Source organism: Pelophylax lessonae (genome assembly GCF_965119305.1).
Source record: "Pelophylax lessonae genome assembly, chromosome: 7".
Lineage (NCBI taxonomy): Eukaryota > Metazoa > Chordata > Amphibia > Anura > Ranidae > Pelophylax > Pelophylax lessonae.
The window spans coordinates 53,549,199-53,693,377 of NC_138774.1; the positions used below are offsets into that span (position 1 = coordinate 53,549,199).

Consider the following 144,179-nt stretch of genomic DNA (forward strand, 5'->3'; position numbering starts at 1 on the left):
TTTTTCACGATATTTTCAGTCTTTTTTTATTTATAGCACAAAAAATAAAAAACCCAGTATTGATCAAATACCATCAAAAGAAAGCTCTATTTGTGTGAAAAAAAGGACATAATTTTTGTATGGGTACAGTGTTGCATGACTGAGTAATTCTCAGTCAAAGTATGAGAGCGCTGAAAGCTGAAAATCGGTCTGGGCAGGAAGGGGGTGAAAGTGCACTGTAGGCAAGTGGTTAAGGACTTGTTTACACTGTTTTGTGTACATGCAGCATATGCGTTAATGTACACAGAGCATTTTGCACAAACAAGGACAGTGTAAAACGTGCAATGTGTACTGTGAGTACTCAGACTCCATGTGAGCATCCCCCTCTAATATACGCCCAATATGCAGCACTTTGTAGCCATCACCAAGTTTTGCTGCGACACTAAACTGTGATCTCTTGTAATCCTGTTTATAGGGTGGACTTTAACCACTTGCCGACCGCCGCACGACTATCTACGGCGGCGGTCAGCCCCTCACAGGCAAAGTGACGTAGGTCTACGTCGCTCGCCTGTGAGGGTTTAGGGAGTGACCGCGCGCCGCCGGAGGCGCGCTCCCGCTCCCGCGTGGTCACGGACCCCCCCGCGCGTGTGACCGGCGGACCCGATCGCAGCCGGCCACTCTGCGATCGGCGGGGGAGAGGGAGAAAGTCAGGCAGCTTGTGTAAACAAGCTGCCTGTCATTCTCCTCTCTGTATGAGAGATGATCACATGGATCTACTATGTAGATCCATTGATCACTCTGCATACAGTTGAAGCCACAGCCAATCACAGTTAGAATCACGCCCCTAGGGACACACACAGCCCCTCCCTCTCAAATAAAGTTAACCCCTTCACTACCAGTGTATTTTTACAGTAACAGTGCATATATATAGCACTGATTACTGTAGAAATGTCACTGGTAACCCCAAAAGTGTCACAAATGTCAGTCAAGGGTCCGATCTGTCCGCCGCAATGTCGCAGTACCGCAAAAAAAATCGCAGATCGCCGCCATTACGCGTTAAAAAAAAAAACAACAAAAATGACAAAAATCTTTCCCTTTGTTAGTAAACGCAATAACTTTTGCGCAAACCAATCAAAATACGCTTTTTGCGATTTTTTTTACCAAACATATGTAGCATAAAACAAATTGGCCGAAAATATAAAAAAATTTTGATTTTTACATTTTTTTTGGGGGAATTTCATATAAAAAAAAGGGAAAAATATTGCTATTTTTGCAAAATTTACGCTCTTTTTTTGTTTATAGCGCGTGATCAAAAAATCGCACAGGTGATCAAATACTGCCAAAAGAAAGCTCTGTTTGTGGGAAAAAAAGGACGCCAAATTCGTTTAGGTACAGCGTCGCACGACCGCGCAATTGTCCGTTAAAGTCACGCAGTGCCGAATCGCAAAATACCCTCTGGTCGTTTAGCAGCCAAATCCTCCGGGGCTTAAGTGGTTAAAATCTGCCCCTGACTGTTTAACCAAACCTTTCTGTTTTTAACCCAAAGGAACCCTTGAAAAAAATAATTTCAGGTCTTTGGTTGATTCTGCTAAAGCCAATTCACTGCGGGTCAGTGGGAAAATGTTCCTTATATTTGTGGTCGGTGTTAAGGATGATCCCCTTACAGTGGTGGTCAGAATGCCATCCTTAGAGACAGCTAAAACGATCATTGGTGTTCTGCTTCTGGATATGCCAAGTGGTGTTTGACCCAGAACAATGCAGGCACCATTCAAATTAAAGGTCAATCAGTCAGAACTCAAGGAACCCCCAGCAACTTCTGGAGAAACCTTGCTTGAGAATGGTTGGTTTAACTTGTATAACACGTCAGTCACTTACGTGGAGGTTTGGCAACTACTGGAGAAACCCTGGTTAAGAATGGCTGGTTTAACCTATATAACATGTTAGTTATTTCAGTGCAGCTTTGACAGCCTTTCAATGTATGTCATATCCTGTACTGGAAGAGATGCCACACGATGTTCCCAAACTGAAATGTCTGTGACCTGCTAACATGAAGCATTTAAAAGTCTTCAAATACACATTGTGATAGGACCAGTGAGCCCAATTGTTAAATGTAAATGAAAATATGTGTTAGCATCCAACTAAATTGTTGGATGTGGCACTAAAAGCCTTTTTCTGCATAAGCAATTATCTAGGTATTTGAAAGACAAGGCAGAAGAGATAAAAACAGCTGATCCCTAACTATTATGAGCAAGATGCAAGATAATGAATGCTGCTCAAGCCTGGGAAACCAAATTCCTGCAGTCACCAAGGAGAAAGGTGCAGGCTGTCAAAGGTGCCAGCCAACCTAGTGTAGACTTAAAAATGACCTCAGCTCATGAGTCTCCACCAAAGCCACGCCCTCTCACATGTTTCACTCTTCCCACCGGAGCTTAATCATAATCCTGTGGGCTGTTTTCAGACTACACCGGGTTGGCTGGACGATGTGGTTGTCTGCATTATCTTCAGTCAAGTTAATAAAGACTATGGATGCTGGTACCCAAAGCGCAGAGCTTCTACATGTAGGCAGGGTCTAGAAAGGGTGTCAGGCATTGTTTTTCTCCCCCACCTGTTTCCCAGAGATGCATGGCAGTGCTGTGCAGGAGGAATTTAGGGCAGTCAGGTGACCAGTAAATTACTTTACCTTTTGTGTATAGCCTCGATGGTGTGGTCATGTGACCCCTGTGTTGATATTGGCACTAGGGGGAGCCCGTAATTGGACTAATGTGTCCTCTGCCATGGGCTCCAGGCGCCATCTGGGGAAAGTGTCTGACACAGAGTTCTAATAAAATTTCGGAGACCAATTTTGGGCGCAGAAGTTCTAGATATAGCATCATAGGGGTGCCCTGGTTTGGGTAAGTGTAGATAAGGACAGTTATGCTTTATACTAAATTTCACTCTTTCAGTCAGCAGTGTATTGGAGACCTGGGGTTTCAGGATTTCCTAAAGGCGGATTTTCCGACCAGCTGTGTTGCCAGAAGAGCTTTCCGGTAATTAGAGGTGATAATAGTCCAACGAGAACCATTATTTTCAGGAGTTTAAGGAAGGCATGCTTCTTGTAGTCTCCTTAATGTAAGAAGTGAATTCCTATTCGGAACTTGTGTCTGCTGTTAAATTTCCATTACTGTTTTAGAAGTGGAACCTTGACCATGAAAGACCTTGGAGTGATTTAGTATTTTCCTGTTTTGGGATAAAAGCAGGGCTGGCCGAAGACATTGTGCTGCCTGGATCCAAGAATAAAATCCCCCCCCCCCCACATCCATTCTTTTATATACATATAAAATGTAGATTATTTATATATACTGTTATCTTCTTCCATAACTCATTACCGGACCGGTCCACCAAACACCCACTGTCTGTCCTCAGTCCTCGTGTCACTCCTGTGTCTGTTGTGCCCACCGCCCTAGAAGATTCAGTCGTGGAGTGCGCTGATATCTGACATCTTTGCCCACACCAGGATCACATGAGGGACATTCCCCGGAGGAGATGCTCCGCCTCCTCATACTCATCAGTTTGCACTACGGGTGGCAGTATGAGATGGGGAAATGCCACCCACTACGCGCCGCAAACTGATGACACACAAAACTGCTGGAAAAACAATCTTTGGAGTCAATTTGCTGCCCCTCTCCAAGTGCTGCCTGGGCCCAATGGACCCAGCGGGACCCATGGTAGGGCCGGCCCTGCATAAAAGCTAAGGAACATTTGTGTTGTCTTCTTCCTTTGATACTTCAGGCCATGTGACTTAGAGTGACACCATAGATATGTATTTTATCAACAATGTATGCCTAACTGAGCAAAATAGATCTAGCTTCAGATCGTAGCTGTGCTTTAAAGATAACCAGATTGGGGTTGAACAAACATCTGAACATTCGGCCTCTATTTTGTACATTGGTGAAGTCTTGTTTATGAAATATTTACAGTATACTTTACATTTCTTTAGTAGCTGTACCCTGAGCAGTACACTCTTCGCAAACAGTAAGTAAACCCAATCCCTGAAATCTCATATAATGTATACCATGTTCATGTAAATTCAAAAGCCATTTTCAATCGGTAGCTTTAAAATGGTTGTAAACGGTTACAATTTACCCAGTGAAGTGACTGGCCTCAGGTGATACACAGAGATAAAGCAAATCCTCCTATGTAAGCTGTACCTGTTTATCTTCAGTCTACTCTTCTCTACATCAGTTCAAAGTACAGAATTTAAAAAATGTGTCTGAGCTTTCAAAAACCAGGAGGCAGAGAGCTAAAGTTACACACTGCAAAGCTTAGTAAAGAGAGCTCTGACAACTGATTGGAGGGAAGGAACACCTCCCCCCACCCCTTCTCTTCTCTACAGCTGTTCAAAGCCCAGGTTTTATTAAGCTTGTCGGCGCTTTCAGAAAATGGGACAGAAAAAAAAAGGGGGCAACTATACATCTGATAAAAGCAAGATTATATAAAACAAAAAGGAAACATTTTATAAAAGCAAGACTATTGAAACAAAAGGGAAACTATGCATCTTATAAAAACTTTTGAAACGAGTGAAACTGCATTCTGCTATGTATTGTTCTGTAGTGGCTACACCTGCTAGTCATTGCTATACCATATCTGTATGCTCCTTTCTCCACTACTGTACTTTACTTAACCGCTTGCCGACCGCCGCAAGTACATATACTGCGGCGGTCAGCCCCGTGCAGGCAAAGTGACGTATGGGTACGTCACTCGCCTGCGAGCCAATAGGGGGCGAGCGCACGCCGCCGGAGGCGCGCTCCCGCCTCCGCTCGCTCACTGTGGTCCTGGTGCGTGTGACCGGCGGACCCGATGTCCGCCGGTCACTCGCGATCGTACGTTACAGAGGGAGAAAGGCAGGCGGCTAATGTAAACAAAGCTGCCTGTCATTCTCCCTTGTGTAACGGCAGAGATCATACAGTCCTGCTATGTAGGATCGTAGATCTCTGCTGTTACATGAAAAGCCACATCCCTGCACAGTAAGAATCACGCCCCTAGGGACACACATAACACCCTCCTTCTCCAATAAAGTTAACCTCTTCCCTGCCAGTGTCATTTTTACAGTAACAGTGCATATGTATAGCACTGATTACTGCAGTAATGTCACTGGTACCCCCAAAAGTGTCAAAAATGTCAGTCAAGGGTCCGATCTGTCCGCCGCAATGTCGCAGTCCCGCAAAAAAAATAGCAGATCGCCGCCATTACTCGTTAAAAAAAAAAAACAATAAAAATGACAAAAATCTTTCCCTTAGTTAGTAAACGCAATAACTTTTGCGCAAACCAATCAAAATACGCTTATTGCGATTTTTTTTTTTTTTTTTGTAATTTCATATAAAAAAAATTGAAAAATATTGTTATTTTTGCAAAATTGTCGCTCTTTTTTGGTTTATAGCGCATGATCAAAAAATTGCACAGGTGATCAAATACCACCAAAAGAAAGCTCTGTTTGTGGGAAAAAAAGGACATCCATTTCATTTGGGTACAGCATCGCATGACCGCGCAATTGTCCGTTAAATTCACGCAGTGCCAGGAAGGGGGTAAAATCCTCCGGGGCTTAAGTGGTTAAGATTCTTGTCAGTTATGCTGTCTTGCTTGTTCACAATAAAGCACCTCTGCAACTATAAATGCGATAAAAGGAAGACTGGTTTAACAAGAGGGGAACTATGCAAAAGCAAGAATGTAAAAAAAGGGGGCAACTATACATCTGATAAAAGCAAGACTATATAAAAGAAGGGAAAGATTTTATAAAAGCAAGACTTTTGAAACAACATTGAAACTATACATTTTTCTTTTTCAATAAAGGAATATTGTATGATACAAGGGGGCAACTATAGATATACAAAGCAAGACTGTTGGAACAAGAGGGAAACTTTACATCCTTTAAAAGCGAAACAGTATACAACAAGGGGGCAACTATAAATGTGATAGAAGCAAGACTGTATAAAACAAGATGGGAAGTATACATCCTATAAAAGCAAGAATGTAAAAAAAAAAAAAGGAGGCATTTATACATATATTAAAAACAAGACTATATAAAACAAGACAGAAATATTTTATAAAAGCAAGACTTTTGAAACAAGATGGAAACTATACATTTGCTTTTAAAAGCAAAAACTATATAAAACAAGGGGGCAACTATGAGAGACCAGGAGACTCGGTTGATCACAGATCAGAGTAAGGGGCCGCTCCTGCCCCCTTACCACGTGATCAGTTGTCAGCCAATGGCAGCTGAGCATGTGATGTAAACAGCAGCCGGCGATCAGCTTCTTTTTTTTCCTCACGCTGTCCGTGTGAGGAGAAAAAAATGCAGATCGCCACTGCTGTCAGAGGGACATCGGTCATGAAGAGGAGAGGGGCATCAGTGCCCACCAGTGCCACCTACCAGTGCCCACCAGCACCACATATCAGTGCCACCTACCAGTGCCCACAGCGCCACCCACCAGTGCCACCTATCAGTGCCTACCAGTGCCACCTATCAGTGCCCCATTTTGAGTGCCACCCATAAGTGCCACCTATCATTGCCCATCAGTGGCATCTATTAGTGCCCATGAGTGCTGCCTATTATTGCCCTTCAGTGCCACCTACCAGTGCCGTCTTTTAATGCCGCCCATCAGTGCTACCCATCAGTGCCGCCTCATCAGCGCACCACAATGAAGGAGAAAAATTACCTGTTTGCAAAATTTTATAGCAAACTATAAAAACTGTTTTTTGATTTTTTTTCAAAATTTTCGGTCTTTTTTTTTTTTGTTTGTTCAGCAAAAAATAAAAACCCCACTAGTGATTAAATACCACCAAAAGAAAGCTCTATTTGTTTGAAAAAATTATAAAAATTTCATTTGGGGACAGCGTTGCATGACTGCGCAATTTACATTCAAATTGCGACAGCGCTGAAAGCCAGTGGCGGCTGGTGCTCAAAATTTTTTTGGGGGGCGCAAACAGAAAAATGTAATAGGCATTGCTTTGCGTGCCGTGCCCCCTTTAATGCAGAGAGACCAGTGCACTTACCTGCAGCGGTGGCTTCTCCTCAGTCCCCCGCGTCTCCTCGAGTCCCCCCGCCTCCTCCTCGGCCAATGGGATGGGTTCGCCTTTCGGCCAATCAGGAAGCGAATCTCGGACCTGCTCCCTGATTGGCCAGGAGGAGGATCCGTGTGACAATAGCGAATTTTCATTCGCTATTGTCACACAAATGGGTGGGCTAGGGCGCAGTGCTCTGCGCCCCGGATCCACCCTTTTCTGAAGCCTATTAGAGCCTCTGGCTCTAATCAGGTGATTAAAAAAAAAAACTCATTGAACTCCATGCGCCCGCATGTAGATTAGGGGGCCTGATGCATGGTTAGGGGGGCGGCACCCCTGCGCCCCCAACGCACCAGCCGCCACTGCTGAAAGCTGAGAATTGACCTGGGCAGGAGGGGGGTTTAAGTGCCCAGCAGGCAAGTGGTTAAAAAATCAAGACTTTTTGAAACTAGAGGGAAACTATACATATTTTAAAAGCAAAAAAAAAAGGGGGGAGACTATAAATGTGATAAAAGCAAGAATGTAAAAAAGGGGGTAACTATAGATCTGATAAAAGCAAGACTATATAAAACGACAGAGATACATTTTACAAAAGCAAGACTTTTGAAATAAGATTTACATTTTATAAAAACGAGAGTGTATGAAACAAGGGGGCAACTATACAGTACAAAAGGTGAGACTGGTAAAACAAGAGGGAAACTATACATCTTTTAAAAGCAAAATGGTATAAAACAAGGGGGCAAACTATAAATGTGATAAAAGCAAAACTGTATAAAACAAGAGAGAATGTATATGTCTTATTAAAGTAAGACTATTTTAACAAGAGGGAAGCGATCTGATAGGGGGGATCACCAGCCCTCTTGTAGGGGGCCCGAGCACACAGGGGGGCCCACACAGAGAGGAGGATTAGTGATGGACAACAAATACAGAAATCTACCTCCAGCACCTGAATCTGATCTGTCCCTCTCCCTGCTATCAGCTTTTATCTGCTGAGAAAGAGACAGTCGTCCCTCACTAATCCCCTTCCCTGTGTGGGCCCCCCTCCCAGCACTGGGCCTAATGTTATCTCTGCTCAGGAGTTTATTTGTAACTTTGTTTCTCTCTCTCTGTCTCTCTGATCACTGAGCTCCATCTGCCCAGCCTGTATATTTTTCTCATCTCATCTTCATTTTTAACATAGTTTTTTTTTTTTTTTAGATTTAGCAGGAATAATGTGAGTTATGTTATATTTGTGTCTGCTAATAGTGATTTTGTTGTAATTTTTAGATATTTATACTTTTAATATTTTCGGGGGGGGGGGGGGGCCTGCCAGGTAGTCTGTACGGGGCCCTGCAATTTTTAACAGCAGCCCTGGATACATCTGATAAAAACAAGACTGTATAAAACAATCCTTTAAAAGCATTACTGTACTGTGTAAAACAAGAGGGATAACTATACAGTTGTTAAAAGCAAAAATTTAAAATTATACTAATTAAAGACTATAGTCCAAATCTTCCTAAGCACATTTGTGATTGGTTCTCCTTTAAAGCGACACTTGGCATTGTTCTTCTGCAAGACAACTAGTTAGGAAGTCTCTATGGGTTGGAAAATTAGAACATACACAGGCACACCCCACTCTTCAAGTTTTTCAGTGAAATGTTTATTAAAACGTTTTGATTAAAGGTTTGATTACTATGTCAAAACGCCACTTAAAAAATAAGTCCATAGCAGGAGAGTTAGTTGATACTTTACAAAACAATAGTTTTTTTTTTTTTCTTCACTTCAAATATAAAGTCACTTTTATTTTTTTTTAATAATTAACAGTAATGGTAATACAAAAAAAGACATTATACACCTTGTAGTAGCCTATAGATTTTCACAAGTATGTTTACACAGAATGACGAATGCTGTTATCGATAACACAAATGTCACATCAGTCTGCAGGACGATAAACTCTCTCGTGCTAAAATCCCACTCTAACCTCCAAAATACTAGAAAACCCATTTGTTTTCTACATGCAGCTGTCTCTGACAGTCTATGGTGGTTATGTAGACCAGGTTTTGGTTCATCTTATGTTTCTCCTAGAAAACCACGAGGTATACACGCCTATGGGTAATGCAGGTACAAGTTGACCGTTTTGTTTCTGGGCAACCTTGGCAGGAAGTGATGTCATTAGGAAATGCTAAAGCTGAACTCCAGGTAGATATAGAAAAAAACAACACTGAACGCAAGTATGTATTTATCGGGAAAAAAATATTATATGTATTTTAAATGTCTAAGTTCATATAAATACCTGACTTTATTTCAGCCTTTTAATCTCTTGTACAGCAGTTTGAAAGCGGGAGGGGCAGCACTAGGAGCCAATCACGTATCTTGAATGCACATGTGCTGACAAGGCACATGCTAACAGGTGAAGAGAGCAGAGAGATGACCATATTAGTCAGCTGCTGCTCTTTCACTATCCAATCACAGGCCGGAGGCAGGAGGTGACCTAGCTGTATTGCTCAACTGGTGCAAATAAAACTCTGGTCATCTGGCTAGTCTAGGACTGGATTGATAGAATCACAAATCCTTTGGTAAGTGAAACAGCCCTCGTATAAGTGTGCTCGTGATGTAATTAGCTGTTTGTCTGGAGTTCAGCTTTAAACAAGACAGAGGCCCCTGACACGTCCCAGAGAGTCTTTAGTTTGCTCTGAGCAATCTGTAACTACTAGTCAAAAGCAGAGCAGGAGTAGAATTGCTGTCCATAGCAACTGGTCTGCTTTCATCTCTTACCCAAATTTCGGTTTGTCTTGTTGGTACAGGCAAAATTCCACTCTTGCTCCAATTTTTCTTGCTCCATTGTTTATAAAAGAAGACATTAACATGAACTTAGACACAAGAATTAGAGTATGCATTAGTCAACTGCTGGCTCACTAAATCACTACAGGGTTTGCATTGAAACAGCAGTCAGTATAAGCCTATACATACAATGTTGTATACAATGTTGACATTATATACAGAGCGAAATTGTCAGGGAGTTTTATGTACTTCACAATTTAAGGTATAAAGAAGTGCAGAAGGTGTATAGGTTTGAATGGTTCTAAAAATAAAACATAGTCTGGAAAAGGAGATCTTAAAGCCCATCTTTTTTTTAGCATTGGATAGACATTTGTCCCTCCATGCTGTCCGAGACCCAATTGAGGGATATCACTTCACTTCCTGTCCCTGTGACATTAGGACATGAAATGAAGGATGTGATGTCATTGGAGCAGGAAAAATAACCTGACAAAGGTTCTAATCCTTACTCATTTTGATATAAATAAGTAATTTTTTGAAGGCTGTGTTCCCACTGGAGGAATTTTGCAATACTGTATCAACAGGAAGTGAGGGAAAATGTCTGAAATGGGGATACAGACTGCAAATAAAACCTGACAGGGGTTCCCGCTAAACTGGAAAAAAATATTGGCTGAAGTTTACATATCCCTTGCGCAATATGGTTTCAGCCTTATTGAGGATGAAACCAGAAATTGTTAACAAAGTAGACGTTGACACTTTTTGGGTTTAGAGGGAGTCTATTATAAAGCGGGTCATCTGCTTTGAGATGGCTGAGATAAAAGTAGCTATCCATCAAATGTGTTCCCTTTCTTGTTCTTTGTACGTGCATTGAGCCACCTTTTTCTTCATATATCCAATGAGCAAGCCATACACACGCAGAGAGGTTGATTTTTCTAAAGGCAGTTGCACTCATTTTCCACAGAGTTTAGTAAATGTGGTGAAAATCTGCTGATTGCCATCATCCAATTAGGTGAATCAAATCAAAGTGAAGCTTCATCACATTCACTAAGCTCTAGGAAAAAAGTGTACAGTCTATTTGCCTTTACTAAATCAACCCCAATGACTCCCTCCTTCACTGGAGATATGTAGAAATGACAGTGGGACAGCTGAATAACAAATCTGGCCATATAGGTATTTTCAAGCTAATACAAAAGGCAAAAATACAAATGCATCAATCTGTTTCGGTAGGACAGTTTGACCCTGTATAATAAAGAAAGGAACTTTAGAAAGGTGATGTTCTGGACAGGGGCCCCAATATCTGTTGATGATGATCCAGGTTTTCTGTAAATTATATGCTACTGTATATATACACAAGAGATTTACATATAGGCCAAACCATTGTGCACACCCGAACATCACACCTATATTAATCTGTTGGACATCCCCTTTGAAGCTGTAACAGATTCCATTCCTCTGGGAAGGCCTTCTGCAAGATTTTGGAGTATTTCCTTGGGAATTTGTGCCTATTTGGTTGTAAAGAGCATATGTGAAGTGGGTACTGATAGTGGACAAAAAGGTGTTCAGTAGGATTGGAGTCAGGGCTCTGTACAGGCAACACAATTTCCTCCACCCCAAACTCATCAAACCAGTCTTTATGTTGCTGACTTGGTGCAAGGGCCAAAGTCAAGCTGGACCATAGAAAGGCCTTACCTAATTTGTTGACACAATTGTCTAAAACGTCTTTGTATGCTGTAGTATTACCAGCTCCCTTTGTGATATCACCCCCTAATTATTTGGAGGGGTGTTCATACACTTTTGTCCATGTGGTTTATGTTTGAAAAAAGTACAGTGTATAAGCCTTTTTACTCAGAGATAACAAACTACCATACTTAACCCTCCTCTTGTGTTAGGGTCAGAACCGACCCGTTTTCAGGTTTTGAATGTCTATAAGTATCACATAAATTTGTTTACTGCATCAAGATTTTTTTACTTTGTCAGGAACCTCTATTTAAACAATGTAATAGAAAAAGAATCCTTTTCACTAAATTATAAAATACTGAAAATTAAGATGTTTATGGTGTTAGGGTCAATTCTGACCCAGTTATAATATAGGATTATAGGACACTAATAAGTGCCAAAACTGAAATCATAAACACTCTCTCTGCTTAGTAACACTGACAGCCAATCCCCTCTCAAACCTGTGAGCTGTAGTTAGGGAGGGGCCTATCTCTTTTCCTGCTTGTCTGCTTCTCTAAATAAAGTAAAGAAACATAGGACCAATACATTTCAGAGTTGCTGGTTTATTTTACCATTTTTTAAATTTGAAAATGAGAGGTATGCTATCAAAAGAAAGGTCTTAAGGGGTCACACCAAAAATATTAAAACCAATCTTTTCAAGGATAAAGAAGCCTAACAAGGTGACCAAGAGGTAAGAAACAAATTGGATGATAAATAATTGTTCAGAGGGTATTTTATGGCTGATTTAAGACACGGGTCAAAACCGACCCGTTAACATCATGGATAGTAACAGAAAGCTAACATAAGAGGAGGGATAAAGCAAGTATTAAAGGAGTTCCTCCCTACTCCAGTTTATGTCGTCTTTTTAGACTGCAGAAAGTTATGTCTTAACAACCCATTTGAACAATAATGGTGACAGGACCTTTCTCCTTGCAGTTTTTTGATTGGCCATCTCTGGTGACCTACAACTATAACAGGTAAATTAAGAGCTAAGACAGTGAAACAGCAAGAAGAAGTATGCCATCTGCCCCATATAAGCAGATATTAAGTTATAACCTCCCTTCAGATAATGAAAACTGGCTTCAGGAAATTTTATAGAACAATTATGGGATTTCGATCAGTGACCTTAAGAAAAAATAATTAAAAAAAACTCTAGAGTAGTATTTCCAGTTCTGGCATCAATGTCCCAATACTGTTCCATTCAACTCTGTTTTTGTGGTAATGGCCCCAGTGACGATTATAAATGTTTTGTACAATACTACTCACCACAGCATTTACTAAAGTGACACTAACACCATGTTTTTTTTAGTGTTTTTCTTAAACTATGTGTTAATTATAGTTTGATTTAAACTGATCAATTTCAGAAACAAGCCAAAAAGGTCACCATTACAATGATGTCTTTAGCACTCTTTGAACAAAGCTGCGGTAGGGGTTAGAGTGGAGAGATTATCTTGGAAATGTGAGGCCTGCAACTATTAAATACTGTTGTTATATCAAGTGTTTGGCAAAAACAAAAAAAACAGTTCTGATTGTCTTATATGGCCAATGTCTTCTCTGTTACAGTCTCTGTCGTGATCTGTTTTGTTGTTGTAACTTTCAGGAAGCCCAGAGTAGTCTCTTCCTCCTTGCTTGTCTGTTCTTCCTGATGGCTACTGAAACTCACTTGTGGCAGGCTGATCTTGAAACCTTCTTGAGAACCTTCTTCGATGTGTTTTTCTATCTCTCTAGAACTGTCCACCTCTGTCCCTGTCTTAGTCCCCAGGGATAATTTAGGTATCTTATATTTAGCTGATTTGTCTTTGCTGGTGCTCCCCTCTGTGTCGTCCTCTAGGCCAGTATTGTCCACTGTATACTCCCCCTTGGATTTACTTGACAAGAATCCAAGTGAAATGCGCCCTCTTCCTGATTTTGAGTCTCCCTCCCCAACGTTTTCCACTGCTGCTGCATACTCACCTTTATCTTTTTTCTTAAAACCAGAAAAGGCTATTTTAGGAGATTTAAATTTGCTTGAGAAGGAGCTCTCATTTGTTTCTTCTTTAGAATCTAGCTCTTCCTTCTTCACCAAATTTAGATTCATTTCAGGGTCTATTTCTTTGCCTTTGTATGGTGATGAAAATTCAAGTTTAGGAAACTTGAGTTTTCCAACTTTAAAGGCCCCATCCTGAGATCCATTTTGGACAGACATCTCATTCTCCCCATTCAAGTGGCCAGAGGAACCAGTTCCATTTACATTGATCTCTCCAGAATGTGTCTTTGAGGAGGAGAACCCTAACTTGGGAAATTTAATCTTTGAAGACTTCCCCGAGCCATCAGCACTAATATCAGCATCTGCAGCATCAGGTTCTCCGTTTACTTCTGCCCCCTTTCCCTTTCCTCGTGACCGACTGAAAGAAGGTTTCATTTTTATTTTTGGTAACTTGATCTTCAGGTCTGGTCCTTCAATTTCTAAACTTCTATCTACATCAGATGTAGTTTTATCCTTTACTTTTCCAAGAGAGAAAGTCTTTTTGGCTTTCTTTCCTTCATGATCTTCCCTGTGGCCTGAACCTTTCAAAGTTATGTCACCGTCATTAGTATCTGACTTTAGTTTGGGAGCAGAAAGCTCAATATCAGCAGTCACACCTTTTGGTAAACTGACTGCAACCTTGGGGAGTTTCATGTTGAGTTTCTTTTCAGAATCATTTTCCATAGTGCCATGATGTTTGTGTTCCCCCTTAGTTTTACTGCTCTTTTTTAAAGAATCGCTTATTTCTGTGTCCAGTTTTGGACTATCCACTTCATATTCACCATGTGCTTTGATCTTTGGAGCAGAAAGTTCCACATCTGGCATCTTAAGGAAAGACTTCTTTGTCTCTGACTCCTCATCAAGTGACATCTCCATTTCATCATCTCCCTTCCTTCCTGGTAATCCAATTGTTGGCATCTTGAATTTTGGCATTTTCAGGCCCAAATCTATTTCTAAGTTTTCAATGCTTGATGATGTGGTGCTTTTGATTTTCTCCATGGTACTGGCTTGACCACCTTCTGAAGACATCAATGCCTCACTATCACTTCCTGAAAATCCAACATCAGGCAAAGAGATGTTTGGCATTCTGAACTTTGTACCTTCCTCATATGGTTGCAGTGGCTCAGTAGCAGAATCTGCATTGTCCCTGGTAATTCCAATTGAAGGCATCTTGATTTTGAATAGTCGCCCATTTTCAGAATCTTCATGGTCTGAAGCTTTTGCATCACCTTTCACATACACTTTATGGTCACCTTCTTTTTCAACATCACCTTTTCCTTTAATAGATCCTACTTGAAGCTTAGGCATTTTAATTTTAAAGCCCATAATCCCTGAATCTGAACCTTCCTCTTGTTTGGAAGCCTTAGCATCTAATTTGGCGGTGTCGTCTTGTACGCCAGCACTGTGACTTCCAGATTTAGATAACTTTATTTTTGCCATCTTGAGTTTTAGCTCATGTTGGTCACCTTCAGAAATGTCTAAATCTGCTTTTGGTATCTTTGATGTGTCTCCAAATTTTACATCATCTTTGCCTAGGCTGACATCTAGCTCAAGTTCTGGCGCCCTTATTTTGGGAGTAGACATTTTTGGAAACTCTACAGAAGGCAAAGAGAATGCGGCTTCAGTAGATCTTGTTTCAGCACTTGAACCATGCATTTTTAGTTCACTCTCAATAAATGGTATGTCTTCTTCATCTAATTTGACTTTGGGAAATGAAATGTCCACATGTGGCATTTTCATTTTTGACCCTTTCATGCTGCTGTCCTCTTTGGCTTCTGGCTCTCCAAACTTTGGCAGTTCAATCTTTGGCATTGCCAATTTTGCAGCTGTCTTTTCCAAGCTAAGACTAGTTTTATGTTCTAAAGTAGTGTCCACAGTTGCTTTGGGTAATCCAATGTTCAATTTTACATCTGGCAAAGAGACATCAATAGATGGTATTTTGGGTATTTTTAAATCACCTTCATATTTTTTAATATCTGCATCAGAAACATCCACTTCTGCTTTTGGCAAGGAGGCGCAAATATCTGGTTTAACACATGGAACAGAAATTTGCAAAGCAGGAACATTTGGTGGAGTAGAGATTTCCAGAGAGGGAATCTTCACCTTTTCACTGAGCTGAACCTCGAGGCTTTCCAGTCTCTCTGATATCTTTGTCTCTGTTTTTGGAAGAGTAGCTTCAGCTGCTTGATCACCCTTTATGCCAAAAGAAGGCAGTGCAACTTGGGGTACTTTGACATGAATGTCTGGCAGGTGAAGGTCTTCTTTTGAACCTTTCAGCGTAACATCAGCTTTGGGTGCCTGCACTTTTGGAGAGGACATTTTAAACGTAGGCATTTTAATAAAAGCCATTTTTCCATCATCATCTTTTATAACTTTTGTTTCTTTTGCTTTCTTTGTTTTATCATCAGGAGTTTTGATCTCTACATTTCCTACAGTAATATCAGCATCTTTCTTTGATATTCCAAATGATGGCATCTTGATTCCTGGCATTTTTATTTTCACTTCTTTGCTTTTTCCTTTGGCCTCAATGCTTCCGAGTTCAGCAGAGATGTCAACAGTCTTTGTTTTTTTAGACGGAGAAACTGCAACTTTTACTTTTTCTGATTCTGTATCTTCATCAGATCCTTTGCCCTTTCCAAATTTAGGCAATGAAAATTTGGGAAGGCTCAATTTTGTATCTGGAATGTCAATATTTATTTCCGGTGGTTTGTCCAAGATTTGAGATTCTTCACATTTTGGAACAGCAATGTCTACCCCCAACTTTGGAGCAGAGATGCCAATAGTGGGTAGTTCAATGGATGGAAGCTTCACTTTCCCATCAGTGGATAATTCTACTTGGCCATGAAAGGACTGTAACTTTCCTTTACTAGCTTTTATGTCTCCTTCAGCCTCAACATCCTGTTTCGCTTTTGGGAACCCCATTCCAAATTTGGGCATTTTCAACTTTGGTCCTTTGACTGCAACCTCTGTATCTTTCTCTGTGTGTAATGTTTTTATATCTACCTCACCACCTTTCTTCACTTTAGGGCCTGAAATGCCAAGTTTGCGAAGAGAAAATTTTGGGCCTTTCCATTTCGTTTCAGCCTCACTGGAAACATCTACTGCTAAACCCTCTTTACCTGACAGGTCTACATCCGGAATGCTTGGCGTAGTGATTTCAACAGAAGGAAGTTTGACTGATGGCAACTTAAATTTAGCTTCTACATCTTCCACATCAGGCTTTTCCAGTTTTATTTTAGGGAGCTTGGCATCAACTTTTTGCTTAAGCTCACCGACTTCTAGTTCAGAAACTTTCCCTAATCCAATCTCCACTTTTGGTAAGCTAATTTTTACACCTGTATCTTCTGTATCCAGTTCAGGTACCTTTGTGTCTGCAGTAACATGTGGTAAAGACAAATCACCTGTGATCTTTGGAACATCAAGTTCAACAGCCATATCTTTGGCTACATCACTCAGTTTAGGAAGGTTTAGTTTGGGCATTTGAAATTTAGCCTCATTTTCTTTACTAACTAGTTCAAGTTCATCAGTTTTCATTTTTGTCAGGTTTAAGTCAACATGAAGACTTGGGGCCTCTATCTCAAGAGCAGGCATTTTAATAGAGGGAAGACCAATTTTTGAGTCTCCCATTTTCCCATCGAATGCTATTGCATCAGATTCCACTTTTGGAAGCTTCATTGCTAATTTTGGCTTCTCCAGCGAAATGCCGTCATCAGATTTAGGTAATGTTATGCCAAAGTCAGCAGGTTTAATCTTGGGAATAGAAATATCCAATTCAGGGATGATTTGTTTTTCCTTTACAGTCACGTCACCTTTTATTTTTGAATCGCTGCTTGGACTGTGGATTCCCATTTTCGGGGGAGATGCATCAGGTTTGATAACCTTTGTGGAGATATCTAACTTGGGTAGGGAGACGTTGAACATCTTCAGCTTCAAGTCTGGGCTTTCTAGTTTAGGTGCTTTAATATCTATCTTAGCTGAGGGAGCGTTAACTTCCAGCTTACTTGGCTCAGCGACTTGGACTTGTGGCAATGAAACGTCAACAGATGGCAACTTAACAGAGGGAAATTTTAGTTTCCCTTCTACTTCTGTAGATGGTTTTTCTGAAGCATCAGTCTCTGATTTCTCTTTGGATGACAAAATTCCAAAGCTGGGCAACTTTATTTTAGGCCCTTTCAACTTAAACTCTTCATCTTCTCCTTTCTCGGCTACTTCCTCAGCTGGGACCTCCCCTTTTAAGCCCACTTTAGGTAGGCTAAGTTTTGGCATTTGAAGCGTCACATCAGGTATTTCAACTGTGCCCCCTGCTTCAGACTTTTCTGTCTTCACATCACCCATATGGGCTCTTGCAGCATAAGCATCCTTTACTTTCATGCGTACTCCAGGGGTGCTTATTTTTGGCATTTTTAATGTCACATCTGGAACTTCTACTTGCTCAACAGCAATGTCTCCTGTTTCCAGCCTGGGGACACTTACATCAACATCCATTTTTGGAACAGATATTTCAAGAGATGGCAATCTAATGGCACTTTTGTGTTGACTATCAGGACTATCTCCTTCCATTTTACCTTTAGGTGTAGAAATACCAATTTGTGGTGTTTTTATAAATGGCATTTTTAACTTATCATCAGAAACTTTCACCTCAATATTTTTTTTTATTTCTGGTGGTGTTGCTTTAAAACCAGTTTCTGGCGTTTTGCTAGACATGCTAAATTTTGGCAGTTTAATTTGAAAACCATGGCTAGTGCTTTCAGGAGGCTCAACTTCTACAGCGCCTTCAAGTTTTGGCAGACTGAGATCTACATCCACTTTAGGTGCTGCTATTTCAATTGAGGGTAATTTGATTTCTGTTTTAGATCTTCCATCAACCTGAATAGTAATATCTTGCTCCTTTTCTATATGAGGTGTACAAATACCAACTTTTGGCAGTTGGGGAATGCTGAACTTAGCTTCTGGAGCTTCCAATTCAACACCAGCTGTTGGCATCTTGATTTCAACATCTGGAAGTTTAACACCAGTGCTCAGTCCAGGTACTTTAACCTTTTCAGGAATATCTGGTGTTTCAGTTTTTATAGCTGGAAGAGGTATGTCAAGTTCTACTTGAGGTGCCCTACAAATTGTTTCTTCTTTGGCTCCGATTGCAGCCTTCCTCATAGAAACGTCAACATCTGGCTTTGATACCGTCACATCTACTTTGGTTTTTTTCATTTTTGGAACAGAAATACCAAATTTAGTTGAAGATTTTTCTTTGACCTCACCCTCAGCTCTGGCTTTTACTTTGGGTTCATCTACAGAAACTCTTCCAGCAGTATCCTTGACCCTAAATCGTGGGAATTTCATCTTTAGCCCTTTCTGTTCTTCAGATGTGGAAACCTCTATAGTCTTGGTGACAGCTTCACCTTCTGCACTACCTTTTGTTTTCAGTAGCTTGGAGAATTTGGGGAAGGAAAACTCAACATCTACTGGTGGAATATCCAAATTGGCAACAGATAGTTCAGAGCCTTTTACAGCATCCACTGAAACCTCAGAATCCTTCACTTGACTTGGCACCTTCTTTTTTTTCTTCTTCACAGGTGTAAGGCTTTTCACAGACTGAAAAAAAAAAACATATTGCTTAACATACATTTAAAATTTTATTTCCAACATTTTACAGCAGTTTGTATAATTCATGTATCAAGGAAATAACTTTTTTTTGTTTAGCTTATTGATGTTGTATCACTTTTTCACAATTTTAACATATTGGGTGATCCCATCCCAACCCTTGTTTTAAGCAGTAAACTAAATACCATGTAATGGAAAGATATGTATACTTACCTAATCCAAATGCGGTCTGGTCATGTGATCTCCCCAGCAGCCAGCTTCAGGAGAGAGGAGACAGCAACAACAGCAGCTGCAAAGCCTGGGTGGTGACATCGACTTATTATGTGACATCTGTTGTCTGCTGTCCCTTCTCTCCCCTGAAGCCAGCTCTGGGACCCGATCACGTGACCAAACTAGGAAATCCTTAGATTAGGGAAGTATACACATCTTTCCTCTGCAGGGTAGTTAGTATAGGGCTTGGCATGGCTGCTGTTAGAAATCACGGGGCCCCATACAGCCTACCTGACAGGGCCCCCCGGCAGTAAATGACTGACGACATAGATTTATCAGTCCATTTCTCTGCAGCCTCAGCTGCACAGATTAATGAATAGGAAGCGCTCTCATTCACAAACTGAAGCATATTAAACTGTGATGAATTGGCACAGGAGTAATTGGTACCGACCACTTATTGTGCTCATTCAGGAAAGGAAGGGGCCAGTAAATTACATATTTACTGACCCCTCCACCTGCTCTCCATCCAGAAACACCCTCGTGTGTGCCCTATTAGCAGTGGGAGAGAATGGAAGCCGGCAGCACTTCGGGGGAAAGGGGAACACGGGGGCTTGGACAGCAGATGGAAGGGGCACATGTGCTAGGACCAATCCCCCCTGCAGTGCAGCCGGAGGGAGAAAGAGGATGAGAAACTGGCAGAAGAGGATTGGTGTCTGCAATAAGACAGTACAGCTGGCCCTCCTGCTCAGCAGGTGCTTGGGCCCCCTTTTGAACTGATGGAGACTAGGCCCAGTACAGGAGGGCTGGCTGTACTGCCTTATCAGTGGCCTTGGTGCTTGGAATGTGGGTGGGAGTAGGTTTAGGCTTAATTAGCGTTTAAATGGACTTCTACTTTAACTTCTACATTAACCCTGTATGCCAGTAGTTTATCTAAAAAGCCAAAATCAACTTACAACATGAAGCTAGATGACAGATATCTCCACTAGGATCCTGAACAGCTGAAGAGTTTAAGCAGTATACTAAACCCACTCCACTCCATTCAAAACAGAAAAAAAATCATTTCTGGTTGGATTGGTCTGCTTCCAATACCTGTATAAGTCCTATTTTTTCCAACATACCATTTTTGGCATCTTGGCCTTTGGGCCTTTGACCTCTACAGTCCCAGATTCTGATGACACTGTGACATCACTAGACGGCACTGTTCTCTTGAGGCAATAGGAGACTTTGTAATGTTCTGCATACTGTAGGATTTTCAATGCATCTTCATACTTAATGTTCTCAAAGTATACTCGGGCACTGATGATCTGGTCCCCTGTGACATTGGGACGGAGACAGAAGGAAGAATTAGCACACATTTAATAATTGTTCTATAGAAAATAGAATGCTCTAGTCCCAGTTCCTTATTAGACTTTTGGGCAGTGGCGGCTGGTGCTCAAAATTTTGGGGGGGGGGGGGCGCAAACAGAAAAATGAGTGACCAGCGTGCTCCCAATCAATGCATAGCGCCACAGCGTGCCCCCAATCAATGCAAAGTGCCACAGCATTGCCCCCAATCAATGCAGAGTGCCACAGCATGCCCCCCAATCAATGCAGAATGCCACAGCGTGCCCCCCAATCAATGCAGAGTGCCACAGCGTGCCCCCCAATCAATGCAGAGTGCCACAGCGTGCCCCCCCAATCAATGCAGAGCGCCACAGCATTGTCCCCAATCATTGCAGAGCGCCACAGCATTGTCCCCAATCATTGCAGAGCGCCACAGCATTGTTCCCAATCAATGCAGAGCTCCACAGCATTGTCCCCAATAATTGCAGAGCACCACAGCATTGTCCCCAATCATTGCAGAACGCCACAGCATTGTCCCCAATTATTGCAGAGCGCCACAGCATTGTCCCCAATCATTGCAGAGTGCCACAGCATTGTCCCCAATCATTGCAGAGCGCCACAGCATTGTCCCCAATCATTGCAGAGCACCACAGAATTGTCCCCAATTATTGCAGAGTGCCCACAGCATTGTCCCCAATCATTGCAGAGCGCCACAGCATTGTCCCCAATCATTGCAGAGCGCCACAGCATTGTCCCCAATCATTGCAGAGCGCCACAGCATTGTCCCCAATTATTGCAGAGCGCCACAGCATTGTCCCCAATCATTGCAGAGCTCCACAGCATTGTCCCCAATTATTGCAGAGTGCCCACAGAATTGTCCCCAATCATTGCAGAGCGCCACAGCATTGTCCCCAATCATTGCAGAGCACCACAGCATTGTCCCCAATCATTGCAGAGCGCCACAGCGTGCCTCCCTCAATGCAGTGTGGGCTCCCCCCCCCCCCCCCCGAGACCAATGCACTTACCTGGCGGCGGCTTCCTCTTCGGTCCAGGCGGCGGCGGCTTTTCCTCACTCTGTCCCCCGGCACGTCTCCATGAGTACTTCTGGTCCCGCCTCCTCCTCGGCCAATGGCAAGGGGTTTGCCTTGCGGCCAATCAGGAAGCGCGTATCGGACGCGCTTCCTGATTGGCCAGGAGGAGGATCGGTGTGGCAATAGTGAATTTTCATTCGCTATTGTCACACAATGGGTGGAGTCGGGACGCACTGCTCTGCGCCCCGTCTCCACCCTTTGCATCGCCCTATTAGAGCCTCTGGCTCTTATCAGGTGATGTTAAAAAAAAAACCCATTAAGCTCCATGCGTCTGGCGCCCTGCATGCAGATTAGGGGGCCGGACGCATGGATGGGGGGGTGGCGCCCCTGCACCCCATACACACCGGCCGCCACTGCTTTTGGGTGTCCTGTACAACAGGCCTGCTACAGCTGTTTGAATTAGGATGGGACATCAACCCCACCCGGCTAGATCATTTACCTTCTTGCAAAGGCAGATTTTTGGCAGCTGGGGAGTCTTTGAGGACATCTGATATGAACAGTCCTTCCTTTCCTCCTCCAGAGATGCTGATGCCACTCATTCCAGACTGAGCCTCTGTTTCTACAATCACCTCCACCATCTCCGAGGCTCTCAGCTTCTCCTGGTATCAAAAACATCAAAAAGAGTTGTTAAGCAGATCAGTACATACATGTCCTTTCTAAGACTGGCCAAAAAATCATGATCCTTACTCAATTTAGCTAATTTTAGTAAGATCAGGCAGGAATTATCTGCTGCCTATGGGTGCTTTAGTAGGTTCTAATCTACAGTGTTCATTGGTTAAACACCTTTTGGAAAAAAGATTGATGCTTAGGGACAATAATTCTGTCAGATCATTAATGTGATCATCAACTGATTGAAAATGCAGTGTATTGTCAGATCTGAATTACTATAGCCTATTATTAAAAGGAAATTATAATGTGTTTTTCTGGTCAACAGAGACCATGCATGCAAATCAGTTTGCGAAGCATGCTTGCTAGCAACCTGTGTGCAACTAGCTATTTCATAAAGTCCTATCTCTGCTACGAGAGGGAGGGGTGTCTGTCCTTCCTCTGACTCATTCAGCTGTCTGTATATTCTGATCTTCCAGTTAAAAAAACAATGTTAGTAGTGATCATATATATGAATAAAGAAAATATACAATATACTGTATATTTAAATATGTTTTCTCTCTCACCTCTGTGATGTTGAGCTTAGTCTCCATCTTCGGTTCTTCTGTCTCTGCTGAGTTTCTTTGTCCTTTCAGTAGTAACACTTTCTTTAGCTCCTCATGCAGCTTCTCTTTCTGTGCCTAAAAACAACAAGATCAGAAACAACAGTTTAGGCTACCCATCATTCCACTGTGTTACTGAATGGACGAACATCCAGAAAAGAATGAACAAGGTTCAAGCTATGCAGTGCCATCTTAAGAGCATTAAAGGGCCCCGGGCAATGCGGTGCACTGGTGCCCTGCCTACACAATCACCCACAAGAATAAAAATGCAAATTATCGATAAGGCGATATTTATTGGTACAGCAGTTCCAGGGTAATGACAGCTTCCAAGTTGGGCAGCTGGGTCCGGTGAACACACACACGGACAGGAGTCAGACTCGGCTATCCTGTGTGTGCCTGTTCCCATGGAGGCAGACAGGCATTCCTGCAGTTGTGGACTCCCCCTCCATGGCCCAAGTGGCCTGACAGCAGTGCAGGGCCGACAGGCGCTTTCCACCTGTTAGGTTCGGCGGCGGGATGCACACATGAATCGGGACTAATGCTTGGCTGGGGCTAGGTCATTGGGCAGCAGGGGAGGACTGGGCCAGGGGGCAGGGGGGCAGTTGCCCCCTGGGCCGCTCTGGTGTCCTGAAAAAAGGTTGCACCGCTTCTGCCACAGACATGCCTAAAGGATTCCTGGTGAAGAGAAGTTAAAAGTCCCCACTGCTGACCTACTGAGTCTAGGGGAGGACTGGGCAAGGAGGCAGGGGGGCAGTTGCCCCCTGGGCCGCTCTGGTGTCCTGTATAAAGGCTGCACCGCTTCTGCCACAGACATGCCTAAAGGATTCCTGGTGAAGAGAAGTAAAAAGTCTCTGCCACTGACCTACTGAGTCCAGGGGAGGACTGGGCCAGGGGGCAGGGGGGCAGTTTCCCCCTGGGCCGCTCTGGTGTCCTGTAAAAAGGTTGCACCGCTTCTGCCACAGACATTCCTAAAGGATTCCTGGTGAAGAGAAGTTAAAAGTCCCCACTGCTGACCTACTGAGTCTAGGGGAGGACTGGGCCAGGGTGCAGGGGGCAGTTGCCCCCTGGGCCGCTCTGGTGTCCTGAAAAAAGGTTGCACCGCTTCTGCCACAGACATGCCTAAAGGATTCCTGGTGAAGAGAAGTAAAAAGTCCCCACCGCTGACCTACTGAGTACAGGATGAAGACAAGGACAGAGCGAAGCCCCCCCCAGCATGGATGGTGTAAACTGTGTCTGAGCAGAGGCCGGTTCCATGCCCCACTGGTGTCTCTCCTCCCCTGACCAGCCCAAACTGAGCTGGCCCAGCTCCCCCCAACCGCCCCCTGCTGGCCAGGTTAGGAACCCGGATTCAGTAGAGAATACCTGGAGCAGAGCTTCATCCTGGAATGGGGGTCAGGGGGAGGACAGGAAGAGGGAGAGTGGGAGGGGGGCCAAGTCTTTGCACTATTGGCCTCTGGTTTGTACTTGCCCCCTGGGCCGAAAGTTGCCAGTCAGGCCCTGTTGGGCAGGTGGTGCCCCCCAGGCAAGTGGGGCCCCCGGGCAATTGCCCAGCATGCCCGTTCGGTAAGATGGCCCTAAAGCTATGTTGTCTCACTTGAGGTTGGTTGGTTTTGTTTGTAGCACCAGTTCATTATAAAACTGGTAAACTAGTTAAAATAATTGTAAAACAGGGCAACCTGTAAAGAAAGGGATACTTACCTGTTCCTGTTCTATTGCCAGTCTTGCACCTTCCACGCGTTATTATGTAGAGGGAGGTTGAAGGAACCACTATACGTAAAAGAGAACCAAGCAACCCACACTCCTAAAAGTTGGTTGCACTGCAAGCTTAGCTCTTCAAGAGAGTGAAGACTGGTGGCACGGTTGGCAGGACAAGTACAAGTATTATTATTAATTATTTTCTTAGCAGAGAGCACTTTTTAATGTTTTTAAATCTAGTAATAGAGATGCTTTAAGTTCTGCCTATGAGCGATCACTCCAAGATACCTGTTATTACATTTATTAGCCAGAAAAGCCTATTTTAACTTTGGTATTGATACTTGACATTCCATAACTTCATAGCTAAGCCTAACCATCATGCCTCTGACCAACGAGATTGTCTCAGTGTCAAATGAAGCCACTCTCAATAATCAAGCTTATAGCAATTGGGTAGAGCTTAGATTAAAGAGACACAAATAAAATAATTCTCCTAGTAACAAAGGATAAAAAGGCATCTTGTGATTTCTGCTTATCAGGCAGGACTTATATTGTCACCCATTTAAAATAAGTAACAGGTTCACTTTCCAAAATAGGTCAGATTATTGCCCTTTCATAGCCACTCAGAGAAATGAGCAATGGAACTTTAGTGATCCTCACAAATGGTTTTGACAGGAAACATCAGGAATTTGACTTACAGGAAAAACGTCTTATGTTGATGTTACTCATAAGATAACTGGGCACAGGCTAGATCAGGAAATGAAAGTAACGAGGGACTGGATAATTGGGTCAGAGGGGCTGAAGATTTCTCAGAAAAATACTACCCGTTCACTTCTCACCCTGTCCCATTTCCTCGCTTTATTGCATCTTCTATCTACAACAGAATATCATGTAGAAGTGAGGTTCTACAGTATCTCACAAAAGTGAGTACACCCCTCACATTTTTGTAAATATTTTATTATATCTTTTCATGTGACAACACTGAAGAAATTACACTTTGCTACAATGTAAAGTAGTGAGTGTACAGCTTGTATAACAGTGTAAATTGGCTGTCCCCTCAAAATAACTCAACACACAGCCATTAATGTCTAAACCTCTGGCAACAAAAGTGAGTACACCCCTAAGTGGAAATGTCCAAACTGGGCCCAAAGTGTGAATATTTTGTGTGGCCGCCATTATTTTCCAGCACTGCCTTAACCATCTTGGGCATGGAGTTCACCAGAGCTCAGGATTTAGGTCTGGAGACATGCTTGGCCAGTCCATCACCTTTAACCTCAGCTTCTTTAGCAAGGCAGTGGTCGCCTTGGAGGTGTGTTTGAGGTCGTTCTCATGTTGGAATACTGCCCTGCGGCCCAGTCTCTGAAGGGAGGGGATCATGATCTGCTTCAGTATGTCACAGTACATGTTGGCATTCATGGTTCCCTCAATGAACTGTAGCTCCTCAGTGCCGGCAGCACTCATGCAGCCCCAGACCATGACAATCCCACCACCATGCTTGATTGTAGGCAAGACACACTTGTCCTTGTACTCCTCACCTGGTTGCCACCACGCACGCTTGACACCATCTGAACCAACTAAGTTTATCTTGGTCTCTTTAGACCACAGGACATGGTTTTCATTAATCCATGTCCTCAGTCTGTTTGTCATCAGCAAACTGTTTGTGGGCTTTCTTATGCATCATCTTTAGAAGAGGCTTCCTTCTTGGATGACAGCCATGCAGACCAATTTGATGCAGTGTGCGGCGTATGGTCTGAGCGCTGACAGGCTGACCCCCCACCCCTTCAACCTCTGCAGCAATGCTGGCAGCACTCATACGTCTATTTGCCAAAGACAACCTCTGGATATGACACTGAGCACGTGCACTCAACTTCTTTGGTGGACCATGGTGAGGCCTGTTCTGAGTGGTATCTGTCCTGTTAAACCGCTGTATGGTCTTGGCCACCGTGCTGCAGCTCAGTTTCAGGGTCTTGGCAATCTTCTTATAGCCTAGACCATCTTTATGTAGATCAACAATTATTTTTTTCAGAGGTGCCATGAGGTGCCATGTTGAACTTCCAGTGACCAGCAATGTTCCCTTTAAACTGCGCGCCTGCGCGGCAGCGCAGTCTAAATGACGGTCCCGCGCAGTACAATGTCAGACGGCGCAGCCACGCAGTGCGCCGCGAGAGCCCGCCCATTGTGTTACAATAGCGAATGAAAATTCGCTATTGTCACACGGATCCTCCTCCTGGCCAATCAGGGAGCGGGTCCTCCCGCTTCCTGATTGGCCGAAAGGCATACCACCCCCATGCCATTGGCCGAGGTCCGAGGAGGAGGCGGGAGGACTGAGAAGATGTAGGGACGCGGGTGCCGGGACTAAAGAGAAGCTGCTGTGACTCGTCGACTCGTGAGGTAAGTGCACGGGTCGTAGGTGGAAGATTTTATCATTGTTTCCTCTTCTGTATATCCAATGCAAAATTATTTACAGGTTCTGGTAAACCTCACTTCCTTACTCGGGGTTCTTGGGTATCTGTAAGATCTGACACTGGTTAAAATATTTATACAGTGCATTCTTTACTAAGAGTTCATTAAACATTTCTGTGCATTGCTATGTTCAGTATATTATACACACTTGCTGTGTGGTGTTGCAAACGGTTTCTACACTGGTGGGTGAGCCAGTGCTCCCATCACCTTTTTTAACATTTGGGAATTAGCGAAGGCTTTTTTTTTTTTTTCTATGGTAAATACACCAGTGGTTTTCCAAAAATAGTTTGTTGCCAGCATGTGCTGCTTTGGCTGGAGCTTACACAAGGCTGCAAATTGTCTCCCCACCCCCTGGGAGGGCACTAGGCCGATTGCCAAGCTCCAGGGTTGTAACACGCACCTCCATACCCAGAAGTACTGCACTTATCTGATGTTCAAATACTCTTCTCCCATCTATCGATCTGTACACTTTTAAAGTCCATACATCAGTCCCCATAGTTTGAGTAGCAGCAAAATTCTGCCAATAGCTAGCAGTCATTGGTCAAAACTGTCATAGGATGGCACTAGACCAATCACCAGGGATGTCACCTGCACCTTCATACCCAGAATTACTAGGTTTTTTCTTCACTCCTGTCAGCTAAATGGAGCAGTGGGGATTCGGGGGGGGGGGGGGGGCTGGGACGGGACGCTGGCATCTCTGCATTGATTGGGGGCAATGCTGTGGGCACTCTGCAATGTATTGGGGCATTGCTGTGGTACTCTGCAATGTATTGGGGCATTGCTGTGGTACTCTGCAATGTATTGGGGGCATTGCTGTGGTACTCTGCAATTTATTGGGGGCACGCTGGTCACTCTGCATTGACATCCCCCCATTGCTCAGTCTAAAGTTTGGCGCTCAGAAATTTTTTTATTTGCTCAGCACAGTAAAAAATTAGAGGGAACATTGGTGACCAGTATGAGAAAATGAGAGCGATAACACCAAATTTACCACACCTGCTCCACAATCCCCTCCCTTTGAAAACTGGGCCGCAGGGCAGTATTCCAACATGATAACGACCTCAAACACACCTCCAAGACGACCACTGCCTTGTTAAAAAAGCTGAGGTTAAAGGTGATGGACTGGCCAAGCATGTCTCCAGACCTAAATCCTGAGCTCTGGGGAACTCCATGCCCAAGATGGTTAAGGCAGTGCTGGACAATAATGGTGGCCACACAAAATATTGACACTTTGGGCCCAGTTTGGACATTTCCACTTAGGAGTGTACTCACTTTTGTTGCCAGCGGTTTAGACACTAATGGCTGTGTGTTGAGTTATTTTGAGGGGACAGCCAATTTACACTGTTATACAGGCTGTAAACTCACTACTTTACATTGTAGCAAAGTGTAATTTCTTCAGTGTTGTCACAGGAAAAGATATAATAAAATATTTACAAAAATGTGACTTTTGTGAGATACTGTACATTAGGCTAGCTGTAAAACTGGGCTTGTAAGGAACAGTCATAACAATGTCTTCCTGTAATTTTCTTATTTATGTAAGCAATAGTCAGTAGTTACAATAATGAGGTCATTTTCTCAAAGTTGAACTATGGACGGTTATTTACAGTACATCTGCCACAATACCATCAATTTTGAAAGACTTACAAACAACAGGGTGATCGAAGGTGATCAAGGATTACTCTGTGAAACAGATGCCCTTGTAGCTGCTACATGTGGCCTTCCAGGAGGAGTGCTGTGCTGGCAGATCTGTTTGCAAGGATCTACCAATCCGGATAGCAGGCTGGGCACATATGTCCTTCCCCAAATGCAAGAGTATGTAGGACCCCTATGAAACCTTTCTCTAACCTTAGCCTACCTTCCAATAACCAGTGGGTGTCTGTCTCTATCTGTAATCCTCACAGTGCTGGCATGCCGAAATTATTCAGCAGGGGCTATGTGTATAATCAAAGTCCACGTCTGAGTCCAAGGTGGTTTCCCAAATCTCAGGAAAGCTCCAATCAGACACAAGCTCCCCCAAGGTGGCCACTGGGAGCCTAGTGCAGAGGACAAGTCAGCACCACTCTCAGTATTATACTGTGAGCTCAGGCTGACCCAGGGGGCGTGTCCATGACAGCCTGTGCTCACAGGAAGTGGGCAACAATTAACTTAGAAAAGGACCAGTGCCCTGTAGACTGTTTGTGGGGGGCAGTGCTGATGACAAGGTGAGCAATGCTGTGAAATCTACTTTTTCATTTCTAAGATTTCTGGATTATTTATTTTTGAAATATTTGTTTTTACAATAGAGATTTGCTTTGAAGTGGTTGTAAACCCTTACATATACCCAGTGAAGTGACTGGTCTCAGGTGATACACAGATATGGAACAAATCCTCCTAAATAAGTTGTACCTGTTTATCTGCAGTCTTCTCTACAGCTGTTCAAAGTCCAGAATTATTAAAGCTTGTCTAAGCTATCAGAAATAACGGGACGGGGAACTGAAAGTAGACACTGCAGAGCTCAGTGAGGAGTGCTCTGAGAGCTTATTGGAGGAAAGGCACACACCCTCCTTCACACATCACGCAGGAACAGAGCTGAGGCTGTCAATCACAGGCTGTGTGCTGGAGTTCCCTCCTCTGTCACCTTTTTCCTCTTGGTGTCAGGAAAATTTATTAGAAGTGATTCATGCTGATAGCAGAGGAATAAAGCAGCAGACAGAAATTACTTACTCATCAGAAATTACACTTAGTGCTCTGGATTGGGATAAGTACACACTATAGAGGGATATGCTCTGTTCATATCTCATGTCTGAGGTTTATAACCGCTTTAAGTACTTTTTGAGGCTCTAATTTGGAACAAGCATGTAGATCAGCAGTCCTGACTTTAGTCTGCATGCTTGTACCAGGTCAATGACTTAGAAATACAAGATACAACCAGACATCTAGATGAGAAATGGCTGTTCCCAGATTTCTCCCAATACAGGTGTTCTGTAATGCTGAAGGAAAGGCGACTAGACAGGCTTCTCCATTATAGTCATATACACTATATTACCAAAAGTATTGGGACGCCTGCCTTTACACGCACATGAACTTTAATGGCATCCCAGTCTTAGTCCGTAGGGTTCAATATTGAGTTGGACCACCCTTTGCAGCTATACCAGCTTAAGCTCTTCTGGGAAGGCTGTCTACAAGGTTTAGGAGTGTGTCCATGGGAATGTTTGACCATTTTTCCTTAAGCGCATTTGTGAGGTCAGGCACTGATGTTGGACAGGAAGGCCTGACTCACAGTCTCCACTCTAATTTATCCCAAAAGTGTTCTATGAGGTTGAGGTCAGGACTCTGTGCAGGCCAGTCAGGTTCCTCCACCCCACACTGGCTCATCCATGTCTTTATGGACCCTGCTTTGTGCACTGGTCCAAATCATTTGGTGGAGGGGGGATTATGTTGTGGGGTTGTTTTTCAGGGGTTGGGCTTGGCCTCTTAGTTCCAGTGAAGGGAACTCTTAAGGCGCCAGCATACCAAGACATTTTGGACAATTTCATGATCCCAGCTTGGTGGGAACAGTTTGGGGATGGCCCCTCCCTGTTCCAACATGACTGCACACCAGTGCACAAAGTAAGGTCCATAAAGACATGGATGAGCGAGTTTGGGGTGGAGGAACTTTACTGACCTTAACCCGAGAGAACACCTTTGGGATGAATTAGAGCGGAGACTGCAAGCCAGACCTTCTTGTCCAACATTATTATTTATTATTATTATACAGGATTTATATAGCGCCAACAGTTTGCACAGCGCTTAACAAAATGAAGGCAGACATTACAGTTACAATACAATTTGGAACAAAAGGAATCAGATGGCCCTGCTCGTTAGAGCTTACAATCTAAAAGGGAGGGTCAATTGATACAAAAGGCAATAGCTGTGGGGGATGAGCTGATGGAGCAAGTGAAACAGTGTTATTAGTTAGTAGCCGGGTAGGCTTCTTTAAAGAGAAGGGTTTTCAGGGATCGTCTAAAGATGGATAGATTAAGGGACAGTCGGACAGATTGGGGTAGAGAGTTCCAAAGAATGGGAGAAGCTCTGGAGAAGTCCTGGAGGCGAGCATGGGAAGAGGTGACAAGGGAGCTAGAGAGCAGGAGGTCTTGGGAGGACCGAAGAGAGCGGCTTGGTTGATAATTTGAGATCAGGTTAGTGATGTAGCTGGGGGCAGAGTTGTGGATGGCTTTGTAAACTATTGTTAGCACTTTGAATTTTATTCGTTATGTGAGTGGAAGCCAGTGCCTGATCTCACAAATGCTTTTCTGGAAGAATGATCAGACATTTCTTTAGACACACTCCTAAACCTTTTAGTTGATGCTGTCAGAGCTTGGCCAACTCAATATTGAACCCTATGGACTAAGACTGGGATGCCAATAAAGTTCATGTGCGTGTAAAGGCAGACGTCCCAATACTTATGGTAATATAATGTAGATTTCTATCATGTAATAGCACAGTTTAGAAATGTAAAGCTCATAACTATTTAGTTGATATTAGCGACACTTTCCACTTCCAGCACCATGCGACGTGCCTATGCTTCACTTGTGCGAGAAGTGCATTTCACCTTCTAACATAACACAGGATGTGAGCTGGAGTGATGACCCCAATCTCTGCTACTTTAGCCTAACATCCCTTTCCCCTCCTTGCAATGAATGAGAGGAAATTCTCACCGCTCGATCTGCGTCTTTGATTTCCTCTAGGGACAGGTGGGGGCGGCCAGCGGGGGGAGACCTCTGCTTTAGGGGGCTGAACTTCTCTTTTACAGTTGTTTGCTGTAGAAACAAATAATATACTATTAGCAAGGCAGGTGAAGGAAAATCCGTAAAAATGAATCCCAGAGTGATAGAAAGAAATTAATTATTGGTACACAACATACTGTAGGTCTGTGTGGTTTTGTTACTACGTTCTGGAGTGCCCTAATGGCACTTTTCCACTGCAAGTACCGGCTCGGCTCTACTCGGCCCTGCTTGGCCCGGTTTGCTTTTCCACTGCTAGTACCGCATGGTACGGTGTTGGAACGGTTTGGTATGGTTTGCTTTTCCACTAATGTAGTACTAAAGTTAAGTGGGTGGGATAACAACGATTCTCTGACCAATCAGTGGCTAGTAGTGACTGCATGCAAAGGATTGTGGGATATGGTACCGGGTATGGTACCTCTTGGAACCACAATCGAGGTGGTACTGTTTTAGAGAGCCGTACCGTTCGGTTCCATGCAGTGGAAAAGCGCCGCCGTACCGAACCGTACCGAACCGTTCCTACACCGTACCATGCGGTACCAGCAGTGGAAAAGCACAAAAGCGAGCCGAACCGTTCGGTTCCATGCAGTGGAAAAGCGCCATAAGTGTTGCTTTTTTTCTGAAAATCTCAAGTGTCACATCAGGGGGCAATTCAAGTTTTTTTTTTTTTAGTTCAACAGGGTGTGCTGGTGATTCCTTGAATTAGAACTTATGTTTTGATGGCAGGGCTTTTTTTTAGCTGGAACTTGGTGGAACTCAGTTCCACCACCTCTGGCTGAGGCCCTTTGCTCCCTGATCACCACTACTTTAGGCCCCAGAGTGTCCATAGGAACAGATCTCGGCATTATTCATAAGTGGGCGCATAGGGCAAAAGATGCACACCAAGCAATCACATTAAAGTTTACTACAGACAAATCAGTTAAAGATGATTTCTGTACTATGCACATCTTAAGGGCTCTTTCACACGGTCCGCCTCCATAGGCGGATCTGTGCTGCTCAGCGGGGATCGATCCGCCGATCCCCGCTGAGCCGGCGGATGACAGCTCCGTCTCCGCTTGCAGTGCGGAGAGGGAGGTGTCACAGCCCCCGCTGCTCTCTATGGGGGATCGGATGAGAGCGGACCGCCTGTCCGCTCTCATGCGATCCGATCCGATCCCTGAACGGATGGAAAAATAGGGTTTCCATCCGTCCAGATTTCACGGACAGGATCGGATACGGATGGCAGCGGGTGTCAGCGGAGGTGTCTCCGCTGACATCCGCTGCCCCATAGAGCTGCATGGAGGATCCGATCAGATCCGCCTAAAAAACTGACAGGCGGATCTGATCGGATCGCCCGTGTGAAAGAGCCCTTACAGTTTTTTTTTTGCACAAGCAAACTTGTATACATTTACTTCCTTTGTATCTTTTCTACCAGAGTTCAATTGTTTTAGGATCTTATATGCCTAAGAGCCATTAATATGGGTGCACAGGTATCAGTGTACCATTGCTATGGAATCTTCTAGTGCCATTCTGCCATTATTGTTCTAATAGTCTTATATGCCATCGCCCCAAAAAAACAAAATGTTTCATTGTCCTAGGACAGTGATGGTGAACCTTTGCACCCCAGATGTTTCAGAACTACATTTCCCATGATGCTCATGCACTCTGCAACGTAGGTGAGCATCATGGGAAATGTAGTTCCAAAACATCTGGGGTGCCAAGGTTCACCATCACTGTCCTAGGATATATGATGCCAGTGTATTTTTACCTTTGCAAGTGACAAAAGCTTTATGTGATTCAAAGGAACGGCAATTCAGGTATAGTGAAAGGCAGCATGCACATGATAGAAAAAATACTTACTGTGGGTTCAGACACTTTACTGACCACATGTCTCTCTAATCTTTCTTCCCCTACACCTGTGAGAAGAACAATCAGTCAGTATTTTATCCATTATTACTACAATCATGACATTCTAATAATGCTTAGAGTCATAAAATTATTTCACATTATCTTCTTTTACAAAGAAGGTCATGCCATTAACAACTTGTTTCCCTAAATACAATAAATGCCTCATTTATTTGGGAAAATCTTGATACTCCATTTAAGTGTACAGACTAATAATTTACTGACATAAGACCATACAGAGTCCTGCAGAACTGCTACTCCATATTTTCCAGCCTTTAACTACATAAGGTTTAGGTTGAACCCCAGACAATGGCATCGGGTAGGTCAGCAAGTTCCGATCCAATCAATCCGTGTCCCGCGGCGGCGGTGGCTCTCGCTCTCCTGTGTCCTCTCTCCGGCGGGAACGGAAGGTGATCGTGATGCCGGGGCGGTGCACCGCCCCCACGCGTCACGTCACCAGGTCCATGTCCTCCTGTGATTGGTCCAGGCTGGAGTCTGGACCAATCACAGACCAGACATCAGTAAAGTGGGGAGTGTCGGGGCGCATTGCTCTGCGCCCCGATGACCCCCAGAAGAGCACCAATCGGCGCTTCTGTTTGCAGCATGTGGGGTCAAAAACCCCACCCCCCCCCCCCATACCCAGCTCTAAGTCTGGTGCCCCTAGTGGGCAAAAATTTACAATTTTTTTTTTTTTTTATTTAATCTTTTTTTTTCCTTCTTCTTTTTTCTGGGGGGGGTGGTGCCCCTGCGCCCCTATCGGCCGGCCGACACTGGTTGAACTCCAACAACCCCTTCTGCCATGGCATAAATGACGGGCAAGTGAAGGGACTGGCTTTCCTCAGTAATAAATTTGGATTGCCAGTTCTTCTCTGTGTCCAATAGTAATAAAATCTTCCCTCCACACTACTGAGCTCTACTTCCTTCACCATAAATGTATCCAGCACAAATGGTGAAGTTCCCTCATTATGAACATGGAAGGACCCAGAAAAAGAACCCAGGAAATTTAAGAAACCAATAGGTTATTCAGCTTCCCAGTATCTATCTTGAGTGGACTGGTCCTTCAGGCATGGAACAGAAAATCCACAGATAGATAGATAGACAGATAGATAGATAGATAGATAGATAGATAGATAGATAGATAGATAGATAGATAGATAGATAGATAGATAGATAGATAGATAGATAGATAGATAGATAGATAGATAGATAGATAGACACACAGAAATATCAAACTTAACCCTATAGTAATAGCGGAAAGCATGTGAGTAGATTAGTTCAAACTTCCATTTGCACAGTCACAGTTTCAAGCACTTCTCTGACTGCCAGTCTTTTCTGAAGATCAGGAGTGAGATTTGGTAGTGTCAAGGACAAGAACAATTCATAGTTAGGCAGTACTGGGGAATTGGGCAATACTGGTGACTTGTCCTTTGTCCTCTGTCTGCCTTTTTTTTGGGCACAGCTTTTGGAGTTTAGTTTCACTTAAAGGCAAGGGTCTCCAAACTTTCTAAACAAAGGGCCAGGTTACTGTCCTTCAGAATTTAGGGGAGCCGGACTGTGGTTAATGGGAGTAGAAATGGGTATGGCATCAGTGGGAGTAGACAATGCATCTTATGAGGAGAAATGGTGACCCATTGTTGGTGTCAATGGGGAAAATAAGGCCCCATCATTGGTGACAATGGGAGAAATATTGCCCCATTGCTGATGCCAGTAGCAGGAATTATGCCCTATTGTTGGTGTCAGTTGGAGAAATAGTGTCTTGTATCAGTGGGAGGAAAAGCACTCCAAGGGTCAGATAAAGGCAAGCAAGGGGCCGAATTTTGGAGACCACAGCTTTAAGGGTTCTGGCAGCCAAGTTTTCCACTAGAACCCTACCAACTTCCATCTCAAGTCAGGTCCATTACAAGGGTTTCATGTTCTTTCAGTTGAATTCTTAACTGTATACCATTTTCCATGTTGAAGGACACAGTAGGAGAAGTATACTGTCCTTGTTCAATTTTATTAGGTGTTCCTATAGTGGAGAGCGTGAAAGCAAACATTTTTAATAAGGACCACATAAACAGTTCTCCTGTCAGACACTTTCCTACTAGAACTGGAAACAAAACTACCCTTGAGGTGAGAACTGTAGATTATACCATATTATCTTTAAATAGTACAAAAGTGCTGTATATATGGACAAGCAAAATGAAGGTGTAGGGAGATATAAGATACATAATTCGTTAGGGATCCCATTGCATTGCTACCAACAGCTTTAAATCTCTCCACTACTCATTTGTATGATTTCTTATAAAGTTTAAATGTCATACAATGGTAAATCAGTATGTAGGATATAAACAAACCAAACAAGACGCTGCAGGCTAAGCACTTGGAAACATAGGTCCCCAATACTGATGAAGCTGGACCAATAATTAAAGGTGGTGCTCACAGTGAATGCAATAGATACACCATGCAAAACCAGCAAAAAGGAAGGAGGTTACCAGCTCTCCAAAGATGCGTTTTCCCAAACGTGAGAAACACATTATGAGAAAGGGGACCTTGCAACATTGGCATTTTGACCCATGTGACATAATGGGGTTAATTTACTAAAATTGGAGAGTGCAAAATCTGGTGCAGCTGTGCCTTGTAGCCAATCAGCTTCTAAATTCAGCTTGTTCAATTAATCTTTGGCAATAAAAATCAGATCTGCACCAGATTTTGCACTCTCCAGTTTTAGTAAATTAACCCCAATGTGTTTCTTACAATAAATGTTGGAGTGCTTGCATATTTTCTTCAAGTTCTTTCTACAGACTGCACTTAAATATTATGGTTAGGCACATGTAGCACCCTCCTAGGTAGGTGCTAGGTAAAACACATCTGTGACCCTGCTTATCAGGAGGGTCTGATCTGTTGGTTTAGCCTGTCACACGTTTCCAGGTGTGATTCACTGGGTCTGAGGGAGGGTCCCCACTGCAGCCAATGAGGGAGCTTATTGGACAGAGTAGGAAACCGAGCCGGTGGCACACTCTGTTTTATGTCAGTTCCAGTGGGAGGGCATTCCTGCAATGCATCCTGGGATTGGACATAAATAGGAGGGGAGCACGTGACAGGGTGTTTTTTGGCGGGAGCAAAGTCAGAGGAGGAGGTGGACAGCTTTCTTTCCTCCTGCAGAGTGAGGACGGTGGTCCAGGCAGTTGGCCTAGGGACCAGGAGTAGAGCTGGGCTGCAGAGGATCCAGTGTGCTGACCAGTGGAGCTTCTGGGCAGAATACTTCTGGAAAAACGGTATCGTGAGTACTTAAACATCTGCCCATGGGTCTGCCTAAGAGAGGGGACCACTCCAGAGAGGTCAAGGGGATCAAGGAGCCAGCTAACCCAGAGTGTTACAGTAAAGGGGGTGTCAAGTTGTAAAGCCCTGAAGATTAGGGGTTAAAGGGGGTTCCAGGAAGGACCCTGAAGTTACTCAGCAGTGCAGTCTATTATTAATGTCAGCTACCTCAGGAAAGGAGTGCCTTAGGAAGCTAATAGGACTCTTTCACAGTCAAAGGTGAATTACAGTAAGCGGCCTAGCCGTGACTAGCTCAAGCAGCATTAGCCAGCATCAGTCAGCATTAACCAGCATCAGTCAGCATCTTTTGTACAGTCTCTGCCTTTTTGTGCATAGTTCAGTTATTGGAGTATCCCACTCATCCCTTCTCCTATCCAAGTTACAAATAAAAACACAAAACCCAAAGAAACTGGACTGGTCCCCTTGTCTGAGATAAAATCACTTAGAAAAATGTCTGAATGTTCTACTGTTGCTAATGGTAACCCAGGGGAACCCGTCTTCAGCAGCTCCCTTGGGAGTAGTGCTACACATTGTGTGATTGGACAATAAAGGAGCAGCAGAAGATTGTTGAGTTCTCCCTCTGCTTTGCTCCTGGTAAGCATGTTCACAGACAGCACTGTGCAATATAATAAAACCTGTACTAGCTCACACTGATGCCCATCCCTCAGCCAGGTACTTTGGACTTGATAAAGCACAGTGGACCAACACCAGCAGATGACATGGCTCCCCAAATCATCACCAACTGCAGAAACTTCCCACTGGACCTTACGCAACTTGGATTATTTAACTCTCCACTCTTCCTCCAGACTCTGGGACCTTGATTTCCAAATAAAATGCAACATTTTCCCCAGTCAGGGATGATTTGGGGGGCCATGTCATCTGCTGGTGTTGGTCCACTGTGTTTTATCATGTCCAAAGTCAGCGCAGCCCTCTAGCAGGAAATTCTTGAACACTTCATGCTTCCCTCTGCTGACCAGCTTTATGGAGATGCTGATTTCATTTTCCAGCAGGACTTGGCACCGCCCACACTGCCAAAACTACCAATACCTGGTCACACAATCATGGTATCACTGTGCTTGATTGGCCAGCAAACTCCCCTGACCTAAACCCCATAGAGAATCTGTGGAGTATTGTCAAGAAGAAAATGAGAGACACCAGACCCAACAATGCAGACGAGCTGAAGGCCACTATCAAAGAAACTTGAGCTTCCTTAACACCTCAGCAGTGCCACAGGCTGATCGCCTCCATGCCACGCCGCATTGAGGCAGTAATTGCTGCAAAAGTGGCCCAAACCAAGTACTGAGTGCATATGCATGCTCATACTTTTCAGAGGTCCGATATTGTTCTATGTACACTCCTTGTTTTATTGATTGCATGTACTATTCTAATTAACTGAGATTGTGGATTTTGGGTTTTCATGAGCTGTAAGCCATAATCATCACAATTATGACAAATCACGTCTTGAACTATCTTGCTTTGCATGTAATGAGTCTATCTCATATATTAGTTCCCCCTTTTAAGTTGCATTACTGAAACAAATTAACTTTTGCACAATATTCTATTTTTTTGAGTTTCACCTTTACATTCTACCAATCTATCAATCAGATCAAACATAGCACCTATAGGAGGTGGGGGGACAAAATCAGCAGGGTAGAACAGCAACTAGTCTACATTTACAGCACTACAGTGATTGGGTTACTTCAGGTTATTATTTCACAATCACTCATTCTGTAAGTCCAGAGCAGCGTCCCTCATCTTCTAATGGGGTAGATGTGGGCCTGGCTATTTTAGGAAACAAATTCTCGATGCCTAAGGACATATGGACACCTGCCTCCCTCACTCTGAGCTCTCCGACACAGGGATCAAGAGCAGGGCGTGATCATGTTGGACAGCACAAGGAATTCCTGCACAAGGCATGCCTACTGAATGAGCTATAAAAACACGTGCATGTGTTATGATATACAGTATCGGGGTTGATCTACGAAAGCTAAATAGGCTGTTTACTATGCAAGTGAATTTGTACTTTACAAGGGAATCTACCCTTTGAATGAAGAGAAGCTCTACTGACTTCCATCATCCAATCATTTACAAGCAAAAATCCTTTTTTTTTTTCATTTTTCCTTATATGCGATTGGGTATTCTTTGCCAAGTGAATTTTCACCACATTTACTAGGCTAAGGGAAAATTCCCTTGCAATGCGCATATTCCCTTGCCAACTGGACAGCCTTTATTATATCAACTCAATAGAGTCACAAAAGCTAAAAAGGCCACAAAACAAAAATGACAAGTTAGTTTATACAAAATAACTTTTAAGACAATTTCTAGATAGATTTGTTGAAGTTAAAATAACTTTTTGGAACTATATAGATTTAAATTGTTACTAAACCCACATCATAAAAAAAAGAAAAATCAATAAATGGTGTACTACATGATGTTCATACTCACTCTGGATTTGTTTTCTGTATTGTGCAAAAACTCTGGTAGACCCTACTGCTCTCTATCTCCCCCTTTTGATCATGTCCCCAAAGCAGTTGTGGATTTTGTAGAGCAGTGTTGGCAGCTTCTGCACATGCTCAGTTTTCAGTGAGTTTTTATGCCAAGCATCTCCTCCTTATTACATCTGAGCAGCCCATGTAAATATAGAATCACATATGTGGGCGTATACACAGTGGTAAATGACAGCCCACTCCCTTCCTCCTCCTCCATGCCGACTAACCAGTTAAATACAATGGGGCGGGATATTACATGTGGATTGATGGGGGCTTCACCTCCCTCTTATTCTAAGATACAGGCTGGAGGGACGTGACACAGCCTGCGACTGGCAGAAATCCGCCCACACCATGTTATTGCCAAAAATTAATAAAGATTTGGTTTCAAATAAATGTATTTGTATGACAATTTAAAACAGTTTATTGATATTAATTATTTACTTTTACTCTGTATTACAAAGGCTGTTTTTTTTTTTTGAACATGTGACCAGCAGCAGAGGACTATATGCTTCTCCTGCTTATGTTTCCCTGCAGACAGGCTGGGAGAGAGCTGGGTCATGTGACAGCTGTATATCAATTAGCAAAAAGGTATTTAGATGTTCTTTTTTTTATTAAAATAAATACAGTGCCAGCATCCATATACAGAAAGAGATCATGTTAATTAAACAGTGCATGTTTAGTATCACTTTAAGATGTTAAAATGAGGAGAGGCTATCCCCAGCACATAACTTCATATGCAAAAAAACCCAAAGAGACAAAAATATATATGATGCGTTATCTCAAAAGGAGCACTGACTCACCTAAATAAAAAAATTATCTTCCCAGGTGGCATCCTGGAAACGAATAATACTACTGAAACAAATAGAGATGGGAGCCAAAGAAGTCCACCATACAAAACAGTTCCAAAAAAGGACGACAGCGGCATTACCCAAAGAGATTGCTTTATTACAAAATCTAAACCAAATCAATTAACACAAAGGAACCTCCACCCCCTCATCGCTAAAATTAGATGACAACGTTGTTGTTTTAATTTATATTTTGTAATAAAGTGATCGCTTTGGATAATACCAAATATAAAGAAGCTGCGCTATGAATTCTATGTGGTCCTTAACATGCCGCAACTCTGCTGTGAGATATACACAGTACCAAAGAACTCACTAGATGCAGGGGTCTGACACCCCAGGTCATCATCAGTGTGGGACGAAACGCGTCAGAGGGAGTGACGTGCTGACGTCACTGCGCTTTTCAGATCCCGGAAGGATGGACGTTTATGTATTAGCTGGCAAACTTGTGTTTTGCCAATGCAATTTTAAAATACCTTTGATGTAAGTCAACTTTTTATGTTAGATTAAAGTGGAGGTCACATTTTATTTTTGGTGTTGGATGGTGTGGATATCACTGGAAGGATTCCCTTCAACATAATTGGGACGAAATATTGGATCTATTTAGCTTTCACTATCCCTGCTATGGTGGTCCAGTGCAGTCCTTATATGATTGTCCATTAGAGACAATTATATTCTACAGCAGGACTCTTCTCTTTTTTTCACAATTTGGACTATATATTTGATTTGTTTAATTTTTTTTAAAAACGTTCACTGAATTTTAAGCGCAGCTCTATATTTGATCACTTTAGGTAATAGAGCTGTTGTCTTCATTTGAAACAGCTTTGTATGATGGGCTTCTTTTCCTCCATCTCTATTTGTTTCAGTAGAATTATTAGTTTCGAGGACGCCACTTGGATTCCCATCTCTATCCCCAGCACATACCTGCCTTCCATTCCTCTAAATCTATATCTAGGAATGTTGTTATCACTTTGAAACGTTTTAGGGCTCAATATAGACTGATTCAAAGGGAAAGTTCCATTTCTTTGCAGTGCAGCGTCAATGCACACTAATGGGAATTCATCAAAACTGGAGCAAGTAGAATCTGGAGCAGTTGTGCATAGAAACCATTGAGCTTCTCGCTTCCATTTTCAGAGCTTAAAGCGGTGTTCCAGCCACTGTAGCTGCTGACTTTTACTATTAGGACACTTACCCGTCCTGGAGTTCAGCGATGTCGGCACCACAGCCGATGTTTCCATCGGCTGTCGGGTGCTGCCGCCGCCATTGCCAGTAAGGGAACCCGGCAGTGAAGCCTGTGCATGGCTGCGCATTCGGATTGGCTCGGTGGCGGGGGAAGGAGGAGGGGGCCAACCGTCCGAGGGACAGCGCCGTGGCGCCGTCCCCCGGAAGTGGGGAAGGGTACCTGTCAAAAACAGGTGCTCGTTCCCCCCTCCCCCCAGAAAGGTGCCAAATGTATCACCGGAGGGGGGGAGAAAGCAAATGAGCGGAAATTTCACTTTTGGGTGGAACTCCGCTTTAACTGAACAAGCCGATGATGGAAGCTGATTGGTTGCTATGCACAGTTGCTCCAGATTGTGCCTGCTCCAGTTTTAATAAATTCCCCCACCATGTGTTAATTTGCACTGCAGTGAGTTGTAATGCAGGTGAGTTCTGGTGGTGCATTCAAAACAAATTACTTTACCCATGAACCACTGGAGTAAACAAGCTCTTACACTGACTTCAGAAAACACATTAAAAGCAGGTAAAATTATAAATATGTGGACATTCTTATCTTTGAAAAGTTTGCAATCCTATGCAGCCTCTTTTGTGATTCATGCACCTCTGCCAGACAGTATAGCCAGGATGAGGACATTTGCTCTGTTAAGCAGCCCATAGATGGATCAGTTTTTTCATATTCCCCCATCCACACATTAAAGGTAGGTATGGGAATCCCCCCCCCCCACCCAGTGAGTCACTGTATTTTGACAGTCAGAGACTTCCCCACCGTCAGAATACACTGGTAAGCATTGCAGGTTATACACTGCAGTGCTGATTTAGGTGGGAAAAATCTGAAAGGGGCAGTTGTACAGAAGTCAATCGGTAGATCAATTTCTGTACAACCACGGTGCCCATACATGGATCTAAATTCATCAGGGCCCTGCTGAACCAGCAGCTGAATTTCGATCCATGTATGGTCTGCTTTAGAGTTAAAGTGACACTATCAGTAGCTTCAAATATGAAATAGCTGTTCCCTGTAATAGAAGTGTTCTTATGCTCACCTACTTTCCCCCCATTTCAACACTGCGACCTCTAGAAACATCTTCAGCATTAAATGCCCTGGTGAGTGCTGGATACCTGTGTCACTTCTCAGTGGTTCCATCTGCCGACTTCCCACATCAATAGAGCATTTAGTGGTGAAGAAGGGGTGGAACAGGGGACACAGGCAGAAGTGAGTATACCAATTCTACTATTTCAATTCTTTAAGTGACTATCAGGTGTGCTTTAGGGAATACAAAAAAAAAAAAAAAGAAGGGGAATACTGTCGTGTTGAGGGGTAGGGGTACAAAAGTTCCAGAAGTAATTCTGCAGTTTGGCCACACTGTGTCACTATAGTTATTTAAGAGAGTAGATGCAGGGACCCTTTTAATGAGAAGGGAGTGTAGTTACCTAGATAGCCACTAGAGGCCCCCAGAGTAGTAGTGGGGTGTGATGCTAGGAAGTGTCAGCCCTGCTCCAGCCAGTGTGGGGCATCTTGGGAAGTAGGCCTCAGATAATATTAGTCTTGATGTGGTCTGTGAGGCTCTATTTATTTTAGCTTACCCTTGTGGGGGTGTCAAAGGAAGATGTAGGACTAACGGGGACTACTTGCATCCTGTTTGCATGGGATGCTGGACACTGATATAACCCCCTATTAGGTGTAGGCTCCTTGACTCATCTCTCCTCTCACCTACGTTCTCTGAATTGTGTTGTCAACACTGGGACGACCAAAGGATCTATATATGTGTTCAGTAAATAGTTAAATAGCTTTCGGTGGGTGGGCTCTTCTTTCTCCTAACTTCAAGATGGAGATGCCCTCTGGAATGGAATGGTGCTGGGTGAGGCAGCTATTGGGGTCCATGGCCGTAAGGCCTGAAAGTATGGGACAGACTGCTTGAAGGTGTTGGTTAGGTCAGGTCAGGTTGTTGTCTGCCGGGAACTGTTCTGCTTTCTTCAAGGGCCCCAACTTTGCCAGCCACCAGTTTTTTCAACAATCACTGACCAGTGGGATAAAACAGGGACTGTGATAGCAAGTTAGGACTGTCTTTGTATTCTGTTGTTCGGTAAATGCAGTTCAGTGCTGTTAAATACTGTTAGTCAGAATACTGCAGGTGTTTAACCATATCTCTCAGAGTAACATTATTGTTTTATTGTTTGTTGAAGTACACTTGCTAATCATTTTTCCTTTTAGGCTACGCTTGGCCAATTATATTTTCTGAAATACCCCAAGGTGTATTAGTAAATGCTGAGTGAGTAAGGTATGTCATCTTCAGGTGTGCAGAGAAATCACAAAACAATTCAGCGGCTCCTCTGGGGTTAGCGCTACAGATATTTTCAAATAATACTTAACTGCACTGAATGGTGTATATCTTAAATTTGGCTTTAAAGGTGCTTTTTGGGATTATTTACCTAAAGGATTGCCAGGAGAGTTCAGCTGAAGGTTGTATAATTGTGTTCACAAAAGGGTTCCAATATGGTGTTAGGTTTATGCGGAAGTAAAAAAAAAAAAAAAAAAAAAAAACAATATTTGATATATAGTAAGCTTCCAAAAACGAACTGAGGCTAACATACAACGTGGGCATGCCACCAATGAAAGTGACACCGCCATTTTCTATATGGAACATACAGGAGGTACCTCCATTAAACTGTTTAACCTTAGTTGGAATGAATGCATTAGCCAAGGGCAAGAGCAATATTCATACTGATTCTGGTTACTCAATTACTATGCCTATTGATAACCTTTTGATTGTATTTTAGGCCAATTCTAAAATGTCCTTTAAAGGGTACCATTTATGTAACCCTTACTTATTAAGGTGTACTTATTTGTATATACTACTGCGGGCGCACTACACCCCGGTCAAACTTCACCGAATGGGTAGGCTGGCCGACCCTGTGTGCGGCAAATGTAGGCGGGCCTCGGGTGACCTTATCCATCTTTTGTGGCGATGCCCAAAGCTTCACCGATAATGGCACAGGGTTTTATGTATACGTAACAGAATTTTCCAGGTTTCTGTCCCCTTAAAGCCGGCTCACTGTCTCCTGGGGATTCTTGAGGAGGTGATGAGACTAGCCTTTTTTAGGGTCCTGTTCCAGGCCAGGAAGGTGATACTTCTTGGATGGAAGTCGGAGACCCATCCTTCCATTAAAAGGTAGGTGGCCAGCATGGGCAATGCACTCATACTAGAGAAATATATCTACCAACACAGAGGTCGGCCTTATAAATTTGAAAGACTATGGTCTCCCTGGCTTGATACCCCTGGGATGTCCCCCGAGGAGCTGGTAATGCAGAGGTTCTTGCAGTGACACATGATGGCGGTTGGTTCGAAGGACTGGAGGGGTGCTGAGCTTCAGAGGTATATAATGATTCTTGGGTTCCCCTGGAAAGTAATTGGCTATATATTGAGATTCATATATACAATTTAAGGTACATGGTGGATGGGTGACCGGCTGGGAGCAGCAATAGTCATGCCAGGAAGAGGTGTTGAGGTTTGAGATTGTTAATTCCTTCTGAGTTTCCTTTCATGCTTTGGATCTGTTAATTATGTACAGATATACCTGATGGAATTATTCATATCCTGTATAACACATGTGAAATGTTATTTGATCTGTACTGTTTATTTTTTAAAAAAAACCTTTTCTGATTAAAAAAAAAAAAGGTGTACTTATTTTGCTTTTTTTCTTATTCTTCTTTTTTAACACTTAATTTAAAATGATAACTAAACATTGGAAAAAACAATATTTTAGCAATGCTTGGCCTACATTGGAGTTCATGAGACAACTATTCGAATGCTAACCAAATGCTATACCAATACTTATGAAGCATTTTTAAGCATGTAGTAAAATTAAACAGTTAACAGGTGGTTGGTTATATAGCTTCTCGGAAGTTTATTGTTTCAGGAAATGGCTCAGCGGCTACACAGGGAGGAAATCTTCTGTACGGCAATCACTTTCCACAATGGCCCCACCAGACTCCAACACACATCCCCTGTCATCAACCCAGGAGGGCTCTAGGGGCCCATTCAGACCTGTGTGCTGTGATAAATTGAGGCACATTACGCCATGCGGTCCATGATATGTTGTATCCCTAATTTGGAATGGCACCTAAATTCACAGATACAGTATGGGGCAGTGCACATGCCATATGAAAATGAATGTGATTCCTTAATTTAGCAACCTAGCAAAGCGGACCTTCACCTAAACATGAATGTTTCCCCAATAATCTTAATCCCCCCCCAGTTTATTGGGAAATCACAGCTTTTTTGGGGAGAGTGAGTACTTTTTTAGTGGTACTTACTCCCACCTTATTCCTCATCTAGATGAGGACGGAGTCACCTCTTTACAACCCAAACATCTCAGAAGACTATAGGATAGGTCTGCCAGCAGACTGCCATCTCGCCAAGATGGCGGTGTGGAGGATCTGAAGCCATGAGAAGAATTGGCCGTGTGGAAGGAAGCACTGGTCTTTGATGGTAGGTAAGCAACTGTTTCCAAAAATCAGCAGCTACAGTATTTGTTTAATTGTCACACGTTTGGTGAAGTTCCTTTTTAATAAAAAAGGAATGGTATTAATGCATATGCTCTACACCCAACGCATAGTGTAAGTGGACCCTTATATTTTCTGGAAAAAGATTAAGGGTTCATTTCACATCATCTCTCCTGTTACCAAATGATTGGAGGGCTTTATTAATTGCTTACCAATTGCCCTGCAAAGGCTTAGTAAATGCCTCGGGCATTAAGCTAACATTTTGTCACTTTAGGAATTAATGTCAGTATATTTATATTATATAGGATTTATATAGCGCCAACAGTTTGCGCAGCGCTTTACAACATGAGGGCAGATTGTATAGCTACAATACAATTTAATACAGGAGGAATCAGAGGGCCCTGCTCATTAGAGCTTACAATCTAGAAGGGAGGGTCAAGCGATACAAAAGATAATAGCTGTGGGGGATGAGAAGCTGGAGAAAATAAAACTACAGTTGTTAGGTGGAGCAGAATAGGCTTCTCTAAAGAGAAGGGTTTTCAGGGATCGTCTAAAAGTTGACGGAGTGGGAGATGGTCAAACAGATTGGGGTAGAGAGTTCCATAGGATGGGGGTGGCTCGGGAGAAGTCTTGGAGGCAAGCATGGCAGGAGGTGATGAGGGAGCTAGAGAGCAGGAGGTCTTGGGAGAAAGGAAGAGAACAATTAAGTTGGTATTTAGAGACTAGGTTAGTGATGTAGCTGGGGACTGAGTTTTGGATGGCTTTGTAAATTGTTGTTAGTATTTTGAATTTAATTTGTTGGGTGAGCAGAAGCCGGTGGAGGGATTGGCAGAGAGGAATAGCAGACACTGAATGGTTATTAAGGTGGATGAGTCTGACAGCAGCATTCATGATGGACTAAAGAGGGATATAGCCTATGTAAAGGTAATTGCCCTAAAGTTACATAGTTACATAGTTGGTTGAAAAAATACATCAGTCCATCCAGTTCAACCCATAATGTATGTGTGTTTACTGTTACCCAAAAGTGATTGTAAAGCTCTAATTTTTTTAAATTAAAATAATAAACCTGTTATACTTACCTGTTCTGTGTAGGGGTTTTGGGAGTGGCCCAGATCCTCCTCTTCTCAGGTCCCACGCCGATGCTCCTGGCTCCTCCCTCCTATCGGGTGCCTCCACAGCAAGCAGCTTGCTATAAGGGCTGCTCTGTGTGCCCATTCACCAGTTTGACCCCACCCCCTCTGTCTTCTGATTGGCTCACTGGCTGTGATTGACAGCAGCAGGAGACAATGGCGTCCACTGCTGCCTATAGCCAATCAGAAGTGTGAGTCCCTGGAGAGGCAAGGCTCTCGTGGACATTGCTGGATCAAGAGGGGGTTTCCTGTATGTATTGGGTGGGGTGCTGCTGCCCAGAGAAGGTTTTTACCTTCATAGAAGGCATGAAGGTCAAAAAAACCTTGTGCCTTTACAACCACTTTAGCCCTATTGTGACTAGAGTCCATTGATGTTTACACGCCCAGACTACATTTAGAAGCATTAGTATGCTTCAGCTGACTTGATTAAAACACTAAATTGTTCTAAATTGTTTGATAGTGTTGTCTGAGAACTAAGAATGCACACAGGTGTGCACTCCTTGATCCCTGCTGCAACATGTTATGTTCTCACAATACATTGCGACAGGGATTTAGGAAATTTTTATTAGTGAAAATTTAACATAGCTTTTTTTGCTGCCTATGTCCTTACTAGGGAGTTTTTCCCCACTTCCTGCCCCTGGAGAGGAAACCAACTTAACCACTTAAGCCCCGGAAGATTTTACCCCCTTCCTGACCAGGGCCTATTTTGCGATTCGGCACTGCATGACTTTAAAGGACAATTGCGCGGTCGTGCAACGCTGTACCTAAACGAATTTGACGTCCTTTTTTCCCCACAAACAGAGCTTTCTTTTGGTGGTTTTTGATCACCTGTGCGATTTTTACTTTTTGCGCTATAAACAAAAAAAGAGCGTAAATTTTGCAAAAATAACAATATTTTTCACTTTTTTTACATGAAATTCCCCCAAAAAAATGTAAAAATCAAAATTTTTAACATTTTAGGTCAATTTGTTTTATGCTACATATGTTTGGTAAAAAAAATTGCAAAAGCGTATTTTGTTTGGTTTGCGCAAAAGTTATTGCGTTTACTAACTAAGGGAAAGATTTCTGTCATTTTTGGTGTTTTTTTTTAACGCGTAATGGCGGCGATCTGCAATTTTTTTTGCGGTACTGCGACATTGCGGCGGACAGATCGGACCCTTTACTGACATTTTTGACACTTTTGGGGTTACCAGTGACATTACTACAGTAATCAGTGCTATATATATGCACTGTTACTGCAAAATGACACTGGCAGGGAAGGGGTTAACTTTATTGGGGAAGGAGGGGTTAAGTGTGTCCCTAGGGGCGTGCTTCTAACTGTGATTGGACATGGCTACTGGTGTAGGAACAGTGATCAATGGTCCTACATAGTAGAACCGTATGATCACTGTTTCTACACAGGGGAGAATGACAGGCGGCTTGTTTACATTAGCCACCTGCATTTCTCCCTTCATGGCGGACGATCGCGATTGACCGGCGGACATCGGGTCCGCCGGTCACACGCACGGACTTCCCTGGGAACGAGCCGGGGCGAGCGCCCACCCGCTATTGGCTCACAAGCAAGTGACAGGCTAGTGACGTACCCATACGTCACTTTGCCTGGCCGGGGCTGACCGCCGCAGTATATGTACTTGTGGCGGTCAGCAACCGGTTAAAGTGGTTGTAAACCCACTCTGGTAACTTTTACTTATAGTTAAGCCTTTAATAGAGCTTACCGATAGGTACTGTAAATATCTCCTAAACTTGCACCGTTAAGGAGATATTTACATTTCATGCAGCTGATGATGTCATCGGCACATGCGCTCTGAAGAAACGGCCACCCATGCCGTTTCTTCAGAGCCCTGTGCCGCGACCTACAGCTCCCGCACTCATGCGCAGGAGTGACGTCACGTGGCTCCTGGCCAGTAGCATAGCCGGAGTCCGCAAACGGAAGGAAGACAGCTGAAGATGGATGCGACCGCCAGCGGGAACGACGAGGGCTTGGTTTGGCGGTAAGTATTACATAATGTGCTAGTATGTGATGCATACTAGCACATTATGCATTTACTTTGCAGGGAAGAAAAAAAAATTAAAAAAGGAAGAGTTTACTTCCTCTTTAATAGGGATACAGACAGACAAATCTGATAAGCCCTAACCCTTTCTCACATTACAAAATTCAGTGTTTTCAATTGCTGCTGTTGTCCTTGTTGGAGAGTTTTCCCCTTTCTTCCTGTTTTAGCAACATATTAGGAAACAAGAGGAAATGAGAACCCAGACAGAGAAACCTGACAGAAGTGTTACATCTTAAAAGAGAAGTATGAGAATCAGGCTTATTGCACATTTATACTTACCTAGGTGGATGCTGCATCGATCCTCCACCAAATATACACTGAGAACCGAGCGATCTAATACCGCCGATCGCTCGGTTCTCACAGCTCCAAGATCAGAGAGCTGCTGAGTGTCAGTCACCGGGTCTCTGTTCTGCGCCCTCCTTGCACACCGAATCGTTGAGGTGTGGAGGGGGCAGGAGCTGCTGGCTCAGACTCTCGCTGAGAGGCTAGGCCGGGCCGGGTGCCACTCCAGGCATGTGGGCGGATTCCGACTCCATGGTCCCGATCTTGTCCAAACCTGGACCGGCTCTGTGATGTCAGCAGATGGCGGACTTCAGCCCACTGTGAAAACGGGTCACAGGAGAGCAGAACGAACTCATCCACAGGATCCACAAGCTTTGGCTGTACTTCTCCTTTAAGGTATTTTTAAAGTCCAAAATATATCTCTTTAGCTTAGTGCATTCTCTGAATTAAGGTAAAAAACTCCCCACTACTCGTCCCAAGCCCCCACAATCCCTCAACACTTACCTGCCCCCTCTTACGATCCAGCGTTGTCTCAGCTGCAGCAGCTCTCTCCATCTTCCTGGTCTCACAGGAGACACAGGCAGCAGTGGGCACCATAGGCTCTTGCTGCTGTCAGTCAAATTCCTGAAAGGAGTGAGGGGGCGTGGCTTAGCGGTACTGTTTGTGTCTATGGACATACACTGCATGGATCAGGAGGAAGTCTGCACGGATGCCCCCTTAGCACTGCACTTGCTGAGCGGGCACCCAAAAGAAGGAGAAGTGGACAGTGTAGGCAGGGGGACTCCAGAAGAGGAGGTAAGTGACTGCTCTGTGCAATGAAATTGCAGAGAACATGTATGCATGACATCTTTTTTCATTTCTGGAAAAAAAAAAAACCCAACCTTTGAAACCTTTAGTCCTTTGTTGGAACAGACAGTGGTCAAATCTAGTTTACAAGTGATAATGAGATCTGCCAGCACAGTACAGACAGGATTAATTATGGTAAATATTACCTCTCCTTCCCCCTCCTTAACATTATGTAGAAGGAAAGGAGCAAGTAAAAAGGTAAGCAGCGATTTCTAAAGGGTTAGTTCACGTTTAACCTCCCTGGCGGTATGATTGTTTCAGATTTTGGGTGCTGAAAGCGGTACCATTATTTTGCATGTAATTCTTAAAGCGGAGTTCCGGGCACAGAAACCATTTTTCAACAAACATACCCCCGGGACAGTCAGGGCTAGTACATTCCACAATGGCTAGCCTCTGATCTGTCCCGGTTCACACTTACCTGCAAGAAGAAATACTTACTTATAAAATTTCTTCCACAGCGTTGCCATCTCTCTTGTGGGCAGCTGAAGCCGGCGCGATCCTCTTCTGTGTCTTCTTCCGCGTCTTCTTCCGCGTCCTCTTCTCCCAGAATGCGCCTGCACCGGCCCCTCTCGTCACTTCCGGTGCAGCCCCGCATTCCTCCACAGCTTCTGGGCATGCCCAGAAGCTGTTTAGCAGGAAATGCGGCATCGCCCCGGAAGTGACGAGCAGGGCCGGTGCTGTCGCATTGATTCCTGGGAGCGATGACGTTCAGCTCCCAGGAATCATTGCAAGCCAGGAAGTGACGGCGGAGCCGCGTCGCAGAGGGAGGAAGTGAAGAATAGGTGAGTATATTCGATCTACAATTACAAGGTAAGTACAAAAAAAAAAAAACCTAACTATCCAATTCTGTTTCAGGTGAAGGAGAACAAGCGGACGGGCACAAAAAAAAAAAGGTAGATTTTGTGCCCGGAACTCCGCTTTAAGGCCGAGCAGCCCAAACCAACTATTTACATATGATTTTTTTTTTTTACTGTGCGTTCTTCTTTATAACATCTCGGGTATGATAAAGTTTGAAACACAAAATCATAAATTATAATATAATAAATACCTATAAATAAGTTAAAGTATATATATATATATATATATATATATATATTCTATATATATATATATATATATTATATACTGTATATTCGTATACATACACGTGTGTATATATATAGATATATATACAGTATATATATCTGTATATATATATATATTTTTTTTTCATTTGCCGCCGGTTCCACCCCCCTGCGACGCGACGCGACGCTCGCAGGGAACGGAAGCCGGGGCACACAGCATCAGGCGGAAGATCCAGCCGCCATACACTTCCGGAATACATTGCGGGATCCTGGGGACAAGGTAAGGAGCCTCTTCCAGAATCCAGTGAAAAATTTTAAATACTCTATGCTCTTTAACCACTATAGCACTAGCCACTGTGCTGCTACTGCGGCACAGTGGCTCGTTATCATCTAGCGACGTAGACCTACGTCGCTAGACTCCTCCCCTGTAGGCGGCGCTCGCGCGCCGCCAGAGGTGCGCTCCCGCTGTTTTCATTCACAGCGGGAGTCGGGCCAGGGGAGGAGCGGCGGCGATCGCCGCTGCTCTGCCCCGATCATCGGGGAATCCAGTTTGGAGATCCGCCCGCCTGTGTAAACAGAGCGGGCGGATCTCCTAAGTGACAGGGAGTGACAGATCGGAGTGTTCAGCATAGCTGAACATCCGATCTGTCCTTGGCTCACTCAGTCATCTCCCCCCCCACACGTTAGTAAGCACCAGGCATACATTAACCCCTCCCTCTCCAATAAAATTAACCCCTTCCCTGCCAGTGTCATTTTTACAGTAACAGTGCATATTTATAGCACTGATTACTGCAGTAATGTCACTGGTACCCCCAAAAGTGTCAAAAATGTTAGTCAAGGGTCCGATCTGTGCGCCGCAATGTCGCAGTCCCGCAAAAAAAATCGCAGATCGCCGCCATTACGCGTTAAAAAAAAACACCAAAAATGACATAAATCTTTCCCTTAGTTAGTAAACGCAATAACTTTTGCGCAAACCAATCAAAATACGCTTATTGTGATTTTTTTTTACCAAACATGGGTAGCAGAAAACAAATTGGCCAAAAATTTTTAAAAAAATTGGTTTTTACATCTTTTTTGGGGGGGAATTTCATATAAAAAAATGTTAAAAATATTGTTTTTTTTTTTAAATAAACGCTCTTTTTTTGTTTATAGCACAAAAAGTAAAAATTGCACAGGTGATCAAACACCACCAAAAGAAAGCTCTGTTTGTGGGGAAAAAAAGGACGTAAATTTCATTTGGGTACGGTATCGCATGAACGCGCAATTGTCAGTTAAAGTCGCACAGCGCCGAATCGCAAAAAGTGGCCCAGACGTAAGACAGCAAAATGCTTTAGTGGTAAAGTGGTTAAATACTTGTAGGCTTCTTGTGAATGTGATGAAGCCTGCCTGCCCTTCTGATATTGGCTTCTGAGTAAAGCCAAAGGCTTCTGATATGTTTCATAGCTCTGTCCTGTCCTCCTCTGTAGGACAGACCAGCCGTTAGGACGAGTGACCCTTAGTGGTACAGGAGCATGCGCAGTCCTTCTGAGGCCCAAACATGCGTAGCACTATCTTTTGTCACCACAGATGACCTCAGCAGCCCCAATACTCTCCTGTTGCAGCCCCTGAGCTCACCTGAGATTACAATGTGCATGTGTTGGGGTTAAAGATGGATGCCGCTCCCTCTTGTACTGCTAGGGAATAGTGTACGTGAATTTGATAGAGTATGTTTTAAAGGTGAACTAACCCTTTAAATATCATGTTTGAGTGATGCTATGTGAATGGGAACATGTAACAAATATAAAGTAGGTTTTAACTCAAATTGGCTACAAATGGGGAAGTACACTTTAAATCTCATTTGCTATAAAGTTTTCCAATCAAGCAGTGCGTTAAAGTCTGTTTGCAAGTTTGGGACTGTAAGAACTTTATTCTACTCCAAAGCTTAGTGTCATCTGAAAACACTGAAATGGGACTTTTTAATCCAAAATTCGATATCATTTATAAATGTGTTAAAAAAATAAGGATCCCAGCGCTGGACCTTGGGGTACACCACTAATAGCCTTAGATCAGTGGTCCCCAAACTGCGGCCCGTGGGTCAGATGCGGCTCTTTGCTTGCCTTTATCTGGCTCCTTTGGTGTCCTTCCACTGACACCAATGATGGAGCATAAGTTCTTCCTCTGGCACCATTGATGGCACATTATTCCTTCCACTCACACCAAACATGGGACACTATTCAGGGCCCTATACAGGAGGACTGGTGGTGCCACCTTATTTACGGCCCTGGCACTATTTCTCCCACTGACACCAACGATGAGGCATTTATTTCTCCCTATGAGACCAACAATGGGGAACTATTCTCCCCACTTACACCAACGATGGGGGCAAAATTCCTCCCACTTATACCAGTGGTGGGGTACTATTCCTCCTCCTCCTAACCACAGGAGTACTGTGTAGTTTTTTTTACTCCCGCTGACCATGAAGCTTGAGGCATTATCTACTCCCACTAGCCACAGTCTGGACCCGCTAAAGTCTGAAGAACAGTAAACTGGCCCATTGTTTAGAAAGTTTTAAGACGACTGCTTAGAGCATTCAGAGTGTAGCACCCTCCTAGGTAGGTGCTAGGAAGAAGCATATGGGTGGCCCTGTCTGCTTATCAGGAGGGCCTGATCATTTAGTTAGGCTGTCATGTGCTTCCAAGGGTGTCTGTTGAGTCTGTGGAGTCTCCCCACTGTGTCCAATGAGGGCTCTTATTGGACAGTGGAGGAAACCTGAAAAAATAGCATGCCAGGGCTTGTATCCATCTCAGAGGGCAGAATCTGCCGCAAAGCATCCTGGGATAGTGTATAAGTCTGAGAGGAGCACATGACGCAGTGTCTTTGGCGGGAAGCAGAGTCCCCGGAGGAGGGTGGCGGCTGTCTCTCTTCCTGTCAGCGAAACTGAGAGTGTCCTGGTCGACCTAGAGGACGAAGGTTGAGCTGGGCTGCAGAGATGGATCCAAAGTGCTGTGGACCGAGTGGAGCTGCTGGGCATAAGTTTCGGGGAAAACAGTATCATCAGTACTTGGGAATGCCCAGGGGTCTGCCTAGGAGAGGAGACTACTCCAGAAGGTCAAAGGGATCCAAGAGCCAGCTAACCTGAGGAGAAGGTTTAGAGAAAGGGGGTGCCAGTGTTGAAGCCCTGAAGATAAGTGAGAGAAAGAGGGTGCCGGTGTGGGCCCTGAAGTGTTTAGCAGCGCAGCAGCATACATAGCTACCTCAGCAAGGAGTGCTCAGGAAGCTAAAGAAAGGACTTCTTTAAGTGAGAAAGCAGTCCAAGGTCAGTTTGGAGTTAATAGGCATCAAGCCAGCATTAACCAGCGTCAACCGGCGTTGGCCGGCATTTAGCCAGCGTCAAGCCAAAGGAGTATCCCACTCATTCCCTTCTCCCATCCAAGTTCTCAAATAAACCTAAAAAAAAACAAAGATACTGGACTGATCATTGTCTCAGCCCTCACACTTGGAGAAATATGCACAAGGGTACTTTTGTTGCACCCGGTGGCCCAGGGGGACCCATATCCAGCACATATCCATATCCTGCTACAAGAGTATGAATAATTAGGCACTACTCTCTGAATACAATCTTTAAGCCAGTTTTCTATCCATTTACAGATTTGATTTTCCAAATCTATAGACCTTAAAGGGGAAGTATAGACCCCTGAAATACAACCCCCCTCCACATCCCGTGCTGCCATCTTTGAATATCTGGCACATGTGTAGATGTATTGAAGGTCTTTTTAGGCACTTCAGACTTGGTATAAATTTGAAGAGGGATCCCATGCATAAAATAATAAATAAATAATGGTGAGTGCAACACCCCAAAATCTACACCAGACCCTTATTTGAGCATTTAACCTGGGTGGCCAGGAAAGGGGAGGGGGGTGTGCATGTATCCTCTCCAGAGCCATACCAGGGCACATGGGATACTTTGCACTGCTCATCTCAACTCAAGGACATTGCCCAAGACCCCCCCCCCCCCCCCACGCTCTGTTTGTTTTATAATTTTACAATTCCTTGCCTAATAGCCTAAGAAATGGCCAATACTGGTTTTTAACATTCAGCTTCCATTGACTTCAAAGAGGTTCAGATTCAGGACCCGAACTTTATTTATGTTTGCTAAACCCCCATCAAACCCAACCCAGGTATGTTTAGCTTATCTCTATGCAGGAGCACAATCAGGGGACATGGACAAAGTGTTGTCACAATGGGACATGCCTGAACAAGGATCTTCATGGCAGGATCACCAGGTATGATTTTAATAAAAGCTGTAGATTTAAAAACTTTAAAAATTACGTTTAGATGGCATTAACATATGTTCGGTATGGCATTTATGGCTTGGACCAATGTAAGTAAACCTGTGTCATACCTGGAAGATCCCCATGGTACCTGGAAATCCCTGTAGTAGGAATTGGGTCTACAGATTGGACGAGGTGGAGATCATGATGTCATCACTCAACCTCTCCACCTCGTCCAATCAGAGAACACTTTGCATTCATTAAGAAGTTGTAAAATGTTCTCCGAGTGGCGCCTGCACCGAGCAAGTAATCCCCTCTCTTCACAATGCAGCAGTGCACAGAACCCAGAGGTTAGGGGAGATCATTGGAGTGGCAGCGCTTAGTAGAACTATTTCAAGCTTCCATGGGGATCCCACTGGTATAGTGTATATACTTACCCAAGCTGGGCCAATGCAACTATATAAAAGGTGCCATACCTGGAATTCAGCCTTAAAGCTTATGTGACATATCAGTGATTGGGTTTACGCATACTTTAGGCTCCATAGTCCTTTTTTTAATATAAGTTTACTGATGTTCTCTTTAAAGATGTCTTTATTTGTAGGACAGAGTTGGATTCCTCCCCAGCAATTTTACTATTGCTTCTACATAATACTCCTGAAATATTGTTACAATCAGCCAACAAAGGGAAGAGTTCATTATCGCACAAAGGGGTCTGCTCATTGATAGGAAATCCCTGTGCAACAGGCGTTAATCCTTCCTTTTTCTCAAAGGAAAGGGTAGGAAATTTTGACTGCATATGTGCTGCTTGGCCAAATGGGCCATATCACAAAGTGAACTTTGCCATGGGTCCCATTATGTTCCACAATAGGCAGATGTCCCGCTGCCACTGTTTGTTCCAACACACCTACCGCTGCCACTGTTTGTTCCAACACACCTACCGCTGCCACTGTTTGTTCCAACACACCTACCGCTGCCACTGTTTGTTCCAACACACCTACCGCTGCCACTGTTTGTTCCAACACACCTACCTTTCTTTTAAAGACCTTGATACCTTGGAACTGTTTTTAGCATCAATATATGTCAGCTCCAGTTAAATTCTGGACCATTCTGGACCTTAGGGTCAAGGATCCTAGTGGTTCCTCTTGTGATCATTCAATACGTTCTGCACTACTATTCAATGATATTATTCTAGAGGTGTCTTCCTATTATTATTATAGGGTACTCATATGGTTTATTTTCAAGCTGCAGGGTATATATCCTCAAAAATAATTCTAATACTTTACCACTGTATCAGATATTTAATGTATATATATATGAGGGGAGATTTACTAAAACTGGTGAACTCGGAATCTGGTGCAACTGTGCATGGTGGCCAATCAACTTCCAACTTCAGCTTGTTCAATTAAGCTTTGATAAAAAAAACCTGGAAGCCAGATTTTGTATGCTCTAGTTTTAGTAAATCCCCCATCTTGTGCCTTATAATATAATGTGTGAGCCAAGTTCAAGGATCTTGGTTGTTGTGCATTGAGGTGAACCACACTTACAATTTGCACTCACCGGCCACTTTATTAGGTATACCTTGCTAGTACCGGGTTGGACCCCCTTTTGCTTTCAGAACTGCCCTAATTATTTGTGGCATAGATTCAACAAGGTGTTGGAAACATTCCTCAGAGATTTTGGTCCATATTGACATGGTAGCATCACGCAGTTGCTGCAGATTTGTCGGCTGCACATCCATGATGAGAATCTTCTGTTCCACCACATCCCAAAGGTGCTCTATTGGATTGAGATCCGGTGACTGTGGAGGCCTTTGGAGTACAGTGACCTCATTGTCATGTTCAAGAATCCAGTAGTAAGATGATTTGAGCTTTGTGACATGGTGCATTATCCTGCTGGAAGGAGCCATCAGAAGATGGGTACACTGTAGTCATAAAGGGATGGCTATGGTCAGCAACAATACTCAGGTAGGCCGTGGCAATTAAATGATGTTCAATTAGTACTAAGGGGCCCAAAGTGTGCCAAGAAAATATCCTCCACACCATTACACCACCAGCCTGAACCGTTGATACAAGGCAGGATGGATTCATGTTTCATGTGGTTTATGCCAAATTTTGACCCTACCATCTGAATGTTACAGCTGAAATCAAGACTTATCAGACCAGACAAAGTTTTTTCAATCTTCTATTGTACAATTGTTGTGAGCCTGTGTGAATTGTAGCCTCAGTTTCCTGTTTTTAGCTGACAGGAGTGGCACCCGGTGTGGTCTTCTGTTGCTGTAGCCCATCTGCTTTAAGGTTTGATGTGTTGTGCTTTCAGAGATGGTATTCTGCATACCTTGGTTGTAATGAGTGGTTATTTGAGTTACTGTTGCCTTTCTATCATCTGGAACCAGTCTGCCCATTCTCCTCTGACCTCAACAAGGCATTTTCCTCCACACAACTGCCACTCACTGGATGTTTTCTCTTTTTCAGACCATTCTCTGTAAATACTAGAGATAGTTGTGCGTGAAATTCCCAGTAGATCAGCAGTTTTTTAAATACTTAGGCCAACCTGTCTGGCACCAACAACCATGCCACGATCAAAGTCACTTAAATCCCCTTTCTTCCCCATTCTGATGCTCGGTTTAAACTTCAGCAAGTCATCTTCACTACATCTAGATGCCTAAAAACAGTGGGATTTTTTTTTACCAAAACTGGAGAGTGCAAAATCTGGTGCAGCTGTGGAAAGAAACAAATCAGCTTCCAGGCTGTTTGTCAAAGCTTAATTGAACAAGCTGAAGTTGGAAGCTGATTGGCTACCATGGACAACTGCACCAGATTTTGCACTCTCCAGTTAGTAGCAAATCAACCCCATTAAATTGCTGCTATATGATTGGCTGATTAGAAATTTACCAAGCAATTGAACAGTTGTACCTAATAAAATAGCCGTTGAGTGTATATCTTGTCTCATTTATATTATTGGACCTATAGCGCTCCTGTGATAGTGATTAGTGATCAACCGATATCATTTATTTTTTGCCGATACCGATATTTTGGTCATTACATATCGGTATCGGGCGATATTGGCCGATATTTTCGTACATTACAAAAAATCTTTTTTTTGTATTTTTTATTTTTATTTTTTTACAGGTACTCTTTTGGAGGGTTCTGGGGGTCTAAAAGACCCCAAACCCCTCCTCTGCACTTAAAAGCATTCAAAATGCCAAGTTTGGCTGTTTTTAATGCTGTAATTTTTTTGAATTTGGCGCAGAGTACCTGGAAGCGATGTCATGACATCACTTCCGGGTTTTTACACGGCGACCCGATCAGAGACGAATGCCGCTTTGATCGGGTCTTCTCTTCGGCAGCCGTGCAGGTAGGATGCCCGGGTCTCCCGGTGGGACAGGAGACCCGGGCGAGCCGCGGAAGGTGGCAAGAGGGGGGGGGACGTCCCCTCCCGCTCCTTGGAATGACAGCGGAGCGGCTTCTCAGCTGCATTGCTTGTCATTACAAGACAGGCGACCGTCGGCTTTGGACGCCGGTACCGGGGTGATGCCTCTAGCTGCAGGCCTCACTCCGGTACAGCACTTTCCTGAAATATCGGCAATATCGGTCACCTCCGGGGCTGATTCCGATATATCGGGGGAAAGTACAGATCAGCCCTCGATATATCGACTTTGCTGATAATCGGTCGATCTCTAATAGTGATGGTAAGCAACAACAGCTAGGAATCTCTTATAATGTCATAAAGCAATATGAACTGCAATAAACTGCAGTGTTTATGTCTATTTAATTTTCACAACAAAAAAAGCAGTTCAGTTTTCCTCTATGCTTTACGTATATGTTGACTGTGCAGACTAATGTAGAACTGGCTGCAGGAGCCAGAGTGCCCATTCCAGAGTCCCACGCCTGGCAGAGTGCTGCCCACATTGACTGATTCTGAGAAAGGTCAAAGCTTCATAGATGAAATTCCCGAACCTTCTCGGCACAATAGGCAACCATATTCAGACTCCCTCAAAAAGCATTACAGACATACCAAGAAGAAGGGTTTACTCAAGTGAACAATGGCTCCCTTAATACAGGGCAAAGCTCCATATGTATTAACCCATTTACTGCTGGAATAGTATACAGTCAGCAACAAAGACAAGAAAGTAAATACACGTATATCATCAGCAACACGGGTCAGATTTTCTATACTGCTAATGTACTTTTATATAGCAGTGTGGTTTGTTCTTTGTTTTGCTTTCCCAAAATGCATAATGTATGTAAAATAATATGTCAATGCTGAAATCCCATCTCCAGATAAAACCTTTTTTTATGTGAGTTTTGGATAAAGTGGAAAAAGGTTAGATTTGTATTCCCAAACTAAAGACAATCCATCCAGCACCTTATACATAAACTCTTCCCACAGAGCCATTCAATGTGTTGGAGATGCCAAAAGGAAAAGAGCTCCATGGTTCACATATGTTGGTCCTTACCAAAGATCTCAAACTTTTGGAACAGATCATTCACAGACTAAAGGCCCGTACACACGTAGCGATTGTCGGCCGTAAATATTCGGCCACCGACCGATCGGCCGATTGTCGGCTTGTTAGTATGATGCTTCCGACAACCGACTGCGACTTTTCGGCCGAACAGAATCTGGTGTGCAGGCATTAAAATTTTTGTTGGCCAACACCAGAACCGGCGATTGTTTGCCAGTCAGTACAGAATTCGGCCGACAAACAGCAGATGAGCAAGACTGGGCATGCTCAGAGAAGAAAAAACACACGGAAAGTTAACCATCACATGACATCACTTCTGCAGTCGGCTGTTGTTGGCCGACAAAATTTGTGTGCAGTCTTTAGCACTTTTCAGCCGACAGGACAGCACCGGACAAAAGACGGCAGATCGTTCGGCCGACATTCGGTACGTGTGTACGGGGCTTTACAGACATAAAGCTACCGAAAGGGTTTGGACACCTTCCTCAAAATACAAAAGCTCTCTCCTTATACATTTCCTCAATGCAGCCAAGGCACCTATATATATTGGAAGCAAACCACGACACCACTGTTGAGTTTGTGGTTCACCAAAATTGAATACATTTGCATGATAGAAGAATTGACAGCTTTGGCTAACAATAAAGAGGAACAATGTCGTAACCGTTCTGTTGGACTGACTTTACCTTCTTCACAGATTACCAGGTCATGCTAACATCTAATGGCTAAAAGATAAACATTTCTGGTCACTGCTGACACTATGGGGTTGATATACTAAAGGAAAATAGACTGTGCACTTTGCAAAGTGCAGTTGCTTCAGAGCTTAGTAAATGAGGTAAAGCTTCACTTTTCAAGGAAAACCCAATCACGTGCAAAAAAAAAACAAAAAAACAAAACAAAAAAAAAAAAACAATTTTTACTTGGACATCATTGGATGATTAAAGTCAGCAGAGTTTCTGCTCATTTACTAAGCCCTGGGGCAACTGCACTCTGCAAAGTGCACAGTCTTTTTGCCTTTAGTAAATCAATTCTTATGTGCCCATAGCAGGGAGCCCTGCACAGCACCCTGTCCTGCCCTAACTCCCCTCTTTTTTTTCTTCTACCTTTCCCCCTACTATTTTTAAATGTCTTCTATACCCCTGAGAACCATACTCGCATGGACATTGACCTTAATGTATAGGACAATATAAAGTGAGCAGTAAAACGCTCTGAGACAAAGGTGCCGATTGTGGCAGAATTCCCTTGCTATTGAATGCTCATTTGCTATGTTCGGAGGACATGTTCACTTTAAAAGAAGCCAAGGGCTGCATCTAAAGCTCCCTGGCTGATTTGTTTGGTAGAAATCTACTGAATAATCATTTGTACAGCTGATAGTACACTTACCATAATAAGCATATTGTATGACTGGGACACAAGGCTTCGAGTTTTCCCCCACCCAAATGGAGAACAGGAACATTTCCAAGACAACCATTTGGATTGATTTTGGATTGGTGAAATTCTCGCGCTGTCACTTTATATGAATCCTAAAATCCTTTAAAGCTGCAGGTACTGTTATTGGTAACCTACACAATTCAGAAATGTATAACAGGGGGGAGTACCGCGCTTAAAAGGTGCTTAGTGCATGTTATTCATACATTTAATAATTTACTTTCAGTACTTTCAAATGTTATAAATATTCTCCAGTGTATAAAATTATATAAATATTCTTCAGTGCATAAAAATTAAAAAAATCTCATTAATAAATAAAATATTTCTTACAAGTGATGTAAATATGTGCTATAAACAATCCTTAAATATATCAAAAAAAATGAAACATAAAAATAAATTGCCAGTGATAAATTTATGTGCTTATAAGTTTCCAATAATTAATTCAAAAGTGAAAAAGTGCCAAAGTGTCCTTGTATATATAAATAAATTGGTGTATATTCAAACGCCTTTTCTTTCCCAAAATTCATGCAGGTGCTCTTCCATGCAGTGGCCACTAGGTGTCCTAAGCGCTCACCTCAATTGGCTTTATAACCAGCTTTGTATGGTATCATGTGTAATCCTCCTTTTCTATGGTTAATGGGTTCGGTCACTGATTCTCACACTTATCCCTTTTCACGCGATATTCCAGGGGGTGTGTATGGAGCCTTTGAATCTCCAAAATAAATGGGGCCACAATAGTGAGGTACCGTTTGGTAATTTTATTAAAAGAGATAAAAATCACAGACTCACATTTTCCTTCGTCTTTGCCAATGCATAACAATTGTACTGTCGCTACGTCACTTCCGGTTTGGCGTCCTACGCGTTACGCTGCGTGCCCACACAGCTTCTTCCAGGGATCCCTGGAAGAAGCTGTGTGGGCACGCAGCGTAACGCGTAGGACGCCAAACCGGAAGTGACGTAGCGACAGTACAATTGTTATGCATTGGCAAAGACGAAGGAAAATGTGAGTCTGTGATTTTTATCTCTTTTAATAAAATTACCAAACGGTACCTCACTATTGTGGCCCCATTTATTTTGGAGATTCAAAGGCTCCATACACACCCCCTGGAATATCGCGTGAAAAGGGATAAGTGTGAGAATCAGTGACCGAACCCATTAACCATAGAAAAGGAGGATTACACATGATACCATACAAAGCTGGTTATAAAGCCAATTGAGGTGAGCGCTTAGGACACCTAGTGGCCACTGCATGGAAGAGCACCTGCATGAATTTTGGGAAAGAAAAGGCGTTTGAATATACACCAATTTATTTATATATACAAGGACACTTTGGCACTTTTTCACTTTTGAATTAATTATTGGAAACTTATAAGCACATAAATTTATCACTGGCAATTTATTTTTATGTTTCATTTTTTTTGATATATTTAAGGATTGTTTATAGCACATATTTACATCACTTGTAAGAAATATTTTATTTATTAATGAGATTTTTTTAATTTTTATGCACTGAAGAATATTTATATAATTTTATACACTGGAGAATATTTATAACATTTGAAAGTACTGAAAGTAAATTATTAAATGTATGAATAACATGCACTAAGCACCTTTTAAGCGCGGTACTCCCCCCTGTTATACATTTGGATTGATTGCCAACAATCCTAACTTTGCCGATAGTCAAACAGATTGGCCTATAACAATCCTAACTTTGCTGATAGTCAAACAGATTGGCCTACAACAATCCTAACTTTGCCGATAGTCAAACAGATTGGCCTACAACAATCCTAACTTTGCCGATAGTCAAACAGATTGGCCTAAAACAATCCTAACTTTGCCGATAGTCAAACAGTTTGGCCTACAACAATCCTAACTTTGCCGATAGTCAAACAGATTGGCCTACAAAAATCCTAACTTTGCCGATAGTCAAACAGATTGGCCTACAACAATCCTAACTTTGCCGATAGTCAAACAGATTGGCCTACAACAATCCTAACTTTGCCGATAGTCAAACAGATTGGCCTATAACAATCCTAACTTTGCCGATAGTCAAACAGATTGGCCTAAAACAATCCTAACTTTGCCGATAGTCAAACAGATTGGCCTACAACAATCCTAACTTTGCCGATAGTCAAACAGATTGGCCTATTTGAAAGTTAAACTGAAAACATATTCCATTTCTGTGTTCATCACTTTGTTCACCGGCTACTTTCTGCTACATTTGCAAATGATTGAACAGCTAAATGGCCTGCAGGAAAAAGGCAAACAAAAGTGCAGTGTTTTTATGAAAATGTGCCAAATTTAGGGAAAATCACTGTGATCATTCATATAACCAAACTAACCTAGTAAATCTTCTGTTTTTGAAGTCCACATGTGTCTTTTTTTTTAAAAAAAAAAAAAAAAGCATAAGAAAAAGACAAAATGGAAATGAAAAACTATAAGCAATTGATGGCCTGAAAAAGTTATAAACTTATTGAAAAATAATCCTCAAAAAGAACAAAAGTTTCGAAAAAATGTGTATACATGGCAAATTAAACTATTGAAAATTGTGCTGGTGGTTGATACTCTATACTCCAATACTTTAAAGCGATGCTAACCCTGCTCTTCAATTTTGCTTAGTATGTATATGTATTTTGAATATGACAATAAATAGTGTGAAGCCATGTGTATATACAGTGCCATGAAAAAGTATTTATATCCCTTGAAATTCTCCACATTTTGTCATGTTACAACCAAAAACGTTCATGTATTTTATTGGGATTTTATGTGATAGACCAAGACAAAGTGCCGCATAATTGTGAAGTGGATGGAAAACGATAAATTATTTTCAAAATTTTTTACAAATAAATATCTAAAAAGTGTGGCGTGCATTTATATTCAGCCCCCTTTACTCTGACACCCCTAACTAAAATCTACTGGAGCCAATTGCCTTCAGAAGTCAGTCAGAGTCTGCCTGCATGTAGTTTTAATCTCAGTATAAATACAGCTAATCTGTGAAGCCCTGAGAGGTTTGTTAGAGAACCTTAGTGAAGAAACAGCATCACGAAGACCAAGGAACACACCAGACATTTCAGGGATAAAGTTGTGGAGAAGTTTAAAGCGGATTTCCGGGCACAGAAGTCATTTTTTAACAAACATACAGTCGGGGCTAGTACATTCCACAATGGCTAGCCTCTGATCTGTCCCGGTTCGCACTTACCTTTTAGAAGAAATACTTACTTATAAAATTTCTTCCACAGCGTTTCCATCTCTCTTGTGGGCAGCTGAAGCCGGCGCGGTCCTCTTCTGCGTCTTCTTCCGCGTCTTCTTCTCCCAGAATGCGCCTGCACCGGCCCCTCTCGTCACTTCCGGTGCGGCGCCGCATTCCTAAACAGCTTCTGGGCATGCCGTCGCATTGATTCCTGGGAGCGATGACGTTCAGCTCCCAGGAATCATTGCGAGACAGGAAGTGACAGCCGAGCCGCGGCGCTGAGGGAGGAAGTACCCTGAGGTGAGTATTTACGATCTTCAATTACAAGGTGAGTTTTAAAAAAAAAAAAAACCTAACTATCCAATTCCTTTTCAGGTGATGCAGAACTAGCGGACGGGCACAAAAAAAAAATATCGATTTTGTGCCCGGAACTCCGCTTTAAAGCAGGATTAGGTTATAAAAAAAATATCCCAAGCTTTGAACATCTCACAGAGCGCTGTTCAATCCATCATCTGAAAACTGAAAGCGTATGGCACAACTGCAAACCTACCAAGACATGGCCGTCCACCTAAACTGACAGGCCGGGTAAGGAGAGCATTAATCAGAGAAGCAGCCAAGATGCCCATGGTAACTCTGGAAGAGCTGCAGAGATCCACGGCTCAGGTGGGAGTATCCGTCCACAGGACAACTATTAGTCGTGCACCCCCACAAATCTGGCCTTTATGGAAGAGTGGCATAAATAAAGCCATTGTTGAAAGAAAGCAATAAGAAGTCCTGTTTGCAGTTTGCAAGAAACCATGTGGGGCACACAGCAAACCCGTGGAAGAAGGTGCTCTGGTCAGATGAGACCAAAATTGAACTTTTTGGCCTAAAAGCAAAGTGCTACGTGTGGCAGAAAACTAACACTGCACATCACCCTGAATACACCATCCCCACTGTGAAACATGGTGGTGGCAACATCATGTGGGGACATATTTATTTGTAAAAAAATGTGAAAACCATTTATCATTTTTCTTCCACTTCACAATTATGCGCCACTTTGTGTTGGTCTATCACATAAAATCCCAATAAAATACATTTATGTATTTGGTTGTAGCGTGACAAAATGTGGAAAATTTCAAGGGGTATGAATACTTTTTCAAGACACTGTATTATGTTTTTCCTGCAGGCCATTTAGCTTTGTAATTGTTTGCAAATGTAGCAGAAAGTAGCTGGTGAACGAAGCGATGAACACAGAAATGGAGTACATTTTCAAATAGGCCAACCTGTTTGAGTATCTGCAAAGTTAGGATTGTTGGCAATCGATCCAAATGGTTGCCTTGGAAACTTTCCAATTCTCCGTTTGGGTGGGAGAAACCTTGAAGCCTTGTGTCCCAGTCATACAATACGCCTATTATGGTATGTGTACTATCAGCTGTACAAATGATTATTCAGTAGATTTCTACCAAACAAATCAGCCAGGGAGCTTTAGATGCAGCCCTTGGCTTCTTTTAAAGTGAACATGTTCTCAGAACATAATAAATGAACATGTGTACTCAGGGCAGCCATCATAAATTTCAGGGCCCCTTACACTTCTTTAGGCCTGGGCCCCCCAGGCCTGACACTTTTAATCAGAGTTTACCCCTTTAATTAAGGTCCACAAAGTTCCCCCCCTTACATCAGGGTCCCCAGAGTTCCCCTCCTTTCATCAGTGTTCCCTCCTTACCTCAGGGTCCCAAGAGTCCCTTCTTCTTATATTAGGGTATACAGAGTTCCCCCCCTCCTTACATCAGGGTCCCCAGAGTTCTCCCTCCTTAGATTCGGGTCCCCAGAGTCCCCCCCCTTTCATCAGTGTTCCCAGAGTCATCCGCCATTACATCAGGGTCCCAAGAGTCCCTTCTTCTTATATCAGGTTCTACAGTGTTCCCCCTCCTTACATCAGGGTCCTCAGAGTTCCCCCTCCTTAAATTTGTGTCCCCAGAGTTTGCACTTACATCAGAGACCCTACTTTCATTAAGATCCCCAAAGTCTCCCCTTACATTAAGATCCCAAAGTCCCCCCTTACATCATGGTCCCTAGAGCCTATTCCCTTTCAATAGGGTCCCCAAAGTTAGAAGAGGTTTAGGAAAATAGTTGGTAGTGGAAGGGGAGGACGGAGCATTGTGAAGACCCCAGCTTGCATCAGGATCTATTCCTTCCTATTGCAGCAGTCAGCTACAGGACAGGTAGAAGCTGGAAGGCTGGGCCCTGGGACCGGATAAGTTTGGAGGAGGAACTTCATCCTCCTCTGAATGCCGGGGGTTGGGGGAGGGGCAAGCTCTGATTGCTGCACAGCCTGCGCTGTTGCAGAGCAGCTCAGCTGTGGAAACAAGGACACTGACTGGGTATTTGGCAGGATGCTGGGGGGGGTTGCATCCAGCAACAACTGGTTGGTTGCGGCTTGAGCCCCCCCCCTACATGTGTATGGGCTGTCCCCTCCCCCGATGTCAGCCCTGTTTGTACTAAGGACACCCCCTCACCCCCCCCCCCCCATGCCAAAAAAAAATCATACTGTGCTTTATTTTAGAAAAGTTAAAACATTTTAGCTATGTCCCTATGGCATGGTGTATCAGGCACATAGTGACAGTTCTGTTTGTTAGTCACATAACCAGACCCCACAAACATTCCGTTTTTGTAAATTACCATAAATTTTATTCATGTATTTTTCAGTCATGATATTATCCTGCATCCCCTGTCTTCTATACTGCTTCCCCTACAATTACCCCTCTAATATTTACACATGACTGCGAATAATAAACCTAATGATAAAAAGTCGATTAAACATGATATGTGATGCATGCCGGTGTTAGGAGATGGTGGGCGTATGAAGGCCCTGTCCTCTCTACATGACCACAACTCATGGATTAGATGCACATACCCCAGTACTCTGGTATCACAGCTGCTGCTCCATTTTTGGATGCGGTCTGGCCATAGTCTGGATGTATTGCTGGCTGTCACACACAACAAATCTCCCACACAGCCTGTGACAACACAGTAACCAGCATGAGGACAAGAAGTGCGTGAGATGAGCTGGAGTTCCCTTGGCTTCAAGTTCAAAAGAAGCTTGTAGACTATGCTGTCCTCCCAGTGTGGTATGTGAGTTAGCTCATACTTGTCATAGAAGATTTGTATTACTGTCAGAGGTAAGGGACCACGAAATTAGGAGAGCATACCATGCAATTTACGCAATGATGCATGAGAAAATCCTGAAGCCCAAAATTTTTTTTACATTTTGGATACAATGAAGAAGAGTAAGAGCCCATTCACACTGCTACGACTTGGACCGTGACTTGTCAGCCTGACAAGTCGTGGTCCGTCGCGGTCCATTGAGTAGTACAGGACCGGTTCTAATAGGAGCGACACAAGTCGTTCCGACTTAGAAAAATGTTCCTGTTCTACTTCGGGGCGACATCGGAGCGACTTGCATAGACATTCATTTTATGAAGTCCGTGCAAGTCATGCCAAAGTCCCGGGGCACGCGACTTCACAGGTCGCCCCCGAAGTCGGAGCGACGTAGTGTGAACCGGCACTTAGAATGCCTGTGTGTGGTACTTCAGATCTAATCCTTTACACAGAGTTGTATAAAGTACTCGAAACCCATACTTTAGTAAAAGTACAAGTGCTCAATCAAAAAGTGACTTGAGTAGAAGTACTAAAGTATCCAACATTTTTTGTACTTAAGTATTGCAAGTAGTTTTTTTAAACATTTTGCTACTCAAGTACTGAAAGTAAAAGTACCAGTAGTTTTGAAAAAAAAATTGCTACTCAAGTACTGAAAGTAAAAGTACAAGTACTCTGTTATGTACTTATTAAAGAAAGAAGTCAATAGTTTGAACATCATATTGTTTTTTATTATTTCAAATGCAGCTTTTATTTATACATACAGTAGCTTTTATTTTCGTATGCGCTGATAATACACATGTTTAGACCTTTATGAAACCTGCCATCTACTGTTCTGGCAGTGGTAATTTTTATAATTGTAACGAGTAACTATGCAGCACAAAAAAAAAAAATATCGGAGTAGAAGTATTGAAATCATTGAAAAAATGTAGTGAAGTAAAAGTAGAAGTAGGAGAAAAAAATTTTACTCCAGGAAAGTACAGATACCGCCTTTCGGTACTTAAGTACAGTAGTGAAGTAGTTCTACTTAGTTGCTATACATCTCTGCCTATACACAAGAGTGAAGATATAAGATCAGACTGATTAAGAAATTTTCCATCAGGATGGAAATTAACTGTGTCCTAATGAGCCCTTCTGACCATCTAAGGCAGGGGTCTCCAAACTTTTAAGCAAAGGGACTGTCCTTCAGACTTTAGGGGAGGGGGGCAGAAGTAGAAAATGCCCCCAGAATCAGTAGGAATAAACAATTCCTCAGGCTTGGTGGTCAGTAGGAGTAAAATAAATTACAAAAACACATGTGGTTAGTAGGGGAAAGGATAGTGCCCCATCATTGGTATTGGTGGGATGAAAAGCGCCTAATCATTGGTGTCAGTGGAAGAAATAGTGCCCCACTACTGGTGTCAGTGGGAGGAATAGTGCCCCACTACTGGTGTCAGTGGGAGGAATAGTGCCCCACTACTGGTGTCAGTGGGAGGAATAGTACCCCACTACTGGTGTCAGTGGGAGGAATAGTACCCCACTACAGGTGTCAGTGGGAGGAATAGTACCCCCCCTAGGGATGTTTCTGACCACTCCCCCCTGATATGCTGGCTGGAGTTGAGACCTCAGTCGTCCCTGTCTCGGGTCCCTTTGCGTCTCAATGCCTCCTGGTTAAAACTTTTTCCCCCTGGTAGTGATTTACCTAGAGCTATGCCCTGCTTCTTTTTGGATAATGATCTGTACCCTGATGTGTTGGTTCAATGGGATGCGTTTAAGTGCTATATGAGAGGGGTATTTATCGATGTCATTAACAAGGTTAAATCTTCTACTAGAGAATGGGAGGCTCACCTGACTGCGCATGTGAGAGATCGGGAGGAGGAGTATATTGGCCAACCCACTGAGACGTCCCGGGCAGCTTGGTTGTCTGCCCAGGATGCGCTGACTAGTTTTATCTCACATAGGGCGGAGCACAAGCGTTTTTTTTCCAAAGTCACTTTTTATGAAGAGGGGGAACAGACTGGCCGTCTCCTGGCAAAACTTGTTAATGTGCGTCCTGCGGTTCCTGCTATAGGGGCCCTCAAATTGCCTTCGGGCACCCTGGTTAACTCTTCGGAGCAGGTTATGGCAGAGTTGGTTCGCTTTTATACCGAGCTCTATTCCTCTAGAGTGTCATATACTGACTTGGAACTGACTGAGTACTTTCAGGGGGTAGATCTCCCCGCTTTATCGGCGGTGCATAGGCTCCAATTGGATGCTCCTCATACATTGGAGGAGCTTCGGGAGGCGGCTAGCTCTTTTCCCACCTTTAAGGCTCCGGGGAATGATGGGTTACCCATGGAGGTGTACCAGACCTTCCCTGACACCTTACTGCCACGAGTGTTGCGGGTCTTCAATGAGGCTCTGCGCGGTGGTCGTCTGCCCTCGTCCATGTCTGGTGCCAGTATCACGTTAATCCTGAAGCCGGATAAGCACCCGGTAGATCCCGGCTCTTATAGACCAATCTCTTTGTTACAATCTGACGTTAAGATTCTGGGAGGAATAGTACCCCACTACTGGTGTCAGTAGAAGGAATGGTGCCTCAACCTTGCTGACAGTGGGAGGAATAGTGCCTCGTATCAGTGGGAGTATTAGTGATCCAAGGGCTGGATGAAGGCAAGTAAAGGGCCACATCTGCAGGCTGCAGTCTGGAGACCATTGATCTAAGGTGTTACAATGACATCCAAAGCATCAGAAATGACCTGGCAATACAAGAACCACTTCTTGCTTTTATTGAGCCATCTCTGGTCAGCCAGACTGAAGGTGTAGAAGGCCATTTGAGAGGCTATCTAAGGTATTATTTTAAAATAATCAGTTTATTATTTATTAAAGCTATAGTTTTGAAAATTATATCAAATATTTTTGCAATTACATTCACATGTCAAAGATTATATATGTGAGGTTAGTAATTGTCTTTAGATCTACTTTAACAAAGTCTCAGAAATAGCACCCCTCCCAAGCAAAAGCTAACTTACCTCTGACATGAAACCAACAAATCACACTGGAAAATAGAATACTTTAAATACCCTTGCCTTTTTCTGACATTAAACCACGAGGAAGGAAAAGGCCCTTCCTGTCATCCGTGGTCCCCACCAGTCTACAGACACTTGGGCGTCTTCTCCTGCCTCTCCCACTACACTGCATCATGTCTCAGCATCCGGGAGAAGGCCAAAGCCCTCAATTTCTATTTACAACACAGTTAATCAGCTTACATCCTTCCGGGGGAACGTCACGTTTAAATGTCTATACTAGACAATGACACAATGAGTGACTTGGAACGCAATGATTCATCTCAAAGACATTTCAGCTTTTTCAACAATGCAGTGGAATGACGATGCCTAGTGGCTTTTAGTGGCCCAGAACAAACACTCATATTTTGCTATATGGCAGTCAGATCAGCGAAGGTTTCTGATTGATTATTATATCCCATTAAATGGGGATTCACTGGAGCAAAAAGGCAGCAATAAAAACCTAAAAAAAATTCCAACCCTTCCCCTAATACAAGTATTTCTATTGTTTACTATGTTTTCCATCATTTCCAGTACCATGTGCTATCCTTAACTAACAGGAAGTCAGCCGTGTGCATCAAAATGTCTCCTCACTAGGTTACCCAACAGTTCTAAGCCAGTGAAGCTTGTGGCGTCCCCCAGAAGCACGTTGTCTAGCTGTTCCCTTGCCAGGGTCCACAGGAAAACATGTATTTTTCAAGATGGTGGTCCAGTGAGCTAAATTGATATCTTCTGGTTCTCCATTGAGGTTAGATTCCGGTTTATTCTATAGGCTAAATTCAAGGGGGTCCCTTCAGACTCTGGAGCCCCATTTATCCAGGTGCATGACACAAAAGGTGAGCAGACCTTCCCCCATCAAGCCACCACTGACTTCTGAGCTGGGGCTACTTTTCCACACTTATCAGGTGTTGTCTGTTCCATGTCGTCTTATAAAAAATATTAGTCTGACCTAGCAATTTTAGCACTGCACTCTTTGCTGTAAATGCTGATATTCCCCACTTTACACACCAAGAAGACTTAGTTGGTTTATAACAGTTATGGTGTTAATTGCCTAGCGTGGTACATCAATGAGAGTCGTTTGTTCCAAAATATGGTTCCAAAGATATGGTGTGTAACGGAACAGGGCACCCCTGACTGGGTACCTCCGTTGACAGATGCTCCTAGTGCTTCCCGAGGGCTCCAAGCACTCCACCAGAAACCGTAACCACTTCAGACCCCACGAACGGCCGCAGCTTGGTTAGGGTCTCGCCATCTCCTACCCACCCTGGACCTATGACAAGGCTCCAGGTTCCCGTGGGTGAACCTCTCTTTCCCCAGAGAGTGCAGCAGAACAAGCTCTTACACAAGCTCTTACAAGAGCTCAGTGATTATCCAAGGGAGTATGGAAGACCATAGCAATCCCTTGTAGCAGATTCCCCCAATAAGAGACAGGACTCTAGATTGAGGGTGAAGTAACTCTAGAACAACTTTATTAAACAAGAAAAAAGACTTATATACAGTTTTCACCCACAAGGTTACCACCCAGGTGGACCTTGTTGAAGACTGGACGTAACATTCACCATCTAATAGGAACAGAGTTTTACACTCTCATACAGTGTACACAAAAATATACAATGTGGGACAATTCCCCCTCCCCCTTAGCATCCAATCCACATACCTATATACATCCTATAATAAGTTTCTCTTAAGGCAGACAGACAGAACAATGTGATGTCATTAACACTTAACAATGAGACAGGGTAATCCACATTCCCTCCCAATACACAACAAAAGGAAAACCTGTCTGACATTGAAAGATATATATACACAGCATTTAGGAAGAACAGATTTCATGGCAAATGGGAATAAATCTTTATATTCCTATATGGAGATATTGCTGGCAAATATGACCGTCCCATCTGAAGCAATTCAAACCATTAATCATCTGTTTTTAACTTCCAGTGACGGTGAATACTTTCACATGGTGCATTTTCAAAAAACATGGTAAACCTTGGAAAGGTATTTTCAGTTACATAAAGTTAGTTACATTACTGGGTGCTACTGAAGGGGTGCTGCGGCACTCCATGAACTGTAGGAAACTCACCTTTCAGTATTCCCCATTAGCTCATTCACTATTGGTCCACTACATTCCACTTTTCCCCAAAGGGGAAAAAAACAAGTGCTCCACTTAAGCTTGCCATACATTATACAGTTTTCTCATTCAATTTCCTATAGATTTACCTTCAACTATGTAGTGCAAAGGCCTGCCTGATTGCATACAAATTGAAAGTGTTTAGGTTTGACCTCATATTATATGGTTTTGGTAATTCTAATGGGAAATTGTATAATTTTTGGCCAGCCTAAATGTTGCACATTCTGGTATCCAACTCCTTCCCTCTCTCCTAACCTACCTCCCACCCAATGACACCAGAGGTCTAAGGCCTATCATTACAAAAGGGAATTCCTACCAATAGGGCTGCACCTCACTGCAAGCTGATACCATTCAGTTTTACTACAAGTGATATAATTCCCCTGAGCTGGTATACAGCACAAGAAGTCGGAGAATATCATCTTCAGCTGAGGCTCCCCATTCAGGTAGTATATGTTTAGGACTTACAATAAAAGAATGGAAGACACCCATAAACATTGGAAGAATTACTACTCAGCTAAAGGAACTCCTGGTAATCCCAGAAACATTGGGATCAACACACATTTGTTTCTAAGGCTATTTGTGGCTTTAAAGTGATATTAAAGGCAGATTTATATTTAAATAACAAACATATTATACTTACCTGCTCTGTGCAGTGATAATACACAGAGCAGCCCTGATCCTCCTCTTCTCGGGTCCCCTGGTGGCGCCCCTGGCCCCTCCTTCCTACCAAGTGCCCCCATAGTGTGTCCATTCACACACACAGAGCATGGCTCAGCCCCACCCCGCTCTCTCCTCATTTTCTCACTAGCTGTGATTGACATTAGTATTAGTCAATCGCTCCCGCTGCTGTCTGAGCCAATGAGGAGGAAGAGACCAGGGAGAGCCGCTGCTCGAGTGCACATTGCTGGATTGCGATGGGGCTCAGGTAGGTACTAGGGGGGCTGGGGGGCTCCTGCACACAGAAGGTTTGTTTACCATAGATTGCATGAATGTAAAACACATTGAGCCTTTACAACTACTTTAAAGTATAACTCCAGACATATTGTTTTCTAGATTTGGATAGAGTGTAGGCACATTGGATCCGCTGTCAGGTTTTCATTGTTGTGTTCACTTGTTATGGATTTTTATTCTCACTCTGGGGGAGATTTACTAAAACTGGTACACACAGAATCTGGTTCAGCTGTGCATAGCAATCAATCAGCTTCTAACTTCAGCGTGTTCAATTAAGCTTTGACAATGAAGCCAGGAGGCTGATTGGTTACAATGCCAAGCTGCAGTTTTAATAAATCTCATCAGCATCACTTGTCTTAAATTATTCAGGTATTCTGGCAGCAAGACTTTCCTAATTGAGTTCTCACCTCGCCAACACATCAGTGGTGTCATGCTTATCTTAGTCCAGCCAAAGATGGTTCAAATCTTGGCTGATTCAGCAGGAATCGGCCAAGATTCGAACCAAGTATAGGCAGGCTGAATGTACCAAGTAGATCGATTAATCAACTTGGGTACAACCAGCCTGCCGGATTTTACTTGGAATTATCGCTAGCGGCTGCTATAGCATCACAATCACAATGTCTCCACAGGAGGGATTCCCTTGTCAGCACTGTCTGAGTTGATGGGGGAATTGTAGTTGCAGGAAAGAAATTTGCACCGTCTATGGCCTGTCTGACTGTACATTCCATATTGTAAAACTATGATTAAAGTAGTCAGTAGTCCATCCTAAAACACACTTGTTATGGTCATAGGCGTGCGCACAGGGTGTGCCAGGGGTGCCTGGGCATACCCTAATCATCCTCTGCGGTGCTGAATCCCCCTGCTTCCTGGCACCCCGTCTCCCCCCTACAGTGCTGCCAGCTTCCCTCCTCTCCTCTCCCGCCTGCTGCTGCGGGGGATATTTCAGGATGGATGGATGAATGAAAGAACACAGTGAGTGATCTGTATCAACCGCTCCTGTGTTCATTCCTAACTGAAGCATAGTAAACTATTTACTTGCTTCAGTTTGCGAATGAACAGGAAGCCTCTCAGAACAGAGCACTTCCCATTCATTCACTGTCCAGTGCAGCTGGGGCTGCAAAGAAAGGGACTAGTGAAGCCCTGTCTTCAGTCCCTTTCTCTCTGTTTAAACCTTTGATAATTCACCAAAACCCCGCAACGGCTCCTAAAAAACATTGTAAAAAATAAAAACTACTGAGACCATCCACTGTGCTACTGACACCAATCTCTGCTCTGCTGACACCGTGCACTGCTCTGCTGATATACACATATATATATATATTTGTGTTTTGGGGTGGACAACCTAATGCAATAGCCTACGCACAGCAATGGTTATGGTCATGGCAAGATGAATACATTTGGCTTAGTATGGAAAAGGAATGATGGAACGTTCTACCATTCCTCTTCTTTAGTCTGCAAATGGGCACCACCACCATATTCATTCCTATGCGGAGCTGTACTCATGGTGGCCTCCCCATAGGAATGAATAGAGTCACAGTGCATCTGTGCAGGCTGAAGAGGATCTGGTGAGGATGTTTTCAGATGCAAGGTTGTAAAGTGCCCGGCAGGGTCGCACATTTTAGACCACTGGATGAGAGGTGAAGATAAACATCTGACCTGGTGGGCTGCATGAATAAGTTGGCTGCATTTATTAAAGAACAACTTCACCATCACCTCTCCTGGTCAAAATACTAGTTTCATGGCTATCATTTCATTTTGTCACTTCACTGACCTGGAACATGTGTGCAGTATAGGAGCTCTGGCTCCAATTTGCTCAAGTTTTAAAACCAGAGACAGCCAGACGACTAGCATTCTCAGAGAAGATTAGCAATGGCAGCCTCCATTCTGCTCCCATTAAATGTTTGACCATTCTTCCAGAAACGCATTTGTGAGGTCAGGTATTGATGTTGGACAAGAAGGCATGGCTCACAGTCTCTGCTCTAATTTATATTAAAGGTGTTCTGCCAGGTTGAGGTCAGGACTCTGTGCAGGCCAGTCAAGTTCCTCCACCCCAAACTCGCTCATCCATGTCTTTATGGACCTTGATTGTGCACTGGTGTGAAGTGATGTTGGAACAAGAAGGGGCCATCCCCAAACTGTTCCCACAAAGTTGGGAGCATGAAATTGTCCAAAATGTCTTGGTATGCTGACGCCTTAAGAGTTCCCATCACTGGAACTAAGGGGCCAAACCCAACCCCTGGAAAACAACCCCACACCATAACCCCCCTCCACCAAATAATTTGGACCAGTGCACAAAGCAAGGTCCATAAAGACATGGATGAGCGAGTTTACAGTGGAGGAACTTGACTGGCCTGCACAGAGTCCTGATCTCAAACCTATAGAACACCTTTGGGATGAATAAGAGTGAAGACTGCGAGCCAGGCCTTCTCGTCCAACATCAAAGCCTGACCTCACAAATGCACTTCTGGAAGAATGGTCAAACATTCCCATAGACACACTCCTAAACCTTGTGGACAGCCTTCCCAGAAGAGTTAGCTTTTATAGCTACAAAGGGTGGGCCAACTCAATATTGAACCCTACAGACTAAGACTGGAATGCCATTAAAGTTCATGTGCGAAGGCAGGCGCCCCAATACTTTTGGTAATATAGTGTGTGTCCAATCCATTCTTTTCCATGGAAAGTCTTTTGACTTGCAGATAAGGAAGAGCAGACTGATGATTGGTGGAAACTAAAGCCAAGAAAATGGGAGCAGCAAATGATGTTATAAACAATTTAAAGAACAAATATAAAATTAATGGGTAGGATTTACTAAAGACAAATAGACTCTGCAAGTGCAGTTGCTTCAGAGCTTGATAAATGAGATGAACTTCCATCATCCAATCATGTGCAAGCAAAAATGTTTTTTTTTTTTTTTTTCCTTGCATGTGATTGGGTATTCTTTGCAACGCTTCATCTCATTTACTAAGCTCTGGAGGAAAAGGTGATTGCTGATAGGCTGCAGTTTACACAATGCTCTTTGAGCAATTCACACCATATATTGGTGCCGTGTATTAGGGCAGCCAATAACTTTGAACGGCTCTCAACATGTAAAAGGAAAAAAAAATGCCCATGTACTATTTCTGCTATTTTTGACAGTCCAGTGCAGCACACTGTACAGAACATTCACATCTCTGTGTTATGGTACACTATAGAGTAGGGATATACAAACTGTGGCCCCCCAGCTGTTGCAAAACTACATATCCCATCATGCCTCTGACTCTGGGTGTCATACAATGCCTCATGGGACTTGTAGTTCTGCAACAGCTGGAGGGCCAACGTTTGCATCTCCCTGCTATAGAGTATGAGCTTTAACCACTTTACCACCGGAGGATTTTGCTGTCTTACGTCCAGGCCACTTTTTGCGATTCGGCGCTGTGCGACTTTAACTGACAATTGCGCGGTCGTGCGACGCCGTACCCAAACAAAATTTACGTCCTTTTTTTCCCACAAACAGAGCTTTCTTTTGGTGGTATTTAATCACCTGTGCGATTTTTACTTTTTGCGCTATAAACAGCGTTTATTTTGAAAAAATAACAATATTTTTAAAAAAATTTTTATATGAAATTCCCCCCCAAAAAAAGATGTAAAAACCAATTTTTTTTTTTTAATTTTTGGCCAATTTGTTTTCTGCTACCCTTGTTTGGTAAAAAAAATCGCAATAAGCGTATTTTGATTGGTTTGCGCAAAAGTTATTGCGTTTACTAACAAAGGGAAAGATTTCTGTCATTTTTGGTGTTTTTTTTTTTAACGAGTAATGGCGGCGATCTGCGATTTTTTTTGCGGGACTGTGACATTGGGGCGGACAGATCGGACCCTTGACTGACATATTTGACACTTTTGGGGGTACCAGTGACATTACTGCAGTAATCAGTGCTATATATATGCACTGTTACTGTAAAAATTACACTGGCAGTGAAGGGGTTAAATTTATTTGGTAGGGAGGGGCTGTGTGTGTCCCTAGGGGCGTGGTTTCTACTGTGATTGGCTGTGGCTCTAGCTGTAAGGACACTGATCAACGGATCTACATACTAGATCCGAGTGATCAGTGTCTTTACAGCGAGGAGAATGACAGGCAGCTTGTTTACACAGGGACAGATCGCATGTTCAACTATGCTGAACACTCCGATCTGTCAGTCCCTGTCACTTAGGAGATCCGCCCGCTCTGTTTACACAGGTGGGCGGATCTCCTCACTCGATTCCCCGACGATCGGGGCAGAGCAGTGGCGAACGCCGCCGCTCCTCCCCTGGCCCGACTCCCGCTGTGAATGAAAACAGCGGGAGCGCCGCCTACAGGTGGAGGAGTCCAGCGACGTAGGTCTACGTCGCTGGACGGGAACGAGCCACTGTGCCGCAGTAGCAGCACAGTGGCTGGGGGTAAAGTGGTTAAAGTAGTATTAAACCCAAAAGCAAACATTTATTATATTGCAGCTTATCAATTCTTAGATATGATGGCTGCATTGGTTTTCTTTTTAGGCTTTCTTTCTCCTACAGTGGGTAAAAAAATGTATTTGATCCTCTGGTGATTTTCTATGTTTGCCCACTGACATAGAAACGATCAGTCTATAATTTTAATGGTAGGTTTTTTTTTTAACAGCGAGAGACATAGCAACAACAAAAATATTTAGAACAATGCATTTCAAAAAAGTTATAAATTGATTTGCATTTTAATGAGTGAAATAAGTATTTGATCCTCTATCAATCAGTAAGATTTCTGGCTCCCAGGTGTCTTCTATACAGGTAATGAGCTGAGATTAGGAGCGCTCTTCACGTTACCGCAATGCTGAGGAGTGACTCCGGTCTACTGATAAAAGGTTTGCATTGTTGGGCTCTCCTTTTAAAAATTCTGTTATCATAGGCGTGCGCACAGGGTGTGCAGGCACACCATAAACACCCCTGATATCCACACTGATTCCCCCTGATGTCCAGCCCCCATCCCCCACCCCTCCTTCCCTCCTCTCCCTCTGGCTGCTGTGGGGGATGTTTCAGGATGGAGAGCCAGAAAAAGGGCCAATAAATATGTAATTTACTGGGCCCTTCCTTTTCTGAATGAACACATTGAGTGAGCGGTACCGATCACTTCTGTGTCCCATTTTTTTTACTGAAGCATAGTAAACTGTTTACTATGCTTCAGTTTGTGAATAAACAGGAAGTTGCTTAACACGGAGCACTTCCCATTCACTCACTCTCCAGTGCAGCTGAGACTGCAGAGAGAGGGACTAGGGAATCTCTGTCCTCAGTCCCTTTCTCTGTCTCAAAAGTGATTCATCAGGGGTATGTTTAGACTCCTAATATTAAACCAAAGCCCCCAAACAAAATTGTAAAAAAAATAATAATAATAATAATAATGATATTGTAAAAAATAAATAAATAAAGTGTAAAATAACAATAAAAAATTAAAAATTAAAAATAGAAAATGACTGACACCGTCCACTGCCCTTACTGACACCGTCCACTGCCCTACTGACATCGTCCACTGCCCTTACTGACACCATCCACTGCCCTTACTGACACCGTCCACTGCCCTACTGACACCATCCACTGCCCTTACTGACACCGTCCACTGCCCTACTGACACCGTCCACTGCCCTTACTGACACCGTCCACTGCCCTACTGACACCATCCACTGCCCTACTGACACCATCCACTGCCCTACTGACACCGTCCTCTGCCCTTACTGACACCAATCTCTGCCCTACTGACACCGTCCACTGCCCTACTGACACCATCCACTGCCCTTACTGACACCGTCCACTGCTCTACTGACACCATCCACTGCCCTTACTGACACCGTCCACTACCCTACTGACACCATCCACTGCCCTTACTGACACCAATCTCTGCCCTTACTAACACCAATCTCTGCCCTACTGACACCGTCCACTGCCCTACTAACACCATCCACTGCCCTTACTGACACCGTCCACTGCCCTACTGACACCATCCACTGCCCTTACTGACACCGTCCACTGCTCTACTGATACCGTCCACTGCCCTTACTGACACCAATCTCTGCCCTACTGACACCATCCACTGCCCTTACTGACATCGTCCACTGCCCTTACTGACACCATCCACTGCCCTTACTGACACCGTCCACTGCCCTACTGACACCATCCACTGCCCTTACTGACACCGTCCACTGCCCTACTGACACCGTCCACTGCCCTTACTGACACCGTCCACTGCCCTACTGACACCGTCCACTGCCCTACTGACACCATCCACTGCCCTACTGACACCATCCTCTGCCCTTACTGACACCAATCTCTGCCCTACTGACACCGTCCACTGCCCTACTGACACCATCCACTGCCCTTACTGACACCGTCCACTGCTCTACTGACACCATGCACTGCCCTTACTGACACCGTCCACTACCCTACTGACACCATCCACTGCCCTTACTGACACCAATCTCTGCCCTTACTAACACCAATCTCTGCCCTACTGACACCGTCCACTGCCCTACTAACACCATCCACTGCCCTTACTGACACCGTCCACTGCCCTACTGACACCATCCACTGCCCTTACTGACACCGTCCACTGCTCTACTGATACCGTCCACTGCCCTTACTGACACCAATCTCTGCCCTACTGACACCATCCACTGCCCTTACTGACAATATCCACTGCCCTACTGACACCAATCTCTGCCCTACTGACACCGTCCACTGCTCTTCTGACACCATCCACTGCCCTACTGACACCAATCTCTGCCCTACTGACACCGTCCACTGCTCTTCTGACACCATCCACTGCCCTACTGACACCATCCACTGCTCTACTGACACCGTCCACTGCTCTACTGACACCGTCCACTGCCTACTGACACCATCCACTGCTTTACTGACACCGTCCACTGCCCTACTGACACCGTCCACTGCTCTTCTGACACCATCCACTGCCCTACTGACACCGTCCACTGCTCTACTGACACCGTCCACTGCTCTACTGACACCGTCCACTGCCCTACTGACACCATCCACTGCTCTAATGACACCGTCCACTGCCCTACTGACACCGTCCACTGCCCTACTGGCACTGTCCACTGGCCTACTGACACAGTCCACTGGCCTACTGACACCGTCCACTGCCCTACTGACACCGTCCACTGGCCTACTGGCACTGTCCACTGGCCTACTGACACCGTCCACTGGCCTAGTGACACCGTCCACTGCCCTACTGACACCGTCCACTGGCCTACTGGCACTGTCCACTGGCCTACTGACACCGTCCACTGGCCTAGTGACACCGTCCACTGCCCTACTGACACCGTCCACTGGCCTACTGGCACTGTCCACTGGCCTACTGACACCGTCCACTGGCCTAGTGACACCGTCCACTGCCCTACTGACACCGTCCACTGGCCTACTGGCACTGTCCACTGGCCTACTGACACCGTCCATGTTTAATACATTATAAAATGTTTGTATACATTTTTTTATTAAGAGTGTGTGTGTATGTCTCTGTCTCTCTTTATATATATATATACACACACACACACACACACATGTGTGTTCGAGCTCTCGGGTGCACACCCTAATGCTTTAGGCTGCAGACATGGCTGCTATATTGACACGAAGAAGAAAGTAAATTCTGGGGTGCAAACAGACTGTGCACTTTGCAAGTGCAGTTGGTCCAGAGCTTAGTAAATAGAGGGAAGCTCTGTTGACTTCCATCAGCCAATCATGTGTAAGCAAAGCAAATCAAAGTGAAGCTTCATCTAATTTGCTAAGCAACTGCACTTGCAAAGCGCACAATCTATTTGCCTTTAGTAAATCCACCCCTATGAGTCACTGATCAAGGACAAGTACGCAGATCAGGAGCGCTAAATTTTCTCTGATTTCACTTGCCGCATGCTTGTTCTGTAACAGTCACCTAAGACTGCTGGGAAGCTAGCAGTTCAGATCAGTGTCAGCAATGGCCACCCTCTGTAATGTTCCTTTAAGCTAAAGGCTTGACTACACATCAGATTTTTGTCTCTTGGTAAGGTGAGACATAGCTCCCAACTGTCCCTGATTTGGAAGGACTGTCCCTGATTTGGAACAAAGTTCCTCTTTCTTCCTCATTTGTCCCCCATTTTGGTCTGATCTATAAAGTTGTATATAAAATGCATTTTTTATCTTTCAAAAAGTGTTTCACAGTGCTATATATTTCCTCTAAAGGACTGCATTTGTAAACCAAAGCCCCCTAACAAAATTGTAAACAAAACAAAAATAATGATAATAATAATAACAATAATAATAATAATATTGTAAAAAATAAATACATAAATAAAGTGTAAAATAACAATAAAAAAATAATAAAAATAGAAAATGACTGACACCGTCCACTGCCCTTACTGACACCAATCTCTGCCCTACTGACACCATCCACAGCCCTACTGACACCGTCCACTGCTCTACTGACACCATCCACTGCCCTTACTGACACCGTCCACTGCCCTTACTGACACCGTCCACTGCCCTACTGACACCGTCCACTGCTCTACTGACACCATACACTGCCCTACTGACACCAATCTCTGCCCTACTGACACCATCCACAGCCCTACTGACACCGTCCACTGCCCTACTGACACCGTCCACTGCTCTACTGACACCATCCACTGCCCTTACTGACACTATCCACTGCCCTACTGACACCGTCCACTGCCCTTACTGACACCGTCCACTGCCCTACTGACACTGTCCACTGCTCTACTGACACCATCCACTGCCCTACTGACACCAATCTCTGCCCTACTGACACCATCCACAGCCCTACTGACACCATCCACTGCCATACTGACACCGTCCACTGCTCTACTGACACCATCCACTGCCCTTACTGACACTATCCACTGCCCTACTGACACCGTCCACTGCCCTTACTGACACCGTCCACTGCCCTTCTGACACCAATCTCTGCCCTACTGACACCAATCTCTGCCCTACTGACACCGTCCACTGCTCTACTGACACCAACCTCTGCTCTACTGACACCGTCCACTTCTCTACTGACACCGTCCACTGCTCTACTGACACCGTCCACTGCCCTTGCTGACACCGTCCACTGCCCTTACTGACACCGTCCACTGCCCTTACTGACACCGTCCACTGCCCTTACTGACACCGTCCACTGCCCTACTGACAACGTCCACTAAAGGCTTGACTACACATCAGATTTTTGTCTCTTGATAAGGTGAGACATAGCTCCCAACTGTCCCTGATTGAAGGGACTGTCTCTGGTTTGGTGGGACTGTCCCTGATTTGGAAGGACTGTCCCTGATTGGAGGGACTGTCCCTGATTTGGAACAAAGTTCCTCCTCATTTGCCCCCCATTTTGGTCTGATCTATATAGTTATCTTTCAAAAAGTGTTTCCCAGTGCTAAACCTTTCATCTAATTTCTAAAGGACTGCATTTGTAAATTTTAAAAGCCAATATAAAGGAATAGTAGTGGTAAAAAAAGCACTTGTGGTTTTAACTACTTTTTTTTTTTTTTATAAGTCTCCTATAAGGGGGCGTGGCAAGGGGTGTGTCTTATGCCTACATACTTTTGCTAATAGGTGTCCCTCAATCGGATTTCAAAAAATTTGGGAGGTATGCAAGAGATGATCCTTCTGCTGAAAACTATATTTTATTAGAATCTCATGAAAATCAACGGGACCCTTTATTAATCAAGGAAGAGCTGAATACAATATGTGCAAAAAATGCCTGTTGATTCTACCAGAAATCCTATGAGCTGATATCTCCTGTGTTCTCTGCCTGTGCTGCATTTTTATCAGGTACATTATTACCAGTTATTTCTGTGGGCTACAAAACACCTCCCCCTGATATTCTGAAGATGCAGAGAGGTGGAGGTGTTCTGTAGTCCTAACACTTCCTGTTATAAGGTGACTATGGATACAGTACTGTAAGTAGGTGGTGTCACCCTAGGACAGAATAACTAGATAAAAAAAAAAAAAAAAAGAAAAAAGATCTAAAGACTGGCAAGCTGAAATATAAAACATTTTTCTTAATGGGTTTAGATCTACTTTAACCTGCCAGATGACACAGTCCTGACAGCCTGTCATACACACGGTATTATTTATGTTACCCGAGCCCTGAACTCTTCCCCAAGCCCAGAGGGTGATTAGTTATGAAGCCTTGGATAAGTTTAGAAAGTTTATATTGGGTCAGAGCTGACCATCAATTGTCACATCCTTGAATTCAGATACATGAAAACACCCAGCAGGCAACACTGAGATCTGGCAGATACATAAAACTCGATGCCCCATTGAGCCAAGTGAGTGGGAGAAACATGCCCTGTATCATCTACCCAACTACAACTATTACTACGCAGCAAAGGAACAGATGTGTGGTTACTAGAGGTGGCTGAACTACACTTCTCATATCTCCAAAAGTTGTAGGATCAAAAGTCCCAAAATGATGTAACACAGCCTTTCTCAACCAGGGTTTTGTGGACTCTTAGGGTTCCTCCAGAAGTTACTAAGGGTTCCTTGAGAATGGAGCAAATCCTGACTCTCGGATAAATAATCACTGACTCCAAGGATCTTTTTAGCTATCTTTAAGCCCTTGTTCATACTGAACGCAGCTTTGAGTTCATCTGAACTCGCACGATTTCAAAGCCACATTTCAGTCCAACTTCGGGGGCGACTTTTAAGACATCTGCGCGGGTTCACGCACAGATGTACATTGAAACCACCCCCGAAGTCCCCAAAAGTAGTGCAGGAACTACATATGAAAACCGGTGCGGCGCTGCAAAGTTGGCGTTGCACCGATTGGGACGCTCCCATTGCCAGCAATAGGCTGTGATTTGACATGAGATTTGACCTGTCAAATCACACTGATGTGAATGGGGGCTAAGGGAGAGATTCTTACCACTGACTACCAATGTAAGAAGCATTCTTCCCACTGATCACCAAGGTAAGGAACATGCTTCCCAATGATCACCGATGTAAGGGGCATTCTTCTCACTGACCACAAATGTAAAGGAACATTCTTCACACTGACCACCAATGTAAGCAGCATTCTTCCCACTGACCACCAATGTAAGCAGCATTCTTCCCAATGATCACCGATGTAAGGGGCATTCTTCTCACTGACCACAAATGTAAAGGAACATTCTTCACACTGACCACCAATGTAAGCAGCATTCTTCCCACTGACCACTAAGGTAAGGAACATTCTTCCCAATGACCACTAAGGTAAGGAACATTCTTCCCAATGACCACCAGTGTAAAGGGCACAATTCCCACTGCCCACAGACATAAGGAGCATTCTTCTCACTGACCACCAATGTAAGGAAGGTTCTTCCCACTGACCACCAATGTAAACAGCATTCTTCTCACTAATCACCAAGGTAAGAGACTGACCCCACTGACCACCGATGTAAGGGGAATTCTTCCCAATGATCACCAGTGTAAAGGGCACTATTCCTACTGACCACAAATGTAAGATGCATTCTTCTCAATGACCACCAATGTAGGGAGTATTCTTCTCACTGACCAACGATGTTAGGAACATTCTTCCCAATGAGCACCAATTTAAACAGCATTTCCCACTGACCACCAACAGAAGGAACATTCTTGTCAATTACCACCAATGGAAGGAACATTCTTGTCAATGACCACCAACAGAAGGAACATTCTTGTCAATGACCACCAATGGAAGGAACATTCTTGTCAATGACCACCAACAGAAGGAACATTCTTGTCAATGACCACCAATGGAAGGAACATTCTTTCAATGACCACCAACGGAAGGATCATTCTTGTCAATGACCACCAATGGAAGGAACATTCTTGTCAATGACCACCAATGGAAGGAACATTCTTGTCAATGACCACCAACAGAAGGAACATTCTTGTCAATGACCACCAATGGAAGGAACATTCTTTCAATGACCACCAACGGAAGGATCATTCTTGTCAATGACCACCAATGGAAGGAACGTTCTTGTCAATGACCACCAATGTAAACAGCATTCTTTCCACTGACCACAGATGTAAGGTGCACTATTCCCACTGACCATCACACTAATGTTTTGTGAGTTGCAGACTTAATAATTATTAGCGGGGGTTCTCTGAGATTGCAAAATTATTTCAAGTATTTCTCTATGCTACAAAGTTTGAGAAAGGCTGATGTAACACAAGTCGACTTATTAAATCTTCATCAAAATAATAAAATTAGGACTTGTGTGCATGGGTAATATTATTTAATGCTGCATTTTGTAATCGATTGCAGCGCTGTTTAAACATATGCATTTGACCTGATTTCAAGACATCTTAATAGGATCTGTTGGGACCAAAGAAACACAATACAAAGCAGGTCAAACGCTGTCTCAGAACCTTCATTCTAATTACTCTTTTAATGTAATTGGAAATCTGCTGCCCTGCGTTTCATGTGGGTTTAAAAAACAGGCAAGAGCCCAGTCCACCACACCAGCTCAATGCTGACACTCGTCTCCTCACCTTTTCCTTCTCTCTCAAGTTGAGGTTGTTAGGCGATATGTCTGTACTACAGAAAGATGCTTTAGTGATAGGACTCGTTGGTGCTGATAGAATATTTTATTAATCTAGAATAGCCATTCTCAGCATTTTTACCCTGGAGGAACCCTTGACATAATTTTCATCTCTAAGGAACACCTGCATAAATGTATAACTACAATTCATAGTATATTAATAACAAACTAATTAAGAATGTTCTGTACCTGGAGAATTTCATACCCAGAACAGATCCTTTTACAACACCCTGTTGCTCTGCATGACAAAATTATGAAAAAATTTATAGTAATAATGGCAATAAAAACATAGAGTGTGAATATAGCATCCCCCTTACACTAGTCGCCAGTGGTGAAGTGCCCTCTTTATGTTAGTAATTCATTGAAAAGTGCCCCCATTGATGGTTAGTGTAGAAGTGGCCCATTACATTGGATGTTAGTGGAAAACTGCCCCCTTACATTGATGCAACAAAAATAAAAACTGAATCGCCATACCACTGCTAAGAGGTCCAGATACAACTTTATTCCAATAATGGTCAGAGGGACAATCCAAAAAAAAGCCAACGTGTTTTGGGGGACCCATAAAACGCATTGTTTTTTTTTTTTTTAGGAATGTTCCCCTGACTTTTGTTGGAATAAAGTTGTAACGGGACCTCTGAGCTGTGGTGTCTCTTCAGTTTAAATTTGTGTCACCTTGCACTACAAACCAAAGAGACCTCTAGGGTGTAGATCTACTGGTGTAGAAACTGGCTGACCGGGAGCCACATCATTTACATCAATTCCTTAAGCCTCGTACACACGAGTCGAAATCGGCAGGGAATTTTCGTCCGACGACCGATCTGCTGATTTTCGGCTTGTTAGTATGATGCTTCCGACAACCGACTCCGACTTTTCGGCCGAAAAAAATCTGGTGTGCAGGCTATAAAATTTTTGTCCGCCGTCAAAACACGGCCGATTTTCGTGCAGTCAGTACAGATTTCAACAGGGAAAAATCTGATGAGCAAGTCTGGGCATGCTCAGAGAAGAAAGAACACAAAGAAAGCAAACCAACACATGACATCACTTCTGAAGTAGAGTTTTGTCGGGCGAGAAAATTCGTGTGCAGCCTAGGCACATTCCAACCAACAAAACACCACTCTGGACAAAAGACGGACGATCGGTCGGCCGATAATCGTTGCGTATGTACTAGGCTTTAAGATAGCAAGAACAGTGAGAGAACCCTACGGGTCCAGTGCTATTTTTCCACTTTCTCCTTACATTGATGGTCAGTCTGGTTTGGAGATCAATATCCACCATTGCTTACAGCTCAGCAACTTCTGGAGGAACCTTAAGGTTCCATGGAACCCTGGTTGAGGATAACTGAGCTAAAGTCACTATAAGATGCTTTGTAAAGGGACATGATCCTTTTCGGAAGTTTTCTGAAGTTTGACATCAAATGCAGGTCAGCAAATTCCCACTGCAGTTTAATGCAGTAGTGTAGATGACAATTCAGGGGCAGCATTTGACCTGCTTTGAGAGGCGCTGCATTTTTTCAGACGCAGCCGGTCCTGTTGGGGTACATATGGATTGCAGGCAAAGCAGGTCAAGCGCTTCATTTTTAATACATTTTGTATTTAGTTAACATAGTGAGAAATAGAACATAAACATATTAAAATATTAGATTGATAGCTATCTATCTATCTATCTATCTATCTATCTATCTATCTATCTATCTATCTATCTATCTAATATTTTTATATGTTTCTATTTCTCACTATGTTAACTAAATACAAAAGTAAATAGATAGATAGATAGATAGATAGATAGATAGATAGATAGATAGATAGATAGATAGATAGATAGATAGATAGATAGATAGATAGATAGATAGATAGATAGATAGATAGATAGATAGATAGACGGATGGACGGACGGACAGACAGACAGATAGAATTATATAGCTATAAAAAACAATGCTACTAAATAATTTCTTTAAAAATGTAGATATAAAATAGGCTGCTATTTATGATCTGGCGTGTTGGAGGGCCATTCCACCTATAAGTGATATTTTGGTTATAGGTGGACCCTAGTGGATTAAGTCAGTGCCTGCCATCTCATTCGTCTCTTGTATACCCCAACGGCGCAATCTCCCTGCCATAACTCCCCTATCTGTTCCTGTCCATCTGGGAGTTCTGGGTGTTGGGTGTTCCTGTCCACCTTTGTGCGTTCAAGCATTTCCTTCCCCGTTCTCCATGATATGAAATAAATTTAAAGAAATCCAATTGGGAGAATGGAAAATCCTTGAGCAGGTGTTCAGACCCAAGAACTCGGGACAGAGATCCCACTAATAGAGTCTCCAACCAGTATATTTAGCGGTTAGGTAGTGGAACCCTCTAGAAGTTTTGGGTAGACTGATCCTGTAAGTGGGATAGGCATTTCAGCAATCCCGCTTCCATTTTGTCACCTGCCATGTTTCTTTTTAAAATCCGTCCATAAATGTTGCAAAGAATAGATTTATGACAACTGACACAAAGAGATTATAGAGCATTTCTTATGGGAACCTCAAGGCTTCACCTTTCATCCAGCAATCTGTACTAAAAAATCAATAAGGATTCTAGCTCCTACCGGCAGCAGCTGCATTTTTTTTTTCTTATAAATTAGACCAAAAAATTAATTATTAAATTGCATGTATACAGAATATATACAGGAAAAGAAGAATTAAACTTAACATCACAGCCATAGACATACATTAAGCTGCACTGTGTGATAGATTAGTGTTAGTTCATAGTGAAATCTACTCACCAAGCTGTCCGTTGGAGTAGCCCCTGTTGGTGTGAGCCCCCCCAGCCTGCTCTCTCCTGGAAGGTCCAGAGAGTGTGTGAGCTGTCACTGGGACTGTGACACTCAATGCCAGAGGGAGAGGCCATGCAGAAGGGGAGAGGACGAAAAACTTCCCAAAATGACTCTATCTGACCTGTCATTGGATGCAAAGGGCTGACATCACTCAAACATTTCCCAGCTGTGTGATACAGTATATTATCTAGTGCAGAATGTCATATTACATTGCAATAACAATTCTTTACAGACATAGCTGACTGCCCATTGCAGCTTTTATATTCAATTCCTTTTATGAAGAATGTGTGCAGAATGTCAAACTCTACAGGGAAAGGAAACGATCCTTAACCACTTAAGCCCCGGAGGATTTTCCTGCTAAAAGACCAGGGGGTATTTTGCGATTCGGCACTGCGTGACTTTAACGGACAATTGCGCGGTCGTGTGACGCTGTACCTAAACGAATTTGACGTCCTTTTTTTCCCACAAACAGAGCTTTCTTTTGGTGGTATTTGATCACCTGTGCGATTTTTTGATCATGCGCTATAAACAAAAAAAGAGCGACAATTTTGCAAAAATAGCAATATTTTTCACATTTTTTTATATGAAATTCCCCAAAAAAAAATTTAAAAATCAAATTTTTTTAAAATTTTTGGCCAATTTGTTTTATCCTACCTATGTTTGGTAAAAAAAATCGCAAAAAGCGTATTTTGATTGGTTTGCGCAAAAGTTATCGCGTTTACTAACTAAGGGAAAGATTTTTGTCATTTTTGTTGTTTTTTTTTTTAACGCGTAATGGCGGCGATCTGCGATTTTTTTTTTGCGGTACTGCGACATTACGGCGGACAGATCGGACCCTTGACTGACATTTTTGACACTTTTGGGGTTACCAGTGACATTTCTACAGTAATCAGTGCTATACATATGCACTGTTACTGTAAAAATACACTGGCAGTGAAGGGGTTAAATTTATTTGGTAGGGAGGGGCTGTGTGTGTCCCTAGGGGCGTGGTTTCTACTGTGATTGGCTGTGGCTCTAGCTGTAAGGACACTGATCAACGGATCTACATACTAGATCCGAGTGATCAGTGTCTTTACACCGAGGAGAATGACAGGCAGCTTGTTTACACAAGCTGCCTGACATTCTCCCTCTCCCCCGACGATCGCCGAGTGGCCGGCGGACATCGGGTCCGCTGGTCACACGCGCGGGGGGGTCCGTGACCGCGCTCGCTCCCCAGACCCTCCCAGGCTAGTGACGTTAATTAACGTCACTCTGCCTGGCAGGGGCTGACCGCCGCAGTAAATCTACTTGCGGCGGTCGGCAAGCGGTTAAAATAGAACAACGACCAAAGCTTTTTCATTTTGGATAAAGTGGAAAGGAGTAAGAACATCTGTCATGGTTTTACTGCAGTCTATGACCCAGAAAGAGAAGATGTGAGTGCTGGGCTTGGATATTTCGTCTGTTGGACAGGAGGTGTTGGTTGGGCTTGATGGCTTACCAAGTGCCTACTGGGCACTTTTACCCACTTCCTGCCCAGGCCAATTTTCAGCTTTCTGTCCTGTCGCACTTTAAATGACAGTTGCGCGGTCATGCAACGCTGAACCCAAACAACATTTTTTAATTTTTTTAAATTTTTTTTTAGACAGATAGAGTTTTCTTTTGTTGGTATTTAACCTCTTGCTGACTGCTCACCGTAGTTTTACAGTGTCAGGGTGGCTCGGCTACGCAAAATCACGTAGTACTACGTGATTTCGTGCACATGGTTTCGGCAGCGTGTCTAAACACAGCGGGAGGCGGGCCGTGGGAGGAGCGGCGGTGATCGCCACCTTCCTTCCGCGATCGTCGGATAAACTGACAGAAGACCCGCCTGCTTATGTAAACAAAGGATGAGGAAAGACTACAAGCACTGAACCTATTCTCTCTGGAGAAGAGACGATTGAGGGGGGATATGATATCAATGTACAAATACTGTACTGGCGACCCTAGCATAAGGAAAAACCTATTCAGAGAAAGGGAATACAATAAGACACGTGGCCACTCACTAAAACTAGAGGAAAAGCGGTTTAACCTTAAAATACGCAGGGGGTTCTTCACTGTCGGAGCAGTAAGGATGTGGAATTCTCTTCCACAAACAGTGGTATCAGCAGGGAGCATTGATAGTTTCAAAAAACTATTAGATGGACACCTTAAAGACCACAACATACAGGGGTATACAATGTACGGCTAACAGCAAACACACACATCATAGGTTGAACTGGATGGACTGATGTCTTTTTTCAACCTCACTAACTATGTAACTATGAGTGTTCTGTGAGCTAGGCGGGGAGAGATCAGGAGTTTCAGCTAAGCTGAAACTTTGAGCTCTCTGTGCCTGTCACAGAACCCTTCCCATGCACAGTGAGTAATCACAGTTAGGCATACATTAACCCCTTTGATCACCCCCAGTGTTAACCCCTTCCCCATCAGTGTCATTTATACAGTAACAGTGCATAATATTTATGCACTGATTACTGTATCGATGTCACAGGTCTCCAAAAAGTGTAAAAAATGTCCGTTAGGGGACCCGATCTGTCTGCCGCAATGTCGCAGTCCCGCAAAAAAACGCTGATCGCCGCCATTACTAATAAAAACAAAAAAATAAATAAAAATTCCAAAAATCTATCCCGTAGTTTGTAAAGGCTATAACTTTTGCGCAAACCAATCAAAATACGCTTTTTGGTAATTTTTCTTTACAAAAATATGTAGCAGAATACAAATTGGCCTAAACTGAAAAAAAAAACTGCAGGGTTGTACAAATTGCAGATTTCAGGGGTACGCAGCATAGCATACGGAGTGCAGAGTTCAGGAGTGCGCTACATGCAGAGTTCAGGGGGTGCACTGTGTACAGAGTGTAGTGTTTAGGAGTGCGCTACATACAGAGTGCAGGGTTTAAGGTGTTTTATGCAGGGTTCAGCTCTTTCACAGGTTGTCCAGATGTCACTTTCACCACTCCTCAGCTCTGATCTCTCCCCTATCCCCCATCTCTGCATGTATCTCTCTATCATCACAGCCCTCATCTCTATGAAGCCTCAGAAGACTTCTGTGTTTACAAGTGAGAGTGGTGAGCTGGGAACAGAGGGCAAGAGCTGGAGGTGGCTGAAAAAAATTCCGGAATGGTCTAGCTGGAAAAAAGCCCTGGGTGCGAGGGCCGCATAAAATGGCCTGGTGGGCCAGATTCCGCCTATGGGCCTTGGGTTTGGCACATGTGCTGTAAAGCATAACTGCCAATGCAGGAGTTTTTTCATTAATACTAAATGCTGGCTCTCACTCATTCATTGATCTGCTGCTGGGCTAATTCTTTTTTTTTAATTGCCCCCCCATCCCCACTCCCACCCAACCTTTCCCCCTAAATCACCACTTCTAGCACACCTCACATGATACCACAATGCCCAGGGCAGCTTCCCCTCCTGCCCACCCCATATCCTGGCCTTGCTCACAAAAGTAGATGTAGCGGAGCAATTAGGGGCAATACTGTGCGTCGCTGTCAGTGCACTGTCCCGAACCACACAGGGGATCAGTCCACAACCCAGCGTCCAGATCACTAAGAGTGTTGCAAACTCTTTCAAGGCGTTAAGCTACTGCCTTATGTCCCAGTGCCAAAAAAGTCCACCGCACTGATGACACCACCAGAGCAACCAGGTCGCAACAGGACATATATTTCAAGGAAATCTTCCTCTTCTTCAGCTGGATCCTCTGGTGGTGTCATCAGCGTGGTGGACTATTATGTTGTGACGAGAAAGTAATAGTTGCCTGACAAGGCTTATTGACCGAAGAGTGTGGAATAGAATTAGTGTTGCTGGTTTCTGTCCCAGCACCGCTGGATGCTATTTAGTGTAGGCCCTGGGCAAGAACTGGCTAAGCAACCAGCCAGCCGGGGGGTGGGAGGGGGGGGGGGGGGGGGCGCTACAAATGTATATTCATGTAACAAAAAAAAAAAACTTTTATGGTTGTAGCACCCTACAGGTAGGTGCTAGGTAAATGTATAGTGGGCCTTGTGGGCTGTAATTTATTTAGTTAGGGTGTCAGGGCTTCCAGATGTGCCTGCTGAGGGGAGAAGTCTCCCCACTGGCTCCTGTGAGAGACTTTTCATAGGGCAGTGTGGGAAGCCCAATCAGGGGACACATCCTAGCTTGTAACTACCCCAGAAGGCAGTTTAAGCTGCAAAGGATTGTGGGAGTAGGTATAAGTTTGGGGGTATGTGCGTGACATGATATATTTTGCGGGAGCAGAGTCCCAGGAGGGAGAGTACGGCTGTCACTCCTCCTGTCTGTGGAAGCGGATGTCTTGGGGTGTCGCCTGAGAATCCAGAGAGTGCTGAGTTGAGCTGAGGGGATCCGGTGTGCCGAGAACCAGCGGAGAGAGAGAGAGGGGTCGAGTCCCAGAAAAGCCTACACAGGTCGTGAGTACTGAGGATTGCCCCTGGGGGTCTGCCTGAAGTGTTAGAGGAGGCCGCTCCGGAGGAGGTTCTGGGATCCAGTGCCAGCAAGCTGAAATAGAGGGGGTGCATAGTCAGTGGACCCTGAAGAGCTAAAAGTGTAAAGGGGGCGCCAGCGGTTTGGGCCCTGAATTGTACAGAGTACTAGTTGAGATTTGCAGCTATACAGTAATCCACGGCAAGCTACCGCCAGCCGGTGCCAGGCTGGAGAGAGTGGTCAGAGACTTTGCATTGTAGCAGTGTCAGGAGTTCTATGCTCCACAGTCCTGAGTCTTCTGGACCAAGAGTGGAAGGTTCACCACTTCAGTCAAGCAATAGTGTGTTCTAAGCTAGCATCGGCTGGCGTCAAGGCAGCGTTCACAGACATTTTCTGTATAAAAGCCTCGTACACACGCACCAATTGTTGGCCGACCGATCGGCCGTCTTTTGTCCAGTGTTGTTGTGTTGGTTGAAATGTGCTCTAGACTGCACACAAATTTTGTCGGCCAACAACAACCAACTGCAGAAGTGATGTCATGTGCTGGTTGACTTTCCGTGTGTTTTTTCTTCTCTGAGCATGCCCAGTCTTGCTCATCTGATTTTTGTCTGCCAAAATCTGTACTGACTGAGGAACAATCGGCCGTTCTGCTGACCGCCAACAAAAATTTTATAGCATGCACACCAGATTTTGTTCAGCCGAAAAGTCGCAGTCGGTTGTTGGAAGCATCATACTAACAAGCCGACAATCGGCCGATGGGACGTTGGCCGAAAATTTACGGCCAACAATCGGTGCGTGTGTACGAGGCTAAAGTCCCAAATTGTATCTAGTTAAGCCTAAAGGAATATCCCACTCATTCCCTTCTCCCACCCCCTTTATCTACAATAAAACCACAAAACAAAGATGCCGGAGTTGTCAATGTGTCAGTTCTCACACCCAGGGCCGCGGCTCACATGGGCTGGAGAGGTAACCGGTAACAATGGCAGACCCACATCAGGCCACAGGCCTGGAAAACCTGCTACATGGTCAATATTTTGCTGTGAATTAGATGTGATTTTCAAAACCCTAAAAAAAAAAAAGCAATTGAAATGGTGAATGAAGGAGCTGCCACAACATGTATCCTTGACACACTAATAATGTAGTGGCTGGCAGGCGGAACTACAATGTGCAGCAGAGGATGCAGAATCTGACACACCTGGAAGTGTCAGATGCCAAAGATTCTTCAGCTTGTGTAGTTCTGCAAGAGAGCAAACATCGGTCAGCAGGACAAGCAACTATTATTACACTTCTTTTACAGGCTACTTTTTTTATTGATTTTTGCAACGGAGCTAGTTCAATCGCTGAAGGCAAACCTCCCAACTTTTTGAGATGGGAACGAGGGACACCTATTAGCAAAAGTATGTAGGCATAGGACACATGCCCTCTTAAATGTGAATATTCCTAAAATAAAATGAGTAAACCCACAAGGGATTTTTTATTTTTACCCCTACCATTCCTTTATATTGGCTTTTGACATTTACAAATGCAGCAATTTAAAAATTGGATGAAAGGTTTAGCACTGGAAAACACTTTTTGAAAGATTAACACCTTCCTGACCGCCCGCCGCAGGTTTACTGCGGCAGGCTGGCTCTCCTGCGAGGTGCTGGGGGGGGGGGGGCACGCTCCCACCCCCACTAGGCAGCAGGGATGCCGATCCACGGGGCTGGCGGGCACCCACGATCGCTCCCTGCTGAGAGAGAAGGATGGGGAGCTGTTGTAAACACGGCTGACTGTTCTTCTCTCTGAAATGATCACAGAGCGCCTGTGGTCCTTCTATATAGGATCACAGGTCTTTGTGGTCATTTCACAAGCCCATCCTCCATACAGTTAGTAAACACTCCCCTAGACTCACACTTAACCCTTTGATCACCCCTAGGTTAACCCCTTCCCTGCCAGTGTCATTAGTACAGTATCAGTGCATATTTTATAGCACTGATTACTGTAGTAATGTCACTGGTCCCCCCAAAAGTGTCAAAAATGTCAGTTAGGGGTCCGATCTGTCCGCCGCAATGTTGCAATCCTGCTAAAAATCGCAGATCGCCGCCATTACTAGTAAAAATAAATAAATAAATAAATATGACAAATCTTTCCCCTACTTTGTAGATGCAATCATTTTTGTGCAAACCAATCAAAATACGCTTATTGTGATTTTTTTCTACCAAAAATATGTAGTAGAATACAAATTGGCTTAAAAGGATGAAAAGTTTTGATTTTTACATTTTTTTTTTTTTGGGAATGTTATATAGCAGAATGTGGAAAATATTGTTTTCCTTTTCAGAATTGTCGCTCTTTTTTTGTTTATAGCGTAAAAAATAAAAATCGCACAGGTGATCAAATACCACTAAAAGAAAGCTCTATTTGTGGGAGAAAAGGGACACCAATTTTAATTCAGTACAGTGTCGCACGACACTTTTCCTTTTAAGTATGGCAGTGCTGAATCGCACAAAATGGCGTGGTCATTAAAGTGGAGTTCCACCCTAAAATGACACTTCTGTCCATCTTCTTGATCCGGGTCACCTTAAAAAGAAATGCATGATCGTCTTTTTTTTTTTTTTACTTACCTTGTATTAGAAGAAAATATACTTACCTTACTTCCTCTTCCTCCCCTCGGCGGCCACGGGCCGTCGTCACTTCCTGGCTTGCAATGATTCCTGGGAGCTGAACGTCATCGCTCCCAGGAATCAATGTGCACTGCACCGGCCTGACGTCAGTTCCCGTGTGCGCGCGTCATTCCCTTCTAAACAGTTTCTGGGCATGCCCAGAAGCTGTGGAGGGATGACGCGCGCGCACCGGAAGTGATGGTGGGGCCGGTGCAGTGCATCGTGGGACCGAAGAGGATGGAAGAAGATGCAGAAGAGGATCGCGCTGGCTTCAAGCTGCCCACACCTGAGATGGCAGCGCTGGACAATACTTTTTCAAGGTAAGTATTTCTTCTTGCAGGTAAGTGCAACCCGGGACAGATCAGAGGCTAGCCATTGTGGAATGTACTAGCCCTGACTGTCCCAGGGGTATTTCTATGTCTTTTTTTTTTTTTTTAGGTGGAACTCCGCTTTAAGGGGGCAAATCCTTCCAGTGCAGAAGTAGTTAATATTGCATTTTATATACAACTATATAGATCAGACCAAAATGAGGGACAAATTAGGAAGAAAGAGGGAAATTGTTCCAAACCAGGGACAGTCCCTGGAAATCAGGGACAGTTGGGAGCTATGGCTAAAGGTGCTTACCCTTTGCCAAGGCCTTGCCTTACACTGACATCACTCCTATAGTGTAGGATGAAAGATCTTCTTACCCTCCATTAAATGACCCTGCAGGGACCTCCAATCGTTTATCAGGACTTCACCAACATATGAATGTGGTTGGGTTTTCTTGGCAATGAAGAAAAGAGGATATTTTTGGAGCAACCATAGACATGCTGGAAAATCTCTGCATGCCATACCAAGCACTTTCAACACGCTATTAATCACTCCAAAGTCGACCTCTGATCTCAAGCAATGCTCAGACTGGCTTCACTGCTTGCAATTCCTAGCTCTGTATGGTCACCCCAATCCTTTACCATCTCTATAGGTACATGAGGAATGACCATAGCGGTGAGATGTGACCGAGTGTACTAAATGGCTGTGAGTGTGAGGAAGCAGCAGCATGCATGGTAGGGACCTCGATCGATGTCATTATACAAACTATGTTCTCTATCAAAGAGATGCAGCCCCTTCCTGCTGCCTTATCTGCACGCTGAATGAGCGCTGACTTCCCTCCAGGATGTATACTCTCTGTAAATATATATATATCTGCGTGGTTCCCAGGAACCACAACTGCTGGTCCAGAGGCGCGTACTGCCAAATACAACAGCCTCCAATATGTTATCACAGGAGAGTTCTAGGTTCAAAGTGCACCTGTCATTTTGCAGGAAAGACTATGAAGCAGAGGAAAAAAGTAAGCTATAAAGTCAACTTTTTGACTTGTCTGTCCATGGATATTTAAAATGGACCATTTTGTTTTCCCCCCCCCGCAATATTCCATGTATTTCCCAGTAATGAGTGCAGAAAACAACTATATCCTAGAATACAGGCGGTCCCCGGGTTACAAACAAGATAGGGACTGTAGGTTTGTTCTTAAAGCGGAGTTCCACCCAAAAGTGGAACTTCCGCTTTAGGTATTCTAACCCCCTGACATGCCACATCTGGCATGTCATTTTTTGGGGGGGGGGAGCAGGTACCTAGTTTTGACAGGTACCCGCTCCCACTTCCGCTCGGAGCGCCGCGGCGCCCTGAGCGGAAGTTCTCCTCTCCCCCTCCCTCCCTGCAATCTTCTGGGACATGTCAGAGGTCCCAGAAGATTGCCGGCCAATCAAGACGCGCAGCGCGACTCGCGCATGCGCAGTGGGTACCCGGCTGTGAAGCCGCAAACTGTCACAGCCGGGTGCCCACAGCAGTGATGCCGGCGCCGAAGGAGAGGATCGAGGCTTCGGGCGGCCGCATCGCTGGACCGTTGGACAGGTGAGTGAAATGGCTGGAACTCCGCTTTAAGTTGAATTTTTTAGTAAGTTGGAACAGGTAAATTTTTTAGGTGTAGCTCCAGCCAAAAAAAATTATGTTTACGTTTTTTGCATAGTATAGGGAAGGGTTACCACCCCTGTAATGTTTGTTTTGCTGCCTGTGCCCCTGTTCAGAAGATTTCACCCCACTTTCTGTCTCTATGACAATTGGATTTTGAACATTTTGAGTTGTTGTGGAAACAAGGATTAGTGATAAAGCTTTAGTGGAGACATCTTTTTCCCATGAGAACTCTTACAGGAGTAAATTTCCATTCCTAGGGGGAGATTTCTCCTTACTTCCTGTTGTCTCTCTCCGTTTGTAAGTAGGATTCGTTTGTGAGTCAGATGTTTGTAACCCGGGGACCTCCTGTACTGCCCATAGGTTTATTTATTATTTTTTATAGACATTTTATAGACATCTTTGATAAATTCAGGACACCTACTGTACCTATATTGGCTGCTGTCTTAGATGGATTGTATATATCTGGAGGTATGTGGTCTCATCCCTACAAAATACGCACTTTTTGACAAATTTTTCCTTGAATATTTTCTTAGACCCTTATAATACAACTCAATCTTCTTCCCTGTGTCATTGCTAGGTGGTCCCAATGCACAGACTTTGCTCCGGGGGGCTGAAGATTACTCACCCACCCGCTCTCTATTCATCTTGTTTTGGGGGCACAATCTTCTGTTGGGAATGATGGCAATTGATTTCTTTCATCTGTTTTTACAAAACTTCTTTTCATTTTATGAATAAGGAATACTATGTAAGCAGACATCCCAAGTCTCCCTCGAGGTGCGGGAGAGTGTCCCGCATTTGGGCTGCGGCTCTCTGACACCCGCGATATCCCGGCTGTCAGCCGCAGCAGCCGAGGCTTTATACCTGAGCATTACTGTGAAGAACGGAGCCAATGCTTCTTATATAGTTCCAGCTTCTGTCACAGTGATACTGGAAGCATCAGCTCTGCTCTCTACTGCAGCCGCATGCTTCCTCCCGCTCCGCTCCTGTGACACTCCGTTTGTGTCTCGGAGGAGCCAGCATTACCCGCCAGCAGTACCCACCAGCAGTACCAGCCAGCAGTTCCCACCACCAGTACCATCCAGCAGTACCCACCAACATTACCAGCCAGCAGTAGCCACCACCAGTACCAGCAAGCAGTACCCACCAGCAGTAAGCACCAACAATACCAGCCAGTAGTACCCACCAGCAGTACCCACCATCAGTACCTGCCAGCAGTACCCACCAGCAGTACCAGCCAGCAGTACCCACCATCAGTACCCGCCAGCAGTACCAGCCAGCAGTACCCGCCAGCAGTACCCACCAGCAGTACCTGCCAGCAGTACCCACCAGCAGTACCCATCATCAGTGCCTGCCAGCAGTACTCACAAGCAGTACCAGCCAGCAGTACCCGCCAGCAGTACCCACCAGCAGTACCTGCCAGCAGTACCCACCACCAGTACCCACCATCAGTACCCACCAGCAGTACCCACCAGCAGTACCCGCCATCAGTACCCACCATCAGTACCCACCAGCAGTACCAGCCAGCAGTACCCATCAGTGCCTACCATCAGTACCCGCCAGCAGTACCCACCAGGAGTACCTGCCAGCAGTATCCACCAGCAGTACCCACCAGCAGTACCAGCCAGCAGTATCAGCCAGCAGTACCCACCATCAGTACCTGCCAGCAGTACACGTCAGCAGTACCCACCAGCAGTACCCGCCAGCAGTACCAGACAGCAGTACCCACCAGCAGTACCAGCCCTGGAGGACAGGCAGAAGCAACCACCAGCTATACTCACCTGGGGGACAGCAGCAGCCAGTGATACCTGCAGGAATCCTGAGGAAGAAGTGAAGATTGAGGTCAGTTGAGGTGCAGGTAAACTGCAATGCATTCATGTGAAAGCAGCCTTAGGTCTCTTTCAGACGATTGGTCTGTGCATTAGCATGTGTAAATTGTTGCCATATGTTTTTTTAATAACTAGTTATGTTCTGTTATAAAAAAATGTCATGTCCTTGTTCATACATATATCAATAAGGACATGTCATTTTCTGGCTGACTAAGTCATATGTGCTAGGAGTGCAACTATCCCCCAGCACATAACTGTAAATATCCCAACATGTGCAGTGTTTCCGACTCCTACCACCATCACCACTGCAAATCACTGAAGTGGGGATGGTGGTTAGAGTGTTCCTTTAATAGCTCTCAGAAGAAGTAAACCTCTGTATACTGATTACATTTCATTTCATCATCCTCTAGTTGTGTTAAATTGGTGGGGGGGGGGGGGGGGGGATGCGGAGTGCCACCTCCCTGAAATGAGTTTTTGAAGGTTGGGATGTCTGTGTAAGTACATCATACTGTATATACTGTATCATGAGATGCCATTTAGATGCTTTACTATGTTGTGGTTTCTACTATAGATCACACCATACCACTTGCAGAGCTTTACTTAAAAAAGGAGGTATTTTGACTCTGAAACGGGTTGGATGCCTATGTAACCTCTGCATATATAATCAAAAATAAGCACAGAGACCATTGTATTTTGTGGTTACTTCATTATGTGAATTTATTTTAATGTTATGTGTATACCACCTTTTAAACAATAAAAATTATACATTTTATGATGTATACTTTTGGAGCCCCAAAAAATGGTGAGGATTTAACCCTTGCTAGAATTGTAATATATGGATGTTGACTAGTACTACAGAATAACCTTGCATTTTTGCTAAAGCTATAAAGGCAATGTCCTTTTTTGCAGTTAAAAAAATAAGGGGAAACTTTAACCAGAATATATAACATTTGCTAACACCGGTACTTTTAATATATACTATATTACCAAAAGTATTGGGACGCCTGCCTTTACACGCACATGAACTTTAATGGCATCCCAGTCTTAGTCAGCAGGGTTCAATATTGAGTTGGGCCACCCTTTGCAGCTATAACAGCTTCAACTCTTCTGGGAAGGCTGTCCACAAGGATTAGGAGTGTATCTATGGGAATGTTTGACCTGTTTATTATTTTAACTAAAAAAAAAAAGAATTAGACTTTACAACCACTTTAAATAGCTGAATGGGCAGCAAAAGGGGTAAGTGTTTACAGTCTTTGCTAAAGGTGCTTTTTTTTTTTTACTGGCAAATGTATCCGTGTGAAGAGAGAAGCATGGAGAGATGGTAACATAAACACACAGCTTCCAAAAATCTCAGGGTTTGGACCAACAGAAGGAGTGCCAGACCAAATTCATAAAGCAATCCAAACCATCTTTACTGATTCACAAAACATCAATCAAGTTTCAGGGGAACCCCACCCCTTATCAGGGCTCGGTGATGTTTCCAAGTGCTTAAGCTGACTCAGGGAGGCTGATGCTTTAATGAAGGGGGATTTTGCCCACGAAACGCGTTGACTGTTTTGTGAATCATTGAAGCTGGTTTGGAGTCTTTTAAAAATTTGATCTGACACTACCCCTGTTGGTTTAAGCTCTGAGTGATGTTCCTGGATACCCACTGGCAGGGCTGCTAATAGGGGGGACCACCGGTCCTCTTGTAGGGGGCCCGAACACACAGGGGGGCCCACACAGGGAGGAGGATTAGTGATGAACGACATTTACAGAAATCTTCCTCCAGCTGCTGAAAGCTGATCTTGCCCCCTCTCCCTGCTGCCAGCTTTTATCTGCTGAGAAAGAGACAGTTGTCCCTCAGTAATCCCCCTCCCTGTGTGGGCCCCCCTCCCAGCACTGGCTCTAATGTTAGCTCTGCTCCTGAGTTTGTTATCTCTGTAACTTTGTTTCTCTCCCTGCAGTTCTTCCTATACTCCTTGTCCCAGCCTGTATATATTTTTCATCTCACTCCCCCATTGCTCTGTCTTCCTGACACAGTCACAGCTGATCAGCGGCATTCCCATGGGGTGAAGAATTTACTGTTACACCGGTTGCATAGATGCCTGTTATCTTGTCCCAGTGCAGTTTAGTGTGCTTTATGTAGCTGGGCTTCCCACTCCTCTCCCCCAGACTGCTTCCTGACCTATGCAACTTTGCTTCGTCTCCCTTATACTGTCAGTTCCCTCTGCATCCATGTATCAACTCCTTCTATTTACCCATTTACTAACTGATCTGGCAGTAGTAAACTCCATTTTTATCTTGTATCCACATGTAAGACTATAAAAGGGGTCACATGTAGGTACAGGGATTATCTCCTAAACGTAGCAGCCGGTGATAACACCAGCGCATGTGCACTGTGCTCTCAATGGATGACATACCATCCATTGAGAGAGCTGTGCTGTGAGCATGACGCCTGTGCGCATGCATGTGAGTTACATCATCGCAGTTTGACCAAACGACTGGAGCTCAAGAACCCAGAGAGAGTAGACCAGATGAAGATGGAATCTCTCTTAGTAGTGACAGCACACCCCTGGGAAGTTCTGTTTTTTAGGTTATAAAAATATAATTAGGGGTTATTCCCACGGGTACTCTGGCTGTGTGAAGGAGGGGGTTTGGGCTGGAGCCACCTGTCATTCTATGGGGATGCAGTGCCTGTATGAATACAGCCGCAGGCCCTAATCGGACAGGTATGCAGGTGAGCGGTCCCCAAATTCACACAGGCGTGGGGATGCAGGTGTACAGCCCGAACACAGCCAGTTAGGACCTGCAGTTGTGCTCATAGTCACTTAGTCTGTACGGGGCCCCGTGATTTCAATCAGCAGCCCTGCCCACTGGAGGGTGGTCTTGGTTGCATTGTTTGTAATAAATGGTGCGCTGTCCAATCGATAAATAATAAACTAATAAACAATATATCAAAAACTTTGACCAATATTATGTTGTTTTTTTTTTTTTTAAATAAAGTGCTTTTTGCTATAAAACATATAGTGCTATTTCTGTAAACAAAGTGCTAATATATTGTAACACATAATAATTACAATAATAAATTATATTGTATTATCTCTGTAACTACTTCAATGCTGGGCACTTTCACCCCCTTCCTGCCCAGGCCAATTTGTAGCTTTCAGCGCTGCCGCACTTTGAATGACAATTGCGCGGTCATGCAACACTGTACCCAAATTCATTTTTTATTATTTTCTTCACACAAATAGAGCTTTCTTTTGGTGGTATTTAATCACTGCTGAGTTTTTTTATTTTTTGCTAAAAAAATTTAAAAAGACCAAAAATGTGGAAAATAAAAGTTTTTCTTAGTTTCTGTCAGTAAAATGTTTTAGTAATTTTTCTCCTACACTGATGTGCCCTGGTGAGGCTACACTGATGGGCACTGATAGGCTGCACTGATGGGCACTGATGAGGTGGCACTGATGGGGTGGCACAGATAAGGAGGCACTAATATGCAGCACTGATGGGCAATGATAGGTGACACTGATATACAGCACTGATGGGCACTGATAGGCTACACTGATGGGCACTAACAGGTGGCACTGATGGGCACTGATAGGCGGCACCTATGGGCAATGATAGGTGGCACTGATGGGCTGCACTGATGGGTGGCACTGATGGGCAATGAAAGGTAGCACTGATTGGCATAACTGATGGGCACAGATTGGCCTTACTGATAGCCACAGACTGGTGTCACTGATGGGCACAGAGTAGCATCACTGATGGGCCCTGTTGGGGCTGCATTGTAATCAGTGCCCTGATTACCTTTACACATTTTTCCTGTGAGGGGATGCCGCTTATTAGCTCTCCTCACCTCACACGCTGTCGGTGTGAGAGAGGAGAAGCCGATAAACAGCACTTCCTTGTTTACATGTGATCGGCTCTGATTGGACACAGTTGTTCACATGGGTAAAGAGCCACAGCTGCAGCTCTTTTCCGAGATTAGAGTCACATTGTGTTCCAGGAACATGGTGTGACTGCCACAGTTAAGCTGGGTTCCGTTCGTATGACGTCGCTCCAGAACGAGAGCCGCACCACTCCGCTGTCATTTTATGGTGGGTAGGTGGGTGGGAGGGCGGGAAGTAGTTAAATAAGGTACAATGTGTGCTATGTAACAAAATCTCCCCAAAGTGTCTTTTGCAGTAAACAGTTCATATACTAATTTCCCATGTAGTTCATATATAAATCCATATAGTTCATATGTAAAAGTACATCCGATCATGGGCGTCCACAGAACTTTTTTCAGGGAGGGGCCTCATTTTAAGATCACCCATGCTCCGCCCCTTTTCAACAATGTCATGAAGGGGAGGGGCTTAGTCATTATACTTATTTTAAGGTATTTCCTTTTAAAGAGCAAACAGCAGCATTTATTTTTAAAGCTGTTGTTAACCTGATAAAAAAAAAGATCCTGTTCCCTTAAAGCATGTTATACAGCACAGTGCTTTGCTGTGTAATTTGGCCCCTTCTATCACCTAAACTACCTGGATGATCCTGCCTGGCTATGTCCTCCCCTCTGTAAACTGACCACGGTATACCATGGCTGCTGAGCCCTGACTCCAAGGTCAGTTTACGTGCCTCCGTCATCCGCAGCTCTCCTCTCCTTCTCTGTCCTCTCTCCCCCCTCCCTCCCTGCCTGTCTGCTCCTCTGTCAGTGCTGCCCCCCCCCCCTCCTGCTGCTGTAGATTCATTTAAACTTTCATATCCTGTCTACAGTCTGTTTAATAATCCTGTGTGCCCCTGTGTCTGTGTTTTATAAAAATAAGCTAGTCTTTACAAGTTTTCAGAGTGCCGCTCATGTGACCCACCGCCTCTCTCCTCTTCTCCCCCTCCCCTCCTGACAAACATCAGTGAGGAATCCTTGGCCCCACCCGCTGCAGGCAGCTCTCAGACGGGGTGAGGAGAAAGCCGACAGGTCACGTAAGCAGCGCTCGGCCCTCTGAAAACTGGTAAAGAACAGCTTATTTTTTAAAACACATACACAGGCACACAGAATTATTAAACAGACCAGACAGGATGGCATAAAGTGGCTTAACAACCACCTTAAAAGGGGAAGTTGAGACCACTTGAAAGGGGAAGTTGAAATTCCAGGGGGGAAGGGGACATTTGCCCCCCCCCTGCCCCTTCCTGCAGATGCCCATGCATCCGATGCTCCATGCTCCACCACCAATGCTAAATGGTATACCACCACTTGGGAGTGTAAGACCACCCCCATAAAAAGGGAGGGGGGGACTGCTTACTAGAGAGCTAACCTCCATGTTATAAGAGATTAGACAAGCGTGAATGATCCACAAATTTCTGCAATTCAACATCGAGAGGATCACCAATAGACAATGCCACAGACACCGTTCTCCTTAGCCACAACTCCAAGAAGCTTGCCAGTGTCACTCAAATGGAAAAAAATGCATTCCATGGCCCAGTATCTTCCAAAATCATTATTTAATTGATTAAAATGATACTCACAAGCATAGTAGATAAAAACACATAAATAGCATGAAATAAGCGCCCACTGACGCGTTTCGTCATCAAAGTAATGGACCCTGAAGTCCTGTTGCATGTAAGCTGCCTCACCAGAGTCAGTAAGCTCTTCAAAAGACTGTTTTTAATCCCCTTACTACTTTGTATTAACAAGCATTCAAATACCAGCACCTCTCGGATGTTTCCAAAAATCTGGAACTCTTCATGCTTAATAAAAGCGAAGGCTCATGCAATACATTTTTCATCTTAGTTTATCAAGTTATTGTACAGGGGATGGTAACAAAAACATAGTGGAGTCCCTCTCACATCAGGATCTTACGCAATCTTCAACAGCGGCACTCACACAATACTTAAAGTATAACTAAAGGCAAAACTTTTTTTTTTATTATTATTGGATAAAGTAGAGATAGATTGGAACAAGGAGAATCAACCTCTGTATTTGTCCTGTTTACTATAATCATCGAAAGTGAAAGGAAAAGAAAATCACCAAATTTTAGGTTCTCCCCAGAAAAGCAATATAGGAGAAATGTTCCAATGGGGGGGCACTAGTTCTGGTGACCTGGGGGACCTCAAGGAATTCCCTTAATTTGCAGAGATTTCTTCTCACTTCCTGTTTGGCTATGGGACAGGAAGTGAAGGAAAATCTATGCAATGGGACGCAAATGATGAAAAAAAATCTGACAGGAGCTATAACCCTCCCTTACTCCATTCAAAGTGAAAAAAAAAAAAAACTTTGCCTATAGTTCTACTTTGATTGTTTGCTCAACAGCCTGATCATTTCAAGGGATGGTCAAACCTGGCAACAATGTAATTATTGGGCTGTCTGTGTCCAAGAAATAAAGGATTTTAAGGTAAAAATTGGATGTAACTAGTTATATTGTTTGTTGACTTGTGGAGTAAATTGTATGATGACAGACTGGTGGCTGGTGCCATCTCCACTCACTGAATTCTTCAGATGAGACAAGGGACTCCACCCATCCCTGATGGAGCAACACTATGGTGACGCCAGATCCTAGCTATTTCTTCTGTCAATGAATTTAAACTTCCTGCCTTTATTCCCTAGCCTACTAACTGACACGGAAAGGACCTGCTCCAGAATTCGAGGAGTATTAACCCGCACGGGTAGAAAGGTCACATTTTTCAGGCCTGACTTCCTCCTTGTTGGGGTCCCCCACCTTTTTCCTTCCTAACACAAAATCAGATCAGCAGTTTGCTATGGCCCAGCCCATCATTATAAATAAGCGTTTGCAGTTACAAACTTAACATTCCTCCACATATAAATTATGACACTTTATTCCGTGGATTCCATGAAGCTTTCGACCTTGCTGGTTTAATTGAGACAAAGGAAAAAGTTAATAATAGCAAAAAATGTTTTCTGGTGTCACTGGAGCAGACTGAATGAAAGGAAACCTGTAGTAAGAGAAATTAATAAAATTAATAAAATTTCCTAACTGACGTGCTTATAAAAATGCTCGCTGCCTGATTGGCCCTTCCATACAGCTTCTTCTTCTTTTTTTTTTTTATTTCATTTTTATTTATAGAAAATAAATAATGAAAAACATTTTTCCTGATCGACAAGATGGTCCAGAAAAAAACGCATTTGTATCTAAACCAAAACATTACAGTCAGGGCTGCTGTTAGAAATCACAGGGCCCCATACTGTCTACCTGACAGGGCCCTGCATTCCCCCCCCCCCCCACCTCCAGAAAAATAGAATTAGAAGAACTTACCGTAAAATTATTTTCTCTAAATCCTCTGACAGACGCAGCCTCTTCCAAGTTTCATCACTATTGGGTAATAGCGCCCTCTGCAGGAGCAGGCTAGGTAGTGAAACTTCATTAAAAAGCTTTAACTAGACATACCTTTTGGGGGCTGTCCCTCCAGACATTACCCTCAGACACTTAGAGCTTACTAATCAGTTTCTTGCTGCCTAGCTCAGGAGTAGGACCTAGGGTACCCTCTGGTCTAAGTTTTTGTTTTTTCTTTGAAAAATGTTTTATTTTATCACTCACTAAAGCTAGCTAGTCAGGGGGATCCTCCTGGAGAACTACAAGCGACAGCAGGGCTGAGCTTCGCATTGGATAATCTAGATCCTTATGGAACTCCAGCCTGGCCTACGAGCGTGCACAGGTTGGGGTCCACCCCTGCTGGGACTCTGGTCTCAGTTTTTGTATTTTCTTTGAAAAATGTTTTATTTTATTTTCTCACTCACTAACGCTAGCTAGTCAGGGGGATCCTCCTGGAGAACTACAAGCGATAGCAGGGCTGGGCTTCGCATTGGATAATCTAGATCCTTATGGTACTCCAGCCTGGCCTACGAACGTGCTTTAACTAGACACACCTTTTGGGGGCTGTCAGTCTAGACATTACCCTCCGATACTTAGAGCTTACTAATCAGTTTCATAGCAAGCAGTACAGGAAGACAAACAACCCCAAAATAGAGGGGCGGGGGCTGCATCTGTCAGAGGACTCAGAGAAAAGAATTTTACGGTAAGTTCTTACAAAAATTCTATTTTCTCCTTCATCACTATTGGGATCCAAGAAGAGAAAACGTGCCTCTTCAACAAACCGCATCATTCAAAACTTTGCGGCCAAAGGAAGCACCCGAGGATGCCATCACGTCAATCTTGTAGAATTTGGTAAAAGTGTGCACAGACGACCAGGTCGCTGCTTTACACACCTGAGCCACATAAGCCTGATGGCGAAAAGCCCAAGAGGCACTCACGGCTCTAGTAGAATGTGCCCTTACAGGGAAAGGAGGAACCTGACCCTTGAGTGAATAGGCCTGAACAATAGTCTGTCTGATCCAGTTAGAAATGGTTGGAGCGGACGCAGCCGAACCCTTCCAAGGTCCCTCAGGAAGGACAAACAGGGAATTAGACCTCCTAAAGGATTCCGTGGTCGACAGGTAAACCCTGATCGCCCAAACCACATCCAACAAATGCAAGGCAAATTCCTTGGGATGCTTAGGCTTCGCACAAAGCGAAGGCAAAACAATATCTTCATTGAGGTGGAAAGCAGACACCCCCTTAGGAAGAACAACCTTATACCTATGAACGACCAGGTAAGGAGAACGGCAGGACAGAGCCACCAATTCAGACACTCTGCGAGCAGAAGTGATAGCCATTAGAAAAGCAACTTTCTGGGACAACACAGGCAGAGGTATTTCTCTGATGTTTTCAAAGGGAGGCCTTTGCAAAACGGACAAAACCATATTTAAATCCCACTGAGGCAAAGGAGCCCTCCTTGAATAAAGGTGTGAATCAGGGAATTAGTCGCCAAGGGACGCTGGAAGAAGATGGCCAAGGACGACACCTGACCTTTAATCGTGCCCAACGCCAAACGCTGTTCCACACCTTTCTGCAAGAAAGCTAGGACCCTCGCTACCGAGAAAGAGCGAGGATGCAACCCTTGCGAATCACACCAGGCAATGTACGCCTTCCAGGTACGATGATAAATCTTCCTTGAGGTAGCCTTCTGAGCTCTCAGCAAGGTAGGAATAACAGCATCAGAGAGACCCCTGTCTCTTAACACCTGCCATGCCATTAAAGCCAGAGACCGTAAAGCAGGATGGAAGATCAGCCCTTGAGACAGCAGATCTTCTCTCAGAGGTAGCCGCCAGGGAGGCTCGACGACCATCTTGACGAGGTCTGCGTACCAAGACCGACGAGGCCAGTCTGGGGCCACCAGACTCACTTATACCTGTTCCAACGCTAACCTGCGGAGGAACCTGGACAACAGTTGAATCAGGGGAAAGGCATAAATCAGCTGATACTGTGATACTGGTGCCGGGGCACCACCAATGCATACATGGCATTTGCCAGAGGATCTCGAGCCACGAACCTTTCCACCTTCTTGTTGAGATGAGACGCGAACAGATCCATGTCCGGAATCCCCCACCGGCGCACAGGAGCCAAAACACCTCCAGATGCAGGGACCATTCCCCCTGATCCAAGGACTGATGACGCAGATAGTCCGCCTGCCATTTCTCCACTCCAGGAATGTGAACAGCAGAGATAGCTGGAACGTGTGCCTCGGCCCAAAACAGAATCTTGGCCACTTCCTTGGCCGCACAGGCACTCCTGGTGCCCCCTTGGTGATTGTTGTAAGCCACAGCCGTGGCATTGTTGGTTTGAAACCGAACTGGGCGTCCGTGCAACCCAATGGAGCAGGAAAAGTTTTATCGCCCTGAGCTCCAGAACATTTATCGGCAAGGACAATTCCTCCGACGACCACGTCCCGTGGGCACAAAGAGTGACCAGTACTTCACCCCAGCCCGTCAGGCTGGCATCTGTGGTGATCACCGTCCACAACAGGGGCAGAAAGGACTTGCCCTGGTTCAGAGTGGGTGACAGAAGCTACCATGAATGCTCCGTCCTCGTGAGACGGCTCAAACACACCATCCTGTCCAAGGACAAGGGGATTCCTGTTCCATTTGGCAAGAATCTCTGCTTCCAGCATCAGGGACCTCATGCAGGTCCACAGGGAGGAGCAATCGTTGTCCCTGAGGGAGCTGATCTCACCCTGCAAAGTCTGGAGTGTTTCCTCCGGGAGAAAAACTGTCGCTTGAGTGGAGTCCAGGACCATTCCCAGATAATGCAAATGTACTGATGGAGTCAGTGCCAACTTCTGGAAGTTGATTGTCCACCCGAACTTCTGGAGTGTCTGAACCGTGACCGTCAGATCGCCTGACAGAGTGGCACACGAGCTTGCCCTCAACAAGAGATCATCCAGATAACCGAGGACTGCAATCCCCTTCTTGCGCAGCAGAGCCAGCACTGGGGCCAAAACCTTGGTGAAGACTCTGGAAGCCGAAGCTAGACCAAAGGGTAATGCCACAAATTGAAAGTGCTCCTCTGCCACTGCGAAGCGGAGATACCGCTGATGACCTTCGTAGATAGGGTTGTGCAGATATGCATCCTTTAACCCTCCTCTTATGTTAGAGTCAGAACCGACCCGTTTTCAGGTTTTTAATGTCTATAAGTATCACATAAATTTGTTTATTGCATCAAGATTTTTTTACTTTGTCAGGAACCTCTATTTAAACAATGTAATAGAAAAATAATCCTTTTCACTAAATTATAAAATACTGTGGTGAAAATTAAGACGTTCATGGTGTTAGGGTCAATTCTGACCCAGTTATAATATAGGATTTTAGGACACTAATAAGTGCCAAAACTGAAATCATAAACACTCTCTCTGCTTAGTAACACTGACAGCTAATCCCCTCTCAACCCTGTGAGCTGTAGTTAGGGAGGGGCCTATCTCTTTTTCTGCTTGTCTGCTTCTCTAAATAACATAGAAACATAGAAACATAGAATGTGTCAGCAGATAAGAACCATTTGGCCCATCTAGTCTGCCCAATATATCTGAATCCTATGAATAGTCCCTGGCCCTATCTTATATGAAGGATAGCCTTATGCCTATCCCATGCATGCTTAAACTCCTTCACTGTATTTGCAGCTACCACTTCTGCAGGAAGGTTATTCCATGCATCCACTACTCTCTCAGTAAAGTAATACTTCCTCATATTACTTTTAAACCTTTGCCCCTCTAATTTAAAACTGTGTCCTCTTGTGGTAGTTTTTCTTCTTTTAAATATGCTCTCCTCCTTTACCGAGTTGATTCCCTTTATGTATTTAAAAGTTTCTATCATATCCCCTCTGTCTCTTCTTTCTTCCAAGCTATACATGTTAAGGTCCTTTAACCTTTCCTGGTAAGTTTTTTTCTGCAATCCATGTACTAGTTTAGTAGCTCTTCTCTGAACTCTCTCTAGAGTATCTATATCCTTCTGGAGATATGGCCTCCAGTACTGCGCACAATACTCCAAGTGAGGTCTCACCAGTGTTCTGTACAGTGGCATAAGCACTTCTCTCTTTCTACTGCTTATACCTCTCCCTATACATCCAAGCATTCTGCTGGCATTTCGTGCTGCTCTATTACATTGTCTTCCCACCTTTAAGTCTTCTGAAATAATTACTCCTAAATCCCTTTCCTCAGATACTGAGGTCAGGACTGTGTCAAATATTCTATATTCTGCCCTTGGGTTTTTACGTCCCAGGTGCATTATCTTGCACTTATCCACATTAAATTTCAGTTGCCAGAGTTCTGACCATTCTTCTAGTTTTCCTAAATCCTTTTCCATTTGGCGTTTCCCTCCAGGAACATCAACCCTGTTACATATCTTTGTGTCATCAGCAAAAAGACAAACCTTACCATCGAGGCCTTTTGCAATAGCACTTATGAAGATATTAAACAAAATTGGTCCCAGTACAGATCCCTGAGGTACCCCACTGGTAACATGACCTTGTTCTGAATGTTCTCCATTGACTACAACCCTCTGTTGTCTGTCACTCAGCCACTGCCTAATCCACTCAACAATATGGGAGTCCATGCTCAATGACTGCAGTTTATTGATAAGTCTTCTATGTGGGACAGTGTCAAAAGCCTTACTAAAATCTAGATATGCAATGTCTACTGCACCTCCACCGTCTATTATTTTAGTCACCCAGTCAAAAAAATCTATAAGATTTGTTTGACATGATCTCCCTGAAGTAAACCCATGTTGTTTTTCATCTTGCAATCCATGGGATTTAAGATGTTCCACAATCCTATCCTTTAATAGGGTTTCCATTAATTTGCCTACTATTGATGTCAGACTCACTGGTCTATAGTTGCTCGATTCCTCCCTACTACCTTTCTTGTGAATGGGCACGACATTTGCCAATTTCCAATCTTCCGGGACGACTCCTGTTACTAATGATTGGTTAAATAAATCTGTTAATGGTTATGCCAGCTCACCACTAAGCTCTTTTAATAATTTTGGGTGTATCTCATCAGGACCCTGTGACTTATTTGTCTTCACTTTAGACAGCAATCTTAGAACGTCTTCCTCTGTAAAGACACATGCATCAAACGATTCATTAGTCATCCTTTCAAGTGGAGGTCCTTCTCCTTTTTCTTCTGTAAAAACTGAACAGAAGTATTCATTAAGGCAGTCGGCTAGCCCTTTATTCTCTTCTACATACCTTCCGTCCTTTGTTTTTAATTTAGTTAATCCTTGTTTTAATTTCCTTTTTTCATTTATATATCTGAAGAATGTCTTATCCCCCTTTTTCATAGACTGAGCTAGTTTTTCTTCTGCCTGCGCTTTAGAAGTTCTTATAACTTGCTTGGCCTCTTTCTGCCTAATCTTGTAGATTTCCTTATCTTCATTGCTCTGGGTTTTTTTATAATTACAAAATGCTAGCTTTTTATTTTTAATGATTTGGGCCACTTCTGCTGAGTACCACAGTGGTCTCTTCCTTTTTTTGCTTTTACTGACAAGTCTAATGCAATTTTCTGTTGCCTTCAATAATGCACCTTTTAAGTAGTCCCATTTCTCCTGGACTCCATGTAATCCGTACCAGTCTGACAAGGACTCATTTATGACTAATTTCATTTTTGAAAAGTCTGTTTTTCTAAAATCTAAAACTTTTGTTTTTGTGTGGTGTGACTCTTTCACAGTTCTTATATTAAACCACACTGACTGGTGATCACTGGATCCCAAGGTTTCGCCTACAATGACATCATATACCGAATCCCCATTTGTGAATACCAGATCCAAAATGGCCTCCCTCCGGGTTGGCTCCTCAACCACTTGTTGCAGAGACAACCCCAGTAGGGAGTTTAGAATATCTGTACTCCTCGTAGAACTTGCTATTTTGGTTTTCCAGTTTATATCTGGAAGATTGAAATCTCCCATAATGATAACTTCTCCTTTCATTGTCATTTTAGCTATTTCTTCAACTAGTAGATCATCTAGTTCTTTGACTTGACCAGGTGGTCTATATATCACACCTACACGAGTTACTGCATGATTAGCAAACTGCAACGTAACCCAAACTGACTCTATGTTGGCTTCACCAACTTGTATTATGCCCCATACACATGTGCAGATTATCTGCAGACTTTTGTCTGCAGACTTACCAAAACCATATAATATGAGGTCAAACCTAAACACTTTCGATTTGTATGCAATCCGGCAGGCCCTTGCACTACATAGAAAAGGTAAGTCTGCAGACAAAAGTCTGCAGATAATCTGCACGTGTGTATGGGGCATTAGGTTAGATTTAATGCTATCTTTCACATACAGGGCCACTCCTCCTCCTTTCTTGCCTTCTCTGTCTCTTCTGTATAAAGAGTACCCTGGTATGGTTATGTCCCAGTCATTTCTTTCATTAAACCATGTCTCCGTAACAGCCACTAAATCTACATTCTCAGAATAAAGTGAAGAAACTTAGGACAAATACATTTCAGAGTTGCTGACTTTATTTTACCATTTTTTAAATTTGAAAATGAGAGGTATGCTATCAAAAGAAAGGTCTAAGGGGTCACACCAAAAATATTAAAACCAATCTTTTCAAGGATAAAGAAGCCTAACAAGGTAACCAAGAGGTAAGAAACAAATTTGATGATAAATAATTATTCAGAGGGTATTTTATGGCTGATTTAAAACACGGGTCAAAACAGACCCTAAACATCATGGATAGTAACGGAATTCTAACATAAGAGGAGGGTTAAATCGATGGAGGCCAGAAAATCCCCTTGACTTAAAGATGCCACCACCAACTGGATGGCAATCCCAACCGCAGACAATCTTGTGACCAGGGGAGCCTCGTCCAGGGCTGCGTCACACAGATATACCATGGCCTGGGCCATTTGGTCCGTGAGCTCAATGAGAGTCGGGGGAACCGATTCAGCCACCAAGTGGAGCCTAAGCACCTTAATTCATTCCGTAACCGTCTGAGAGACCAGCACAGAAGCGAACACCGGTTGAGGAGTGAGCCCCTCACCAAGTACATACGGTGGGAAAGTGACTCCACGCGCCTATCCATTGGGTCTTTAAACACCGAGGAGTACTCCACAGGAACCACCGTGGATTTATTCAACCTGGAAATAGTGTGGTCCACTTTAGAAGACACCGTCCAGCGATTGGAAACAGGGTCCGCAAAGGGGTAAGGGGTTGAAAACGCTTAGGCACCGACAGCACGTGCTTAACGCGACGCCACTGTTCGTTCACAATATCGTGAAACTCCTCGGGGCAGGGGAAAACCTGACCCGACTTCTGGGCTTTGCGGGACCCGAAGGAAACCCGCTTACCTGACAGAGTGGGTTCATCATCAATGTTCAAAGTCTCCCTAACGAAGCGAACAAGTGCTTCAACCAAAGCTCGTTCCCGCGCTGCAACAGAGGAGGACTCCTCCTCCTCCTCGTCTGAGTGTGCGGACAGGAATCCCTTTAGGGAGGGAAATGTCTGTGGCAACCATGTAAGGCTCATGGGAATCTACTAAAGGAAGCCCCCCAGGAAAAGGTAGTAACCCTACACCCCCCCCCCCACGGAGTGGGTGCCACGAGACCAGACCGGCAGACCAGCCAGGGGGAACCTCACAGAGATCGCAGCTCTGACATCCCCAGGAGTGGGCCCACATCAACCCCCCCCAGGGAACTGTCCCAGGGACACGGGGGTAGCATCACTCACCACATCATGGACCGCAGGCTCCGCTCCGATACAGCTCGCCTCCCACCCTGAGTGGGGGGGCTGTCAGCCAAGAGGGGACACTGCAACACAGGGCGTTCCAGGGTTGATGCGTCCCAGGGAGGAAAAAATCCCCGCAGGCTCGTCCCCATCGTCAGGGCACCGTCGTGGCGAAGCCTGGGTGGCCTGCAACCTGTGCACGCTCGTAGGCCAGGCTGGAGTACCATAAGGATCTAGATTATCCAATGCGAAGCTCAGCCCTGCTGTTGCTTGTAGTTCTCCAGGAGGATCCCCCTGACTAGCTAGCTTTAGTGAGTGAGAAAATAAAATAAAAATTTTTCAAAGAAAAAACAAAAACTTAGACCAGAGGGTACCCTAGGTCCTACTCCTGAGCTAGGCAGCAAGAAACTGATTAGTAAGCTCTAAGTGTCTGAGGGTAATGTCTAGAGCAGTGATGGCGAACCTTGGCACCCCTGATGTTTTGGAACTACATTTACCATGATTCTCAACTAGAGTGCTTAAGCATCATGGGAAATGTATAACCCAAACATCTGGGGTGCCAAGGTTCGCCATCATTGCTCTATAGCAGCGATTGCCAACCTTGGCACTCCAGGTGTTTTGAAACTACATTACCCATGATGCTCATGCACTCTGCAGTGTAGTTGAGCATCATGGGAAATGTAGTTCCAAAACATCTGGGGTGCCAAGGTTCGCCATCACTGGTCTAGAGGGACAGCACCCAAAAGGTATGTCTAGATAAAGCTTTTTAATAAAGTTTCACTACCTAGCCTGCTCCTGCAGAGGGCGCCATTACCCAATAGTGATGAAACTTGGAAGAGGCTGCGTCTGTCAGAGGACGTAAGAGAAATATCAATGGATGCTAGAGGTGCCTGGCACCTCTTTTGAACTGCTGGGGCCCGGGCCCTGTACAGGGGGGCTTGGCTGCGCTGCCTTATCAGCAGCTCTGATTATAGTTCCACTATTTTAAATGACCCATAGATATTAAAGTGGCTTTAAAGCCTCAAGGCTTTTTTTGCCTTAAAGAGGTTGTAAATCCATGAAACTTTTTTTTTTTTTTTTGCAACCTGAAAGACAAACACATAATGAGCTAGTATGCATCGCATACTAGCTCATTATGAAATACTTACCTAAGAACGAGCCCCCGCCGCGCCGCCCGCTTACCTGTATGACGGGCGACATGTCCAGTCGCCCGTCTTCCGGGATTGCGGCACGGGGCTCTGAAGAAACGGCACCAGTGGCCGTTCCTTCAGAGCGCATGCGCCAGTGATGTCACTGGCTGCATGTAAGGTAAATATCTCCCTAAACGGTACATATTTAGGAGATATTTACAGTACCTATAGGTAAGACTTAATATAGGCTTACCTATAGGTACAAGTTGTAGAGGAGGGTTTACTTCCTCTTTAATGCATTCTTATGCATTAACCTCTTCAATACCGGACACTTTTCCCCCTTCCCGCCCAGGCCAATTTATAGCTTTTAGCGCTTTTGCATTTTGAATGACAATTGCGCAGTCATGCAACACTGTACCTAAACCAAATTTATGTCATTTTTTTCCCCACAAATAGAGATTTCTTTGGTGGTATTTGATCACCTCTGGTTTTTTTCTTTTTTCCTAAACAAATAAAAAAAGACCGAAAAGTTTGAAAAAAAAAAAAGTTTTTTTGTTTATGTTATACAATTTTGTAAATAGATATGTTTTTCCTGCACTGATGAGCACTGATGAGGCCGCACTGACAGGCACTGATAGGAGTCACTGATGGGGTGGCACTAATATGCAGCACTGATAGGCAGCACTGATGGGAACTGATATATGTGGCACTGATAGGTAGCACTGACATGCAGCAATGGTGGGCACTGATAGGCGGCACTGCTGGGCACTGATAGGCAGCATTGATGGGCACTGATGGGCGGCACTGATAGGCACTGATAGGTGGCACTGGTGGGCAATAATGGGCACTGGTGGGCGGCACTGATAGATGGCAATGATAGGCACTGGTGGGCAGCATTGATGGGGAGGGCACTGGCGGGCTCCCTGAGCCCTGATTGCCATCCCTGGTGGCCATGGTGGGCATCCCTGGGGTCATGGGTGGGCATCCCTGGGGTCATGGGTGGACATCCCTGGTGGTTCTAGTAGCACCCTTCCAAGGGTCTGCACTGGTAATCAATGCACTGATTACCAGTGCAGACCCCCCCCCCCCTGTCAGGAGAGCTGCAGATCGGCTCTCCTCTACTTGTGCCTGTCAGGCACGAACTGAGGAAAGCCCATCAATGGCACTTCCTATTTACTATGTGACCAGCTGTGATTGGACACAGCTGGTCACATGGTAAAGAGGTAAAAGAGCCTATGTCACAGTGACATGCTGCATCACCGATCGCCTCTCTGCGCGCCCCCCAGAACCCATTATCCTGCCGCCGTCATATGACGTCCGGTCAGGATAATGTAACCACCTTAGATAGATTAGGTTTAGAATGTGGCACAGAGCAGGTTTAGCGTTAGTTAGGTTTTGCTTGGACTTCTACTTTAAGGTAAAAAACCTTTTCTGCTGCAGGATTCCCCCAGCCCATATGTGAACTGATCTAGGGGTGTCGTTAACTGTATATTGACACCCCCAACGATTTGCATATGGCAGTGTGAACTGCCTGCGATTTTAATGCAATGCGGGATCGCAGTGGACTCACAGGGTTCCCACATTGCATATATGTGAACCGGCACTTAGGCTACATGCATATGAGCACACAGCAAGAAATACTCAACTTTGCTCCAGCGGTCTGACACTTGCAAGGTCCCTTGTTGGCATCAACATCTTCTCTTTGGCTTCTCTCCGATGCCAGCCTTCGGCCATCTTGGTTTGCTAGTCCGAGGTAATGTCACTCCCGTGCATGCATTGGAGTCATTCACCCTTGCACATTAGCACTGTGCCGGGATTGTATACGTAGCTGGGCACAAGCATCTCTGTATACAATCTGCAGAGGATTGTCCAAAGATAGGTACATTTATTTAACTGCAGAAGAGACATTGCATGTCTCTACTTCAATAAAGAGCCTGCCTGTTTGCAGTTTTTTAGTCCAGCATTATTGCAAGAGGCTCCACTTATCAAAGGCATTCATCAAAAGTGCTGACTGTGCTCACCCTTTCAACCCCAGTGCTCCATTCATAGAAGCTACATTGTTATATAGTTAGTAAGATTGAATAAAAACACCAGTCCATCCAGTTCAACCTGAGTGTGTGTTTGTGTACTATTTTCTATATCCATGTACATTGTGTTTTTTAAGGAACACATCTAAAAGTTTTTTGATTTTATCTACACTCCCTGCTGACAGCACCAACTATGGAAGGGAGCTCCACATCCCTACCGCTCCAACAGTAAAGAACCTCTTACGCAATTTAACCACTTCAATATTAGGCACTTTCACCCCTTTTCTGCCCAGGCCAATTTTCAGCTTTCAGCACTGTTGCATTGTGAACGACAATTGCGTGGGCATGAAACACTGTACCCAAATGAAATGTTTATCATTTTTTTTTTCAATCAAGCTTTCTTTTGGTGGTGTTTAATCGCCCATGGGGTTTTTATTTTTTTACTAAACAAACGAAGAAAGACTGTAAATTTTGAAAAAAAAAGAAGTGTCTGTTGTAAAATTTTGCAAATAAGTAATTTTTCTTCTTCAGTGATGTGCGCAGATGAGGCTGCACTGATGGGCAATAACGCACTGATGAGGCTGCACTAATCAGGTGGCACAAATGAGGCTACACTGATGGGCACGAATGAGGCTGCACTAATGAGGCTGCACTGATGGAGCTGCAGTAATGAGGTGGCACAAATGAGGCTGCACTGATGGGCACAGACAGGCTGTACTAATGAGGCTGCACTGATAAGGTTGCACTGATGAGACTGCACTGATGGGCACTGACAGGCTGCACTGATGAGGTTGCACTGATGAGGCTGCACTGATGGGCACTGACAGTCATTACCCCTGATGACATCAGGCGTTTGCTGACGAAATGCGTTGGGAGTGGGACACGCATACACGTCACTTCCATTTTTTGGAGCGCAGGTGAAACGCAGAACGGCATCTCCTGCCCAGAACGAGCTCCGATCAAGCTGTACTTCAAAGTTTTATACTGTAAGTGATTCCTAATTTTTGATAAACCTTTTTATAAATACTTCACCATAAGGGGTTATTATATCTTTTACATACATCCTCATCTGGATTTTTACACAATATAATCGATGGGTCCGATGCCTAAAGTGGGGACCCTATCTACCAGAACAGCACATCCATTGTCGGCTCCGATTGTTGGCCAAAAGCTGTTTTTGACTACCTATAATGGGGGTCAATTTCATCTGGTAAGTGGTTTGTGCTTGTGGATGTCGGTGGATCATCTCACGAGCACGGGGGGTTGTTTTTTCAAGCCTTTCAAGGAAGATATTAATTCAATTCATTTATGGGACTTTTTCTGAGCACTTATTTCACATTGCACATTTATAATGTATTTTTGATATTTATAATATTTTTTGATATATGAGCGCGGTCTACCTTCTCTCTCTTTTTTACATATTTATAGGCTACTTGTTTGCTTTTTAGACGCGCCGCTCATTCTAATTATTTTATCACATTTTTTTAACTTTTTTTGACATTGTTTGTTACAGATATAATCCGATTCGCCTATCCTGTGCGCAGGTGCAAAGGTTAATTTGCACTATTTCTATAATCAATGTACCTGTGCACAGCCTTTCTAATAAAACAGATTAAACAGAAAAAAACTCCTCATACAGCAGCATTTTCTTAACACAAACCCAATAACTATAGCAACAATTGCCTTGCCAGCAGGACCTTTATTTTTCTGCTCTGAGTATTCTCATTTCAAATATTTAGCGTTGACATCACCGCCACCCACGGGGGCTCTAAGGCTGATGCGCCACAACCCGGAGCCCACACCATGTTGGATCTTTCCCAGCACACTACTTTCAATCACGCTCCCTGCTCTATTTATGGATGTTTCATGGCTATCATGCAGATTTTGGTGAGCCATTTTGTGTAAACAATAATAAGCAATAAACCACAGAGCATGTACACCACATCTGACCCCAGTGGTGTAACCTGGGTGGGGGAGAGGAATACAGAACTCCGAATCCAGCTGGAAGGGATGCGGCACACCCAATGACATGTATAGAGGTGACCTCAGTATGTTATGTTGTGCTCTGTTACCCAACGATGACAATAACACATCCTATTACATAAATGTTATGGTGTATAATATCTGATATAAATTACTCAGCTGTACTGTGAGATAATGATGCCATAGGCACTAAGAAGTCTCAATGAAGTCATTTGGCACCACACAGACACGAGTCTTCCTTTGACAGGGTAAAGTCAAATGAAGAAATGCTGCCATTGTGAATTTTCTGTTCTGAGGTGATTAAGTTCTAAAACATTCTATGGGATCAAAGTATAGGATTGTATGAGCTATTAAGGTTATATTTATTATTTTACCTCACAAAAATGTTCTCATTAAACTGTTCAATGTACAAATATCAATACAGAATAGGCACGGAATCAGACATTTTTAACACAAAGTGCATATCTAACTTTTGAAAGGCCCTACTAATCAGTATTTCTGTATTTTATCTCTTCCTCAAATTTTCTGCTCAATAGACACCCCGTAGGTCTCATTCAAATGGACACTGATCATAGATGTGCACAGGGGGTGTGCCAGGTCTGCTCCAAAAAAATGGTGAATGAACCACCTTTCTCCTGCGCTCAGAGTAACAAGGCTTCCCCAACTGCTTTTCCGACTGGACTCTATAAATGGCGTCTCGGATGGCTCAGGTCTTGCTGCCCTAAAGCAGTGGTTCTCAATTCCGGTCCTCGGGACCCACCAACAGGCCAGGTTTGCAAGATAACTAAATTACATCACAGGTGATCTCATTTGCTGCTCAGTGATTGCAGTATTCTAGTCTGCATCCCCCAAGGTAATACTTAAAATCTGGCCTGTTAGTGGGTCCCGAGGACCGGAATTGAGAACCACTGCCCTAAAGGACTGGGGCAGTCCAACGGTACTGAAAACAAAAAGACAAGAAAAGGGCGCATCGACCTAGCGCATTATCCTCAATATAGGCTTTATTAGTTGAAATAAGAAATGGCTACTCACAAACGTAGGTCAAAGTCAATCACATCAAACTCATGCATTTGAGTATCAGAAGTAGTCCATACAGATGTCCATAGTCTTATTAGGATGAGACTATGGACATCTGTATGGACTACTTCTGATACTCAAATGCATGAGTGTGATGTGATTGACTTTGACCTACGTTTGTGAGTAGCCATTTCTTATTTCAACTAATAAAGCCTATATTGAGGATAATGCGCTAGGTCGATGCGCCCTTTTCTTGTCTTTTTGGTGTGCCAGGTCTGCCTGGGCACACCCCATTCACTCCAATGTGGTGTAGATTCTGCCTGCTGTCCTGGTCTGTGTTATTTTCCAGGCCGCTTCTTTTTCTGAATGAGCGCAGTGAGTGATTGGTACATATCACTCACTGTGTTCATTCATAACTGAAGCCTAGTAAACTGTGCTTACTAGGCTTTAGCATTTCCCATTCATTCACTGTCCAGTGCAGCTGACACTGCAGAGAAAGGGACCGAGGCAGGGGCTGACTGGCAACTTTCAGCCCAGGAGGCCCATGGTGCAATGACTCGGGCTCCCTCCCACTCCCCCTCTTACTGGCCTCCTCCTGACCCCCATTCCAGGCTGAAGTTCCACTCCAAGTATTCCCTACTCACTGGCCGAATCCAGGTTCCCGACCTGGCCAGCGGGGGGCGGTTTGGGGGACCTGGGACAGCTTGGTCCAGGCTAGGGGAGGAGAGTCTCCAGTGGGGCATGGAACCGGTCTCTGCTCAGACACAATTTACACCATCCATGCTAGGGGGGGAGGCCTACACTCTGTACTTGTCTTCATCCCAAACTCAGTAGGTCAGCAGTGGGGACTTTTAACTTCTCTTCACCTGGAATCCTTTAGGCATGTCTGTGGCAGAAGTGGTGCAGCCTTTTTATGGGGCATCAGAGCAGCCCGGGGGGGGCAATTGCCCCCCTGGCCCAGTCCTCCCCTAGACTGAGGGAATTTCTTTCCCTAGCCCCTTTCTCTGTCGCAAAAGTGAGACATCAGAAGTCTGTTTAGACCCCTGATATTTTACCAAAGCCCCCAGTGGGGCTCCTAAAAGAATTTAAAGAAAAAAAATGTATAAAAAATTATTTAAAAAAAACTGCCCACTGCCCAACTGCCATCAATCTCTGCCCTACTGACACCGTCCACATTTTAAAATAGAGAGAGAGAGACGGACGTGTGTTTTGAGCTTTGGAGTGCACACCCTAATGCAATAGTCTGCGCACACCAATGGCAGTGATGCCCTACTCCAGTGGTCTCCAAACTGTGGCCCGGGGGCCAGATGCAGCCCTTTGCTTGCCTTTATATGCCCCTCGGGACACTTTACCTCCAGCTGACACCAATGATGGGACACCACTAATGGAGCATTATTCCTCCCATTCATATAAACAAGGCTCTATTTCTCCCACTAACACCAATGATGAGGAATTTTCTACTCCCACTGGTCATGGTTCGGCCCCCCTAAAGCCTGAAGGACAGTAAACTGGCCCTTTGTTTGGAAAGTTTGGAGACCCCTGCCCTACTCCATGAATGAGGTGCTTTGCACAGGCAGTCCATGGTAGGGTATGTAATGATGTAGTGCCCGGAGTACCCTAAAAGCTGTCGCAAGCAACCATCCTTGTCCCCACGGGCAGCCATCTTGTTCAGTGACGCAGGCAGCATTCCAGTTTCAGCTGTAGCAGCAGATGTGTACTCAGCGAGATATTTCCTTCCCCCCTCTCTCTCTCTCAAAAGTGTGCCTTATCTCCAAACACATCCTGGTTGGCAGGTTGTAAAGTCTTATCTGCCCTTCTAGCAGGAGTTGGGTCTCTGAGGACAGCATGGGGTCTGAGCAGATGTCCAGTGAAGCTGCCTTGTAAATTCCCCAAGCCAAATTGTTAATTTACATCTCACAATCCATGCTCACGTCATAACTGTTTACCTGAATATAACATATTAACAAAAAGTATATATTTGAATGCAAGATAAAATACCGATCTAATTAAGATCCAACATGAACACCTTCATGCCTTGGAAAGACAAGCTAGCAATCAGATGCCTTACAGGTCAGAGATTATTCCGAGATAACCCATGTTTAGTGTCTGTGGAAAGCCAATTCAAAACCGGACCATAAAATATCGGTTTCCAGCATGTAACCGTTACATAGCTCAAGATATGAGTGCTTTTAATAATTTTTCAAACCGGGAGGTCCCTTAGCAGTTTATGGCCCCAGAGCCTATTGGCCAAGTACTTCTGGGGGGTCAGAGAAAAAGGACAAGAACTGATAGAGAGCTAGTTCTCATCCTACCATCCAAGCCATAACATCGCTCAAGGGGAACCAATCATACCTGTTCAGCTTCTGAAACTAAGGTAATACCAGGACCGTTTTAATGCAAGTATTTTCATTCTTCTTCTAAATTGCTGTATTGTGTCTCTATTTCTTTGTAACCCATTTTTCTGTAAATATTTTTTATCTGCACCAATTTTAACCTTTCTTATAATTAAACCTTATTTTGAAAAGTGTTAATTTTGTCTCTAAGCTCTTAAACGCAAACTGACCCAAAAGAACCTGTCTCCTGAAAGCGTGCTACTGTTAAGGCTAACCTATCTGAAACATTCTTGTCTGAGGTGACAGTGTGTGTTACAGACAATTATTCTAAAGTCATAATTGATATTTGTACTGTTTAGGCTAACCTATCTGAAACATTCTTGTCTGAGGTGACAGTGTGTGCAGGGCCGGACTGGCGTATCGGGATACCGGGATATTTCCCGGTGGGCCGTCGGCCCTGGGGCCGCTTTGATAGGGCGGCCCGCAGAGCGCCGCTTTAAATATTGCCGGCCGCCCGCAGTGCCGCTTTAAGGATTCTATTGGGGCCGCTCGCCGCTGATTGGCCGCTCGCGGCGCTCCTCGCCGATTGGCCGGCGGCCGCTGACGCTGTGCAGCCAGGCTGCGTGCACTGCCCCGGCCCCCTCTGCGCTCCCGCTGTGCCTGTGAGCGGCATGACGTCACGGCGGGGCGGCTGGCCGGCTGCGCCTGCGCGGTGGACGGCGGTGCCGTGCTGCTGGCTCTGGCTGCCTGGTGCATCTTTTCAACTGGAGTCTGGCGCCGACGATCCCTCCCCCCTCCCAGTCTCCTACACTGCACGCACGCCAGCCAGCATGTGATCGCTGGTGGTAAGTAGTATATCATCATGCTGCCAATGAATGGGGGCAATGCTGTGCGCTCTGCAATGAATGGTGGCAATGCTGTGCGCTCTTCAATGAATGGTGGCAATGCTGTGCGCTCTGCAATGAATGTGGGCAATGCTGTGCGCTCTGCAAAGAATGGGGGCAATGCTGTGGCGCTCTGCAATGAATGGGGGCAATGCTGTGCGCTCTGCAATGAATGGGGGCAATGCTGTGCGCTCTGCAATGAATGGGGGCAATGCTGTGGCGCTCTGCAATGAATGGGGACAATGCTGTGCGCTCTGCAATGAATGGGGGCAATGCTGTGGCGCTCTGCAATGAATGGGGGCAATGCTGTGCGCTCTGCAATGAATGGGGACAATGCTGTGGCGCTCTGCAATGAATGGGGGCAATGCTGTGGCGCTCTGCAATGAATAGGGGCAATGTTGTGGCGCTCTGCAATGAATGGGGGCAAGGCTGTGGTGCTCTGCAATGAATGGGGGCAAGGCTGTGGCGCTCTGCAATGAATGGGGACAATGCTGTGCGCTCTGCAATGAATGGGGGCAATGCTGTGGCGCTCTGCAATGAATGGGGGCAATGCTGTGGCGCTCTGCAATGAATGGGGGCAAGGCTGTGGCGCTCTGCAATGAATGGGGGCAAGGCTGTGGCGCTCTGCAATGAATGGGGGCAATGCTGTGGCGCTCTGCAATGAATGGGGGCAATGCTGTGGCGCTCTGCAATGAATAGGGGCAATGCTATGGCGCTCTGCAATGAATGGGGGCAAGGCTGTGGCGCTCTGCAATGAATGGGGGCAAGGCTGTGGCGCTCTGCAATGAATGGGGACAATGCTGTGCGCTCTGCAATGAAGGGGGGCAATGCTGTGGCGCTCTGCAAAGAATGGGGGCAATGCTGTGGCGCTCTGCAATGAATGGGGGCAAGGCTGTGGCGCTCTGCAATGAATGGGGGCAAGGCTGTGGCGCTCTGCAATGAATGGGGGCAAGGCTGTGGCGCTCTGCAATGAATGGGGGCAAGGCTCTGGCGCTCTGCAATGAATGGGGGCAAGGCTGTGGCGCTCTGCAATGAATGGGGGCAATGCTGTGGCACTCTGCAATGAATGGGGGCAATGCTGTGGTCACTGTGCATTGAAAGGGTGGCACGCTGGTCACTGTGCATTGAAAGGGTGGCACGCTGGTCACTGTGCATTGAAAGGGTGGCACACAGCGCTGGTCACTGTGCATTGAAAGTGGGGCATGCTGGTCACTGTGCATTGAAAGGCTGGCACGCTGGTCTCTCTGCATTGAAAGGGGGCACGCTGGTCTCTCTGCATTGAAAGGGGGGCACGCTGGTCTCTCTGCATTGAAAGGGGGGCACGCTGGTCACTGTGCATTGAAAGGGGGGCACGCTGGTCACTGTGCATTGAAAGGGGGGCACGCTGGTCACTGCATTGAAAGGGGGGCACGCTGGTCACTGCATTGAAAAGGGGGCACGCTGGTCACTGCATTGAAAGGGGGGCACGCTGGTCACTGTGCCTTGAAAGGGGGGTACGCTGGTCACTGTGCCTTGAAAGGGGGGCACACAGCGCTGGTCACTGTGCATTGAAAGGGGGGCACGCTGGTCACTGTGCATTGAAAGGCTAGCACGCTGGTCTCTCTGCATTGAAAGGGGGCACGCTGGTCTCTCTGCATTGAAAGGGGGGCACGCTGGTCTCTCTGCATTGAAAGGGGGGCACGCTGGTCTCTCTGCATTGAAAGGGGGGCACGCTGGTCACTGTGCATTGAAGGGGGGCACGCTGGTGACTGTGCATTGAAAGGGGGGCACGCTGGTCACTGTGCCTTGAAAGGGGGGTACGCTGGTCACTGTGCCTTGAAAGGGGGGTACGCTGGTCACTGTGCCTTGAAAGGGGGGCACGCTGGTCACTGTGCCTTGAAAGGGGGGCACGCTGGTCACTGTGCCTTGAAAGGGGGGCACGCTGGTCACTGTGCCTTGAAAGGGGGGCACACAGCGCTGGTCACTGTGCATTGAAAGTGGGGCACACTGGTCACTGTGCATTGAAAGGGGGGCACGCTGGTCACTGTGCATTGAAAGGGTGGCACGCTGGTCTCACGACGCAATGCTATGGGGCTGGTATGTAATTTTTTCCGGGGCTGGTATGTAATTTTTTCCAGGGCTGGTTTTCATACCCAGTCCGGCCCTGAGTGTGTGTTACAGACGGTTATTCTAAAGTCATAATTGATATTTGTAAAATCACGAGCGTCCTCTAGGCTCATTATAACATAGAGGTGGTGGCAGAGAAAGGGTTAATTGTTTAATTAGCCCGGTGACAATCGCTCTCAGTCTGCTGGCATCTAGTTTGTGGTCCCGCAAACTGGACAATCTGTGTGCCGGGTGCAGATGAGAGTGGCATTGTTACGCAAGTGACGGCAGGGTGTGAGATTGCTTAGTCTTTGGTCACGAGGTGGATGAGAAGGCCAGGGGTCTGATACCCACCACTGTCACAGGGTACATTCACACTAGCCTGTATGGTAAAAAACAGTGTTTACTTTCAAGGCTTCCACAGTGCCAGCTCTGACAGGGAGCAGTATGCTGAACAATTCAGCGCATTGCATTGTTTGTTTTCTTTTATAACTTTATTTGAACACTTAATGCATGTCACTGTACAACAGCGTGTTGGTTTGTGCAATGTGATGCCATCCAGTGCAGTGTGACGAAAGATCTGCCGATTGTACGCTTGTTAGTATGGTGCCTCCGACAGCTGTCTGCGCACATTCTGCGGACAAGAGTCTTTCTTGTAAACATGAAAATTTTTGTATGCCGACACCAGAACGGACGATTGTTCGCCAGTCAGTACAGAAATCAGCCGACAGACCGCAGATTTGCAAGACTGGGCATGCTCAGAAAAGAAAAAACACAGGGAAAGTTAACCATTACATGACATCACTTCTGCAGTCAGCTGAAGTCGGCAGACAAAATTCTTGTGCTGTCTTTGCACTTTTCAACAGACATCGACATCCCGGGGAGAAAAGACGAACGTTTGTATGACGACGATCGGTACGTGTGTACGGGGCTTTAATCCTGGGGAAGGGTGTGGTTCACCTTTCCAGGAACCTTAGCATAAGGCCTACCATACACAGTTCAAATTTTGGGCAGTTTAGCAGGAACTGGCTGAGAGTCTAATCAATAATGGGCAGGCTGAATTTACCAATCTGTTCAACTGATCAACTTAGGTACAACCAGCCTGCCGGATTCTCTTGCGATTATCATTGTCTTCTCCTCCCGGCAGGGACAGCTTCCCCCCTCGACGGGAGAAGACAATGGCCCGGCAGACGGGATTCCTGCATCATCAATGTCTGTGTAACCACGGGTTGCAGGAAAGAGATTCAGTGGCGGCCGGTGTGTTGGGGGCGCAGGGGCGCCACCCCCCCTATCCATGCGTCCGGCCCCCTAATCTACATGTGGGGCGCCGGACGCATTGAGTTCAATGGGCTTTTTTTTTTTGCATCACCTGATTAGAGCCAGAGGCTCTAATAGGGTGATGCAAAGGGTGGACCCGGGGCGCAGAGCAGTCCGCCCCGAGCCCACCCATTGTGTGACAATAGCGAATACACGCTTCCAATTGGAATAGCGATACGCGCTTCCTGATTGGCCGAAAGGCAAACCCCATGCCATTGGCTGGGGAGGAGGTTGGAGGCGGGAGCCGGGAGCCGAGGACTGAGGACTCAAGGAGACGCCGCAATGCCGGAGAAGCCGCGAGCCACCGCTGCTTCCACCTCAAGCTGACCGACTCCGCTCTCCATTGTGTGCAGGACTTTCAGAAGGCGCAGGTAAGTCACCGCATCTGTCAGTGTGTGTGCCCGGAGCCATTCATTGCAATACTAATTATTCTACGTAATGTCATCAGTCAGTGTGTGCCCTGATCAGTGCAATACTTTACCCTGTGTGTCTGTAGAATACCCAACTCATGGGCAGCATCTGTCACTGAGTCCCGATCAATGCAATACTTTACCCATATGTGTTTGCTGTACACCATCAGCCAGTGTTTGTCCTGATCGATGCAATATTTATAGCCAATCATCAGTGCTGTACTGTACCTGTCAGCGTGTGCCCCGATCAATGCAATACTTTATGCCCACATATATCAGCTGTACTACATCTGTCAGTGTGTGCACCCAGATCTGATCCATGCAATACTTTACCCCAAATATATCTGCTGTACTGCATCTGTAAGGGTGTGCCCAGACCCGATCATTGCAATATTTTACCCAAATATATTTGCTGTGCAGTACTCATCAGTGAGAGCCCAGGGCACGCTAGCATCTCTGCATTGAAAGGGGGCACGCTGATCTCTGTGCATTGAAGGGGGCACGCTGGTCTCTGTGCATTGAAAGGGGGCACGCTGGTCTCTGTGCATTGAAAGGGGGCACGCTGGTCTCTGTGCATTGAAAGGGGGCACGCTGGCATCTCTGCATTGAAAGGGGGCACACTATACCTTGATTACTGAAGGCCCCTTTCACACTTTTGTGACTTCAAAAAATTTTGAGCACCAGCCGCCACTGCCGTGTATAGACAACCTACGTTGGCACCTTTTTGTGGCCAGGCCCTCTAAACTTTTATAATAATGATATGACCACCATCTCACCTCTTCTAATCATCTGATTTGACTATCCTACATCCGTGTGTTACAGGAAAAACAAATAGCACACAGATGCGGTGCAAGCTTCAAAATTCAATCATTGTAAAAACAATATGATAGACAAGAGAACGAAGCTACATTGCACTCAGTGAACACTTTATTATAGAAAAATCATCTTAAAGATCCACATTTAACAAAGAGAAAGCACATTATACCCTACCCACCATAAAAATTACAGATCAGTCCTTAAAAACCCAGCTGACCTGGGGTACCCCACATGCACCCGCACACACGCTAAGGATGGAACCTCTTAATTTCATGGGTAATAAAATTCCCCGTTTTCCTCTCAGAATAATCTCCTCTCTATCGTATGGGTATCACCGTCAAAAATATACATTGCAATTGTCTTGCATGTTGTTTCTGCATCTTTTTACATTCAAGTTATTTTTGGATAACAGATACTTGTACTCCTACAATTTCTGACAGTTTTTTTTTTTTGTAACATTTCTTATAAATGAATATATGTGTATAAGAAACATAAAGTAAGTCCATCTTCAGACATGTTACACACATCAGGGCTCATTGCATCCCTCCGAGCCCTCTAAGTCCATTTACATGTTCATTTACATGGCCCTACATGGACAAGTGGTTATAATACTCTATAATTATTTCAGTATTCTGTTATGCCCTTGTGGCTCTGTTAAGAAATACTTGCACAGCAAAACCAATGCACTACCCATTATGTCCTTTACTCACGCATACAAAAAAAAAAAGTATGCACACCTAATTCAAGGAGTTTCACTCCTCCACAGCTTCCCCAACACTTTGTTTAACCAATAGCCTCAGCTTGAGTTAAATTACCAAACCAAAAATCAATATATCGCCATTGCACTTATCTTATATCAGCCTTTCTCAACCAGGGTTCCATGGAGCCCTAGGGTTTCACTGAAGGTTGCTAGAAGTTCCTTGAGCAATTTTGGTTGTTTAGATAAGTTGTCTCCCAAGAGGTCACTAAAACTGGAAAGATATTTCAAGGGTTCCTCCATTTTAAAAAGGCTAGAACGGGCTAGAATAAATGAACATACATAGAATTTCTACAATTGTTTTTTCATGATTAAGGCTCAGTTCAGATCTCTGCATGCACGTTTAAGCATGCGCGTTGTGGGTGGGGCGACCTCTTCATTTCAATGGGCTAACCTACCCATTAAAAAAGTGGTGAAAGAAATCCCCAACCTTTTTTTTTTTTTATATAAAATTGTGCTGCAGCACCATGTGAATTGGCAAACACAAAAACCTTGCGCGGGTGCCGATGCATGAAATAATGGCACGCCCGTGCGTCTGGTAAAGTGTAGCCCTTTTCTCTGCAGGTCGGGAATGCGCACAATTTTGCGCATGTTCCCCATGCGCAGAGATGTGAACTATGAATTAATGCAAATTACCTTTTTAGTTCATCTTCACCTGGCTATGATTTTCTAAAACTAAAAATGTTCAAACGTGGCTCCCCACTATGGGGGTGTCTTGTATGCTATTGTTATACAGAACATAGCCAGAATAGTCATTTCCTGCTCATTTTATTGGCTTACAGCTGTTCCCTGCTGTTTCTACCTATTAAAACACTGTGATTGACTATAGCAGGAAGACCCTCCCACTTAGCACTCCAGAAGTTGGAAGTGGGTACAATATGTGACCGAGTCTGAATAAAAATGGCAGAAGGTAGGACTCTGCAATGAAGTTGGCTAAAATCCATGCAATATATGGAGGACTGTGATTTTGTTTAACCACTTGCCTACTGTGCACTTAAACACCCTTCCCATCCAGGCCAATTTTCAGCTTTCAGCGCTGTCACACTTTGAATGACAATTGCGCGGTCATGCTACACTGTACCCATATGAAATTTTTATCATTTTTTTCACACAACGAGAGCTTTCTTTTGGTGGTATGTAATCATCTCTGGGTTTTTTATTTTTTACAAAAAAAAAAGAATAAAGACAGAAAATTTTGACAAAAAAAAAAAAAAAAGTTTTTCTTATTTTCTGCGAGTAAATTTTGAAAATAAATTTTTCTCCTTCACTGATGTGCGCTGATGAGGCGGCACTGATGGGCACTGATAGGCTGCACTGATGGGCACTGATGAGGTGGCACTTATGGGCACTAATGAGGTGGCACTTATGGGCACTGATGAGGAGGTACTAATAAGCCGCACTGATGAGCATTGATAGGCGGCATTGATAGGCGGCACTGAGAGGCGGCACTGATGAGCACTGATAGGCGGCACTGATGAGCACTGATAGGCGGCACTGCTGGGCACTGAGAGGTGGCACTGCTGGGCACTGAGAGGTGGCACTGCTGGGCACTGAGAGGCGGCACTGAGAGGTGGCACTGACGGGCGGCACTGATGGGCACTGGCGGATGGCACTGGACACTGATGGGTGGCACTGATGGGCAGCACCATAGTGCTGCCAGTCAGTGCTCATCAGTGCCTAGATGAGCAGGCACTGATGGGCACTGACTAGCAGCACTATGGGCACTGATTGTGGGCATTGATGGGGGGCACTGATGGCGGGCACTGTGGGCACTGATGGGGGGGTACTGTGTGTGTGTTTTTACCTTCAGTAATCAGGGCACTGGTGATCAGTGCCCTGATTACATGTCTCTGTGTCCCCGGCGCTGTGAGGCTCCCCCTCCTTCCTCACACTGCAGGCTCCGTGTGAGGAAGGAGCGCCGGCGATGAGAGATGATCTCATATGTTTACATATGAGATCATCACTCATTGGACGGCCCGATCACGTGGTGAATGGCCGCTGTGATTGGCCATTCACCACGATCTGTGGTGTGACACAGATTTTCCCGGCAGCGCGCTCGCGGGAGCGCGCTGGGGGCGTGTCACTGGGAGGCCGTTTAAAAACGGCCTCCCGAAAATTCGAGTCCGCGCTGCAGCCGTATATAGGCTGTAGCGCGGATGGGAAGAAGTTAAAAAATATAGTAACGCAAAAAAAAAAAAGAGGGGGGGGGGTTTCCTTAATTTTAGTTATGTGAATTGGATGTGCAGCACTGCAATCCCATTAAAGTTTACACTTTTTTTGGTTACAAGAGTTCAACTGGACATAAAAAAAAATGGATTTTTGTCTTACCATAAAATCCTTTTCTCTGATGTTCATTGACAGACACAACTTCATATCTTCATTGACTGATGGGTTATACTGCTCTCCATGGGAGTAGGACACTCCCACTTCCTGCTATATGATCTCAGTTTGTAATAAGCAGTGTCAGAAGAATACATAACCCAACTCCACAGAGGGGTGGATGCTGTGTCCATCAATGAACATCAGAGGAAAGTATTTTACGGTAAGAAAAAATTCCAGTTTTCTCTTTCATTCATTGATGGACACAGCTTCATATCTTCAATGACCAATGGGACGTCCCAAAGCAGTGTCAGTATGAGGGGTGGGAAAAAACACAGCAAAAAAACTGAATTCCCCACAGGGCTTAATGAAGCCAACCAGGTAACCAGAGAGCTCAACTAGGAACAACTGGAGCTCACCTACCAAGAAAATTACACCATCAAGAGGTAGCAGCCTCTGCAACAGTAATGCCAAAAACAGCATCTGCAGATGCGAAAACATCAACCTTGTATAACTTGGTGAATGTGTGTACAGACGACCAGGTGGCCGCTTTGCAAACCTGGACCACTGACGCCTAATGACAGAAGGCCCAGGAGGCACTAAGCGCCCTCGTAGAATGTGCCTTAACGGGGAAAGGAGGAACCTGACCCTTGATGGAATAAACCTGCACCACTCTCTGCCTGATCCATCTGGAAATGGTCGCAGAGGATGCGGATGAAAGCCACTTTCTGTGACAAGGTAAGCAGAGGAATCTCACAAATATTTTCAAAGGGCTGTTTTTGAAGAACCGACAGTGCCAGATCCCACAGGGGCACCAGGGACCGTACCAGAGAAGCCAGGTGGCGAACCCCCTGCATGAAGGTGTGAACCAAAGAATTTGTGGCCAACAGCCTTTGGAAGAAAATTGTCAAGGCTGAAATCTGGACCTTGATGGTGCCCAGGGCCAAACCTTGATCTACACCTCTTTGTAGAAGCTCCAGCAAACGTAATACCGAAAAGGAACGGGGGGAAACCTTCCCCGAGACTCACACCAAGCAATGTGCACCTTCCAAACACGATGGTGAATCTTCTGAGAAGTAGATTTCCTAGTTTTCAACAGAGTAGGAATCACCAAATCCAACAACCCCCTGTCCCCCAGTTCCCCTGTTTTCAATAGCCAGGCCGTTAAAGCCAGCGACTGTAAAGCAGGCTGGAAGATTGGTCCTTGAGACAAGAGGTCTTCTCTGAGAGGTAGTCGCCACGGAGCATAGGCTATCAGTCTTACCAGGCCTGCGTACCAAGACCGACGAGGCCAGTCTGGGGCCACCAGAATAACTGTAATCACTTCTGCTTTGATACTGCACAGAAGTCATTGCAGAAGCTGTAGCGGAGGAAAAGCATATATTAAGCGATACCGGCCCCAAGGGGCCACCAAAGCGTCTGCGGCGTCTACCAGAGGGTCTCGGACCTTGCCACAAACCTTGGAACCTTCCAGTTCATGCGCAAGGCTAACAGGTCCACATCGGGGGGTCCCCCACCAGAGACACAGTTGTTGAAACACATCCGGGTTGAGGGACCATTCGCCCGGACTCAAGGCCTGCCGATTGAGGTTATCTCTCTGCCAATTTTCCACCCCCCGGATTATGCACAGCAGAGAGGGCTGGAACAAATCGTTCTGCCCATTACAGAATGCCGGCCACTTCTTTGGCTGCTAGGGCACTTGTGGTGACCCCTTGATGATTGACATATGCCATGGCCGTTAGCGTTGTCCGATTAAATCCTTACCGGTCACCCCTGCAGACAATCCGTCCACTGGGTCAGGCAAAGCCTGATCGCCCGAATTTCCAGGATGTTGATCGGCAGACTGGACTCCTCCTGAGACCAGACTCCCTGGGCTGATTCCGTGCCAAGGACACCTCTCCATCTGGACAGGCTGGCGTCTGTGGAGACCATTTTCCAGTACAGGGAAAGAAAGGATTTTCCCTGTCGAAGTGCCAGGGAGCGAAGCCACCAAATTAGGTATCCCCTCGTACCCAGGCTCAACAGGATCAGATTGTCCAGGGACAGTGGATTCTTGTCCCATTTTCCTAGAATTTCTTTTTGCAGAGGTCTCGTATGGAACTGAGCAAATGAGACTGCCTTGAAGGTGGAGACCCTTGTCCCTGGGGACGTTGGGGGGTTATGGGCCCACTCTTAGGGGATAGCAGGGCTGGTGGTCTCTGTAGGATTCCCCTTCTGGCCGGGTTGTTAGTTCTCCCTGCTCCCGCTGGGGGCGCTGTGTGGGGTGCTGTAGGGGGTCTCCCTGGGGTCCCCGATGATAGCCAGCACTTGCATGCAAGTCCTGAGAGATGACCGGCGGTTGGATAACAGGAGCCGAAATTTCAGCAGGCTGAATCCAGAGTCGGACCCAGGTAGTCCAGCATGTTGGGCGGAGTCAGAGCTGATTTCTGAAAATTCAGAGTCCAGCTGAACTCTTGCAGAGTGCACACCGTGATGTCCAGATCTTCCTTCAGGACAGACTCTGCTCTCAGAAGGAATTTGTCCAGGTACCCCAGTACCAAGATCCCCCTCTGCCTGAGTAAGGCTAACACTGGGGCCAACACTTTTGTGAACACCCGAGGAGCTGAGGCGAGACCAAAGGGTAACGCCACAAATTGATAGTGCTCCTCTTCCATGGCAAAGCGAAGAAAACGCAGATGTCCGACATTATTGGGATATGGAGGTAAGCGTCCTTGATATCGATAGAGACCAGAAAATCTGCTTGATGAAGGAAAGTCATTACCGTGCGAATAGACTCCATTCTGAATTTCTGAACCCGCACAAAGCGGTTCAGGGCCTTGAGGTCCAAGATTGGACGGACCTTGCCCTCCTTCCTGGGAACAGTAAATAGGTTTGAATAAAACCCCTGAAAAAGTTCAGACTCTGGGACTGGTACAATGACTCCTTGAGACAGCAGATCCTGAACCGCCCTGAGAAGGTCCTGAAGCTGATCCGGGAACAGGCGCAGGTTGGAAGGAAAGAACCTTGCCAGGGGGCAAGGTCCGAAACTCGATCTTGTAACTGGACCGGATCAACTCCTGGACCCATTTGTCTTAAATGAAAGAGGTCCACTGGTCCAGAAAGAAGCAAAGATGTACCCCCACCCCATGTACGGGTGAGGGTGTCCCTTTCAGGCAGAGGAGGGCTTGTCTGCGGGGCAATCAGAGCCCACTTTAGACTTACCAACCCAGGGTCTCTTGGAACCTCCCAAAAAGGTACGGGAGGATTTAGAACCCTTGTGCTATGACCCTGCAGGACAAAAGGGCCGCTTGTGGGTTACAGGCGGAGTGATATCAAATGCACTCCGCCTGTGACCAATACAGGAAACATCGCCTCTTCCTCCCCTCCAGTGCGGCGCCGCTGCTAGCTAGCATTTACCGCCAGCAGAACACACAGCAGTACCAGCCAGAGCCAGCAGTACCCACAGCAGTACCAGCCAGAGTCAGCAGTACCAGCCAGAGTCAGCAGTACCCATAACAGTACCAGCCAGCAGTACCTACACAACAGTACCAGCCAGCAGTACCTACACAACAGTACCAGCCAGCAGTACCCATAGCAATACCAACCAGCAGTACCAGCCAGCAGTACCCACAGCACAGTACCAGCCAGCAGTACCCAAGGCAGTACCTACAGCACAGTACCAGCCTGAATCAGCAATACCCACAGCAGTACCAGCCTGAGCCAGCAGTACCCACAGTACAAGCCAGTAGTACCCGCCAGCTGTACCCACCAGCAGTACCAGCCAGCTATACCCACCAGCATTACCCGCCAGCAGTTCTTTTCAAAGCTTACCACCATAAAGTCGACTGCATTCCAGACTGACCGACGCAAACCTGGAAAACCAGTTGCGAGTAGCAACATCATCAATACCAGCTAACATCACACACCTCACCAAAGAGAAGTAGTTGCAGCCATCACATTAGGGGTGAGTTAATTAAATTTTTGACCAAGTATAACAGGCACATTTTTAAGTTGATAATTTTGTACGGCCCCCCCGAATGATTTTATAAATGCCCAAATGGCCCTTGGCAGAAAAAAGGTTCCCCACCCCTGCGTTAAGGTCTGGGAGACCAAGGTTATGGCAAACACCAGCCTCAAGATTGAACCTGCCACGGTAATAAGATAGTGGACCAGAGATTCAGCCTTCCTATCTACAGGGTTTTTAACAGATGGAGCATCCTCCACTGGTAGCAACGTGACTTTATTTAACCTAGAAACCTGAGAATCCACCACCGGTGGAACTGTCAGTTTCTTTAGGAGGGACTCTTCAAATGGATAACTCCTAGCAAAACGCTTAGATATCCCAACCATGCGTTTTGGGAAACCCCACTGACTAGCGACAATCTTGTTGAAATAGGCAGGAAAGGGGAACACCTTAGTCACCTCGGATGGCCTGCGGGTGCCAAATTGCACTGGCGCGGCCGACACAGCATTAGCTGTATCCTCTATTTTGAATGTTTTCAGCACTGACAGTACCTCCACAAGAGCCTTTTCCTGCGCAGATGTTGTGGAAGAGGAATCATCCTCACTATCAGAGCACTTCAAGTGTGTGGACGTAGACCCCGTGGGGTGACTCTCGTCCTGGGCGGCCGAATCAGCCTCAGAGTCTGAGGAAGCAGAGGAAGCAGGTGAAGCCTTAGAACGCTTTTTACTAGGTCTCGTTTGGAGAACCATGTCCACTTTAGAATCCAATGAGTGCAGGACCGCAGTCATGGCCGCCAGGGCAGACTGAGACCCAGAGGGTCCCACAGCTTCTGAGAGTGGGTTAGGTGGTGACACATGCTCTAGGGGCTACATGGTACCCTCGGGACAGCGAGCAAAAAGTAATGTAAAAACGATGTGAAAAAAAAACAAGAAAAACCCCACCGCTGCACCGATAGCACTACAGGTCCAACAACGCTGTTATAGCAGAAAAAGGGAGATATACCGCCCCAGGAACTCACCACCAACTGACTTAGGGGGGGGGGGGGGGGGAAGAAGCGCCAACTGCCTGCTGCATGGCGATCAAAAGGAAAGAGGAAACAGCTGAGGTTCCCCCGCAGAGCATCGCTCTATTGTTGTTTGAAGAAATTGGCCGCCGTATGTACAGTATAGGAACCACCAAAACATGGACGCCCGATCCCATGTATGCGGCCACTAGAAAATGGCAGCGCCACGCGATGAGGTGCGTGATTCCTGGGACCCACAGGGACACTGCGGTACTGTTACCAGCAAGGGGGGCCTATACAGGGATCCCCCTGGACAAATACCACACAAAAAGGCAAGTGGAGCCGTCGTCAGCACACTCCCCCAACCGCCCCCCCCCCCCCCCCAGAAGCTCTGAAGCAGTCGGGTCTCTCGGCGAAACCGGTCAGGCGGACGTTCCTGTGTTCGATGCACCTCCATCCCACTTATGTGGTCTGTTTTTCATGGGAGCTTTGGATCGGGAATGGAAGAAACAATTGCTTTTTGAACTGCTACAAAAAATTTCTGGGAGGAAGCCAGCTTGACTGTGGAGAAGACTTTGTGTGTATACTTTTGAGAATCAGGATCCGAACTCCAACCATTCATGTTTCCCTCACAAGATTGCTGGAGCTTTAGATATAACTTCTAAGCAGTGGCTAAAATTTCTTTCTATTGAACTAATGAGGGATAGCCCCTCCTTTGATTGGAGATTTCTACACATACATGACTTTCTGCATGATCAGGGAGTGGTGCAATATCTCAAGATCCTGTGCGAGGGAGACATAGGGATTATGACTTTATGCATTTATTGTATGTGCCTCCTCTGGACCACAGTGGATATGTGTAAATCCCCATTATATATTTCATGAGTGGGTCAGCTCATGCAGATAGAAATCTTTAGCCTTACTGCAACTGCGTTTATTGCACATCAACTTGCCATGGACATTTGTTTCCACATTTTGTGAGGAATCTACTTAATTAATTAATCTTTAAACATCTTGTTATATCATGGGAATCATTGGAAATGCATATCCATTTTTTCATTGAATGCAATAATTTTTGGAAAGAGTTTTTTGCTTTTCCAATCATACTTTGACCAACAGACCTCCTCCATAGGGGCGTTCAGTTGCCTTGGCTGCATATAGATGTTATATATTATCCATGGTGTTTATTTGTATACTTAACAACATTTAGCTGGTTTTTCTCCCCTGAATTTACACTGATGCATTTATTTACCCAATTAATTGTTCCAAAGAACACCATTTAAGTTCCCTGTATTCTATACAATGCTACATGTGTGGGGGAATTATCATAATTAAGGGCAGATAGTTGTGTCATACATATATCATATCCCCCCTTTTTCACACTCAATATTGCACTTTTAGGTAGACAGACACACATATAGAGAGGGGGGAGGTGCTAGTAACATGGGGGGGTTCCATGTTTTTATTGTGTTGTATGTCTTATGTGTTTTGTTTTATGCACATTTTTAGATCATGTTGAAGATTAAAAGTGTATTAAGATGACCATATGTAGCCCTATTGCATTTGTACAGTGAATTTTAGTGGCACATATATATATATATATATATAGTTAATTTTTTGCTGGGTACAAATGCATATTCTTTTCTTTTTGAATTGTAAGGAGGTTGAGCTGACATCCATTTAAATTTGGGTTTTGTGGTGTATTGAATTGTGGAGAGGCTCCCTCCTTATTGGTCTAGATAGGACTTCAAGATTTTGTTTTTCTAGTCACACAGGGAAGGCAACACAATGTCTTCATTCAGATGGAAAACAGAAACAAACTTAGGAAGGAAAGACTGACAAGGGCGAAGCACCACTTTATCTCTGTGAGCCACCAGGTAAGCTGAACGACGAGACAACGCCACCAGCTCCAACACCCTGCGTGCAGAAGTAATAGCCACCAAGAAGGCTACCTTCTGGGACAATGTAAGCAGAGGAAGCTCTTTGAGAGGCGGTTACCGGAGAACCAACAGCACCAAACTGAGATCCCCCGGAGGCAATGGAGACTGTACTGGGGGAGCCAAGTGGCGAACCCCCTGAATAAAGGTGCAAATCAAAGAATGCGTAGCCAAAGGACGGTAAAAAAAAGGCCGCCAAGGCCGAAAAACCAGGCCCTTGACGGTACCCAAGGCCAAGAGAATGCCAAAATCCGAGCCACGAACGGGGGTGACCTCTAAGAGACTCACTCCATGCAATGTACGTCTTCCAGGCGCGATTGTAAATCTTCCTAGAGGTAGATTTTCTAGCCTTTAACAGCATGGGAATCACCAATTCTGACAACCACCCCATCCTTCAGCATCGGGCTTTCAACAGCCAAGCCGTTAAAACCAGCGACTGTAAAGCAGGATGGAAGATTGGCCCCTGGACCAATAGATCTTCTCAGAGAGGAAGTCTCCAAGAAGCAGCAGTGACCAGCCATACCAGATCGGAGTACCAAAAGCGGCGAAGCCAGACTGGAGCCACTAGAATGATCGGGATCCCTTCTGCCTCGATCCTGCACAGGAGGCTTGGCAGAAGCTTGAGAGGGGAGAAGGCATAATCAGAGCCACTAGTGTGTCTGTGGCGTCGGCTAGAGTATCCTAAGAGCGTACCTCTGTACCTTACTGTTAAGGCGGGAGGCCAACAGGCCCACCTTAGAATGCCGGCTACTTCCTGAAATGCCAGGACATTTATTGTGCCCCTTTGGTGATTGATTGGCCACAGCTGAGGCATTGGCCAATTGGATTTGCCTAAGATGATTGTCCAAAGATCCAGACAAGGTCTGAACACTCAAATTTCCAGTACATTGATCGTCAGTCTGGACTCCTCCAGAATCCAGACCCCCTGAGCACAATCTGTGCCAAGAACGCCTCCCCACCCGGACAGGCTGGCATCCGGGTTGACCACCGTCCAGTATAAAGGAAGGAAAGAACAGCCCTGTTGATGTGCTGGAGAACAAAGCCACCAACACAGGGATCCTCTTGTACCTTAGCTCAGGATCAGGTTGTCTAGAGACTGTGGACCTTGTCCCATTTGACAAAAATCCCTTTGCAGAGATCTCGAATGGAACTCTGCAACAGAACCGCTTCAAAGGTAGAAACTGTTAGGCCCACGCATGTAGGTCCAGGAAGACAACCAACTGCTGAACAAAAGCAGCAGAATTGCATCCTGAAGTTTGCCCAGAGGCAAGATACTCTGGCTGAGGTCGAGACCAGAGACAGGCCCAGGCAGTCCAACTTGGTGGACGGAACCAGAAAAGATTCTGAAAATCAGAATCCCACTGCACTCCTTTAGAATTCACAGAATAATTTCCCCGTATTCCATCGGAACTGTTGGGGCCACTGTTCACGCCCGAGGAAAACCAGCAGCAAACCCAAAGGAAGCCCCCTTTCAGAGCACATGGCAAAAGCCAGCTCACAACCTACAGGGAGGGAGGTGGGGGGTAAGGAAGACCCACGGTGACCCTAGAGGTGCTGGGGAGAAGGAGGGGAAACCGGGGGTCCCACCCCCCCCCAGGGAGGGGCCCATGTCCACCCCAAAACCCGCAAGGGGAAGAGGGGGGACAACTACTTACCATACCAAGGAATCGGCAGGGCACCACTCCGGACAGAACACCTTTCCAACGGAATGGGGGGTGTTCTTGGCCAGGAGGAACGCTGCGACTCAGGCCGCGACCAGGTTGTATGTGCGAGATGTTTAAGTCGCAGGCTAGCCCCTGTCCAGTGGGGATCTAGAATACCTAGTCTGTCACCCAGTCCAGCAGTTGATTGTAGTTCTCACAGGAACAGAAAATATTAAAAGAAGAAAAAATTTAATTTAAAAAGGAAAAAAATGCTAGGACCAAAGATCCCGGCAAGGAACTAGGTCCTTACTCCTGACTAGGCAGAAAAAAACGGAATGCCTATAGCAAAGTGTGGGAGCATATCCCCTGGGACTGCCCCATAGATGTGGTAAAGCTTTTTCCTGTCTAGTGTCCTACTTCTGTAGGGGGCAGCATAACCAAATGGTTAAGAAGATTCTGAAGCTGTGTCCGTCAATGAACGAAAAAGAAAAGCATTTGTTAACATGCATTACTGCAACACATGGTAACACGCGATCGGCAAAGTGGTGCATTGCAGTGCTATTCATTTTGAATGGCACCACAACACATCTGAAAGCATGTGTAAAGCGCTGCGCCAACTGTTGACACTATATAAATCCTGTATATTAATAATATTAATGTGCATTGGAGAAGACCACAGCGCACAGGTAGGTGGTGCGATGCATTTAAAAAATAAAAAGAAAAAAGAAATACCCACTTGTAGGTATGTTGCAGTTTGTTGGCAGACTTGATGCAATGCTTTCCAGTGTGTAACACCAAATGTTTTTGTGTGTGCCTAATACACTACACAGGTGTAAAGGAGCCCTTTAGGATTTAGAGCAGTATTAAACCCAAAACCAAAAATGTAATATATTGCAGCTAACCAATCATTAGATTTGGTGTCTGCATTTGTTTTTTATTAAGCTTTTTCCCTCTGTTTTTGCCTGGTGATCTGGCCAGTAACACACCTTCTGTATTAGAGTGCCCCCACTCAAGATGAAGGAGCACAGTGGGCATAGCAGACAGCAGCACTGTCAGTCTGGGGGGTGGGGGAGGGGAGTGTTAGATGGACTAGATTTAAATACACTAACAAATTGAAGCCACAATCCCAACTAAGACCCCGTTCACACTGGGGCGACCTGTCAGGCGACCTGGTTGCCTGACAGTTCGCCGGCCATAGAGAAGCTGTGGACCCGTTCTAATAGGAGCGACACAAGTCGCTCCGACTTAGAAAAAGGGTCTGGAGCTTCTTTGGGGCGACCCGGAGCGACCTGCATTGACTTCAATGTTATGAAGTCCGTGCCGGCCGATCCGAGGTCGCGGTGCGAGCTGCGCACCGCGACCTGTGAGGTCGCCCCGGCAAGTAGCGTCGTCCCAGTGTGAACGGGGTCTAATACTTGGTAATCAGCTACACCAACATTTTTATTTTCCTTTTGGGATAAATGTTTTACATAAATAAATAAAAGCTGATCGTTGCAAACACCCCTGCCAGTGTTAAAATGGTTTGTCTCATCTCACTAACTGCATTCTGCTGTAGAGCATGTGCTGTTTAAAAACAACAGACTTGCTCTTGCTGTCTGGATCCCCAGATGAAAATAGAAGAAAGAAAACCTAAAAAGAAAAACCAATACAGCCATCACATCTAAGAATTGGTAGGCTGCAAAATAATAAATGTTTCTTTTTGGGTTTGATACCGCTTTAACGTCTACTAACTTAAATAGCAAAATGTAAGTCAACACATCAAAAATATAACATGATTTTTTCATTTTCGAGCATTTGTTCTATTTTCTAATAGTGGGGTCAAATTGATGTTCATTTTTGATCGAAGTGACGAGAACATTTGAAGGAGCAGGATAGAACATTTTTTTTTTTAACAAGCAATTTTCTAACCGTGTAATGTGGTTTTTGTTTGGTAAAGTCCATTCAATTCAAAAATGAAAGCTAAAAGCAACAAAATGTAACTACTTTTGAATGACGTTCCTCAGGTCATCGAATGTACTGAGAATTTTCATACGAATTTTAGTTCTAAAATCTAATAGTGTATAGGAAGCTTAAGCGAGGATAGGTGCTATTGAGTACAATGTATTTCTTTTTGTCCATCTATTTTCCGGCATCAGAAATTGCAGGAAAAAGCCTGAAGATGATGATCAACCCTTAATAAATTGGTCAGGAGGTTCTCTGCTAAGCTGGAAAAATATTTTAGTTAAATAGAATTGAATTGGGAATAGGTCACATAATGGGGCTTATTTACTAAAACTAAAGAGTGCAAAATCTGGTGCAGCTCTGCACAAAAAACCAATCAGCTTCCAGGTTTTAATGTCAAATCTTAATTGAACAAGCTGAAGTTAGAAGCTGATTAGCCACCACGCACAGCTACACCAGATTTTGAGTGCTCCAGTTTTAGTAAATCTCCCCAAATGCATCATACATTGGGATCCCAAAGGAGCTTATAAAGAATGTCACATCGTGTATCACTATACCAAGCGTAGACCAAAATAACGAATTACAAAATGAAAGAAAAGTATTAAAGCTATAACAAAACAATAGTCATTTGTCTCCTCATAGTGGAGCTACTCAAAGTTAGCACCTATTTTGCCCACATGCTACCTACAGCAAGGAGGCTACAACCACACATCAGAATAGAATAATAAAATGACATACTCCATAAAGTCTTATAGTTAATGGGTGTACACCTTTACTTACCATAGGAGGAAGACGGAGACCAGGTAACCCCAAATATCTGATTAAAACAATCACACATTTTTCTATCGTCCTTTTTTTAATTTCCCCACGTCGGATAGTCCCTCAGCTCCTGTATATCCCACCGCAGACTCACCACCGGGCACAGCATAAGCCAGGACGCACACAGAGAATGGCATATAACCCCTGTAGATTAGCACAGCGGCCCCGTCAGCATTTCAGAAAAGCTGTTCACAAACATCGACCATTGTCCAGCACGGGCTGGGTTTAACAAAGCAAAGACAAAATCCCTTGTTTAAAGCTTTTGGGGAAAGGGAGAAGAGACAGGCATCTGGGCAAAACTGCAGAGCTAGTTGATCTAGTGGTGATCACTTGACAAATAGGGGGACAGGTCAGTGAAGGGTAGTGACAGGTCTGTACAATGGACACCTACTTCACGAGAGAGAACACCGGAGACATTGAACGTGGACCTCAACTGGAGTAGTGTACAAAGCAAACCTATATATACAAACTATATATATATATATAAGGGAGAAGGTCTTTACATGTTTTCACTTTCATCACAATCCCAAAAAAATGAAGGGATTTACTCTACAATTTAGGAAATGTGAAGAGCCCTTGGAATCATTCCGCCATGTTGAA

At 44.6% G+C, this 144,179-nt stretch overlaps 1 protein-coding gene across 2 annotated transcripts; it reads right to left on the reverse strand.

Moving 5' to 3' along the window:
- Positions 1–12,795: 12,795 nt before the first annotated feature.
- On the reverse strand, positions 12,796–89,400 carry PRX (periaxin). Of its 2 annotated transcripts, XM_082263135.1 has the most exons (7): positions 89,301–89,400; positions 33,658–33,713; positions 31,753–31,854; positions 22,889–23,002; positions 22,156–22,315; positions 20,422–20,615; positions 12,796–19,084 (listed from the first exon to the last, which is right to left on the reverse strand). In XM_082263135.1, the coding sequence occupies exons 4-7, from the start codon at positions 22,913–22,915 to the stop codon at positions 13,025–13,027; spliced, it is 6,441 nt and encodes a 2,146-aa protein (XP_082119261.1). In that variant the 5' UTR covers positions 22,916–23,002; positions 31,753–31,854; positions 33,658–33,713; positions 89,301–89,400; the 3' UTR covers positions 12,796–13,024. The 2 variants fall into 2 exon arrangements, with proteins under 2 accessions (XP_082119261.1, XP_082119262.1); XM_082263136.1 differs by lacking the exon at positions 31,753–31,854.
- Between the last annotated feature and the right edge of the window lie 54,779 nt (positions 89,401–144,179).

Bases quoted from the DNA above. Each gene is read 5' to 3' on its own strand.
- PRX (XM_082263136.1), bottom strand. From the start codon at position 22,915: ATGGAGACTAAGCTCAACATCACAGAG. The intron at 22,316-22,888 runs GTGAGAGAGAAA...TTTTGATACCAG, and splicing joins CTAAGCTCAACATCACAGAG to GAGAAGCTGAGAGCCTCGGA. The intron at 20,616-22,155 runs GTAAATGATCTA...CCAATGTCACAG, and splicing joins AAATCTGCCTTTGCAAGAAG to GGGACCAGATCATCAGTGCC.